The 136195-nt window shown below is 37.9% G+C and overlaps 1 protein-coding gene and 1 long non-coding RNA gene across 3 annotated transcripts; one reads left to right on the top strand and one right to left on the bottom strand.

Annotated features, from left to right (window-relative positions):
- Positions 1 to 3695: 3695 nt before the first annotated feature.
- On the bottom strand, positions 3696 to 39810 carry LOC309889588. 2 transcript variants are annotated; one of them, XR_014319260.1, is made up of 6 exons: positions 39747 to 39810; positions 24515 to 24621; positions 20626 to 20758; positions 8218 to 8268; positions 7369 to 7467; positions 3696 to 4012 (listed from the first exon to the last, which is right to left on the bottom strand). It is a non-coding gene; the product is annotated as an uncharacterized lncRNA (long non-coding RNA). The 2 variants fall into 2 exon arrangements; XR_014319261.1 differs by lacking the exons at positions 24515 to 24621; positions 39747 to 39810 and adding an exon at positions 22136 to 22242 and having other exon boundaries at positions 20626 to 20854.
- A 14365-nt stretch (positions 39811 to 54175) lies between these two features.
- TMC1 (transmembrane channel like 1) lies at positions 54176 to 119897 on the top strand (the record flags this gene model as incomplete). Its single annotated transcript, XM_082783908.1, has 20 exons — positions 54176 to 54194; positions 55391 to 55456; positions 55581 to 55953; positions 60762 to 60902; positions 72447 to 72537; positions 73861 to 73942; positions 79536 to 79642; positions 81997 to 82095; positions 87111 to 87253; positions 91828 to 91972; positions 93997 to 94191; positions 98951 to 99130; positions 99320 to 99472; positions 100913 to 101041; positions 112322 to 112389; positions 113871 to 114110; positions 114811 to 114936; positions 118384 to 118462; positions 118559 to 118694; positions 119632 to 119897. 20 exons carry the CDS (start codon positions 54176 to 54178, stop codon positions 119895 to 119897), a joined length of 2838 nt encoding a protein of 945 aa, XP_082640034.1.
- Positions 119898 to 136195: the final 16298 nt, after the last annotated feature.

Below are 136195 nucleotides of genomic sequence, written 5' to 3'. Positions count from 1 at the left end.
GGTGACCTGGCAGGAGCTGCTGCCTGTAGGAGAGCCAGGTTGGAGCAGTTTTCTCCTGAGGGATGGACCCCATGGTACGGACCCATATCTGGAGCAGTTCTGGAAGAGCTGCTGCCTGTGGGAAGCCCACGCCGGATCAGTTCATCAAGGACTGTATCCCGTGGGTGGGACCCCACAGCACAGGGGACGAGAGTGACTGAGAAGGAGTGGCAGAGAAGAAGCACTGTAGACTGACCATAACCCCCATTCCCCCGTTCCCCTGTGCCGCTTGGGGGGAGGAGGTGGAAGAGGGTGGATGGGGGGGGGAAGGTGCTTTTGGTTTCTTTCCTTTGTTTCTCACTTCTCTAGCTTGTTAGTAATAAGCAATAAATCTTACTATCTCCTTATGCGGAGTCTGTTTTGCCCGTTACAATAATTATTGCGTGATTTTCTCATCCTTATCTCAACCTTTGAGACTTTTTCACATGTTTTCTCCCTGTTCATCTTTGAGGAGGGGGAGTGAGAGAGCGGCTGTGGTGGAGCTTGGCTGCCCACTCGAGCGGAACCACGACAGCTGCTAAAGTCAAGTCAGTGGCAATATCTCTATTTAGGTGTTGTGCCTACCTTTACCACATCAGCTCTGTTTGTTGGACTGTCAGCACTCTATGGTTAGTGTCTGCAGCGCCACAACTTTCAGCTATACACCACTAACTTCCATGTGTTCTGGGTGCTTTCAGGAGGTCTCCCGTGTGCATGTTTCTGTTGCCAAAATTCATGGACCTCCATCTTCTGCACCCATGGATTGATGTGAGTCTGCAGTATCAACTGCTTCTCCCTGACAATGCCTCTTTATTACTACCATAACAACAGTGCACAAAATGAAGCTATTCTAAGTGTTGTCCATGCTTCTACTCTTCCTTGGCCTTATTCTTGCTCTCCTTCCTGGGCAGCTGCAGATGAGACAGAGGAACCTGTGACTATGGCCATTAACACTGTTGTCACAGTCGTTGACTAGCACAGTGCTTGGCCTGCAGCCAGCTTGCAGTGATCAGCACCATGTCAAATACACACACACTCTGTGTTGTGTGTCCTCCTGATAGACAGACTGAAGAACAAGCTGCCTCTAGTGGTTATGCCTATGGCTATTCACATTTGCTGGCTGTTCAAACGAGTCAGATTTTGGGACGGTAGGAGAGCTTCCAGGGATTCTTCATGTGTGATGCCCAGGTGGTACACAACAGTTCTTGATTGCTTCATGGCCCACATCCAAGCACGCTCTGCCAGAAGAATGTCACAATGAATAGAGGCTGGCAATGTTGTGAACAAGTCAAGCCATCAGAGGGAACCTTCCTTTCACAAAAGTGCTAACTCACTGAAAAATGAAAGCCAGTAGGACACAGACACTCAGTTCACCTGCTCAGATGGTGCACTTCAAATGAAGTACATCAACTTCACGCAACTTGAAGAAAGCGGGCAAGCTCTAAATCTTTTTGTGGGTTGATATCACTGAAATAAGTGGATTTGCACAGGTGAGCTATATTTGTCCACAGCAAGTGCTCTAGACTGCTTTTTTAGGCAGCTGTTGGCTTGATAGATATGATCCAAAAGCCAGAATAATGCTGTAATTGTACTAGAACTTAACTTCTTTTTAGCATTCAGTAGTTTGGAGTACTCTTGCCTTTTTGTACTGCTGCTCCAGCTATAAGCTCATAGTGACATCTAACAATGTCATTTCATTACCACAATATCAGGGGAAAACTACCTTGAATTATTAGGTACTGCTCATAAACTAATTGTTAAACAAAAGATACATTGTCTTCCAAGTTCTAGTCAAAGTTACAGCTTAACTACAGACAGGCAAGATTTGTGCGCTGCTACAGGCCAGAGTCACGAGGGTGTCAGGGCCTGGAGGACAAGTGGCAAGGCCTGCTGAGCACCATCACATCGCTCAGAGATGCTGCTGGTCTGGGGGACTGCCAATCCCCTAAACACTGATTCAAAAAGCCTGCCATCAAAATGACGGGGAGACACAGGACATTTATATCCCTGCTTCATTATTGCTGTACACATGTCAGAATTCTTTCCCACCAGCAACTTTCTGAGGAAAACAATAAGTGCATGAAAATGAAACCAGGCTGTCTCTCCAAACACTGGCAGAGCTAGCGCTGAGATGAGATCAAACTAGGAACAAACCCTGTTCCTTTGCTCACAGTTTTCCTGTCTACCTTGTATTGTCCAGCTGCCTTTTCAATGAAAAACAAAATTTAATGAAAAGAAGCCACGTAAACTTGTTAGACTATTGTGAGATAGAATTACTTTTTGTCTTACAGTTAGCTGCTCCTTACTCATTTGCTACGTATTACATTGGGCCACAATCACAAAAACCTTTCCTAGACTACAGGAAGGACTGTGTGTGTGTGTGCATGTCTGTTTGTGTGTGTGTTAAAATTGTCTTTTCTCTCTGTGTGGTAAGAGCTGAACACATTGTCATCATTATGGAAATGTAAATGAACAAAAATAATAAAACATTATGCAAGAAGTTACATGTGCACAGGGTGTGCATGAAGATCTTATTGGCAGAGGTTTGCAGGCCAATTGCTAAGCACTTTTAAAGCTCTAATAGCTTTATAGCTTTGTTCTGTGGTGTCTTGACACAAAGCTTTCTGTAAGCCATGTTGAATGCTGTTGTCTTGTTATTTAATTTTGCAAAACACAAAGACCCCATGTGTCTTTCTCATGTGGCTCACTAGGGAAGGTATAACAATCAAGAACATGCTTTAGATGGGGAGAGAAATACAACAACTAGAAACTTGACGTATCTGGTTAATATTCAATGCCAGCCCTAGTCCTGAAAATAGTTGTTCATTTATTTGACTTTGAATGCATTTGAAAAGGTCGAGTTTTACTGTCCTTCCTTGAACTGACAACATGAGAAAAACAAACAGAAAAACCCAACCAAACCAAACCAAATCAAAACTATTACTACTACTGCTACTACTACTAAATCCCCTAGATTTCTTCTTCAAGGCTGCTATAGCCTCCATTCACTCGTAAACATGCTTTGCTTGGACTCTTTAAAAGAATATTGTAAGTAGAAACAACTACAAGCTGGGGCCTCTCCTACCACATCAGTGCTGCTTTTGCTCTGTACTAATGCTGAGCCTTTCTTAGAGCTGACACTGCAGTTCTTTTGTGAACCCCAGTAGTTGTCACAGTCCCTTGGGAAACTATTTTTAATATGTCAGCTTTGTTAAATACTCAGAACCATGAAAAGTCTCTGTGGAACTACAAAATTAAAGGCAGTTTTGCACAAGTGTCTTTTAAATGACAGCAAAGCATCCCTCTTCCATTCAGAGTCAATTAGAACACCCCCTCCACCACTACCTCTTCCCAGCATTTTAACTGCAACATGGTGTGTTTTCCTCTCCTTTGAATAAAATTTATTTTAAAGAGGTGTACACAACAGGTTTATGTATGTGATGAATCTCCAAGGATGCATTTGGGAAATACATATACTTATTTAGAGCATGTTGGAATTCACTCAGAAGCATACACTGTGTATACATGGTATACTTTATTACACATGAAAGTAAAAAAAAAATATGAGTGTTTTGCCTTACTTTTAGGATGACATTTACTGTGGTCAAACAAAACGAAAAATATACGTGCAATATTACAGTTCTGATAAGCTTTCTGTTGGAAAAAGCAGTGAAAGTGTGTAAGTATCAAAATTCTGTAGAAATCAAGGTTATTTTTTGCTGGCTGGCACTTCTCTTAAAAAAAAAAAGGGAACAGAAAAATATTTGAACCAAATAAAGATTTCCCAATCACTATTTAGGCTGCAAATCTACAGTGTTTAAAAGATTCAAATGACTTTTCATTTTAATTATCAGGTATGTGTACAATATGTGTTATATATAGTCTAATATAACAGTTGAAAAAATTACATCAATAAAAGAAATAAAAGATGATTTTAAGATGTTTTCCGTGTTCCAAGATATCCCTTTTCAACCCAGGTCCTGGAATTTCCTTCCTGAAAATAAAATAAAATAAAATAAAATAAAATAAAATAAAATAACATAAAAATTGAGGGTTATTGATCTTACTAAGGCATAAAAAGTGAAAATCCTTCATAAAACCTAATTCCTGGCACTTCTCAGTATAAGTGATGACTGCTGTAATGACAGATTTGGTGCTGAAAATAGATTGAGTGTAACATTTCAAATAAAGTGGAGGAAACTTATTTCATAGAGTCACAATCAGGATGAACAAAGCCCTGGAAAATACATTTTAGGGAAAAAGCAAGCACAAGACTGTGTGAACTAAATTCGCCCTTCTTAGAAGCAAAACAAGGTGTATTACTCATGCTCAGACTCTTGCCTGGCATTAGTGGGTGGCTGTGATCCGACACTGTTAGAAGATGAGGAACTGCCATTCTGAGTCTTTCCTTGAGACCACCATGTAATTCATGAGCTAACTACTGGAGTAGTTACCATATTTTCTTTTTCTAGCTCTCCTGTGTGCCAGTTAGGATTTTATTTTATTTTATTTTATTTTATTTTATTTTATTTTATTTTATTTTATTTTATTTTATTTTATTTTATTTTATTTTATTTTATTTTATTTTATTTTATTTTATTATTTTATTTTATTTTATTTTATTTTATTTATTTTGTCAACAACAAGGATGAAGACATCTGAAGATATCAGTTAAATCAAATGCTGAATCACCTAATGGGAAATGATACAGTCAAAAAAGTAGTCGTAATTTCTATGGTACTGTCTTTGTAGTGGGAGAAAAGGAGAGGAAGTAGGAAGGAAGTGAATACAGGTACACAGTCTCTAGAGTCCAGACTTTTAACCCCAGATTTTTAATCCAGGCTCCTGGCATTCTAAGCAACTGATATGCACTAAAAATGGATGTTCATTGCAGGACTTGAAACTTCAGTCTGAAAAATAAGTAGAAATAATGATAGAATATGCTTCATACAGAAGGGCTACATTTGGAACCAGCTTGTGTCCTTTAAACAACAAATACCCAGCAATGAAGAATCCATTAGAATTGCCCAGTTAGACAAGCCATTCAATTTCCAACACAGGAAGTCTTAAAGAACAAGAGGAAACCTCATATTTTGGATTGCAGTATTTTCCTTATAGATTCTTGTTAACATTTCATGAACAGACTGCATGAGATGTATCAACATTCAGAAAGCCTGTTGTTCCTCATTAATGGTTTAGTCGTGCCTCCACTAGCAGAAGCCTGTCCCTATACTTGTGTGTAATTCTGCCTTTCCTTCTCATAGCTGTTCACAATCTACCCCAGCGGCCAAGCCATTCTGTTCAGATTGCTTTGAAAATTGTTGAGGATGCTAAAAAGAGCCAGCTTTGCAAATCTGCTTCTTTGCTGTGGCATTTGACAGGAATGATGTGGCGGGACTGAAATCAAGTGGAAAGAAACTTAAACATGCTGAGTAATTGCTGAGGGCATGCAGAGGAAGCAATGCCATGAAATTAGGCAAAAGTTATACACTAAGTAAAGTTTTCTAATTTGGGAATCATTAGGCATGTTGAATGCCAAAAAATGGTGGGTGTCTGTGTGAAACTTTTATAAAAGGACTAGAAAGCACTGCTGAATATATGGCAGAGAACAGGGTTGCTCTGGCAGGAGAAAAACAGATGAGCTAATAGATCTTTTCTATCTTTATTTTTTATGATTCATATTCCATCAGTCAGCACATGGTACAGGGAGAGGAAACTCAGTGCCAGCCAATTTGGTGCAGTTTTACAGATGGAATTGTTTTCAGCAGATAGTTTGTGTCTGCCAAGAACCACTTGCATAAAGTTCTTAACCCATCAAACACTGGCACGTTTCAGCATGCAGGGCCTAATTTATACCAGGGGAAAAAAACAATCCACCTTTTTAAGTTCTTGTTCTCCTTCCTGAAGGGCGGTGCTGCACTTGGTAAGCAAATGGTTGTCCCAGCCCTGCAGTGTTGACTCCCTTTCACTCAGAAAGACCAGGACCTCCAAACAATTGTGAAACTATAACATACTGTCTTCTTTAAATGTAAGATTTTTAAAGTTCATGGTATTTTTTTATTCTTCAACAACCTTAAGGTACATGTATTTTAGACATAACAAAGATCCTCAAACTAAATGCACACACATATTGAAAAGTAAGGTGTTATTCTGGGTGTACAACTTGGGTACCTGCATGCACAAAAATGTTACTTAGAGGGCAAACTAGCTGCTGTGGACTTTCACATGGTTTGGAAATTCAGAATAAGAACTATGGTTTTGAGCATGGACTGCTGGCTTCATTTCAGTCCACGTATTTTAACTTATACTGACGGGAAGAAACAGCGATCTTTTGGATCACTGAAGACAATCTGGAGGAAAAAAAAGGGTTGACATAGGATGGCATAAAAGTCAGTGTATGTGTGTGGGGGGGCAGAATTCACTGACGTTTATACACTTGGTACCTACACTTCAAAGAGGAGAAGCCACTGCCACCCAACATTAATCTGCAAGACACCTCATGGGTCTGCAAGTCTAACCACAGATCCCTAACAACTTGTTGGAAAATCCCCTAAGGGCCATCTGGGGATGTGGTCCCATTGCAATAGACACTGGGATTCATGGCTCGGGTCATGTCTACTTGGTTGGCTATGCTAAATCTTTGGCTTAGCATCAACACCTTGCTTCTTAGTCTATTAACACAAGATACCAGATAGACAGGTAGTGTTGCTTCTTTTGAGACAAAAGAAGACAAGGATATGTGCAGTATAATAATAATTTAATATCTCCTATGTGATGCCTCTCACTCATTTCCAGAAATTCTGGTCTGCTAATATTAAGAAAATGTGCATGCTTAAACAATGTTTACTTCCTTGGCTGGTCCAGGGTTTCTCTGCTGGTCATATAATCCTGCCATAAAAGGGTGTTTAAGTGGACAAACAGCAAGCAAGGAAGTAAATGAATCCATCTGGGTCACTAAGGTGGAGATGACTCCTGCCCTAACCTTCCATCAAGCCACCAGCTTTTCAGGCTGTGAAGGACATTTGTTTAACAAGTCCTCTGTAAACCCCAATGTCTATGGAGTACTTCTTTTAACTATCTCAGTACAGATATACATGTCAAAATTCACCAGTTTTCTGTACTTTCTGACTCCAGGTCTGAATGTTAGGTATTATCTTCCAAGCATTTAAAAATTATTGTCTCCATTAAATTCATCTGAAAAAACAGGATGATAAGAAATAATCATGTGAGGCAAGTTTACTATGCAGGAGGCAAAACATTTAGATAAATATTTAGATCAGATCTCTGTTAATAAACCCATGTTATTTTCTTTGTTTGCAAGGAAGTGTCACTTTTCCTTCCCCCTTATACCTTTTCTCTGTGGAAGACTGTCTATGTACATGCTGCTGACCAGGATATACTTTACTCCATAAGCCGAATGGAGGGCTACTTCTTTAAACCCAGCTCACCCTGTGGAACACAGAAAACATATTGGGGTTTATTACTGATTAATAATTTACATCTTCTTCCTGAATACCTGTTTTTAACACAAGCTCTGCAAAACTTTTTAGATCAACCCAGAAAATGTGTTGTAGTGTTGATGTTAATGAGATACGTTGCATGAATAAAGTAGGCTCATGATACTGTTGACAGACTGTTCAGTAGGGCACACCTTTTGTACATGTGCTGTCTTAAGCACTGCTTTGAACAGCATTTGGTTAGAATGAAGCAAAAGCCAATTTAATCCCAATAAAACTACAGTCATATCCTGACTGTAGTTTTGGAGAGATTTGACTGAGGTTTGGACAGATTTTTTATGTTTTTTTTTTTTTTTGTTTTTGTTTTTGTTTTTGTTTTTGTTTTTGTTTTAATTTTTACTGACTGGCCTTTAGCAGTCCCTGATACAACAGGGTGTGGAAAAGAGAAACATTAGGTGGACAGCCATTTTTGGCAGCATTTTGCCTTTATTGAAAAGCATTATAAAGTTTGTAAGAAAACATTGTCAATCATCTGTTTCCATTTTTAAGGTTGAAGCACTTCTTTTGGAATTCATCCACAATAAAAGACTGGGATTTCTGAGGTCATATTCAAACAGTGTAAGTAATCCTTAGGGTCCTAAATATTTTGAAAGTCTACTGAAATCCAAAGCTTTTTCTGCTGAATATAAAACCAATGTCATATCCCTTTAAAATGCTCTTCTGGGCCATCAACAGGGCTCACCTTCCAGTAGAAACAATTTTCCATCTTCAACTTGTTATAGTGGCAGTTTTCCTATTTAAAAAAGATTTGGTAAAAGTGATCATCTAAACAGCAGTATAAGCAAATAAGTCCTAATCCATGCCCAATGCATAAGAGAAATACCAGGTAAAGTAGGATTAAACAGAGAAATCAAAAGCAAGAAAATACTGAAATCTAATTTAAAAATGCCTTTATTATAAGGCTTCAATTAACCCTCATTTCTGTGGACAGACAGGAAAAGGAGAAGGAGATAAATTGTTTAAGTCTATAGCAGTTTGGAAAGTGCCTGAAAAGATGAGCTTTGTTAAAAAACAAAACAACAACAACAACAACAAAATCTCCAGAAATGGAAGCTCTGGGAATGGTGTCACTGGATAATGGCTCAAACTCCTGGTCTGCAGGTATAATTTTGAGACTTAAAATTTTAAGACCACTAATTCACCCATAGCTACGAGCATTTAAATGAATCTGTCTCCTTTTCACTCATATACAGTTGTCAGAAAGAAAAAAGCAGCAGAGTGATACCCACCCCTTCTCAGGATCATGCCCTTGATTTTGTGCAGAATTACTCTATACAAAAATGTTTCAGTTGTTTTGAAGCAATATTTCAGAAATATGGTTAGTTTCCCTGCCACAGAAAATAGAAAACATTCTACTAACCCACTGCAGTGGCATATACTGCTGGTGGAAGTGGAAACTGATTTTAAAATTGTTAGTGTAAAGATTGTATTCAGTTGTGGCTCAAGACTGATAATGGTGCTAGGCAAGAGGTTTAGTTCTGGCTTCCACCCTTCCAAATGCAGTATATGGCTAAGGAAGGGGGTTGCAAGTGCTTATGTTTAATGGCTAAGGAAGGGGGTTGCAAGTGCTTATGCACTTGCTCAGCAACTGAAGAAGAGAATGATACAACTACCCAAAGAGCAGGGGTGAGGGCAGCCACATGACATTGCTTGACCTTTGTGGGTTCTTTGTGGGAAAAACAACAGAAAATGCCAATGGAGGTACTGTTTTGGGCTGTCAGGGCCTTTTTCTTTCTTTTTTTCTTTTTTTTTTTTTTTTTTTTCCCAGTGAATTTCACACAAAAAGCAGTGGGGAGAAACTCAGGATTCCTGTGGTGTTAGATGCTGAGCTACTACTAACCACATTATGCATACAGTTTTCCAGCTCATGATCCAGTTTCTTCAGAAAGTGAAGTTACCATAACACAGGGGAACAGAAAATGATTGAAACAAACAAATAAACAAATAACAACAACAAAAAACACATCCCAAAACCCCCAAACCAGACTTCATTAACTGAGCTGCAATATTTGAGTCACCAGTTTCCTGTTCAACACTATTTTCCACTTAATGCATTAGGGTGTGCTGACTAAATCAATACATACACTTAACATCAAGTACTTTCAGACTGTCTGCAAGCAGAGATGAGTAATCAGTATTGCAGATATGACACATTCATAAAGGGTAATATCCCCATCTAACGCACACACACATTATGTCACGTTAACCTAGTTAATTGTTAGTCAAAACTTGTTTATGCCTTATCATATTCCTCCCAGAGCAGCCCATCGAATTAGCCTGCATTATGCAAATTAACCTGTTATTTTTCTAATACTGATATCATCCCTTGAAATAACAATAACAAGTTCCAGTCTTGTGATGAATATTAATTTATAATTGATATTGTTGAAGAACCAATTCACTGTCCAAAACAGTGTCTTTTTTCATAGTTGGTTTCATTGCATTTGCTGTGCTGAAACTTCTGTGAGTTGCTATTTGTATGAGATTTCAAAACAAAACAGTGGTTCAAACAGAAAAGTGTCATTTTGAGATTTCTTGTGGAAAAATCAGGCACTGATATTTCTATTGGGGAAAAAAATGCCATTTTAATTGAATTTACCTATTTTATCTAAGAAATTTTCAGCATGAAATTTGAATCAGATGTAGAAATAACAAATTTATGATTTTTCCTCTTTCCCTTTCCATAAAAAATAGTCACTGGGGAGCATTTATTTCCTTACATTGGTATAGATAAGAGTAAAGGGGGAAAAAAAAAGGATTATCAAAGCAGTAGGAGGGTTTGTTTGAAAAAGTGTTTTTGCATTGACCTTGTGCACTGAACACAAAAACTATTTTTATTCAGCTGACAATTAAAAACAGCCTTCATCCTCCTTCTCTTAAAATGATGTCTTTTGGGTCGTGACTTTTCCTTCATGAATAAACATGAATTCACTGTAACAGAGGAACCATGGGTACCTTGAGATGTTTTGTTTTTAAGAAATGTAGATCTGTCTTGTGTAGCTGGAACAAAATTCATTCAGCTTTTAACTTAAATTAGCTCCTTAGTTCAATTGTGAAGCAGGGCAGTAGATTGATTCTAGGTGACCTCTGCTGCAGCAGGAGAAGACAAGGTGGGCTTATAGCATTACAAGAGTTTTAAATAATTTGACTTATTCATTACGGTTCACCTTTAGTACTAATATGTGAGATGTTTATTAATGCTGTGAAATAATTCTCTGCCAGTGCCCACTTCCAGAGTTTGTCTCCTTACAATTCATAATGAAGACATGTTAAAAGAGAGCATCTGCAGAAAAATGAATCTCAGTGATGAGATGTTTGAATCCCCACCATCAAGAAGTCTACTGGCAAAAATACAGGTATAATAATTTTAAAACTCTTTAAAGCATTCCTCCTAATAAGTTTTAGAGTGAGATTTTTTACATGTACACACGGCTGCTTCATTAAGCACAGCACTAGTTTTTCTGCCATCTTTGCCCAAGTACTCATTTGCAGCAGTGAAGACAACAGTGATGAGGCAATAAAACAACATGGACAGAGAAGATAAATGAAGGTGGGAGGAGATTTACTAAGGAAGATCAGTACCCTTCCAGTTCCCCTTTCAAGCTGTTTCTTTCCCCTTCAGTGGCTGTAGATTTTCATCAACTAAGTAAATAAATAGGAAAACCCAGAACAGCCTCTCCCATCCACCTCTTCTTGTATTTTTCTGGGCCCTACCAAATGTGAGGTGCATAAACAAGACCCTAATCAGGAAATGCTGGACAGGGAGTGGGAGAGGGCTGGGAGCAATGCTCAGAGGATGATTGCCTCCAACCACCTACATGCTTCCAGGACTTTAAGAGATAGGTCACTTTGCTCAGCCATCCCTGTACCAGTCTCAGTGGAAAGCTTCAGGAGAGCAAATTGTTTGTTTTGATGGTGGTAGCTCAGGACTAACCTTTGTCACTTGCATCTACCTCCAGCTCCAAAACATTTGACCAGTAGAGACCTGTGCAGGATTCACAGGGTTCAAACAAACAGAGAAGTTTCAACTCACCCAGTACATATTAGTCAGCTGTCTTCAGGGAAGTTATTCACAGCTAGGTCTGCCTACCTCTTGCCCTCTCTAGATTTCTGTCCCCCTGCCCCTCAAATTCTTGATAGATTTCCAAATTGTGACTAATACATTTCTATAAATGTTTAATGCTTCACACCCATTTTTTTCGCTTTGATGATTTGTTTCATCATATTCTTGTTTATTAATGTTTCAGTCAACGAGTATTGTTTGTTGCCTGAGGGGAATGCAGGAGTAACAATGGTTTGAATTTTTCCTGCTCAAGTTCCAACTCCTACCTGATGGGAAAGATGAGGGATTTATTATTGTTAATTTAATCCTTGTGAGACATCAGATGCTTTGGTGATGGGCATCAAGATAAGAGCTCAGCTACATAAACAGTGAATGAGATTAAAGAGTGGTGGCGGTAAGGTATGAATGAAAGAACACGTTTCCGCCAGTGAATGCAAAAAGGCAGCCAGAACAGTCACAAACACTTTCCACTGTTTCATTTAGACTTGTCTAGGCCAGCATGTATCGAGGGATATATTGCTGTAGCAGCTTCACTATGGTGAGAGTCAAGCTTTATAGGGCTGGTGAATAATGTTATTTAATCAAATCTAGCCCTAGTTGAAATATCAATGAATCCTATTCAGTAAACTTGGAAGCAGAAAGCACAGGAAAGCTACCCTGAAAAGACACACCCAGGAAGCCATGAATGCTGGAAGATGGTCATCTGTTTGTATCCCATCTTCTCCCAGTAGAAAGGATAAGGTTATGGAGTGACAGGTGTAACAGCATCATCAAAACTGATGTTCAGGATCAGGGACTGAAAAGGTCACTGGGGTATTTCTTCTGCTCTTTTATATTGGCTCACATGAAATTCTTCAACATGTGCATCAGTATATCTATTCTTTCTGTGCCCTGCCACCCCAAAAGACTTTGAGACTTTGCCACACCTTTTATAGAGACATAGTTATTGGTGTGATTGCATGGTGGTCCACAATATCATGATCACAATATATTGTGCTGACAACATCATCAGGCCAGAAACCTGTGGAAAAATTGCAGTGAAATAGTGATGTGCCATTTAACTATCTGAAAGAGCAGGTGGGCACAGTCTACTACCTGGATTTTTGCCTTGCTTTTCCCTAATCTCACAGTGTATGGAGATGAAGTAATACATGGAGGTCTGACGAGTACAGAAGAGAAAATGGCTGAGTTGAGAGCCCCAGTGGGAAGGAAAGGATTACCTTTCCTATAGAGGCAAATAGAGGACTCATAGTTTTGAGACTCTCACAGTATGCAGGCTGATGACGATTATGTGGGAAGTAATCTAGGAAGGTCATAAGACTACAGAAATTTCAGGTACACAAATTCTTTTCAGAGTAGCTTTACAGTTTCATAATTTCTAAACTTTGTGAAGACTACAGTAATTTATGTAATTAATGAAAAACACCCTTTGTTCCTCCCAAGATCCAAAAAGATCAGAAAGCAACTACACCATTAGTATTTATCACTGCAGCAGTTATTCTATCAATTCTTTTTCCCAGATATAAGCAGGTTAATGGTCTTCCATTTCTTTACATTATATCTGCACTTATTTGCTAAACATTTTCATTTCAACATTTCATTGTTGCTTCGCAGTGCATCATAGAACTGATAAACAAAGTACACTGGTAACTGCAAGTGAAGATTCAGTTCCTTCCCCCCCAAAATATATTGAAAGCCAAATACTGTTCGCAAAAAAGGAACCACTAAAATGTATCTGCCACATTTAACCTAGCTTGTAGCTATGCCAGATTCTCTTAGCAGTCTTATATCACCTCTAAATAAATAAATAAATACATAAGTAAATAAAAATTAGCAAATCAAATACTTTACTTGGTACCAATTAGGTGACAATTTATATTTGAAAACTGACTCCCAGATATTTTCAAACCTGACTACTGCTTTTGATGCTCTTCTATTTGAGATTAATTTGGAGGTAGTGTTTTTCCTACCATTTCACTTGTTAGGGGAAAGAATTATGCTGCCAGTTTGTGTGTTTCAACTGGTGTTTAAAATCTCATCTGATTTTTTAAGACTTCCTACAGGAAACTTCAAAGTTTAACATCAAAGGAATTACATTTTCTGCCACATGGTGTGCTAAAATATAACTACTAAGTGCTGCTGAGAGCCTGGATAGTTCACAGATATGGAACAAATTGTTAAGAGAATTGCTGCCTTGTCTATTTTAAAGCACAAATAAATAAATAAATAAATAAATAAAAATAAAAAGGCTTATTTATTTATATATCATTTATATATATATACTTTTTTTAAAAGCTTAATTGGTTATGGTGACTTCTTGTATTTGTGACAAGGATAAGACCTACGCACATCAGATAAGTCTGCATCTTTTTCCAGCACATTCTTCTTTGAATTAGCACACAGTTACGCATGACAAGATAAAGTTTTCTCCCTGCACACAGTTCCAAAACAACAAAAAATATGATTATAGACAAAATATATAATGTGTGAGATGAACTAGTGGCACGTGGAAGGAGAATCATACTGGGGCTGGTGGCACACAGTGGAGCTACTGTAGACTCATAATTTCTGAATACTTACTTGGTTATTGGGGTGTTTGCTGTGTAACTGTATTAGGTTAATTCTACGGGGATGTTAGGAAAATGGGAAACAGTGCTTTGCAATGAGAAACCTCATAGTAACCACTTGACAATTATTACAAAGTAGTGGTTGAATTGTTTGGTGCCAGTACAGTTTGATCTCCTGCTGAACACGTGGATTTTTTATTCCAGTGGTCTGGAGAACTGGCATGAATGGCATCACTGGAACAGTGAAGTGGACTCTTTTTCTTGCTAAGAGCAGATTTTGTGGATGTTGCTCTGCTGCTGAGAAGGACTTGCTGGGTTTCTAAAGTAGCTTGAACTGGTTTTAAAGAGTGTCAATATGGTACGCTCTGGAGAGGGCACTAGGATTTGAACCAAAGGTTCAAACTACAGGCAAATTTCAGACAAACTACAGTCAAGCTACAGTCAAACTACATGTACAGGCACTGGGATTTGAACCAAAGGTCTCTCAAGCTACGATCCAGTCCAATGAACTCAACCTTTCCCCAGGTTCTACCTCATGCTCCTGCAAGGTTGCTGTCAGTATGTTTTTAGGTAAAAAAAAAAAAAAAAAAAAAAAAAAAATCCAGATTTTTTATTTGACTGTTCCTATTTTCAAAATATTTTGTCTCTCTTGGTTAAGCTACATAAGTTTTGACAAGCCTGAAGGGAATTCAAAACTGGTAGAAGGCCCCTTCTACCCCCGCACACCCCCCCCCAAAAAAAAGAAAAAAAAAAAAACAAATTACAGAACTATGTCAGCTACACAGACATGATAAATAGCCAAACAGCTAATTTCAAAGAGTGGGAAAGTCAGATACCTTCATGTACCTCAGTGGTCTGTCTTTGGACTGGTACTGTTTAATATCTTCATCAGTGACACAGACAGTGGGACCGAGTGCATCTTCAGCAAATTTGCAGATGACACAAACTGAGTGGTGCGGTTGATACAATAGAAGGAAGGGATGCCATCCAGAGAGATCTGGACAGGCTGGAGAAGAGGGCCCATGTGAACATAATGAGGTTCAACAAGTCCAAATGCAAGGTGCTGCACTTGGGCTGGGGCAGTCCTGGACAGAAGCACAGACTGGGATAAGAACTCACTGAGAGCAGCCCTGTAGAGGAGGACTTGGGGATTTTGGTGGACAAAAAGCATGAGCCAGCAATGCATGCTTGCAGCCCAGCAGGCCAACTGCACCCTGGGCTACATCAATAGAGGGGTGCACAGCAGGTGGAGGGAGGTGATTGTCCCCCTCTGCTCTGCCCTTGTGAGGCCCCACTTGGAGTGCTGTGTCCAGGTCTGGGGCCCTCAGCACAAAAAGGATGTGGGGCTGTTAGAGTGGGCCCAGACGAGGGCCAGGAAACTGATCAGAGGGCTGGAGCACCTCACCTGTGAAGATAGGCTGAGAGAGCTGGGGATGTTCAGCCTATAGAAGAGAAGTCTCCAGGGTGACCTCCTTGCAACTTTTCCAGTACTCGAAAGGTTATAAAGCTTATAAAAAAAGATGGAGGGCAGCTTTGATCAATCAGATATTGACAGGATGAGTAGCAATCATTTTCAACTAAAAGAGGGGAGACTTAGATTAGAATATAGGAGGAAATTCTTGACTCAGAGGGTGGTGAGGCACTGGCACAGTTTGCCCAGAGAGGTTGTGGATGTCCCATCCTTGGAGGTATTCAAGACCAGGTTGGATGAGGCCCTGGGCAACCTGATCTAGTGCGTGGCATCCCTGCCCATGGCAGGGGGATTGGAACTAGATAATCTTTGAGATCCCTTCCAACCTGGGCCATTCTATGTTTCTATGATTTGTGGTTTAGTTTTCAGAAGCTCACATGTGACAAGATTTACTCAGACACTCAATCACTTTTTTTTTTTTTTTTTGGATTTACTTGTTAACATTTGATTTGTCCTTTATGTGTGTTCCCTGAAATGTTTTAGAGGGTTGACTGGTAAGATTCAGGTGACCACACGGTTGTACAAATTTCAAGAAATAACATGATGTGATATTGCATGGGAAATGAATTAAGATTTTTTTTATTATTATTATTTTTCTTACTGCAGTGACAATGACATGTGCTAGGTATTTTCCAAAGACACCATAACAGTCTGTAGGACATAAGTTCATAATCTAAGCAGAAGACAAAGTGACAGAGAAGAGGTAAGTAGAACAGTAGAAACTAATTGCTATTGAAACAACCAAGATTTACCACAAGAAAGTAACAAACAAACTAAAACAAAGTACCCACTGTGTATTTTGGGGGTGTTGAAGGTAGAATTAAATAGATAAATGTTAATGACCTATGTAAGAATTCATGCATAGGCTGGCAAATTGAATTCCATCAATACTGATGGAGACTATGTGAAAAACTGAAAGTCAAGAAGTCACAGATGATTGCTTAGTGGAGTGGTGTCATATGAAAAGGACAATGAATGGAGACAGACACATTTACAAATCTTGAAAATAATAAAATTATCCTGTAATGTCACGAAGGAAACAGAAATCAGGCAAAGAAGGGAAGACACATTACAAAGACAGAAGTGCAAATAAAATCTAACATGCAGATCCTACACTTTTTTGCACACGCAGATCCTACACTTCCATTTTTTTCTGTAGTACTGTCCAGGTCTCCAGCAGTAGCAACAGTGAGAACACTAATACACATAAAACAACACCAAAATTGCCCCTGCTGCTCTACCTCTCACATGGGCCTGGATTACTAGTATTATTACAATGAATAAAGTACACATAAGACTGGGCCTGGGAGAAAATGGGAACACCATTGCGACCAAGTAAGGACCAACTAGTCAGACACGTGTGACTGAAGAAAGACTATTGAGAAGTATAGGAAGAAGATGAAAATGGATAATATTTTAAAAGGAAGAAGTGTTATTTTGAATGCAATTTCATGTATTTCTTGAACTGCATCCTTTTCCTTCCCTTGCAGAACAACTTCACTGCTCTAGGGACTGCCAGGTCAGGCAGGGGAGACACTGGTGTTGACTGAGGCAGCTCAGCTTGGTCTGTTCCCCAAATAATGACCAGTTTATCCAAAAAAGAGTGGCAGGTGATATTAGCAGGGGAGTCTCTTCTGTAGGGAATGGAGGTGCCCATTTCCTGACCTGGCTTACTGTAAAGAGAATGTGCTGATTGCTAGGGGTTTATATCAGGGATATTACCACCAGACTACTGAGATTTCTACAGTGCAGAGACTACTATCCACTGCTGTTATTTTATGTGGATACCAAAAACAATGTCAAGAGCAGTCAAAGCAGTCTGTGAAGGACTGTAGAACCCTTGGAGCAGCTGCAAGAGTCTGTAAAGCACAGGCCATCTTCTCTTCTGTCAAAGAAGAGAAATCCTTCTGGTCAAAGGAAAGTGATTTGAAAGGACCAGTTGAATAAAGCAGATCAATGTATGGTTATGGAACTGGTGCTATAGCCAGGGATTTGTCTTTTCTGGATCATGGGGCTGTCTTTGAGAAACTTATACTACTGGGGACTGAAGGGGTCCATCTGTCAGAAGAGGGGAAGAGCATTTTCAGCTGCAGGATTGCCAAGCTCATGAAAACAGTTTTAAGTTACAGCTGTGGGGGGACAGGAGCCTCAATCCACCTGACCCTTCTCAGTTCAATGCCAGTATCAGCAATATATGTCCAGAGCCAGAAAAGGGATCAGAGGCCAGTGAAAGAGTATCTGAAGTGTAGCACCAAGGAATTCAAGCCGCTTCATCCAATAAAATTGTGTCATTGGGTTCCCAACTTAAGAGTCTCTACATAAATGCACACAGCATGGGAAATAAGAGGAAATGGAAGATTTCTGAGGGCTTTGATATCATCAGCCTCAGTGAGACAGAGTGGGATGACTCACATGCCTGGAGTGCTGGGATAGATATTTACAGGCAGTTCAGGAGAGATATGCAGGGAAGTAAAGGGGTGGGTTAACCCTGTAAGTTAGGGAATGCGTTGACAGTATGGAGCTGGTGATGAAAGGGTTGAATATCTCTGGGTAGGAGTAAGGGGAAAGGCCAATAAGGCCAATATTATGGTGTGAGTTTGTTGTCGACCACCCAACCAGGATGAAGAGGTAGATGAAATATTCTATAAGCAATTAGGAGGAGTCATTAGCCCTTGTTTTCATAAGAGACTTCAACTTCCTAGGTGTCTGCAAGAAATACAATGCCCAGTATTTAAAAAATACTGCAGAAAAGGGTGCCTCAATTAACTGTTTGCATTCGTGATTCACCTTCTGATTTTACTCTTTTTTTTTTTTTTTTTTTTTTTCTTGAATCATAGATTCTGCTAGAGACATGAAGATATTCTCTCAAATATGTGCGAAGTGCAATAATTCTTTTGGGACAAATAATTGTGTAGCTGTTGGGAGGGAGAGAGAGGGAGAGAGAGAGAGAGGAAGTGAGAGAGGAAGAAAAAAAAAAACCACTACTGCTAACTGCTTTTATCCTAATAGAAGTCTTACACCTGAGTATTTGGTGGTATCCCATGATATCACTAAACTCTATAACCTAACAACCAACCGTATTTCTTTCTGAACAAGAAAGGATTGCTAAGGTAGCTGTTTATTGACTGTGGCTAGCAGATTATGCATTCTTTAAGTTGTGTAAAGAGCAGTAATGTTTTCAAGAATCAAGGTGACTTCAGTCTCCTCATGTCTGGAATTTTGTCGTTTATGCTATGCTTGCCTAAATAAGCTTTTGCAGAGGAGCATGTCAGTTTTGTGTCACTAAAATATTTATAAATTATAATTTCTTGGTAATTCATGAACCTTTTTTTCAAGGCTTGGCTATCAAATGACTGGATTACCTTACAAATATATCCTCCTCTGGGGACGGATTTGTTTTTTCAGGACTGCAACTCTTTTATCTCCCATATAACAATGAATAAGGAAGACAATAACTGCTAATCTTACCTCCTTATATTTTGACATTACTGCATTTTATAATAGTGTTCAATGTTCTAACCAGTTTACTTAATAGTGAGGGTTTCTCTGGAGGGGTCAGAGGGGTCAGGCTGGATTAGAGCGGTCAGGCTGTTTTGGGCTGTTTTTATTTTATTTTATTTTTTTTTTCGTCTGTGCTTTCTCATGACATTTGTAATCAGCTAGAGTATTTTGGCCAACAACTCACGGGGTTCATCATCCTGCAGAAGCTCTGAATAAAATAGTTCAGTTGGAAGACACCTACAAAGATCATGTAGTCCAACTGAAGACCATTTCAGGGCTAACCAGAAGTTAAAACATAATAATGAGAGCATTGTCCAAGTGCATCTTGAATACTGAGCTCTGCATCAACTAAAACGAACACTTATGTGTATTTGTCTGCCAGATGAGGAGATTGTCATTACCTGCTTTTTGCTATCATCTTCCTAGCAAAGGTTACCAAAACAGCTTGTTTTGCTAGAATGGATTGCATGAGCTATGAGTTATCCACATCAGGAAAAGTTAGACAGATCAACTCAAAATATCTGACTGGTTAAGCCAATTCTGAAATGGATGAGGGAGTGCTTGGATAATTGTTCTTCCAACACTGGTTAAGTCTGGCAGAGGATGGTAACAAGAAATCTTCAAACAGAACATGTTTGCTAGCTGAGAAATCTGTCAAACCCCAGAATATTTATATTATTTGTTTTTTTTCTCTTTCCCTGAATCTGTGAGTCAGGTAGCCAAACAAGTGACTTCCATACATGAGCCTAATGATGTGCATTTCCTACGGTCTTCATGACAGCTTAGTAATACTTATTTGCATTTGCCATAGTCAGCCAAGCTGTGAATGAAACTTGAGGTGAAACTCTCAAGTAGCTCATGACGGACTTCCTCGTTAACACAATGTGTGCACAAATTAAATGCAGGCTAATAATCTGTGCCTTTGAAATATTAGAATAACCAAAAAAAAAAAAAAAATAGCAAAAGAGCTTAAGTTCATGTGGAGACAAACAAATATTTTTACTGAGCAGCCACTTAGCAGAACACCATCAAACTATAGGGCTGAACCAAAGTCAAGCAGGTCAAGGCTGGGATTGCTGAGAGTCCAAATAAGGTAAAAAATAGCAGAAATGATAATTATCATATGCATACAAACCAGACATTCTGAGTTCTGCCTTGGGGCCCTTCCTATTAACATTGGTTCTCTTGTCAGTGTTAATAAGCAAATGCATTGCCCAACAGCCCTCATACACAGGCTATAATCAGAAGGAAGTGGTATCGAAAGTATGCATAAACACAAGGAGGATATGAATGATTCATCTAAAATAGGAAGGGTGATGTTGGTAACTGCCATCACTGCCCTAGCCTTTTGTTATCAATAGTATGTGTTTTGTTCTGCTTAGTTTATTATTATTATTATTATTATTATTACTTGCTGCACTTTTTTTGTTATTTGTCATTTAAAATACGTCTTGAAATGTTAAAAAATGAAAATCCCTGTAGTCATACCTGTTGCAATCCAGAGCCACGCAAAGACAGGAGTCAGCTTGCATTATTCCTTCATGGAGGAGGAGATGTTGTTACATTTCCTATGTTCCACAGCAAACTTCTCTCAGAAGTATGTCTCAGAAGATGATCAACACTGGGGAGATTTTTCAAGGAAGAACTTCATTCAGTGGTGTCTTGGGAAAAACAGATGTAAGGCACAATGGGATTCTAACTTCTGCAGATGATTTCACTGGATGCCAGACAATAGAAAAATCATTTATGTACATTGTTACATTTTCTGGGTCACTAGCTATAAGAAGTGCCCGCTTTCTCTGCAGTGTGGAGTTAGTTTCAGTTTCCAAATGGTAGCTGGACAGTAATTGAGGTCAAACCCTCAATTTGTAACAAGTTTGTGTGGCTTTTTTCCTCTCTAAGGTGATACCCATTGCTTTATTACTTTCCTACTGTGATCCTCACCATTTTTCTTTAACAGTTCTCTTTCCTGCAGAGTAAATAAATAACACACCATCTGGAGATTATGTTTTCCCTCACGGTCCTATGTGTATTATTTTGAAGTATCTTAAAGTGCCAATAACTTGACACATTTTTTTCTTTTTTTAATGCAAAGGCTTTTCAGACAATCTTTTCCCTGAAATTCTTGAGGATACCACTTGAAAAAAAAAAGGTACACATTTTCAGAAGACATGCTGATTGATTTGCAGGGTAAGATTTGCAGATCAAAACTGATTATTACTGCAGTTGTCCTGTTGTATGTAATCATATACAGTTCAAGTTTTGTACTGATTTTATACCACTTGTTATGAACCCCAGGTAAAAAATGGAAAAAAATAATGTAGTCCTTTAGCCAGTTGATTATGACTGTATTTGAATACCAAAATCTGTCATAAATAGTCATTAGGAGTGAAGGAGGAAGTATTATTTAATGAAGGGTATATTGGTAAGGAATTTTAAACTGCAACTCGATGAGCATTTCTTTTAGCAGCAGCATTGTTAGAGATTCCTACTCCTTGTATGTGTTCTTATCCTAATATAACTTTAACTCTACCCCTCACTGTCACACATGAAAGAGTTTCCAGCTCTAATGAGCCCTTATTTAGGGTTTAGTTCTATATAGTTAAATCCACTGGTCTAAAGACACAAACTGTTTGTGAGGCCATACAGTGATTTGGATTAGAGAGCCCTTCTGGGACACAGGAAAACTTGGAGAAAGACATAAAAAATACTTCACAGCCAGATCAGCTCCATGAGCTGTATTAACTCAAGAGATGGTACATGGATGCTTCAGAACATATGATTTTAAATTCATCAGGTTAAATTTCCCTGTGGATGAATTTTGCCTTAATATTTTAGCAAGGGGCTTTGTGTGGATTACCAACTCATTTCATACAATGATTGGGATAGTTTCTGTTTCTCTGATGAAGTATGGTAGAAAATAATCCAATGGATGTCAGACACTGGCTGGAGGTTCAACATACTACTGTAAATAGCAGTTGTCAATGTTTTGACATACATGGTCATGTAATATCCTTTCCTGCTTTTTTGCTTGTCTTCCTGGTTAAGGTAGTAGACAATACACACTCCACAAGATTGCAGCAGACATATTCCAGTGAGAGTAGGAGTGAACAGGACCTTCTCCAAACACTATCCCCATGTGTCTACTGCCTCTGTGTTGTCTTTGAAAGGGAGGTGTCCTTCACAGGAGCCTTAGCAGTTCTGGGTCTATGAGAGAAGAAAAACAGAGAAAGCAAAGAGACCTAGACTGTATGGGAATCCCACAGTGTTCCCACTCTCACAGGTTTACTTGTGATTTGTATTCTCCTGAAGGTGATTTAAGCCAAGAAAAATGGTATTACTCCCTACTACCACCATCATGGGCAAATAATGTGCCGGACTAGCATGATGCACTTCAATCATTGGAATTGTATATATATCAATATAATTAATTTACTATGCTTTGTGATCATTGGATGGAAGATCTTCAAGAAATACAGAGAAAATGTAGCTATTCATGAAGACTGTTAATACCAGGTAAACCTTAACACCCTGTAATGTGTCTCTGTTACTTTTCCCTTTTTCTGAGGAAAAACAAAGCCTAAAAAAAGATGCACCCACTGCAGCATAGTAAACTACAAAATGGGAACTGATCTGCCCCAAATAATTCATTTTACCTGCTCCTCTTTGCCATTTCATCATGTCACATAACATACTAAAAGAATGATTAACATAGCTGAGTAGTACTGTTATTGTCTCTGACTTTTTTTCGCCATTCCATGACTCAATGGTTTGTTCTAAGAACTTCTGAAGTAGCTTTGAAACCCTGCCAAGAATTTTTCTGTTTCACGAGTAATAAGTTAATTTATTTATTTTAACAGGCATATGATGTCATGCAGTGTTGCATTTAGACTGGATTTATTCAGATAAGATTATGAGATCATTGTACATCAAGCACAACCTACAACTCCTGGAGAAAAATTTTTGCTCACTTTGCTGTATGTGGAGAGAGAAATACAAATCTGTACCCAATTTTTGTAATAAATGATATTGCTAAGTAATTCCAACAATTGTAATCAGAAACTGTTCTGAGGAAGGACAGCAAAAGGAAGTTGCTTCAAACAGCCATCTGAGTGTTATACCATGTTGGTAGATGGTGACTTTTTTGCATGAATATTTTCACACTGGACACTCCCATGACCTCCGCCTGTAACCAGTCTAAAAACTGGCTTACTATTTCATGCCAGTTTCACCTGCATAACCTAGACTTGGCAAGAGCTAGAAATGATAGATAAAAAGTTGTTCTGTGATATGTGAGTCAGTCAGTGGAGCAGTTTTTATATAGGTAGAATATTTTATTTAAGAACATGACACAAAAATTTAAACGGTTTTGGACTAGTAGGAGGAATACTTTTCTCACAAAAATGATGTGAGTGAGTAAAAGGAAAGCAGTATCCTCTTTACTAGTGGAAACTCTTTATGAATTTGAACCTGTGAAGCAGTATGGTTTGATCATTTCCATATATTCTTGCATTTATTGAAAGGGAAGTTGGAAGACATTGTGAGGTAAGACTCTTAATGACGCTTTCTCCAGGCTCAGGAATGCCAGCCACTGCCATGTCAACTCTTTCCACACTGCTGATAAGGGACAACTGGAACTGTTTGAAGGACAAAGTAGATTCAGAGCTGTAGCATGCAATGGCACATATCTGTAAGTCCCTCACTCCTGTGCCTGAACACCATACACCAATTGATATATTTTTCAGTTACCTTTCCCATCAGGACAATATCTAAACAATGCAATACATGTCTCTTATTTGTTTGTTTGTTTATTAAATCTTGCATATATGTAGGGATTTCTTTGGTGTAAGAATACAATTCAAAATCTCAGCATTCAGTCTTCTGCCTAAGAATCTTCTTCCCAAAGAAGGACAGAACCAGGAGAGCTGGCCCAGCCTGGTCAAAGAGGTATCTTGTACCATACCACAGCATGTTCTAAGAATGTTACAAGAAGGCTCTCTTCAGGCACTTCGAGGTTTTGTTTCCTAACATTAGGCACATTACTTAAAGAAAGAGTAAAGCCTAAATTAGATAGCTGAATATCTACTGAAGAGAGCCAAAAGCATAAGGGTTCTTCAGACATTAAAAGAAAAAAAAAAAAAAAGGTTTTAAATAGCATCATTCCTCCAAATCAAAATTATTAATCTAAAAAGGCCCTACGAAATAGGGCACAAAACCCAAAACATATATCACATAAACACAGAGGTATCAGTCATATTCAGTATCAATGCTCAGAAAGGAGGGAACTGAAAATAGGCTTTACACAGTGCAGACTTGTCCAGCACTGTTGTACCATTCACACTGGTGAGTCCCAGTGACTGAGGAGAATCCTGCTCACCTGTATTGTCCTGTCCAGTCATACCAGGCTTAGTGGAATGGGTGACATTAAATGGGAATCTTCATATATGGCATCTGCATAATGGGTGACAAGGGCATCTTCAGCTCCTGGAATGGGAGACATTGAAGAGTACGCATGGCATCTTCAGCTTCTGCAAAATGACTTAGCTTTGCTGAATTCAGCCAGACTTGTTTTTCAGCTCATCTAAATAACCCCAAGCCATTTTTCAGCAGTGTTCAACAGAGCCTTCTTCATGTTCATGTAATAGTGTACCTACTTAGTCTTTAAAAAAGACCTTAAAAGTTCTTAACCTTTTCCTTTATTTCAGCTACTGATCAGTAACTATTTTGGAGGGAGATCTGCATTCATCACTCAACTTTGCTGCCTGATAAGGAGCAGGGGACCAGTTCATGGCCTGCTGTGTGTCTTTGCCTTGCCCTGTTAGTCAGTGCTGCCTTTTGTTAGTGTTTTCAACGTGTTTGCTGCCTGTGTGACATGGTGTGGAGAGGTAGGGAGGTCTGGTAGGATACGTGCTTCGAACACTGGTTGCCACATAATTCCTCAGGATAAACACTGAGCTCAGCTGTTGTAACAGCACACAAGAGTATGTGCTCTAGCAAAGATTTTTCTTGCTGAAACTAAGAATCGTGTTGTAGTCTTGACTAAAATCAGCAGAATGACAGAGATGTAAAAAAGGTTTAGTGAAAAGGAGAATCAGGCCTGCTCTTTAAAGTAATATATAGCTGCTCTAGAGGGGACTACTAGCATATTGCTTTTGTAGTCATTCATGAATAGGAGCTCTTCAGATTTGATGCTAAGGTAAAATGATTGAAAAGGCATGGCAGACTGGAAAGGAGACACTTTGAGTTCCAGAACAAGTCCCAACGCCCTGCCTTGCTTACTTAATGTGCAGGCTAATTAGGAGCATCATCTGATATCAGCTCCAAGGAGAAACATTTTCCTCCTTTGAAAATAGGTCAGGAGGAAACCTGAAATCTCCTTGTCTACCTGGCTGCTGTGTTCACCAGCCCAGGCAGCCTTACTCAGAATATCTTCTGGGAATGAGAACAAAATACTGGCAAAGGGAATGTCAGTGCTCTCTCTGCTAAAGTCATTTACGGGTTTTGGCTTTCTGCTCAGAACAAATGACTCTCAGGTTTGCAGACACAGTGTTGTAAGGGTCTGATTAATTTATTGAGTAAACCAGAGAAGTGACGGGAAGCAGCTGGTGGGAGAGGACTCCTTTGAGCTGGCTGGGGAGATGGTGCAAGGTGTGGCTGCCACGGCAGTGCTCAGGTGATTCAGCAGAAGCTCCTATTGTCACTGGATTTAACAAGTCATACAAAGGCAGCTTGTGTTTCTTTTTCTATTTTCAATCTTTTCTTCCAGCTGCACCAGTGAAAAAAACACTGTAATAACATGAATGAGTCATGCCTCAAACTGTTTTGAAGTCCTAAGGCAGATCTGAGCATTAGGCTACTCCTTCTTCCATGATGATTTGGTTGTAAAAACTAATGCAGAACTGCTGAACACTTGTTTTGAGAAGTTGCAGCAGGAAACAACCTTGATCAAACAGGAACATGCATCTGTGTATTTGAGAGCAGGGCTAGTCTCTGTCACGACTCAAAGACTATTTGTGTGCAGTGCCCTGTTCACTGCAGTGATGCTCAGGCCAGACTCTCAGAAGAAAGAGTTCTGAAGCCTTGATTCACACAGAGCTACACCCATGCACAAAAAAACAAGCAATAAACTTGTTTTTGTACACAAGCATGTACCTACTTAGGCAGTTGCAACAAGTGCTTTCTTAAAATAGGCATCAGCAAGTGCATTTGGAAGCATTGCAAAGTTTCAAATCCAAGTCCTCAGGGTGACCTACCTCCTTTCTACACAGCAGGGAAAGGAGTAGATTTCAATCTACGGTGCACAAAGGCTGTGGTAAAGATGGAGTTGTGCTCAGAAAGAGATGCTTTGAACATCTACAGAACAGGACAACCTTTTTCTCCTCGTCTCCTGAACTTTCTCTGTGCCTACTGCTCCATCTCAAATTACTTCCCTTCACTCTCCCCCCTGATTGTGCTACAAGCAGGTGACACTAGATAATGGATTTGAAAGTCACAGAAAGTCACAGCTGACTTGTTGAGTTCAGGACTCCCTTGCAGCTGTCTGGCATCTGCCACATGTTGTCTTGCATGGACCTGAGGAGGGGGCGGCAGGGCCAGCTGCCACCATCCTCCTTTCAATGCTCTGAAGCAAGTCCTGGCAGCCCCAGGGAAGTGGATTAGGGGAAAGACAGGTGTCTGTGACCATTAAGAACAACAAGGCTTTCTGTGTTGTTAAACTTGCTAGGTCTACTTTGTCCTGCTGGACTGTGGCAGCTCAGGACAGCTGGGTAATGCTTTGTTTTTTCCAAAAACTGTCCCTGTGAGTGATGGAGGCTCACACCCAAACACAAAATCTGCCCCATCTACAAAATGTGCTTGATCCCACAAGAAGAAAAAAAAAAAAGGAAAAGAAAAAACAAAAAAAGAAAAAAGAAAAAAGAAAAAGGAAAAAAGAAAAAAAAGCATTCAGTCATGTGGTTTTGACTGTATTCAGCTTACAGTGAACTGGTGCTTTCTAATTACCCCGATCAGTACCTGTAGCTTCCATTAGGAAGAGAAACCTCTCTGGTTTGTATGGTAGTGTTTGAGACCATTTTAACATGGTCTCTGCTGCTTCCAGCTTCATTTATCATGGTTGGGTGAATGTACTTGAAGGGTAGAGGGGCCCTATATAAAACCTCAGATTTCTGCATTTTGATTGCTAGATTGCATCTTGAAAGGTTTTATAGTCTGCAAACAGAAAGTGAGTACATGTCCTGGAATATGGCCTTAGACTGGAGAATTCATCTTTCCTTAGAGGCTTCCTACAGCAAATGATCACTGATGTTTCCTGAGTGCACAGAGTAACTCCAGTATCTCCTGTCTCTATCCTCACATATCTTAACATAAAACAGACAAACACACAACAACAACAACAACAAAAAAAAACACTGTCCAGGTGAGCACAACAAAATCTTGCTGAATTTGGATGTGTGCAGATTAGAGCCTCACTCCTTTGAGTAAGCAAGACTTCACAAGCTGCCCACCCAATCCAGAGCTGATGTGTGTGTCCTTTCAAGCCACAGCCTGAAGGACCACAGGGTGTGGGGAGAGGAGGCAGAAGCAAGAGCACCCTAGGAAGCAGGCAGTGTTTCCAACATGCTTGCTCTGGCTCAGGGCTTTGAAAAGGAGCTTTAAAAAGCCACACTGCCAGCACAGATGAATGTCACAGTGTGAAACAGATTGCTTTAGTCACCTTTTTGGCACGTAAACATCCAAACTCCCCCTCTCCCTTTATACAAAATAATATTGTTCATTAGGATCAGTAGATGATGTTTTTTCTTCCCTTTTTAGTAATCAGTAAAAGAAAAAATGCAATGTGAACGAATAAATAAATAAACAAATACTTAAATACAGCCTTCTAATTCCCAGTGTTGTGGCTTTTACACTATGAATCACTTTTACTTTTGCACAGAGATCTCAAGGGTCCAAGTCTCCCATGTTCCACGGGCATCTCTGATTTTAACTTGTGGTGTCTTCTGCTAGTGTGCCCCCACTAGATCTGTCTGTTACTGCCTCAGAAAAAGTTATCAGGAGCTTCTTTCTCCTCAAACCATGGCATTATGTCTGTGATATCTGGCTCATCAAAGGTCTGAATTCAAAATATTTATGCTACTGATAAAAAATCATTTTGTTGATTCACTGCCCAGCACATAAAATTAGTTGAAATTGAACTTTCTGAAAATAAAGCATTTGAATTTTTTTCACATCTATGCTGATGGCTATTATCTAGCTCTTACCAAATCTACACGCAAATTAAATGAATTGCTTAGAAAATAAAAGACTGTCAAAAAGCTGATCCTTGTGGAAAGGGTGGAAGAGCACTCTACAACATCTGTGTTGCCACTGAGCTCTACAGCAACTCCATGAAAACATTCTGTAGGCAGGTAAATATGTTCCTCACATGTTCCTGGCATTGTGTGATGTGTACACGGTGGCACTATGTAGAGGCAGGCCAAGCCTGAGAGCTTTGGCCAGTGTAGATGTCCTGGAGGATCTATAAAATTATGAATGTAATGAGCCAGGAAGGGTTCTTTGTCATTTCTTCCAATATGAGAGTTAGGGGGAGCCAAAATAGGGCTGGATTCAGCACAAAGGAGCCGAGCTCCATTAAGCAGGGAATGGTCATGGTGTGGAAGGGTACCAAGGTAATACATGGGCTGAAGGATTAATTCATGGAAATAATAAATTCATGGAAAACCCCAGAGGAACAGTTAGTACACAGAAACCATGACAGAATCAGGAGTTCTGGGAACAGAGGAGAGTTAGAAGCTTCAAGAAGGGTTCTAGAAGGAAGAGTCAAAGATGCTGGTCTTCCTCAGTTTATGCTGATGGCCCCACTACCAGGCAGGATATTAGGCTAGGTAGACCTCTGCTCTGGTCCAGAAATGCTCTTTTTATTTATACAGATGCAAAAGTACATAACCTATTTTGAAATAACAAGACATAGAATATTCCTTTGAAAAAATACCTTAGGAATATTTTTGAAGATGACAGAAGTGGCAGAGGATCTCAATTTTCCCACTTGCATATCTATTTATTACTTTTTTTATAGCTTTTTAATAAAATATTGCTCTTTCACTAACTTCTCACAAACTAGTAATGTGTTTAAATATCTGCAAAACAAAAGACCATCTCACCAGCTGTAGTGGTGTATCTGCAGTTCTAGGACGAGCATGGCCCTGCCCATTGTTGTGTAGCTTTAAACTGATTGTCTCTGAATTGTGACTCTTTGAGCAAATGGAGACTATCACAAAGGAAACAAATAACTGCAGAGGGAGAGTGGAGCAAACTTTCTAAAGTGTGTATATTTAGGCAATGAATAATGACATTGCTGGTGGGTCTATCATGAATTGGGACTGGCCTTTATCATGGGTGAGAAATTTTGTATAGGCCTTTAACATAAGTTGTAAGTAATCGGTAGTATATATACTTTTTTTAGGAATTGGATGGAGTAAGAAGGAAAATGCCATACAAAATGTAGGTAGAATGATTTCTAGAGGCAGTTTCTGCCTTTACAAGCTTTCCCACACACATTTTAGTACCTGTGACTCACCAGGTATGGAGGCTGATATTAATTGATAGTACCAATGCTTTCATGACTGCCCATTGAATTAGTGGCTCAGTGTTTGTGTGCTCAAAGGAAGATGTCATTGGTAACTGCTTCTAACTAAGTCCCACTAACTTTGGTGTGTGTAACTGCCCAATTACATAAGCAGCCTTTGTGATGGCTTATCTTTTGCTGGGCTCCCCAGCAAAAGAGGGACGTGGAGCTACTGGAGGGAGTTCACAGAAAGGCTACGAAGATAATGAGGAGACTGGAGCACCTGACATACTAGGACAGGCTGAGAGAGCTGGGCCTGTTTAGCCTGGAAAAGAGAAGACTGAGGGGAGACCTCATCAATGTGTATAAATATCTGAGGGGAGGGTGTAGAGAGAATGGAGCCAGTCTCTTTTCAGTTGCGCCCAGTGACAGGACGAGAGACAATGGGCACAAACTGAAGCATAGGATGTTCCAGCTGAATATGAGGGGGCATTTTACTGTGAGGGTGACAGAGTACTGGAACAGGTTGCCCACAGAGGTTGTGGAGCCTCCTTCTCTGGAGATATTCAAAACCCACCTGGCTGCCATCCTTTGCTCTAGGTGATCCTGCTTGGCAAGGAGGGTGGACTAGGTGATCTTCAGAAGCCCCTTCCAACCCTGTCCATTCTGCGATTTTATGGGAGAGCATTAGTAGTCCAGAGCAATGTTTTCTTATCTCATGAGGCAATGAGTAACCAAGGTAGACTTGGCATGGTCTTCAAGAGTAGAATAACTTTCATAAGACAGATCAACAAGGTTAAAACCAGGAAGGATGACTTCCATTCTTAAGTCATGGCCTGTTGTATAAACAGTAGCACACGTGAATTTTTACAACAAGCACTGATCAGTGCGGTTAATTACTGTAACTGGCATAATGTCACAAGTTTGTAATTAACCTGGAGCACATTTTGTTGTCAACACACTTTATGTTGGCTCACAATAAAACAGGATAAATAATGGGAGAGCCATGATGTGTGTGTATATATATATATATATAAAACATATATTATTATATTTTATTATATATTATTATTGTACATACATTATAATAAAATATAACTCACATGTTGAATTTGTTTGCTGTCTAAATCATAAGAAACTGAAGGCAGAACACAATGTCGAACTTTTTTTTTTTTTTTTTTTTTTTTTTTTTTGAGCATGATTTCTATAAAAGTAACTGAGAATTGTGATAAATGGTATGTTATCATAGAATAATAGCATGGTATGCTTGAAGGGACCTTAAATATGACCTGGTTTCAACCCCTCTGCCATGGACAGGAACATATTCTACTAGAACAGGTTGCCCAAAATCCCATCCAACCTGGCCTTAACACTTTCAGACAGGGAATCCACAGCTTTGCACAATGTTTTCCAGTGTCTCATCACTCTCATTGTAAAATATTTCTTTCTTTTATCAAACATAAATCTCTCCTGTTTCAGTTTATAACCATTACTAATTGTTCTGTAACTACAGGTCCTGGTAAAAAGCTTTTCTTCATCTTTGTAAAAGCCACCTTTTATAAAATAATGAAAAACTTCAGTAAGATTTCCCCAGAACCTTCTCTTCTCCAGACTAAACAGCCCAATCTCTCTCAGTCTGTCTTCAGAGGAGAGGTGCTCCAGCCCTCTGATCATTCTCATGACCCTCCTCTGGACCTGCTCTAACAGGTCCACATCCTGGGGGGCCAGACTCCAGGTGGGGCCTCATGAAAATGGAGTAGAGCAGGGGGAGAATCACCTCCCTTGATGCAGACCAGGATATAATTGGCTTTCTGGGCTGCAAACACATATTGCCAACTTATGTCCAATTTGTCATCCGTGAATATCCCCAAACCATGCTCTTCAATTCATCACCCAAACTGTACTGATATTAGGGATTGCTCTGACCCAGCTGCAGCACCTTGTTGGCCTTACTGAACTTCAAAAGGTTCACATGATTCCACCTCTTAAGGCCTTTCTTCCCTCTTAAGGCCCTCCCTTCCTTCTGTTGTAGCAACTGCATTACTCAGTTTGGTGCTGTCCACAAGCCTGCAAGGGAGCACTCAATCCCATTGTCTATTTCAGTAATAAAATATTAAACAGTACTGGTCCCAGTACAGACCCTGAAAGTCACCACTCATTATAGGTTTCCATTTGGACATTGAGCCATTGATTGAAATTCTTTGTATATATATATCTTTGGATATATCCAACCAATTATTTATTTATCCATTGAATAAGCCATCCATCAAATCTATATCTCTCCAATGTAGAGGAAAGAGCGTTGTGGGGAACCATAACAAAGGCGTAACAGAAGTCCACCACTGGCAATATTGCACTTTCTCTGTACCTTGCACTTGTTTGATTTACTTACTGATAGTAGTAATTTAATTACCCTGAGAGACACAGAATCCAGTTGCATAGCCTTGTAATTGATATGAGTACATGAATGAGTTACTTTTTAGTGGTTACTGTAAAACAAACTAATAGAAAACTAAGAAAAACATTCCCCAATTGTAATGGGAAATTTGACCAAGTCAGAGCATGCTGATTAAACTTCTACTTATGGGAAACCATCTCAGTTCTCTAACTCTGAAAGAAGCTAGGAAGATAACAGATCATGTTAGTTTATTAATGTAGGTAGTGAAAACTGGAGGAGAAATATACCTATGTCATATGAAGTTTCATCTACAAAAATTGGATTTTATATAATCTTTCTCTCTTCTGCATTACATATTTAATTTGAATTACAATTTAATTTTGAATTTACAGCTTACTTCCAATGAAAAAGCAGCATGTCAGTATAAAAGTAACTTTTCAGAGGAGTATTAATTTAGATCAGTTTAAAACCCTCGCTGTGAAAATCATCTGATATACTGGTACTCTTTTCTTGGTTAATTGTCTAAGTCCATTGTTCTGTCTGAGCAAATGTTCTAGGTTTTATAACTAAAACACAGAACTACAAATTTGGAAGATTCTCCTCTTGCGCTCTATGATTTAATAAGCTCTCCTGTGAAACTTCTCCAGGTCTTTCAGTAATGAAATCTATTCATATTTCATCTTATTAAAAAGTAATCTGACTTTTTCATTGAAAATATATAACTCATATATTTTAGAATTAGATTATCAGGGCAAGAAAAAGAAACAAGAACCAAAGTGGAAGAACAGAAAACACTCTCTTAGAAGAGAGTAAGCTGAAAAGAAGGTAAGAGATGTTTATAATAGGTTCATCATTAATTTTAATCAAGTAGAACATTAAGGAAAAGAAAATCCACAAAAGAGCTGAGAATTTCTCAATTCTGTAGTACATTACTTTTATAGACATGAAACTAGTTTTCAATGGAGGAACATGTCCAAAACCAGAATAATGAAATGGTGCCCTGCCATCTGTGGGAAGATTCCCTTAAACCTTTACTGTCTGATCTGTTGACTCTTTGGGGCATGTGGTCACTTGCCTTGACATGGTCTGTTCTTCACAAAGGGTTTGACACTGAACTTGCTGAAAATGAAACACCTCATGTTTATGGTATTTGGTGAGAAGGAACAAGATTAGTCAAACATCTAATGGTTAAGTGTTTTGATGGGTGAGACTGTTCATGTGTATAAGGGCAAGCATGCACTTTGATGTTCACCTGATCCAAAGTCTCCACTTGTCATTTGCACAGCCTCTACTGCAAATTTTTGCTGGCTGCAGTTTGCTGGCTGTTTTTGTTGGTGGCTCTTTGTAGGCCACAAGAGCCTACATCTTCTGAAGTTTTAATTTCACACTCACAAAATCTCAGAAAAAAATATTATCATACTGTATGCTTTGATGAATTCCTAAAAAACACTGTGAAATAGTAATAGAAGATGAAGATACAATACAGCTTGATGTAGTTTTTTTCCATTTATGGGTCTCAAGGTAGTAATATTCGCATATAGCAGATGAGGTAACAAGAGTACAGAGAGTTGAAGTGTTCTATCTAAATTCACCCAACATGTTAGACCCGAGTCTCCTAAGTAGTAGCAGTCCCTTCTCCATGCAGCAGGCCAGAGTACTCTCAAATACATTCAAGGGGGCTCTTTAGACAAATAACCTAGCAGGATTTCTCAAAGACTGAAACAGAGCTTACTTCCATTTTTCTATCTTTTCCTATGAATTGTTTTATCTCACTTTTCTGCATTTTTTTTTAATTCAGTTTGTCTTTGAACTTCTCTTTCTGACTGAAGGTGAAGAGCAGAGCCCAAATGTCTGCTGGAAATTTGCTTACAAATTACAAAAAAACTACATTTTTATCTCACTGTGCTAAGTATGGATATGAGAAAGAGTAAGAAGCAATGAATTGTATTAAGGGGAGGGAAAAATAGTAGAAGTGATAACTCAGAGACATCCAGAACTTTTGGGAACTCAGAATCTGAAGTACTCTAAATTAATACAGAAAAAAAAAAAAAAGTCATCATCATCTCATTAATGTGTATAAGAAGCAACCGTTCTGAAATCTTAAGTTGGAGTTCCAATATATAAAATGTTTACATACATATTTTATCACTTGAAGCTTCAAGAATATATTTGTCTGAGGTCTATCCTTTCAAAGCAGATGCTATATTTGCATGATAGATAATCAATGATTTTAAGAGCACTGAATAGTGTGAAACTTAAGTTGCTAATTTAGCAATATTATTGTTGACTACCAATAAAAAGTATGGATGGAGAAAGAAGAGGTTTTTTTTTGTTTGTTTTGTTTTAATTGTCTGTGTCAAAATTGAAACAAATGTATATATCTTCTGATTTCTAAAATATATCATGCTATTGAGTTTTATTTGCAGTCCTGTCCTGTCCTGATCAGGATGTTAATATAGTAGAAGTAGAACTACATTTTTTCTGGCCTAGCTCGAAGAACTGAAGACCTTATTAATTCATGTGCTTTTGTAACACTTAAGGTTTCTTTGCTGATTTGAGGAGTTTGTGTAGTTCAAAAAAAAAATGCATTATTTTGACTTATGTCCTGTAGTACTGCTGCTGAGTTTGAAGAGTGGTTGTAATGTCAGCGAGGTAATGTCAGCTTATGTCAGGGTGTAATGTCAGCTTCACTGTTATCTCCGCTTGGTCTCTGGTTCCATTCTACAAAAGGGGCAAATGAAACCTGTGTCTTTTGAAAAGTTCAGAAAAACTTTTAAAAAAATTGATCATGTTCTGTTAGAAGTACAGGTATGCTGAAATTCCTCAATGGAAAAATCATTTGTGACTTACTAGAATACTCTCACATAATAATCACTAAGTGAGTTTGAAGTGCCTAAAACTGACCATGGTTGTTGCTGACATAGCTAAGGAAAAGGTTGTTTGCCAAACTGACTTAAAACAGCTACATTTGATGGGTACTGGTATGTGTCAGTATTAAAAGATCTGTGAGAGTATCATCCATGTTACTTATGTTTTCATTTATAGTAATGAAATTGAAGACTGCTTAGCATATGAATGATACTACAGAAATCAAAATATGGCTCATAAATATATGTTCATATGCCCAAGGAAGACATAAATGAAAATTCTGAATCTGAACATCATACAAATGTTAGTTAGGCTCAGATGGGGTAATGAACTTCATGTCTTTCCTTTGTATGACAAAAGTCTGATCTCATTTGCACAGTTTTTGAGAGTATGTTCTTTAGGGTCTGTATGATTTGCAGTGGTGAAAATACAATTAAGTTTCCTAGATCTAATATCTTGCATCTCTGAAAGATTTAGAACGTGCTCCAAACAATGACTAATTTAAATTCTGTGCTACTCTGTGTTAGAAGAAAGGATGATTTAATCATGTTTTACTGTCAGAACCTTATCAGAAGGCTTCAGAAAAAAAAAACTTTTTCTCTACACCACTGCTCAGTTTCTCCAACTTAAATGCATGTATTGTGTTTACATGAAGACAATGGAATATGTTCTTCATAATTAGAACAAGATGAAAACTAAAAGGAAAATTAAATCTCCAACAAAACCTCACTGACAGGAAAAAAGAAGAAAGAAAAAAGAAAAAAGAAAAGGGAAAAAAGGAAAAAGAAAAAAGAAAAGGGAAAAAAGGAAAAAGAAAAAGGAAAAAAAGGAAAAAGAAAAAAGAAAAAAGAAAAAAGAAAAAAGAAAAAAGAAAAAGAAAAAAGAAAAAAGAAAAAAGAAAAGGGAAAAAAGGAAAAAGAAAAAAGAAAAGGGAAAAAAGGAAAAAGAAAAAGGAAAAAAGGAAAAAGAAAAAAGATAAAGGAAAAAAGAAAAAAGGAAAGCAACAAGCCAACAAACAGGCCAAGGTTTGAAATGTTTTTTAAAGTAGCCTATGGAAGAGACTTGGTGCTTGACAGAAAAAAGAGATCCCCCAATTTTTGGATTTAGCTACTACATGAAGTTCAAAACTTAGGAAATATTTGGATTTCATGAATATTTTAGTGTCAGTTTCTTCACTAAAGTTGACAGGACTCATCAGCAGGTTTCAGTGCAGTCTGGGATTGTTCCAGTGCTGCCTCCCCACCTTCCTGCATCACTGTTGGACATCGAACCATTTTGGTGTAGCTCAACCCAAGGGAAAAAAAATAATCAAACAAACACAAAAGCATGGTCAGATGTAGTTTTGAATGCATTGCTGTTGTTAGAACATTTTAATGAAGAAGTCTTAGAAAGCTGGAATTCTGTCAGAAGACAGGCAAGGGTCTGTGCATTCAAATGACAGTTATCCTCTTCTGGTTATTTTTCTAAAACATGTTCCTGTGTTAACACCTACATGACCTCTCTGATTTTCCTGTTGAATTTGACTAACTGACTTCTGCATCTTGCCCTGGGGATTCAGCATAGAGGCTGCAGATTCCCTCCAGTGCTTGCCAGTATATCCATGTCCCTCCTACACCAGGAGCCCAGAATTGGACACACCACTCCAGGTGTGGTCTTGTCACCGAGTAGAGGGGAAGGACAACATCCCTCCACCTGCTGTTAATACTTTGCCTAATACAGCCCAGGATACCATTACCTTTTTTAGGGACAGGGGCACATTGCTGTCTCATAGTTCAACTTGGTGTCCACCAGGACCCCCAGGTCCTTTTCTGCAAGCCTGATTTCTAGCTGGCTGACCCTCAGCATGTACTGGCGTCTGGGGTTTTTCATCCCAATGTGCAGGACTTTGCACTTTTCCTTGTAAAACTTCATGAGGTTCTTGTCAGACCATTTCTCCAACCTGCTGAGGTCCCTCTCAATGGCAGAATGACTCTCTGGTGAGTCAGCCACTCTATTTTTTTTGCTGTTTCTAAGGAAAATGTCTGTTGGTTGTCCCTCTGCTTTTGAAATTAATGAGACCGTGATACTTCGCAGATTTTGTTGTAAATGGAGATCTTGCATTAACATATGATTAAATCTTCGTATTGCCATCTGCTGATAGCAGCTAAAACTGCAGCTTCACAAGAAGTGTTTTCATTGCCTGGAGTTTCTAACAACAAATGATAATTCATATAGTTTAACAAAGGCTCCATCCTTGTGTAGAGTGAAAGACCTAGAAGCTAGTGATATGACAACATGCATCAGCACTGCTTATTTTTCTAACTTTGCGCATTTTTACAGATTGAGTGATATGCTAGATATATGAAGACACTTTTGTGACACTTTTCATTATTGGGATGGTCAAAATATAACATAAATAAAAAAATAATAGTCTTCCATAATTTTTCAGAAGTTAGAAGTATTAAGTCAATTTATGTACTTTGACAGATATGCATGGAGAGCTCAAATTTATATGTGAATTTTGCACCAAATAGAAAAATATGTATATGATAACAAAACTAATATTCTCTCCCTGAATTTGAATCAATGGTCTTGGTTAGGAATGTGTGACACAGTATATCAGGCACAGAAAGTGGACAGTGAAGCCTCCAAAGCCTTAGGAAGAATTAGGAAACATTAGAAGAAAAATAAATGAAACCCCTCTCCATGCCTTGTGTTCAATCGCCTTGCCTCATTTTGCAGATGGCTCTAAAGCAGACACAGGATTTAGAGTACCAGGACCACCACTGGTATTAAACCTTTGATTATGGCATCATATCATGGCAATGCTAGAGTCAGAAGTGTGAGTCTGTTTTTTTCCAAGGATCTTATCTCAATAAATGATGACAGAAAGCTGCTGTGTTTATGGACAAGGTTGAGGGTACTCTGAAAAAGCTCTTCCAAGATTGCCTTTGTTTTTCAGCAATGGTTTAAGCCTATGCAATGAAAAGCTCACTGACAAGTCATAGCTTTAGAGTTTTCTGTAATTTATTCAGTAGCTGATGATCTGCATTTTGTCCAGCTCATATTAATTTGGAGACAGGCTTTTTAAAATTTTATCTTAACTTGTTCTGTGTATTTGATACAAGTATATTTATTTCCCTTATCAAATGAATTTTTGGATATTCTGAAGAGACCAGGAATAATGTAGGAGACCCAACCTGCAGTTGACTTACAAAAAATTAACATATTGTATGAGTTTGTCCAGGGCTGCCAAATAATAAAAGTTATTTCTGTTAAGCAGCTGCTCAGGTGATGAGCAGAGAATGAACTAATAGTATCAAAGTTTTTGCCAATGAAGGGATATTCACATATCAAAGACTGATACTATCATTGACACTACTTGGCTTCCACCATTTTAGTTCAATAACCTAAGGCTGAAAGTATATGGAAGTTAAAGTAGGTTTTCTTTACTGTAGAGTTCTCATAACAAACCTCAGTCAAATGGGTCTTATGAGAAATCTGCCATATCAGTAGTTGAAAAGATTCTAAATAGTGAGTTTCTGCTTTTTTTTTTTCTTTTTTTTTCCTTCATGAAAACATTTTTCTTGATGCCCAAATTGCCTTTTTATGTAGTTATACATATATTTTTATAGTGTCTACTGCAAGAAAAAGATTTGTTCTAGTACTAAACTTTTCCCAATCATCAAGGCTAGAAAAGACCTCTAAGATCATATAATCCAACTATATCACCCACTAACCCATGTCCCTAAGTTCTAGGTCCCACATTTCCATAAACACCCCCAGGAACGGTGATGCCACCACCTCCCTGAGCAACCTGTTCCAATGCCTGACTACTCTTTCTGAGAAGAAATGTTTCCAAATTTCCAACTTAGATCTCCCCTGGTACAACTTGAGGCCATTCCGTTTAGTCCTATTACTAGTTACCTGTGAGAAGAGTCCAACCCTTAGCTCCCCACAGCTTCCTTTCAGGTAGTTGTAGAGAGCAATAAGGTCTCCCCTGAGCCGCTTCTTCCCCAGACTAAACAACCCCAGTTTCCTCATCTGCATCTCATAAGACTTGTGTTCCAGGCCCTTTGCCAGCTCCTTAGCCCTTCCCTTGACACACTCAGGGGTTTCAATGTCCTTCTTGTACCGAGGGGCCCAAAACTGCACACAGTACTCAAGGTGCAGCCTCAGCAGAGCAGAGGGATGACCACCTCCCTGGTCCTGCTGGCTACACTATTCCTGATACAAGCCAGGATGCCATTGGCATTCTTGGCCACCTGGGCACACTGCCAGCTCATGTTCAGGTGAGCATCAATCAGCATCCCCAGATCCTTTTCCTCTGCATAGCTTTCCAGCCAATACTTCAAAAAATTTGTTGGTATTCTTCAGTTGTTTAACCTTATCCTCTTGGGATTCTTTTAGCTCCTAGGAGCAGGCACTGATCAAGTACATGGGCAGTGTTATGAATAATCTTTAACTTAGCAGATGAGGAATTTGTCACTGAGTTGACTACTAGTAGCACTGTTCTAGATTACTGCCCTTTGTTTTTATTATATCCACTTGATTTTACAGGCACTGTGAAGCAGAGAGGTATTAATAGACCTATTCCTTTTGCTGAATGTAACATGCCCTCAGTCATTCCACAGAATTTGCTTTTGTACCTCAGGGTTTTAGTATTTTGCTGAAGCTTCATATTCAAGGTTTTAAATTCTATCTCCTGATCATGAAGAAATAAGTTTCTGGTAGCTTTCAGTCTATGCTTTTCCCTACAGAAAAAGATGGGTTATTGTTAGTTTTATAGTGCTTACCACTTACCAAGTCAGCGGAGGAACCAGACTGGAGTACAAATCTGAGTTGGGGAATATGGAGGGCTTGTTTTGCTCTGATCCTAATGCTCCGAGAATATGCAATGGTCAAAGTCCACAGAGGGGAATGACTGAAGGTGATTACAACCTTTCCTATTCTTCTGGCATGCACAATGGTGAGGAGAACTTTGAGCTCTGCCACCTGTGCCTGCTAAATCCTTTGCAAACAAGCAGCCTGAAAAATGTAATGAAACTTTGTGTGGAAAGCAGACAAAACTGAATGCTACTTTCTTTGATGGAGTGTTATATAGTGTAGGGTGTTTATTGCAGATTGAGTACATTAAAGTGGATATAGCATTTAGGAGGACTTGGTATGTGTTTTACATGGGACATTGAAGGCTGTGAAATTTTAAATTCTGAGGATTTTAGTGCTCACAAGTGCATTCTGTCTAAAACAGTGCAGGCTAAGACTTCTGGTCATGCCTTTTAATCTCTTCAGCTGCACTTACTATAGTAATAAGTACTTCAAGGCCTGCAACAATCATGTAAGAAACAATGTTTTTTTTTTTTTTTTTTTTTTTTTTTTTTTTTTTTAATTCTCATCTCAGACAAAACATGCAATAAGGTTTCACTGAGGTGTAAATCTGGAGTGAAGCCATAGCTAGGCAGCAAGTACAATTATCTGAGCACTGTGTCCATTCATCAGCATAGCAAGTGCTGTGAGCAGTCAGAATAGCAGACAGTGCATGATATCAGATGTTGCTATTAAAGAAAACAGCTGTATTCATGTAGCCAGCCATTCATTTTAGGTAGGATAATGCTGAGATTATGATTCCAAGTAGAAAAGAGCATTATAATTAAAATAAATATACATACACGCACTTTCATATAAACTTCCAAATGCCTGTGGCTTCAAATTTTCAGACCTAATCTAAAAACCAGAATATATGTGATGGAACATCACAGATTCAGTGATCGAGAACAGTTCAGATAAGTTCCTTTAAACCATATATGCTACCCAAATTCCTTGTGATGTACAATGACAGACATGAAAATCTTTAAACATGGATTCTTCATGAGACTTCTAATGCTTTTCCTCTGAACCAGATAATCATATTTACCAGTAGAGCATAAAGCAGATAAGTAGAAATAAAAATACACCTTGCATTACTTTTCACTTAAATTCCAGGTTTTAAGTGAATCTTAAAAGACATTATTTCAGAAATGCCAGAAAAGCCTCAGGTAGCACCAGAAACAATACTTGAAAAGCTCATTTGGAATTTCATGAAGGTTCTTGACTTAGCTGTTAGATTTGCCTTTTCATTTGCTGCCCATAGACTTCTACCCAGGCAAGAATTTTTTTTTTTTTTTTTTTTTTTTTTTGAACTATGCTTACCAGTGTGACATCAGCACAAGGTTATTTGCCTTTCTGTTACAAGGTAGTGTCTAATCACTGTTCAGGAGCTGATCATGTTACTTTGGAAGTCAATAAGCAAAAGTGATGCAAGTCAACTTTTATTTTTTTTACACAAAATTAATTTATGATATTTGTCACCTGAAGGTGGCTGCCCAGCCAGGGACTCCTTGATGTCTCTGTCACTGCCCTGATCTTGCCCTGATGAAGGTTCATGCCCCTTGGGGCAGTTTTGACCCTCCTGGGGCTGCCCTCATCCTGCCCTGATCCCTCCTGGTGCGACCTCCTGCTGCTCCCAGACATGATCAGCGTAACCATTCACTGAGCTGTGAAAGGATGTGAGATAATGAGGATGTTAGGTACAGACTTACTATTAATGCAGTTCAGGCTCATCTGACTCATTTGGATGCAGCAGGTTAGGGAAGGGCTGACATAAGTATTGCATTACATAGAAAAAGGCCTCTTCAGTAGCACAGCTACAGTTCCATGATTTCTGCTTGCTTTCACACCCTCATCCAGAACTACCTGATTTTACCATATGATTCAGTAGAGCAGGATATGAATTTTGTGTACCTGAAAGTAAAAAATCCATGCTGAAAAGAGTCACCTTGGCAAAAAAGCTCTGCTAAAAGATCATTTATTGCCTTAAGTTTTAGTGTATATTTGGAAACCAATGGAAAATGCACCTTGAACCATGGAAAATCAACAAATAGAGCATTTAATCTTGTTAGAATCTGAGTGCAGCTGATGTGCAGCATTGTCAGGAAAGAAACTACAGTGATTATTTGATCATTAATGGGTTGTGGCACTGTATCTTAAATGTTAATTGCAAGCAAAATTGAACCTTGCAAATTAACTGAGGCACTAATATTTGTACCAAACATAATGATATCACTGTTCTTTAATGTCATCTTTTTTTCTTTTGGATATATTGATAGATCTTTTTAGATAGATTGATGGGCAGACAGCTATCAAATGGTCTATCAACTTAGTGATATGAATATGTGGACCAATACTTTTCACTTACTTTGCTGCAGGTTGTTCCATCAGTTTCAGATGTGGTAAAGGGATAATTAGTTTGATCTTCAACCTTTGTGTACCATGCATGCTTCAACATTTTGAATCTGTAGTAAGTGTCCCTGACATGGAGATACAGATTGGAACTATATTAAAAAAAAAAAAAAAAGGCATATTTGTTAACAGAACAAATTTGTTATGCTGAACAAATTCATTTAGGAACAGGCTAAGTTCTCCGAACCTGTCTGTACCAGGTGTATTTTTGTCATCTATTACATATTAAAACCACTCAGTATTCAGATTGTATAGCTATTATATAAAGACAGACTATATTAAAAGCATTTTTTGCAATATTGGTGTGCTGTAAAACTGAACATGCTGTCTATGCAGTCATTTATTTGTGCTATGTGTTCAGTCATTCACTTATGCTATTCATTTATGTGCTAGAGTAGCAGCAGAATGGTACCAGATTAAATTGCTACAGTTTGTCCTCAATACCTGCTTAACACTTGGTCTCCGAGGGTAAGCAGAAACATAGGATGTAGCTGCATGCTATCTTATCTCCAGTGGCAAGGCTGCTTTCAAATGCTTGCATCCTATTTCTGCTGCTGACCTTTCCCACATCATGTCACAATTTGTTTCCTCATTCTGTGCTGTCACAATTGTTTGTGGAACTGTGATATATCTTATCTATAGATAAGAGCTCTGCACTAAGCTATCTTAATAAAACAGTGACTTAGTCACTAACACTAAATAATGGGCAGCCCCCATTTTAAAGGTACACCAGAGAGGGCAGGAAGCAGTGGAACCAGTTTGGAACCAGTCTCTTTTCAGTTGTGCCCAGAAAGAAGACGAGAGTCAATGGACACAAACGGACATGCAGGAAGTTCCACCTGAATATGAGAGGGTACTTCTTTACTGTGAGGGTAACAGAGCACTGGAACAGGTTGCCCACAGAGGTTGTGGAGTCTCTTTCTCTGAAGATATTCAAAACCCACCTGGATGTCATCCTGCGTGATGTGCTCTGGGTGACCCTGCTGGGCAGATGATCTCCAGAGGTCCCTTCCAACCTCAGCCACTCTGTGATTCTGTGATTCTGTGATTTTGTGAACTCTTGGAAACACAGACTCCTGCATTTACAAAAGTAAACCACAGATAGGACTGGATTTGGCTTGTCTACACTAAGAAGTTGCATTGTGGTATAATGTGGACCTTGAGAAAAAAAAAATAAGGTGTGTGCAATTCATCTATATCATACTGAATATAGATGTGGCCCAGAGACCACATTCAGGCTACATTTATATCTGCAATCCTTTTAGTTCTTTTTGAATACTACCATCACATTTTTTGGTATTAATATAACATTTTTTATTGGCAATGATTAATAAATTAACACTCAATATATGTCTTTCTTCATATATCAAGGATTTCCCAGTGTAGTTAATAAACTAAAGTGAGCTATTATTAACTTGAATTTCTGAAGAAGACAGGCAGCTTCATTAAGAAGCTCCCAATTTGACTACAACTGCCAAACATGTTAGAGTTCTTTCACTGCTTCTTTTTACAAGTCATTGCAGAATCATAAACTTGAATGTTATATTAATTATTCCTCCTGAGATGTTCTTTTTATTAAAGAAGTAGTGAAATGGATTTTTAGAATGTAATTATTCATTATGTGAGTTCTTAAAATCATAACTTATTGAGCATGGTCTAACTTTGTATTTACAGAGATGATATGAATTTTTCCCTGTATTTATTAATTTATTTTGAATTATAAGCCATTCCCAGGTATATAAAAGCATAGAAACTGGGTTTTTGTTTAATAAGTAATATGAGTTTTCAGTAAAGGAAGCACAAAATAGTTCATAAAACATGTTTTGTAGATAAAAGAGTATCTCCCAACTTGCATGAAAATAAATGCCTGTTGTATATGTGTATATAATCTTTTTGGGCATATTTGAAGCATAGAATGTCAATATTGTAACAGAAACAGGACTGGACACCTGGCTATATTTTTGTCTGTAAAGTGAATTTCAAGTCAGACCAAAAAACCACTCCCAAATATTTTCGAAATATCAAAATTCCCAATAAGAAAATTTGGAAATGAAAGTAAGGCACCCAGAATCACTGGATATACATAAAAAATAAACTTTCTTCAGGCATTTGAGTGACAGCTCCAAAGAAAAACAAAGAAAAATATAACAGTATGGATAAGAGGATCCAGAACACATTCCAGAGCATTTCAAGAAGTATATTGTTCAAATCCTTACCAATTTTTTTTTTTTTATTTTTTATTTTTTTTCAGGCTGGGTCACGCTGAGGGATTCTAGTAGTTAAATACACAGCAATAATTGCATTTTATATTAATTAATTTTTAACTTGAGCTTTTTCTTATAGCATGTTTTTTCTAATATTTTACTTCCAATCCTGACTTCTGTCTTAAAATGTATGCTCTGTCTTAAAATGTATGCTCTGTTTCACCGTTAACCTTGTCCAATGTTGTAAATGCAAAGTGAATTAGGGTAGAGCTGTTACTACAGACATAACACACAATATTTGCATAAATACAGAAGTAAGGAATTTTAAGGGAACTGCCACCTCCAGTGAAGCAAATATAAACCAGCAGATATATCATTGTCAGGCTTCTTTTGCTAAGGTATGTTAAATCAGTGTTACGGTGCTTTCGTTTGTTAAAGCTATTTAAATGCCATTTAAATGTAACTCTAAGATAATAGCTGTCTTTCATGAGAAAAAAATAAAAATCCTCTACATACAACACAGTAGAAATGTAGACCTGTATTCACCTAAGTGTCCTTGTGAGGACACCATGCAACATCCTTGTACAGTAGGGCACTTAAGCGTTTAAACATTAGTATTAGTCATAGATAAGTACATTGTGGGAAATTTTTATTTTTTTCGCTAACAATTGTAAAGAAGGTGAACAACTTCCATTCTTTTGACCCTAGCTTGCAAACCCTAAGTAGTAAACTAAACATTCATGAAAGATTAATTACTTAGGAAATTAGTATCTTCTTATATTTCAGTCGGTGAAACTTCACCAGTGCCATCCATTCAGTGACAGACAGGAGGACGATGTTGAATTTATCGTGAACCACTCAACCTTCAGACAATCTCCTATTTAGGTAGCAGCTGGAGCAGACCTGAGAAATAAGTCACAATGCCTAAACATGAAAACCCAACAAACATTGAAGGAAATGGTAATTACAACTATGATTATACATCTTAAACTTTTATTTTTCTGCATGTAGCTCAACAATGTGCAAATTTTGTCTTCTTGTCATTCCATTTGATATAAATTTTCCTTTATTTTAATATATCTTTTGTTCAGAAATGTATTTTAGTTGGTTGTTGAAAGCAACTTTGCTGTAAGTTTGCTAGCTATAGGATATCTGTGTGGTTCTCTACTAGTTCATAAATCAAAAGCATGCAACCACAGCCCTATTACCTGTTGTACTTTATGAGGATCCTGAGGAAAATTAAGATATTATGTGGCCTCTGTAAGGTGCAATACTTTTCCATTGCTTATTGCTTTCAGTATTTAGTAGTAAATTCTATCATATTCTTCATAGTAGCATAAATGCTTCATGAACCATTAACAATATTTCTGCACTGATACATCTCTGTTCTGGATGCTAGTAAATGATTTCTAGGATTATAAATAATGACATTTCTTGTTCTGGCAAAATGCAAAACAACAGTATTATATGAACTGTATGTATGATATGAACAATATTGCTATTACCAAAATATTGATATTTTTGATTTGTGACAAACATGAAATTAATAATCTTCATCACAGAAGGAAATTTTCGGGTATATTATTCTGAAATGGTTTCTGAATGTATTAATTCTTGTTAAGCCTCGCTAAGTACCAAGGCTGTTACTATGAAAAAGTGTTTCTGTGTTTTTTAATCCATATTTATAATGTAAAATAATAGTTAGAGTAATAGTAATCGCTTCTGTTGAAAATATCATAAGGGATTGCTTAACATTCTAGCAGAATATAATCCTTAGTGCATTTTAGTGTTGATAAAATTTTCTTTCCTCTTGTTTGAACATCTTCATCCCTCCCTACCTCCTTCCCTCTTCTTTTCCTACAAATATTGATACTGATAAATTTATTTTTTAATAAGTACATGCTATTGGATCTCATTTTAGCATGAGGGAAACACACAATTTAATGTAGCATATGTAGAATTTTATCTGAATAAGAAGAAAATGGGCATGATCATAGAACATACATGTTTTTATTAACATTTCTAATGAATGATTTCTTATGTTATCAAGGTCCTAAGTTTTCTGTAATCATCTGCCTTCTAGTCTCATATATTGGACTGAGTCTTCTGACTACAATTAGTCAGCACAGAGCTCAGACACTAAACTTTTTACAATTTTGGTACAGTATCTTTTGCTTCATCATTGCTGACAGTTTTGAGGAGTATTTTTTCAAAGATTGGACTGCAGAAGAGTTGCAGAAATACAGTTTAAGGCCACAGATCTTTTATTTTTATATATTCTGATCTAGTGAAGCCTTTCTTCTTGTTTCATTGCATGTTTTCTACAAAATCTGGAATGGTAGAAGTTGTATGGTCTATTTCACTAAGATCATGAACGTGAATTAACTCTCCTAGGCTTCCCATAAAGAAAATGACTTAGGGCGCAAATCTTCAGAGTGGTTGTTTAAAAGAGATCAAAAGAAAAGAGCCTATAACAACAATAAAATCGGGATAAAAATGTCAGTTGTAGATACTTAGACTATCTTAGGAGAGCTATTTCCCCACAAGATAGTAAAAAATGCAGCTGGGCTAAGATCAACCAAGAATGCTACATTTGTAGCTTGAACATAGGCTGTATCTTTTTTTTTATATTTATATATAAACTTTTGTTCCTCCCATGTTAACACCACTATGAGTGAATGAGAATAAGCTAAATAAATCACATTTCAAACCTGAAAAGGTCAGATTGGTATGATTTACTGTCATCTCAAGCTTTCTAGAATGCATTGGACATTTAATATTCTGATCCTAATTTTTGCAGTAAAAACTGCAATGAAAATGAAAAATTGCCCACCATCAAGCTAACTGTGTGTTGAAGAGAAAATGCAAATGCAGCTTCTCCCTGTTGCTTTATTACAGTTAGCAATGGGTTTGAAAGCTTGTCAGAGCTTGGGTAGGCCAAGCACTACATGTTTAGGTGTCTGTTTAGTAAACGGAGTGTGAATCCACAGAGACAGTGGAATAGGCAATGGCCTGTAAAATATTATCTATGCTTTCATGAAGGGGCTGAAATTCTGAGGAGTTCCTTGTGGAATTATCTTTCTCCTCTGCCTTTTGTGAGAAACAACACTCATACCTTGGGGTGTGTAAATACACCCTGGAAGGAAACTGGAAAAGGAGACTGTAATCAGATGGAATCCTCACTGTTATCCCCAGTGCCTGCTGGATCTGCCATGGCTTAGTCTGTTGTTTTAGCAGAATATTTAGCAGACGTGTCATTTTTTCTTACCAGTGGAAAACCAATGATCAATTTATGGATGTGAATTGAAATTAAATAATATTTCTCCTACATTTGTTCCATGTAGTAATTTTCAAATATTGACTAGGCTATGATTTTGGGCAAATTCTCTTTAGTAGCACAGAGGAAAAGCATATTGCCCCCTCTAGCAACGTCTTGAACCTCTTTTGCTGTAGCGGTCTGCAGGCTACAGCAGGCCACTAATTCTTAAGGGACATATTGGTGCCTTCATGACATCATAGTACAAATATTCTGGCTAGTTTAGTATTTACATCATTGCCAGTTTAGGTGCGGAAGAATAAGCACTTTATTTGCTTGTGTGAGTGTAACTGAATATGAATGATTTTACTTCATAAATTTATAGCTAATGCTTAACAGGTTATATAAATATATATTTAAGTTGCAACTATTATTTCTGTTCATAGGAACTAAAAAATGCAACACTAACTTGGAAAACCACAAAAAAGTATGGTCTCAAATATCAGTAGTTCTACTAATCCCAGAAATGAAATTCTTATTTATTATTTTTGTTTTTCAATTTATATTTCAATGATAATAATAATCTAGGACACATTCAAGGGCAGCTATGAAGGTGTTCTTTCCATTATTATGGCTATGAAATTATTTTTTCTTCTTTAATGAAATTACCAGAAAGCTGAGAGAGGAGATGAATTCTGAAACACTGAAGGCCAGGAAAGTTATTTTCAGTGATGGGTTTTAGCCTTTGCCCATGTAGGACACTTTGTATGAGCTGTGTATCTGACGTTTAGCTTATTCAAGGTGAAATTCTCTCTACTGCATTTCTGAAGTCATCCTGTAACCTTCAGTTTAAATTTTAGTATTTAGCTATATGCAGTGCATAGCTAGTATCTTTTTTTGCTTCCAAGAATTAAGAATATAAATAGAAGGCTTTGGGTTTTTACAGATCAGTTTGAATCTCTAAACAGCTCAATAAATAATCTCACATCTTCTAGAACCATCAAAGGTCACTTTGATGGTTCTGATATTTAATGAAAAATAATTTAATGAAAAAAACAACTGGAAACTGGCCAAACAAAACCTATGCAGTCCCACTCTGTTTCTATTTGTTTGCTTTTGGTACTTTGTTTACCTAATGATAATTTCTCAGAATAGTATTCTGAATCTAGATAACATAAAAATGTATCTCATTATGAAACATGGAAAATTTTTATTTAGGATAGGGACTGGGGAGAGGAGCAATCTTTAGCCTAGTTGTTAGAGTCAAGCAGAACATCATTAAAAAGGCATAAATTTAAGACATTTTGGAAAGATATAAATAATCTACTTGGCTTATATATATATATATATATATATCACATTTATTTTCACTAAAGCTGAGGAGAAAGCAATTTTGAGCCATCAGGTTTGTATGTAAAAGTTGTGCAAAGGAGGCCATAAATCTGGAAATAAAACTACAATGTTAATTCTGCATCATATTCATAGTGCAGGTCTGAAAACAAAAGTACAGGAAAAAATATATTTATTAGACAAGAAAGAAATAATCAGATTTTTGGATTTGGGACTTGGGACACCTACTCTGTTTTTTCATAGAAGATAAAATTTTATGCTTCTATATCTGGAACAGGGTCAATGATGGAAAGAAATTACATGCGTGAGGATTTGGAATACTCCTATGCTTTCTTTCCTTAGATCACTTTTAAACTTTTCTATTTCTCCCAAACTCTCCAGGTTACTCTGGAAATGTAATTACGTGTCAGCAGCCTTAAGTTCTTGGTATCAGAGTTGTCATATTTTTTTTAAATCTCAGCTTTCCCAATGCTCTTCTATTCCATCAGCTCTGGATCTTGTTTTTTGAGGAGATGTTGCAGTATAAGAAAAAAAAAATCAGATTTTTTTTTTTTTTTTTTTTAATAGCACAAGAGCACAAAGATGTTAGGAAAAAATTCTCCTTGTCAGTTCTGGAAAAGCAGAGGGACTTAGGCCAAAGTCTTTGCAGATAACTAGTTCTTCATTGTTGAACATCTGTATTTCCATTAATAACTTTTTCTTTTTTTTTTTACAAATCATGGTGGAGATCTGTTAACCTTCCTTTTCTCCTTCTGTCTGTGCAAGTTACATTTACCTGGTATTTCAAGTGTGGGACTGGGCTCTTATTCAAGCATAGATCTTGTTTGTATGTAAACCTTTTCCTGGGGACATATAAAAAGTTTGTGTGACCACATGAAAGATGGAATAATAGGGTGAAACATGTATTCAGTGTCAAGTTTTACCACATTTTTGTGTTCCAGAAGGGGAACTGGATTTGTGGCAAAAGTGTACTGTAGTAAGTCATAGGTGCCCTACATCTCAGTGGTGGGAAAGTCATTCATGGGGACAGCAAGTATGTCAGGCTTTATATTGCAGGCAACATCCACTCTGACCCCACTGCTCCAGTCCCCTCCTCCTATGCCCAGCACTGGGTAAGCTGTTTTCTCCACTGCTTAGAAATACACAAAGAGTATGAGCTTTCAATTGTTAAAGTCTCAAATCCTAGATAATTAACTCTGTACTATTTCACTCTTCTGCTGTAGACTTTTGTTGAATTCGTGGTATGTTATTTCTGGTGTGTTTGATAGTTATTTTTAGTGATATTTTTCCTCACAGAATGTTCTGAGACACAGTTGTATTTATGTGATTAGAAATAATATTACGAGAATACATGCAAATACCTAGAAATAGATAATATATATCTCTTGCTATTCTTTTTGACTGAGACTTCACGTGCATTTGTTATCTCATATGACCTTATATGGTTGTTTCTGTATTTTGGGCACCTGGTTTATTAGCTGTCTAGGCTAACACCTTTCTGGCACTGGAAAAAAATAAATCCATTCTTAATTCCTTGCAGATCACTGCATATGATCAAATATGATCAAATTCATTGTATTAATAATTAATTAATACAAATTAAATTTGTAACTTAGAATAGACAACCAGTCAATTTTGAATCATATTTGAACATTTTTGAATCATATACAAATCATTTTTTTAAATTATTATTATTATTTATTTTTTTCCAAGGCATGCGAACATAGAATTGCTCTTACTAGCAATTGGTTTTTAGTAGTAGCAGTGTGGGCAACGATATTACAAAGGGACATATTTTTTGGGTTAGTTCCAAGCATCATTATCACCCCCACACTGATAAAATAAGGTAACTTTATTGGCATAAAACAAAACAAAACAAATTAAATCCAACCCCTACTCTGCTACATGACCACTTCATAGCAAAGACTTCTATAGTTTTATAAATTTTGTTCTGTGCTCAATTTCCTCACCAGCCAACATGTCGATATTTTGAGCTCCTCCTGAGCTGTATGCTGACATTTGTCATTTTGTCTCTGGCTTGAGCCCAGTCTACCTTTCTTTAGCCTAGCCGGCATATACGTGTCTAAACATAAATAAGATTTTAAGTGAGATGACAGCTTATTCAAATTACACCTTTTACACCTTTGTTGCCTTTAGTCTAGAAAGGTAATAAAGTTTCCCTTAAACTACCAGGGAAAAATAAGTAAACAAAAAAAATAAAACAGGAAATAATTGGCTTTCCTAGAACATAAGGAGTTAGAGACTATAGTTTCAGATATACCTAATAATATCTGTATAATTAGGGCCAGATGCAGTATTCTGGAAGAAGTAACAGCTGATAAATAGTTTGTGCTGAGGTCACATAAATTCACATTATTTGACTCAAAGCCTCATTACCTGAAATGAGCCCTGTGAGTGCTAATAATGTGAAGAAATGAGGTCTCTTCTGGAACATTGTGTAATTCTAGAGAGCACTGTATTGAGACTTGCTTTCAACCAAGGTTTTCCTGAGTTTTTGATAAGTAGGATCACATGAAGATCTGGTTAAAAAAGAAGAAAAGTTATAGACCTAAAAGAATCCTACATAGTGATTATTTTTTGCCTACATCAAAGACTATACATTTCTACTTTAATAAGCAAGAGAATCAAAAATGCTCTTCAATTTTCATACAGAATGGCAATGCACTACCTTCAGAATGCCTCTCTACTGTTTCTCTGTGCTGTGTTTTGTGGAAGAACACTTAAATTTATTGCTAAACTGCATTTGGATTTAGTGTCACCATGAAATGTAATTTGTGTATAGTTGAAGTACTTCTCTGGTTATTCAGTAAGAAACAGTTTGCCACAAGCAACTAAAGTGCTGAGTTATGAGCTGCCTAGCCTCTTGCTTTCCTTTTTGAGAAACATTACACTCTTAATGATCTGACATAGCTTTCTAATAATAATACTGTTGAATAAATTTATAATTATTTATCTCTCATTACTCAAATATCTACCCAGTTAACAAGATTGTTCTTTGCATGATGTGAGAAAAATCCCCAAACATAAAAAGTTGATTATTGATACATGTTGTCTGAATTACAGGAATAGCTATAGTGTGGGTACGTAGCTGGGTATGAATGCACAAATGTATGAATGTACGAATGCACATATATGTGTTATTCAGGACAGACCTCAGATAATACAGATGTTAAAGGTCCTTCATACCCTTCCTCAGTGACTTTGCTTCTCCTAACACCAACAGCTATTACAGCTGCCACAATGATTTCTAGTTCTACCTTGAGCTTTAGAGTTTCTAGTAACATGGATCATGACAAAGAGTGCAGTGTATTCAATGAAATTAGAGGATCTGGTGTGTTGTGTGGCTTCTATCTTTTAAAAATAAACTATAGTGCAATGCTTTCTGCATCACATCCCAAGACCTGGGAGAGATCTCTGTCTGTGAATGCAGCAGAAAGACAAATCCCCAACATTCTTTATTGTGCAGGTCTGACTGAATTTTGATGGATGCAGTACAGGGAAGGCTGAGGTGTTTTTTGAATGAATGTCAGCAAAGTGCATGACAGTGAGCCTCTAGCAAACTCACAGTAATTGTCTACTTAAAAATAAAACGTAAAAGTAATAGAACAAAGTGGTGTTTTTTGGGTGGTGGTGGTGGTGAAGTTTTGATTTGTTTTATTTTATTTTAAAAGTGCAATATCAGAAACAAAATGGGCATGTTTTATATCTTTAGGTGAGCATGAGACTGCGGAGGCAGGAATGGTCTGAAGTTCACTTTGGAGTTATAATTTTAATTTTTTAAAGAAATCATTTTTTGAAGATGGACTTTGCATGACTCTTTGGCATGCATGTAGTACCCTTCTTCTAGCTGCATGATTCCATTCTATTCTTTTGTTGTTTGTTTGTTTGTTTTTTTCCTTAATTGCTTAAAAAAACTTGTTATCACTTGTGTGCCTGAACAATTCTGTGAAAAAAAAGAAAGAAACACACAGGAATCACTATTCACATACACTCTCCTCTAACAACATTCCTAGTACTTTCTTCAAGCAGCCTGAAATCTATTAGTTTAACATATCATTTTGCCTGAAATATTGGATTCAGACTAACACATTTGTTACCCTTATGCTATAAAAATTAACTAAACCCCAACAGCTACATTCTGCTTTCTTTAATCCTGTGTTTCATAGTCCATCGTTACTTTCACGACTATGTCAATATGATGTTAATTCCAGCATGATGCACTTTCACTGCTAATGCACGTTTTGGTATATGTGATAAACCTATAACTGTTTTCTTATTGTATATACTCATCAGAATTTCCAGTGAGGCCAATCTTGTATCATTAAGTACTTCCCTGGGATTTTCTGTTTGGCTAGAGGGAATCAGCAAAAGCATTAATTGCAAATAAAAGACCATGCCCTATTGTTACATGCAAAGTATCTCTTCAGAGTTGCCTGTCATCATCTTTGCAGTCTTTCAATAGCAACATAATGATCTTTGTCAAATGAAGATCTAGTTACTGTCAGCAACAGAAGGCATATGTCCAGAGAGAACAAAGGAGCACTTATTTTCACATTCCACTGATGATATTGTGATAACGTTTTTGTATAGTTAAAAAAAAAAAAAAAAAAAAAAAAAAAAAAAGTGTGCAGATGCTGGGGAATTGATAGAAATTGCAATTTCAATTAAATGTTTTGTAGAGGGAACATAAATCCCTACATATGTCCTATTTTTAAAATGTCTGTCAAATTTTGGATAAAAGTACTTTGTACATTATTGTATGCAGTGAAACAAGACACAAGATTCCTTCTTGTTTGCAGCCTTATGTATTTTACTGTTCTTTGGTACTGGGTAGGACTAAGTTGTGCCTGACAGCTACAATAGTCCCTTGATAAATCTGTGTGTATATAAATTTTCAGTGAATCTCTTGTGGGTTAATAAAATCCATGAAAGTAACAAGGGAATGAGTGGAATGAGTGGAAAGAAAAGCTCAGGAGAATTATGGATGAGTACAACAAAGATAATTGTAGTTTCCTCTTGACTGAAAAATACAGCATAAAGATTATGACATGTCACCTGTCTCGTCTGTACAAAGAGGAAGGTAGACAACATATGTCTGAAAATACATGCTATGTATGAGCCTAATGACAGCTGCCATTCAAGGTAATATTTCTTAGTCATTAATCCCTTACTACCATGTATCTTTCAATATTACATTGGCATGTCTCAAGTGATGTCCAACATCTACAAACTGCAACAAGGATACCTGAAAGAGAGCCTATTAGCTCTCAGGTATTAGTTAGACTGCTTCCGAAGAAACATTGCTGACAAACAATACTAACAGTTTCAGTGGTGACATGGTATGTAATATGTTCATATCAATATTTCCAGAGAATGCTTTATGTAAGTATTTCAGAAGAACATGTCATGAATATACAGTATGATGATGGATATAATGCACATGAAAGAAGGGATTGTTTTTCTTTTCCATATGTACATAATCCTCATCTCAGTGTGTACAAGGTAAATGAACTGGATTATTTCCTGGTTATTGATGGGAAGCAGAAGCAACACCTCTTATTGCACTTATGGAGAGCACACAAGGAAGAGATCCACTCCAAATTAAAAATATCTCTATGTAGAAATACTGGCTTCTCTGAACAGGATCTCCCTCTAGAATCTCCAAAGTTTTCATCAACTCTTGAGGGGCAAAGGAGTACTGTGGTAGAGCATAAAAGAGAGCTGTGGTGCTTTTGAGAACTTTTGTCAGATGCTTAGAGATTTGTTTACTAGAACTGAAGATCTGGGAGTAGGTTTCCTTTTCCTCTGGGATTGTGCTCTCTTCAGCGATGCTCTAACTATGAAGCTTCATGCCCTCCAGTCAGTCAAATCAGAAAATGACTCTTTTAATCTTCTTTATTCTCAGCCAGTGCTTACCTTTCACATCTTCAAGAAAATATGAGAATTGCCGGAGAATCATATTAATACTCCTCTTTTCTTCTTCCAATTTCAGGGTGCTGCTTGCTGTTTCTGTTTTAGGGTCCTGCTGTCCTATATATTTCCTCTGTGAGAGAAAGTTTTTTTATGTCATCACTTTCAGACTTACCTAATCTACTAGGTAAGTCTAATATCACTCTTCTAGGTGCTTCAGCACCTAGGAGTGCTGAAAGAAAGAATAACTGTTATTTTCTGTCTTTATCTTATTTCTTGAAAGCTATTCTCCACATTCCAAACAGCTGGGTTTGTCAAATGTTGTAAGGGTGCACAATGTGTCAAATGCTAACAATTGGCTAAAGCTCCTGAATTTCTAGTGACTAATCTACATTTTACATGCACTGGCCTTTGTTTCCATTCCACAGATGGCAGTGATGTTGACAATGAGGAAGGCAGTGTAGCTGAGAATGAAGAAAATGTCAAAGGAACAGGTTAGTGGGTGTGGATAACTTTGAGGCCACACTCAGGTATTTTTGATTATCTATATGAAACAAGCAAGACGGAACATCTCCCTCTAACATACTGCCTTCTCTCATGCTTTTGTTTCTGTCATAGTTAAAGAGGTGAAGAGAGCAACACCGAGAACCAGAAGGGGACATGCTAGAGGGAGAGCCAGATGTGGTGGTGAGGAGGATGGAGATGATGAAGATGAACCAAGGAGACCTGGGCATCGCAGGCACAGAAACCGGAGAGGACGGGGACGGGCAGGTGGAAATGAGGGCAGTGATTCTGATGGGGATCCTGCAAAAGTGAAGAAGAACAAAGCAAATCAGAAATCCAAGGAAGATGGTGAAGAAGAAGAAGATGGTAAAGGTGATAAAAGTGGGAAAGGCAAAAATGAGAAGAAACAGGACAAAAAGGCTGATAAGAAAGGAAAAAAAGAGAAGGCCAACAAGAAGAAAAAAGACAAAAAAAAATCAGGATCTGGGTAATTCAGTGAATTATTATTTTTTAATATAAATCAATTATCTTATGTAAATCCTGATTTCATTTATAGCCGTGAAATATCAAGTGTTAGTATGATTCCCTTATTCATTAGAACACAATCGGAACTGGAGACTCAAGTCCACTATAGTGGAACATGGTGAGGAGGCTGTCACAGGTACAGGGTGGAACATGGGGAAATGACCAACCAGACCCTTCTGGTAGCCTGAGGATTAGAGACAAATCTGTTTGGTCAGAACAGGAACTTGAGCAAGGGTCCCCTAACTGTTGTAAAATGTCCCAAGCTCTTGAGCTGTTCTCTGGAGTGACAGAGGAGGGGAATAAATGACAACGAGTTGAAAAGAAGCGAGATCTCTACTGCTTTTTCCTAAAACAAAAAAACAAGCAAAAGCTACAACAACAAAACAAAAGACAAAACATAAAGCTCCTAAACTCAAAGCTGATAACCCTTCCAAACTCCAGAGTCTAGCTTTATTTCTAGTGCAGAACTCCTGTCTTGACACTGTTCAGAAAATTAATTTCTTGTTTCTCAGCCATGTTCAAGTCAGCTTTTCTAGGAGACTGATGCCAAAACAAAGCTCAGAGCCAAGAACTGAGATGGGACTTTCTAAAGTTCCAAGTCTCATGGTTACATGGTTACTCCCATTGAAATATTATCAGTAACTTTTCCAAAGCATTTAATGCAACCTGGAGTCTTTGCACTGGCACAGAGAACTCCTGAAAATTCTTTCTATTTTATATCTGTCATCCTGGTGTTTTCTTGCATCCTGTGGTGTTTTTTTTTTTTTTTTTTTTTTTTTTTTTTTTTTTTTCTCCATATTATTGAGAGTAAATAGCCCCTGGGAATAGTGTACAATGAAGAAAATGGAGCTAGATATGCTTATCTCAGTGGAGAGGGACAGAAATTCCCCTTCTCTCATTCAATATTTCTTACACCGTGTTCCCAAATGAATCCCTGGAGAGCACAAGAGGAGTCAAAAGAAGAACAAAATACAGTAAGACATGCTGAGGTATTTAATTTCTTCATGATTCCATTTCAGTATACATCTACCTCATTTCCTTTCCCCGTGAGAATGACTAACATTTTCCTTAGTGATGACTATTCACTGTTAAGCCAATTATATTCCAGTGCGTTTTCCTCTACTCATATAAGCAACAGATCTGAATCTGCCAATCCACATTCCTTTGCTTATTGCCAATAATCTATTGTAAATATTTACTGAGCACTAATTTAAAGAGACCACTAAAAGTATGAAAAATTGAATGAGGGCATAATGCTTTTCATTGTCTTACAAAGTTCCAACTATTAAAATGCATAGGCTAAATATTTTGAAATCGCTACCCAGCTCAGGACATTGCTCTTGATGTAGAAATCACAACACTTGAGGAAAAACTGATGATGCTTTGGAAGATAATTTGAAAACATTATATTTTTAGACATTTAGGGGACTAGCTGACAAGGTTACATAGGAATAAATACCAGAACACTTAAAATAGTTTTCAAAAGATGAAAAGGAAAAAACAAATCGAAGGAAAATATGGTAGTGATCAGTTTAACTATGAGTCACATAAAGGATTTGCAAACCTTCAGAACAGAAAATAATGGCTTGAACACAGAAATTAAGCCTGTCTAGCAAGTCTTTTAGAGCCTACCATAGAAAAGACTATGTATTGTTTCAAAGTATATCTTATTAATGTACTTTGGTAATGGGGAAAAAAAAAAAAGTAAAAAAAAAAAATATAGATGATATATTAAATGTGATATTATTCCACGGGGGAATGAGGTTGATTTTGCTGATGTTATTATGAATTTTGTTGTCCACAAACATTGCATATTTACTTTTTGCCTAGGTAACACTGAAAGTCAGCAGATTCTACTGTTGCTACCTTCTTCTTACCTCCCGCTTTTCATCTAAACCAGGAAAACCTCTTTATAACTGATCATTCTGCATAAAGAATTTCTAGATAAATTATGTGTTCATACAGTTGTTGTTGTTGTTATTATTATTAACATCATCATCATCATCATTTAAACCTGCTTGGGATTTTGATCTCTGCTGTCTTCTGCTAGTGAGTTTCACAGGGTAATCCCATGCAAAAGAGCGGTATTTGGGTTACTTTAATACTTTCTGCTCTTAAATATGATTGATACTTGTAAAGTAGTGAAAAGAACCTCTCTTTACTGTTTATAATCATAACCTCCAAAACATTTATGATAAATTGCTCCATATAGTCTTACTGTGAATATCTGTGATATTCTTAGGTTCCTGCAGTATTCCTAGGTTCAATGGCTCTGTTCAGAAGCTATTTTGTTCTTTAATGGCTTAATTTTGGCTGATAAGTCAAAATTATATATTATATAGTAAAGTATAGTAACTGTACTTGATAGCAATCATCACTTGAGCTATAGCCTCTTATGTTCTGTCTCGTATATGCATTTCTCTTTTTAATGTTTGGCTCTGATGTAAGTAAATCAATTGATTTTAGAAGAATTATTAAAGGGTATAGAGCTTTTGCAAAAGTCTAGAGCTACGTGGAAGATAAAAGCAGTACATGCACCTTTTTGCTGGTAAGAAAAGAGCTGAAGAGCACTAAATGACAGGAGATGTTATGGAGATTATCAATGACCAATAGAATTTTCACACAAAAAGTACAGGAAAAATGTAGTCAAATTTATTCATTCACCTCTCTAGTGTCCTAAAGTCCTACTTGTCACAGCATCACAGAATGACTGAAGAGGTAAGGAACCTCCAGGTATCATCTGGCCCAAACCCCCACCAATTAGGATCACCCAGAGCACATTGGGCAGGATGGCATCCAGGCAGGTTTTGAATATCTCCAGAGAAGGAAACACCACAGCCTCTCTGAGCAGCCTGTTCTGGTGCTCTGTCACCCTCACAATAAAGAAGTTTTTCCTCAGATGGAACTTCCTGTGTTTATGTTTGTTGTTTTTTTTGTCTTATCACTGGACACCACTGATATTTTCAGTCTTTCCCCTGACAACATTCAAACTCCAAGAAAATATTTTCTTCTTAATTTTCACCTCTGTAAAATGACATTAAAAAAAACAACACACACACACACATACACAAACAAAAATATAATTAAATCAGTACAAAGTAGATAAAACTAAAACCAGAACACAAATAAATAGTATAAACAAGTTCATTACGTATGTGATTTAAGGAAGTGCCATTGATTTCAAGAGTTCTACTGACTTAAGAAAAGATGCATTTTGTGCATTGAATTGAAATCAAGGAACACAGTGCTTGCTGTGAAATTACTGAATGATGTTTTATGATCTGTGTTAGCGTGAAAGCCAGAAAGACAATTTCTGGTCTTCAAATTTGAGAATCACACTTTTCAAGAACGTCTAAGTTTTTTTTCTTGTAGAAGGCAAAATTCTGATATTCTGGCTTGACTCTCTGAGTGTTCAACTAGTTGAGCTAAAGGAAAAAGCTGCTGCAACAGCACAATGTTTGACTGTGTCATGTAAGTAGTTATGGAAAAAAAAATGAAACAAAACAATTTTATGTGTTAAAGATGTTTAGAAATTTGGAAATTTGGTTATTTTTTCTGGTGCCAAAGGAAAAAGAAAGATGAAACATAAATTGCACTTGCAAAGATAAATAAACTGTTAGTGGGCAATGGCACAAGAATCATTTTTATCCTTACTTTACCTTTTGTGTTCTGCACAGCTTCTTCTTCTCAGTAAGATTACTAAGAAACGACCTGCCACTCATTTCTTACCACTATCATTGCAGCCTTGTAAATATGCCTATTTCAATTGTGCACAGCACAATTATTTTTATTTATTTATTTATTTATTTATTTTTCTGTCAAAGGAAATCCCCACTATTGGGTATATTGCTGTCAGCTTTCTATAATGCAAAGCAGCTGAATGTAACAAATGAGGATTTGAAGCTCCCAATAAAACAGTTTTTTTAAAATCTTTTGGTTTTTCATCCGTTGACATGACTTATTATTTTCTTTATAATGCATCAGAATCATATGTACCAATCTTTTTATTGACTTTTCTCCATTTGACCTAATCCTTCAAATAGTTCTTCACCTGCCCTAACAATATCATAATAACAATAAATATGTTTGGCTCAAAAATATTTCAGGACCAATTTTGCTTTCTCTAGATTGATGCTTTATGTGGCACTGTTTTTTTTATCACACGAAGCCTGAAATTTTATGCCTAGTGAATTCAAGTTTTTAATTTTATAATATTCTCAGTATTTAAGTGTTTAATAGTGGGTCATCTGATTACTCTGAGAGTTTCTTTCCTATATTGTCTTACTCCTGTATGTTTGGAGATCTTAAACTGCTCCATTGTAGCTTTTGCTACAATGTTGTGTATTTCATAAAACCTAAAGGTGGATGAATAATAAGAAATTTTTATTTTGATATGTTGCCAAAAAAATTTGCTTTTATTGTATTTGTTTTAAAACTTCATAAATATATAAAAATATTCTATTAGGTATTGCAAGTTTGGGTTGGACTCTGAGGAGGCTTGTTACTCCTGCAGGACACTTACACCAAAGGAAAAGTCATTCTTCATCTGTAGTTTCATTGTTCTGGATGTAGTGCTGGTTCAGCTTTGGCTCTGCACTTCATGTGCAAGTTTTGCCTTTGATAAAGTGTAGGTAAAACCTTCACTGCAGCAGGGAAGGCATTTTCTAGGTGTCAGAGTTTACAAAAATTAACACCATGTATGCACTTCACTGAAAACTTTTTTCTCTCCTGAGTTTTGGTGATGGTTTTTATTCTCACTTTTATCTGAAGCTCTGATTCTGACTCTGAGGAGGAGCCAATTACAGAGGAAGAATTGGCCAAGCTGAAAGAAGAGGTAGAAGAAAAAAAGAAGCTAATTGCAACATTGCGAAACAAGCCATGGAAGATGAAAAAGAAGTTGGCAGTCCTGAAGTATGGTTTGACTTTCGTAATGAATATCTGCAACCCTGCTTTTTACTGTGCAATATTTTTTCTAAACTTTCACTTTGTTTCAACACCTACAGACAAATTTACCTCAAATTATCTCTGGTATCTCCTTTCCAGGCTGTGCTTTCAGATAAAGTAGAGGTTAATGGCATTGCAGACCAGTGCTTTCTTGTCTCTGTCAGATATGAAAAACTCAAGTCTTTTTTGTTTGCTTTTTTTTTTTTTTTTTAAGTTTCCATTACGACCTCCTGTAAAATCTTTTGTTTTCTACAGTTGTCAAATTTATGTTGGTAGCTTCTTCCACTGCTGTGTTTAATGTCTTATTAAGGAAAAATGATCCAATTTCATAAATACCCCAACATTACGTGAGCGAAGAGAGAGATTTTTTCTTTCTATCCTAACTTTCTTGGGAGAACAGATTTTTTTTTTTTTTTTAAACTTATCAAAAAGAAAACAAAGAAAACATGATTGGAATGTGAGCTTGAATTTCCATTAGTCAAGCTACATATAAATCTAGATTTTTTTCCTAGCAAATCTATCAATACATTTTCATTATGAAAAAAAATACATTTCAGTTAAATTATCAGTTAAATTTCCACCAATCACAAGAAATTGGGTTATTATTATTATTATTATTGCCAAAGCTGCTATGCTCCTGTGTTTTAAGTAGCTCATTCACTGTGGTACTAACCAAGCAACAGCAAAATATATGGTTAGGCACAAGTAACAGGAAAAAGATGAGTTCTCCTCCAGACAGTTTTTTGTTTGGCAAGGAGACATGGACATAATGGAAGGAGACAGCATATGAAATATGTCTGTGTGGAACATCTATGATTGCTTTTTTCTAGAAAGTAAGATGAGCTTGGGGAGGATACCATTGCAAAAGGAAAACTATGCACCAAGGTACTCCAAGGTACTCCAAATGAAAACAAACAAACAAAAAAACGTTTCCCTGTGAATGCTCAAAAACTTTTTACATTTTCATGACAAAATATGAAAAATACTTTTTTGCAGTATTTTGAAAAGCAAATATTAAGGTTGTATATGACTTTTTGTTCTTTACATTTTTTGAAAGAAAAACTAATTCGTTAGAACAACATTTTTTTGGGGAAAGATTTAATTTTCATCAATTTGCCTGCTTCTAAAAAGTGACAAAAATAAAATGTTTTTAAAACATTTCTAAAATTTTCTTTAGGAATTTTCAATGGATAATGTATTCTGTGGGTTGATTCAAATCCAGTTTCTTTTCCAAATGCAAACTAATTATAATATATGCATATTTTAAAGAAGTAAGCTTTGAAATTAGAATGTATAGGATGGGACACACATTTTCTACTTAGGTCTAGTGACAATTTTGTGAAAGATTAATCTTTTCCTTCATTTTTTTTGTTTTTTTTTTCTGAAAATCCATGGACGAGCAATTAATTTTAAAACTTAGTCACAGAACTGGTCACTTTGTAGAAAATGCCTTCTGTCAAAATGTGACTGAAACCCTGTCTGCTGAAATGGAATTCTTAATTGAGATGCACTACAAAATTAGACCAGCTCTAATTTCTAATTTGGATCCCCATGTCTAGAAAGATGCATTTTATTAGCCCCCCTGGTTATTTTCTGTAGAAGTGTGATGCAGAGTGTTCCTCTGCATTTTGGAGCTATACTATCACCTTCAGACTCTCATCTCAGCTTCAGACATGGTCAGGTCTCTATTGGTCTGAAGACATGAAAAGAGGTAGAAAGAAACCACTGAAAGGAATGAAAAGATGTTATGTGACAAACACCATTGCTTCTCTCCCCTAACAAGTGGACATGGCTGTGAACAGAGAGCATTGCAGTCCCTGCTGTTGAGAACCTGTGAATGGCTGGAGCCTAGACTTTTATCTCATTTCAGAGAAAAATATTTCAGAGAAAGCTCTTCAAAAGAGCTTTCTGGCATTTCTCATTTTCCTTTTGCTGATTTGAATTGTTTGTGAGCACCCTTATTTTGCCTTTTCTATAGGAGAAGATAATCATGCACTTTTCCCTTTGACACGTGCTACTTAGGACAGCATGAAATTAACTTAAGAGCCATCTGATAGTAATGACCATCAGTCATTATTTACAACACTGAAATTAAGAGAGAGAGGGTTAAAATATTGAAAAGATTTTTGAATTAGAAAAAGACACAAAAGAAAAATCTCATGGGATTGTTGCAAGTTGGATAAACTCTGAGGAAAGTTATCACAATTTACAGCTAAATGTTTGATTCGGGGGACTGCATCACTGTCTATGCATTCTTGATTGTTTTTTGAATAGATATGAAGCTAAAGGGAAGGTTCAAAAGCTGTGCTACTGTGTTTGGATCTGGAATACTAACCTAATTATTGGATAGATAAGGGTTTGTGCTCCATAATAGAAAGACTATTAATAGCTAGGTAGTTTACCTCTGCTAGAGAATTTTATTGAAGTTCATATAACCAGGCAATTGTACAAAGAATCCAGAAACATGCCAACTGTGGTCTCAGTTTAAGACTGTATCACAAGACAATTAACAAACTATCGAAACAAACAAGATGATGATAGGAAACAAAGCAAAACAACAACAAAACAGCAGACAATTCTCAGGTTTTGGCCTTTCAAAGGAATTCCAATTAAATACTGTAAAGACAACAATGAAAACTTACTAGTTTTTATAAATAATCCAAGGAGCACAGCAATCTCTTCATATACCAAGGACAAATCTTTCTTCTTCTCTTTCTTTTACATTTTTTTTTCTGTTTTCTCTCTTTCTTTCTTGCTCTTTTTTTTTTTTTTTTTTTTTTTTTTTTTTTTCCCCAGGATTTTATCAAAGAATCCAATGAGACAGATAAGTAGAAAGAAAACACATATATGTATATATACATATTAAAATATAACGTACATAAAATATGTATACAAAATCCAAAGGTATCCATATACATAAAGTGAATATGTAAGATGACGGAAATTTCTCATCTTTGGATGGGATGTCTAAACTCCAATGAATTTGTGTTTCAAGTTTGTTGACATGGGCATTTCAGGATTTTTACTAGCAGTCCTGGAGGCCAGCCTGGCTGTCCTGAAGGTTGGCTGGGTATTGAATAACACTGTAATTTGCCCATCATTATTGCTGAACTGCTCTCAAGTGAGCTATGCCTGGCAACAGCTGTTTTGCAGTCAGCTTTTAGCCAACATTTCTAAGATTTGGAAAAGTCCTGGGTGATCAATATTGATATGACATTTGTTTTTAATGAGTTTTTTGATCTTGGTCACTGAAACCTTCCTGAACTGTTACTGAAAAATGTGAGCAATCCACTTGAATCCTGTTCATTAACAGCAACCTCTGAGAGCTGTAATTCATCCTTTCTGTGCAACACTGAAGTGCCCAAAGTACTGTACACCTAGCACTTTGTGAGCTGTAACTCCACACCTAGTATTAATAATTAACTCAGGCTTCTCTGGGACAATAATGCTGGGCCCCATGCAACATTTACTAGTTCCTTTTGTCTGTAATTCAATTAATAAGGCTTCTCTGAAGCCTCTTTAAATTCACAGTTAGCTAACGGGGCACACTTTGGCCTGTCTTGTGATATAGATAATTTACCTATAACACATGATACCAGCGATTACAAAGCTCAGTTTTGTCACCCTGTGTTGCTTTTGACACGTCCTCATGTTGGTGAAGTTGCACTGCTTCCAAGTGGTTGTGTGCATATTTGCGTGTGGTTTTTGGTCATTGCTGAGGTTTCTAAAATAGTTGTACTGGTTTAAGATTAATTTATATTTCTTGACCATTCTACCTGTCTTCATATTTTATTTTTAGAACAAAAGAAATGGAGAAAAGGGCAAAATGTGGAAAAACTCTGTTGGGATGATATACAAAGAATATACAAATATTCTTTTTTTTTTTTTTTTTTTTTTCCTGAGGTGGACTGGACATCAGGGCAGAAAGCTGAATTAAATAAAATATTGAATTATATTTAACAGAGATGAGCACGTGTCACAGACACTGACTGGAAAGGACAGTCCCTGACTGAATGCTGAAGCTTTAAGTAGACACTGGGGTTTTTCTTAGCCTGCAAATCATAGAATTTAGGAGTAGCCCAGTGGGACCAACAGACTGCAGAGCTGTTGAGGGAAGAATTGATGAGGGAAGAAGGAAAACGTTTTTTGTTTGATATCTCCAGCAAAATAATATAGTTCTTTTTTTTTTTTTTTTTTTTTTTTTTTTTTTGTATTGTTTCCTTTTCCTTGTACATAACTGCATACACCTTCTCTGCCTCCTTCAGCTACAGGCCGTCTTTCAAGCTCTGCCTCTGCACTGAATTTGCTTTTTCAGATATTTCTTTAAAATTCTGATTGGAACTTTACATAGAATCATATTGTTATTGAGATTTGCTTTTAATTGCCAATTACATATGTTCTTTATATTAGTCATTCAGATATTCATGGATGCAGCTAACAGATAATTTGCTATGAGGCACATAACTCCTCTATATGTCTGCAAGTGATGACATTCCCTTATTAAGACCTAATCTCTCTAAATAAGCAGTACAAAAATGTTCCTTAAAATATTATTGGTAAAGAAAAATCTACCACGTACACAAAAAGGTAAGACATGTTTGAAGATAATCAAAGATAACTTGATTTCACTTATTTCAATTGCAAGAGGACTTTCATTTTCTCTTAAAAAAAAAAAAAAAAAAGAATTTCATTTATTCTAACTGCATAATAATGCAATATAGCATGTTCCACCTTATTTACATGTGCTACTCTATTAACTTTTGGCTATTTATTTATTTATTAACTATTTGGCTATTATTTCACATGAATAAGAATCACAGAATCACAGAATCACAGAATTTCTAGGTTGGAAGAGACCTCAAGATCATCGAGTCCAACCTCTGACCTAACGCTAACAGTCCCCACTAAACCATATCACTAAGCTCTACACCTAAACGTCTTTTGAAGACTTCCAGGGATGGTGACTCCATCACCTCCCTGGGCAGCCTGTTCCAATGCCTAACAACCCTTTCAGTAAAGAAGTTCTTCCTAACATCTAACCTAAAACTCCCCTGGCTCAACTTAAGCCCATTCCCCCTTGTCCTGTCACCAGGCACGTGGGAGAACAGACCAACCCCCACCTCGCTACAGCCTCCCTTGAGGTACCTATAGAGAGAGATAAGGTCGCCCCTGAGCCTCCTTTTCTCCAGGCTGAACAAGCCCAGCTCCCTCAGCCGCTCCTCGCAGGACTTGTTCTCCAGGCCCCTCATCAGCTTTGTTGCCCTTCTCTGCACCCGCTCAAGCAGCTCGATGTCCTTCTTGTTGCGAAGGGCCCAAAACTGAACACAGTACTCGAGGTGCGGCCTCACCAGAGCTGAGTACAGGGGGACGATCACCTCCCTAGCCCTGCTGGTCACACTGTTCCTGATACAAGCCAGGATGCCGTTGGCCTTCTTGGCCACCTGAGCACACTGCTGGCTCATATTCAGCTGACTATCCACCATCACTCCCAGGTTCTTCTCTGCCTGGCAGCTCTCTAACCATTCCTCTCCCAGCCTGTAGCTCTGCTTGGGGTTATTGCGCCCCAGGTGCAGGACCCGGCACTTGGCCTTGTTGAACTTCATGCAGTTGACCTCAGCCCATCAGTGCAGCCTATTCAGATCCTCCTGCAGAGCTTTCCTACCCTCAAGCAGATCAACACACGCACCTAACTTGGTGTCATCTGCGAACTTACTGAGGGTGCACTCGATGCCCTCGTCCAGATCATCGATGAAGATATTAAAGAGGACCGGCCCCAGCACCGAGCTCTGGGGGACGCCACTAGTGACTGGCCTCCAACTGGACTTGGTTCCATTCACCACGACTCTTTGGGCCCGGCTATCCAGCCAGTTTCTAACCCAATGAAGCGTGCGCCAGTCCAAGCCAAAAACAGCCAGTTTCTTGAGGAGAATGCTGTGGGAGACGGTGTCAAAAGCCTTGCTGAAGTCAAGGTAGACCACATCCACAGCCTTTCCCTCGTCCATCCAGTGCATCACTTTGTCATAGAAGGAGATCAGGTTCGTCAAGCAGGATCTGCCTTTCATAAACCCATGCTGACTGGGCCTGATCGCCTGCTTGCCCTGCAAGTGCTGCGTGATGACTCTCAGGAGGATCTGCTCCATGAGCTTCCCTGGCACTGAGGTCAAACTGACAGGCCTGTAGTTTCCCGGGTCTGCCCTCCGGCCCTTCTTGTAGATGGACGTCACATTTGCTAGCCGCCAGTCAACTGGGACCTCCCCCAATCGCCAGGACTGCTGATAAATGATGGACAGTGGCTTGGCCAGCTCCTCTGCCAGTTCTTTCAGTACCCTTGGGTGGATCCCATCCAGCCCCATCGACTTGTGCACATCCAAGTGCCGTAGCAGGTCACCAACCAGTTCTTCATGGATAGTGAGGGCCACATCCTGCTCCCCATCCCCTTCCACCAGCTCAGGGTACTGAGTATCCAGAGAACAACCGGTATTGCCGCTAAAGACTGAGGCAAAGAAGGCATTAAGCACCTCCGCCTTTTCCTCATCTCTTGTAACTAAGTTTCCCCCCGCATCCAGTAAAGGATGGAGATTCTCCTTAGTCCTCCTTTTTATGTTGATGTATTTATAGAAACGGTTTTTGTTATCTTTAGCAGCAGTAGCCAGATTGAGCTCCAGATGAGCTTTAGCCTTCCTAATTTTGTCCCTGCACAGCCTCGCTACATCCTTAAAGTCCTCCCTAGTGGCCTGCCCATTTTTCCAAAGCTTATAAACCCTCTTTTTTCTCCTAAGATCAAGCCACAATTCTCTGTTGAGCCAGGCCGGTCTTCTTCCCTGCCAGCTCATCTTTGGGCACGTGGGGACAGACCGTTCCTGCACCATTAAGATTTCCCTCTTGAAGAGCGCCCAGCCTTCCTGGACCCCTCTGCCCTTCAGAACCGCCTCCCAAGGGACTCCACCAACTAGTGTCCTGAGCAGCTCAAAGTCAGCCCTCCGAAAGTCCAATACAGTGGTTTTACTGGTCCCCTTCCTGGCCTCGCCAAGAATAGTGAACTCCACCATTGCGTGGTCACTCTGCCCAAGACAGCTCCCGACAATCACATCCTCCACCAGTCCTTCTCTGTTTGTGAAGAGAAGGTCTAGCGGGGCACCACCCCTGGTAGCTTCACTAACCAGCTGCGTCAGGAAGCTATCTTCCACGCTCTCCAGAAACCTCCTAGACTGCTTTCTCAGGGCTGTGTTGTGCTTCCAGGATATGTCAGGGAAGTTGAAGTCCCCCACGAGAACAAGTGCTGAAGATTTTGCAACTTCTGTCAGCTGCCTGTAGAATTCCTCATCCATCTTCTCATCCTGGTTCGGCGGTCTATAGCAGAACCCGACCAGGACACTAGCCTTGTTGTCCCTGCCAATCCTAACCCAAAGGGACTCGACCTTGTCATTCCCAGCCTCAAGTTCTACAAGCTCGAAAGACTCTCTAATATAGAGAGGCACCACCCCTTCTGTGCTGCCTGTCCCTTCTGAAGAGCGTATAGCCAGGCATTGCAGCACTCCAGTCATGAGACTGGTCCCACCATGTCTCCATGATGGCAACCAAGTTGTAGCCTGCCTGCTGCGCGATGGCTTCCAGCTCCTCCTGTTTGTTACCCATGCTGCGTGCATTGGTGTAGATGCACTTCAGCTGGGCCATTGCCTTATCCTCTTGCCTTGCCATTGTTCCCCCTGGCACAGCCCCAACAATCCTAGCTTCAGCCCCATCCCCCTTCCTACCTAGTTTAAAGCCCTCTCAATGAGCCCTGCCAGCTCCTGGCCCAGGATCCTTTTTCCCCTAAAAGATAGGGACCCGTCTGCAGCCATCAGGCCAGGTGCTGAGTAAAGTGCCCCATGATCGAAAAACCCAAGATTTCTGCGTTGGCACCAGTCCCAGAGCCACGTGTTTAACAGGTGGGCTTTCCGTGTCCTCTCTGTACCCCTCCCTGCCACCGTAGGGATGGACGAAAACACCACCTGCACTCCCGCTCCATCCAGTAACCGACCCAGCCTCCTAAAGTCTCGTCTGATAGCCTTCAGGCTTCTCTCTTCAATGTTGTCACTGCCCACCTGGACTATCAAAAAAGGATAATAGTCAGAGGGGTGCACCAGGTTGGGAAGCTAAGAAATATTAATATCCACATTTTTTATGCATGTTTGAAATATCTTCTTATTATAGTCATTGTGAAATATACACTAAGAGTTATACTAATACCAAAAGCCATGCTGTTTTGTAACTGGATTAGAAGGTAAATACAGTCAAAATGGAAAATTAAAATAATTTTATAAATCCACCATTTGGAGTTAATTGAATCTTTTGTGGTTTATACAATGCATTTTTAAGTACAGACCAAACAATATATAAAAGCATGAAAGGAGTTGCCTCACATTTCATTCATGAAATAAAAAGAAGCTTTGCAAACTTATTTCATGCATGGTTACAACCATTTTTGTGCTCCAGTCTTCTGTGTGTATGTCAGTTAACTGCATGTACAAAATACCCAGTGGGAATTTGAACTACTATCAGACAGTTGTCTGTTTTGGCTGTTTTGTAATGATGAATTTAGTCTTGTGAAGGACAATGAAGTGAAAATATGAGAAAAATGGATTATAAATCAGTCACATATAGAAGAGGCTTATAATAGTTCTGTAAACAGTGCACACTAGAACAGGGTAGCGTTGGAAGAGAGGGAGAGAAGAAACCACAGACACTGGTGGGGCAAAACCAAAGGAAGCATCCAGGAAAGTTATCAGCATTAACCATGGGAATCTGGATCACCACCTTCAAAAAGCAATATTTTGGTTTGTTGTAGAAAGCCAGAAAACTGAGTAAAAGCTTAAATACTACAAAAATCTAACTTTGAGTCAGAAAAGTAAAAGAAATACTGTTTTTTTTTTTTTGTTTGTTTGTTTTTATGTACAAAAACTTGTAAAAAGACATTTCAAACCAGCAAACACAAAGCTTAGATTGAGAATTTGGAATAAATTCTTTTATGACTTTCACTGTGGAAAATTCTTTTTAGTTCTGGCTTAGAATAATTTTACCATACAACAAGTTTGTGGAGAACTGTGTTCAGCCACAGAGGCAAACTGCGTTCATATCCACCATGGAGAATTTTAAGTGACTTAATGGTTGTTTTTATATTATCCCCTTAATTTTCAAATTTATTGCTTCGCTTGAAACAAAACAAACCAACCAAACAAAAACCCAACAACCCCAAAGCCTACATTTTGAAATCTTAATGTTCTGCAGCTTAACTATATATAGTTATTAACTATATATAGTTATTAACTATATATAGCTAGTTATTAACTATATATAGTTAGTGACTGAAAATATACATGTATGTTTTCTAAAGTTCTGCAGACTTTGATTTCAGTAACTTTTCATGAACTAGCTTGCATTACATGGTGATAGAAATGATGGTATAAAGCTTTTCTTTTAAGCAAAAATATGATGTGGTGCCTTAGCTAGCTACATGCCCAGTTTATTGATGCTGGTTGATGTTATGGTATGGCTCCAGCAGTGACTGTGGAGTTTATGAGGACGCTGCCACCTACTGTTAAGATTGCCTTATATGTCTCCAGACAGTGCAGTAAGATTTTAAATCATGACGTCATGGATTTAATTGCGACTCTTGGACACTTTTCTTAAAGATGGAAGAATCTATTTTCTTTCATTTATTTGAGATGGCTAGAATGTAAAAGTAGAATTATTTTGCAAGTCAAAGTGAGAGAATGAGATGTAAGCCAGAATATCTCTGAAAAACCTGAGTGACTTGGAAAATGCTAGGGTCTCAATCACTGTCAATGTTAGCTAAGTACTGAAAAATCAGAATCAGAGAACCAGAATATGAATGTGATCCAGAATCACAGAATAAGTATAATGTGATGCAGAAGCACAAAGTAAGAGATCTCAAGAGCCTTAAAAAGACTCTGACTATATTTCTGAGGAGCAATTGGAAGTGGTGAGGAGGAGATAGTACATATGAATATGCATGTCTGAAGGGGTAGCTGTGTGATTTTTTCATTTTTAAACTGAGTCTGTGCATGCCTTTTGTCACAGGAAAGAATATAAAAATAAAAATAATAAAAAAGGACTATCTTGGAACCCATGTCACAACTTTTTTTTTTTTTTTTTTTGTGTGTGTGTGTGTGTGTGTGTGTGTGTGTGTGTGTAGCCTGAATCCTTAAAGGAGAAAACTAGAAAATTGGTGAAAAAAATCATGCTGTAATCTTGTGGCTGTCAGGAGAACTGACACTTGTCCTTGTCCTGATGCCTCACCATTTAGATTTAGGTGTGAGTGGGAAGGTGAGAGTGCTCAGAGAGCTATCAAAGAGTGAAAGTTGAATTCAGTAATTCAATCTGAATCATCTGGAAAACAAATATTTATTGGGAGCCTTGGTACTGGGAGGTAAAGAGAGTAGTGTGATGGGTGTCTAGTTTTTACAGGTCTTCAAAAGAAAATAAAAAAATTACCCTAAGCATCTGTAGTTACTAAATCTACAGTATTATACAATAAAAAACATAGTATTTTATAAGATGCAGAAATTTTAGCCCTGAGTTGAGAGGAATTTTGATGTGGCTAATAGCATTCTTCACATATTACTTTAATTCTCTTTTATCACAGCAACACCACTGTACTGCAAAGCCAATGTCAGATTTTGCAGTTTGACACAATCTTTTTGCTTGCTCATATGCGTAAAATCTGTGAGCAGCAGATATAAACGTGATAATTATTTTCACTCAGTGTCTAAAGAAGCATCTCTAGAGGAATGTACATCCCAATTAACATTTTCCCAATATTTTTTCCCAAATGCTTAGTGTAGTATTTAGTATAATATAGAGTGCTCTGCAGTTGTCCAGTGTGATGATACAGTAGTTGTACAGCGAGAATACACTGACAGATAAGAATTCTTACTCCATTTGCCAGTGTTTTAGGGAAGGATAAGTGACTTTTAGGGCATATTTTGTCAATAGAGAGATACATGAAAGTCATGCTTATAAATGAAGATGAGATGAAATGGAGGAAATACTAGTACATTATTGGCCTTACATGTTTATTATTTTAATCCATGGACACCATACCTTTTAAAACAATTTTAAAAATCTTTCCAAATTTGTGTCATCAATTTGTGTTCTATATCTTTATAAGCAAAATTTCAGTTTTTGGGGACCTCTACAAAATTTTTCTTTATAGTCAAAGATGATATATGCAGAAATTCTGAACAGCTGAATTAAACATAGTCTTGGGAAAGACAGGCACAGGGGAACCAAAGCTCTAGCATATATATATCTCTGAACTAAAATAAGAAAATAATTTTTTTCTTAGGCAGATGGACAACAGAATCTCAGAGCTTTTCTTTCTAAGCTTTACTAAGGGAACAAGTTCACACAAAACTCTATGAAGACTAGAAAAACTACATTATTGTGGTAGAGACAATCTTAAGTTTACTGCAGCATCATTTATATCTCTCACTTGCACTTATTTTCCAGGGAAGCCCAGCTTTTTGTTGAAAAGTTTGAAGGTGCTCTTGGAAAAGGAAAAGGAAAAAAATTCTATGCATACAAAGTGATGATGACCAAGGTAAGTATGTACTAGCTTTCTGTAATGCAGAAGGGGAGACTTTTGAAGATTACTGCCACATGTACCCATCTTCTTTATTTGAAATTTAACACTTCTGTTTTCACTGTTCTTACATGTAATAATTTCAAATGCAAGCTCACAATTTGATTGAGACATATATCAAGACAAAAATGAACTGTCTTTCAAGACCTGCACTTATCTGGTCATGTATTTAGTAAAAGTTATTTTTTTCTTGGCACAAATTATGTTTGTCTGTTGACTGGATCCTAAGACCTGTCTTTCTCTTGATCTTGTGAAAGATCAGAAAGTGTTGTTTTTGTCCCACAGAAAAAATACTGGGGCATCTCCACTAAGCCAAGAGCTATATCCTAGATATATTACAGAAAGCAATACAGCTCTGTAGAATTGTGACTGAAAGGCTGAATGGTGGTTGCCGGTCCACATTATATGTGTTCTGGCAGGATTTACTTTGGCCTAAGTCGTACATGGTGCCATGGACTAAATATCCACTTCTAGACTACAGATAAGTTTTATGCTTAAAAAGCTTGATTTTATGCTCTGACACAGCTTTAAAGTGCAAAGATATGTGCTGTAAATTGGGATGATTTTGGAGATTCACTGGGGAAAAAAAACAAACAAACAAACAACAACAAACAACAATAAAGCAAAACAAACAAACAAAAAACACATTCCTGATCTAAACTAAAATGATGATGCAGAATAACGTTAATCACATTTGGCAAGACACATTTTAATCTGCCCAGCATCATCTTTAGGTAGACTGGCTTTTCTGCAGGCAGGTGTGTAGTCAAATCTTATTAGCATTAATATTCACACAAATAAATAATTAGGCTTTCAAACTCAGATGTGCACCAGAAGCTCAATTACAGAAGTTATAGTTATCCGTTAGATAAAATACTGAGTAGAGTAATTGCAATTAAATGACACAGTTTGAGCTCCAAATCTGAATTTTGAATATCAAAGGAAAGAACAAATTAAAACAGAAACAATAAAAAAAAAAAAAAAGGAAAATAGAAAAAAAAAAGACAAAAAAAATGGCATGAAAAGAATGGATTCTTTAATCATTTTTCTTGTGGAAGACATAGGGACTTCATGCAAAGCCAGTAGGAAACATACTCAGAGGAAATAAAAGAAGATACTTTTACCTAGTGTTCCTGTTGCAGTGGGCTCTGCCAAAGGATGCTCTGCATAAGGGTTTTCATTAGCTCAAGTGGAAAATGCACATCTGGGGTCACAGATTATATGTTTTTTTGTTGTTGTTGTTTTTTTTTTGGTATGTTTTTAATATGTAACCCTTTTCAGAAATGGATGAAATTCCAAAGAGATTTTGAGAATTTTAAGACAGCCTGCATACCCTGGGAAATGAAAATTAAGGAGATTGAGAGTAAGTACTTGTGAAAGGTAATAAAGAATAATATCTGTTATTGTATTTCTGATGTGTGTCAAAATTTTAAATTACTTTTCAGTGCTTTAGAAATATCTATAAATGTGTGGTATAAATGCAACGAGTATTTCTTCTTTCATTAATACTTATTAAGCTTTATATAATAGCTTGTTGAAAAGTTCCTTGAGAGAGTGTTAGCCAACTTAAGCAACTATGAACAGTGAACAATTGGGAACCAGTGTTAAATTTAATCCTGGAAAAGAGATATTAGGATTAGCTGTTGTCTACATTTACTTTGCTTGTATTTGTATTATAATAATTTCTGTGACTTTTGTTGTTGTTGGTGGTGTTTATTTATTTATTTTTTTCTTCATCATCTTGAGCCTAATGTTAGAGGTCTTACAAAGTTACTTCTCATTTTTAATCATATAATACAACATGGAGCAAAAATTAGTGGTCTTGGACATCACCACATATTAGACATAAATATAAGGAGAAGAATGTAGTTAGTCCAATGGATATGTTTCAGAGTAAGTTTTTGGCATAGGTTTTATTTGTCAGTTCCATGGATGAATTTAAACTGCATGTCTCTCTTTGAAGGAAATTTGGCTTCATAGGTACCTTACTGAGGTTCTGCCTCATGAATGCAGCTGAGAATGCAATAGTGCCTGACTTTAAAGAAGATGTCTTTTGGAGAAGCTGTGGGTTGCGTCAAAGTGCAATAGTCAGAAGAGAAGGAAAATGATGAATTGTGAATTCTGTGGAGTTTTGGACTACAAAATAACCCTTGAGGAGAACTTATATAATGTCCTTAAACATATGGTCTATGGATTGCTGAACAGATTATCTGTATACTTAGGGTGATGTTTAGGAGAAACTGCTGCTTGTGCATAGTTAAAGTCAAATTCAGCAGCAGGATGAACATGGTAGTTTATTGGTATGGGCACACAACAGACATCTTGAGGATGTGTGTGAATCATGTTTCTGCTAGTTTCCACAAAAAAAAAGTAGTCCTGGAACAAACCGTTCTTTTAGTAATGACTTTCAACAGACACTTTTATTTCTTTGTAAAATATGAATGCAAAAAGTGAAGTAGATGTTTATTCCAGTCTTGCTTTCACCTGGAAAAAAGCATAGCAGGATAATACCTTTTCATAATCTCAAGAGGTAGGATTGTGAAGTTTACTTTTTTTCTATTATATTTATTATTAGATTTGTTCATCTCATTGCTAATGCAAATTGTTTTTATTTGTAGAAACAATCTTCTATCTGAATACTAGTAAGTTAAGAAGTAGACTTAGATTACAGTTGAGTACAAAATTCTGTAGTCTAGAAAAAAGGCTTCAAGGAAAGCTCTGAAATACTGCATAAAAATACATTTTAAATCACAATTTATATGATTCTGGTTAACCCAAACAGTAGCTCTTAGCATGGACATCATATTAACAAATATACAGTACTGAGACCAAGGTAATCTTAATGATGACACTGATGAAATTGCCAACTCACAGATGAAAAGCATATTAAAAAGATATTAAAAAATAAGTGAGAGAAACTGAAATTGAAGAAAGCCAGTCAGTGTGTAAGGAAAGAGTATAAGGAAAGAGTGAATATTAAGATACATTGAGACATAGAAAACAGACTGAAAAAAGTCTGCTTCAAATTTGACCTGATTGTCACCTTAATGTATACATAGATAGGATATATATCAGTATTACAGTATTGGTAATACTCTAACAAGCTTAGTAAATGGATGTGTTCTTAATAATAGACCTGATTGACTTTTGACTCCTAGGTCACTGAGCCAATGGCTTTCTCTTTTAAGTTCAGTGCTTTGTAAAATGACAGTAATGGTACTGCCTTAAGCATGTAGTATCAGACAATGAACAGGATGTGTCTGATACTATTTATGAAGAATTCAACAATAATAGAACTTTGGTTGCTTAAAATTCCCTTGGGACCTGCAGAACATTGAACATCTGAGAGTATCTTGTTGGCACAGGTAACACCACACATGTAACCACTCAATCCTCCTGTACACCCGAAAGACTGAAGAGAGATTGAAGAAAGTGATTGAACATTGGGATTGGACACCAGGATCAATATTTAAAAAATAGATACTGCTATTAGACAGCATTATGTTTGTGAATTCTTGGTCACGTTAGTTCCCGTAGGTTGTACTCTCATGGTAAAGTACAGTTGCATGAAGGAAATTGAACACGGTCTACACAACAGTTCATTTCCAGAGGAGACAGTACAATGAAATAAACTGTAAATTATATCACAGTGTGTAAAGTAGACTGTTTAGACTAGTCTTGGAAATCTAGTGATACAAAACGCTCTGGCACATTTCACTGCTACAGAACTGGGTCTGTACAACTGCTTTCCATATTGCTACACAGTACAGCATGTGAAAAATATTTTGTGTGTGTGCATGTGATAATTTTTTACCACCAGGACACGGAAGGGTATCTGGCATATTTCTTCCTCATTGTCAAAAGCAGGCATGGTTGCAGAGAGGTAGCAAATGAAATGTAAATTAAGTATGTCCTACATGACGGTGAAAGGTCAGTTAGGCACTACTGGGTAAGATTGCTTTGACGTAGCAAGAAATAGTGTACCAGTAAAACAATGCTAAAAGAAAAAAAAATGCTTTCTTTCATGCAAATGTAAAAGCATAGGTAGCTATGCTGCCCTACCATCACCGAATGATGCTGTAAAGCTGGTGGAAAAACATTATAATAAAAACACTTCATGAGAGCAATAGAACTGTTAAAAATCACATGAAGTCAGTAGAAATAGTATAGCTTTATGTAAAAGAAGTCAAATGAAGAATGGGTTGTACTGGTGCAAGTGCTGCACCATGCCTGTGCCTAGGAGTACTACTGAACTGAAAAATTCTTTGGGACATTGCTTGTACACTAGAAAGACCTAAGAAGAAAATCATTCATGCTAAGCAAGCTCTGTTGTGCCTATGGACCTGAAGCAGTGGGATTGCTAATGTTTAGACACTAAAATTCTCGAGTTTTCCTTTCTGTAATAACTGTAATCTACAATATTATTTAATAATAGTAAATGAAATAAGTAAAAAGGATAAAGAAAAAAAAGGAATTACTAACTATTTTTAAGCCCTAGCAAGCAAACTTTTATCTTTAACCTTCCACTTAGTTTTGTAATATTGACCAGTATAATGAATAGGGACCTTGTTCTCTCAGCACTCTTCCATTGGGTCTGACTCTTTCAGGCTGCTATCTAGAAAGACTGAGTATCAGCTTGAAGTGTTGTGTTACCTCAGACAGGCTCTCTGCTTCAAGCTCAGAGTCCTTTCTAGCAAAGGGAGCCCAGGAGCCCAGCTTCAAAATAACATACATCAAGGTCTTTTTTTTTTTTTTTTTTTTTTTTTTATTTCCACAAGCAGGAGAGGTAGAAGTTGATAATTAAACATATGAAATGCTTATATTTGAAAAAGAGGCACTTTTATTACAATGACACTATTAATTAAATAATTAATATTTTCCTTACAGAAGAGACATTCAGTAGTATCTTTGCAACAAGACTCAATGGGAAACACATTGCTATATTGGGGCAGGGGAAGCTTCTCTGTTCCACAGCTGTAATTCACACGATTCATTCCAATGCATAGTATAAATAAAGTATTACACTTTCATACGTACCTGGAACTTGTTGTACCTCAGAATAAATTTAAAATGCTGGTGAAACTAGGACTGTTTTTGTTCATGGCTGATTCACACTATTTGTAGTTTTCCATGATCCTTGTTACTCTCTGTTTTGACCTGCCTACTTCAGAGATCTAGTTAGAGGCATCCATAGCAAAATTATCCTTACCCCCAGCTAACTTTTTCATTTGTTAGAGATTCCTTGTTTTACCAGAAAATCAATAAAGACCATAAGCAGTCTGTGCAGCGTGACTTGCAATACCTGTATGGAGGTGTGCAATTTCAATGCACTGCCTTAATACACATGTTCCAGTTGGATAACTGTGATTTCATCAAGATAAATGATGAAAAGCTGTAAATAGATTAATGAAAAGAAACCATTCCTAAAAGAAGAATAAGGATATTAATATTGACCAGGAAGAACACATCCAGCGTCATTAGATTATTTATTTTATTTATTTATTTATTTATTTATTTATTTATTAATTTATTATTTTTTAGTCCATAGCATCACCAAAAGCTGTAGGTGGGTTGTAACTGGATAAAAATGGCTCATGACAAACCAAGCTGACCAAAACATGTTTGCACACAGACCTTTCAGCAGGTAGAACACTGATAAGATTAGCTACTTTTTCTTGCAGAATTTCAAAATTGTAGTTTCATTCTGAACTGTGAAGTAGATTTTGAAATGCTGAAATCTTTAACAGAGTTTTTTGTCATCGTTGTTTTTTCTTCCCTTTTCATAGCCCAAATAAATATCTCTTATCAATAGATCTCTGTTTACTGTTTACACTCTGGGATTATGCCAGTTTAAGCATGTTAAATCTTTTACTTTTTTTTTTTTTTTTTTTTTTTTTTTTTAAATAATAGAACATGCATAGATTAGCTGCAAATAGTACCAACCATGTTAACCTAATTTAAAAAAATGGAAGAATTGTTGCCTGCTTTGCAAAACAGTCTGCGAATACCAATGTAAACTCCTTTGCACAGCTTATTGTTTGTTGTAACAGTGCATCAGGCTCCTTAGCTAGACTGTGTGTGAGAAAACCTGGGGAAAGGTCTGCTTTTACATATGAAATCTGGTATTTTCTAGCTCAGATGAGCAAGGTTGCCATCTGTTCTCTATCTAGCAGAGTGGTGCTGTAGCAGCTTGAGTTTTGTTTGACCTGTTATTTCTGATTGGCCTGATTTGCAGAGGTATTGGTAAAATCAGGCACTTAGTGCTCTCTGATTCTCCTGCTACTTCCTCTTCACGTACATTTGGGTCAGTGGTCTGGAGTGGGGAAGGTCCAAGGTCTGGTTTGATGGGTTAGCCTTTGCACATGGGTTTGAGGAAAATACATAGATAGCAAATTAAGAGAAAGAAAGAATAAAGCACTTGCAGATCTTTTTGTTCTTCCCTGGTGAACAACTCTATCTCCACTAGCTAGCTTAAAAGAGCACTTTCAAGTACTCTATGTCATTGGAAAAACTACTCCCACTGGCTAATTCTGTGGTACTTCCTATTAACACTGAGGTGGTACTGGCTTACATGTCAAAAATGCTCAAAATACACATGTATTTAAACAAAAAAAAAAAAAAAAAAAAAAAAAAAAGAGAGAGAGAGCAGAGAGAAAAAAGTGTGACTTACTTTGATTCCTGACATTAGAGGATTTCATACAATTAAATACCATAGTATTTACATGAACGCAAGTACTTCATCCAAGTAATATTTTTGCTTTTTCTTTTTGCTGTTTCTGTTTTCTCTACCAGGTCAATGAATACTAGTATGTAAATTGGAAAAAAAGTTATTAGAATTGTAGTAGTAAAAAAGACAAAAAACTCTGCCATATTTAGTTTATTTTAACTATGCTTTGAACAACTTAATTTTAAGGTAAAGTATCATATAAAGTTTTTCACATCTTATGTTTTCATAGGTCACTTTGGTTCATCAGTAGCCTCTTACTTCATATTCTTACGCTGGATGTATGGAATAAACATGATTCTCTTCGGACTGACCTTTGGACTTGTAATGGTCCCTGAGGTGGGAATTTTTTTAATTATCATTTTTTAAATTGTCATTGAGAATTTCTGCCTTTGCTGTGACATTTCATAGGATTGGACCTTCAGATAAATTTCTAATCTCTTTATGCTCCATGTTAATGTTAAAAAACATTAAGGTGTACTAAGGCCATGAAGGTGTACTTCAAGGAAAGTTGTCTTTAGAGAAGTGTCTTGGAGTAGACCTATGAGAAAAATGTATTGTCATGGTTCCGCTCGAGTCGGCAGCCGAGCTCCACCACAGCCGCTCTATCACTCCCCCTCCTCAAAGAGGAATGGGGAGAAAATACTATGAAAAGAGCTCAAAGGTTGAAATAAGGACAAGAAGATTACGCAGTAAGTATTGTAACAGGCAAAACAGACTCTGCATAGGGAGATAGTAAGATTTATTGCTTATTACTAACAAGCTAGAGAAGTGAGAAACAAAGGAAAGAAACCAAAAGCACCTTCCCCCATCATCCACGCTCTTCCACCTCCTCCCCCCCGAGCAGCATGGGGGAATGGGGGTTATGGTCAGTCTACAGCGCTTCTTCTCTGCCACTCCTTCTCAGTCACTCTCGTCCCCTGTGCTGTCCCACCCACGGGATACAGTCCTTGATGAACTGATCCGGCGTGGGCTTCCCTCAGGCAGCAGCTCTTCCAGAACTGCTCCAGATATGGGTCCGTACCACGGGGTCCATCCCTCAGGAGCAAACTGCTCCAACCTGGCTCTCCTACGGGCAGCAGCTCCTGCCAGGTCACCTGCTCCACCGTGGTGTCCTCCACGGGCTGCAGCGTGGAACCCTGCTCCACCGTGGTACTCCATGGGCTGCAGGGGGACATCCTGCTTCACCATGGTCCTCACCACAGGCCACAGGGGGCTTCTGCTCCGGTGTCTGGAGCACCTCTCCCCCTCCTTCTGCACTGATCTTAGCACCTGCAAGGTTGTGCCTCACTCCTCTCACTCTCCCAGCTGCTGTGTGGCGCAGTGTTTTTTTCCCTGTCTTAAATATGCTCTCACAGAGGCACAAAACAACATTGCTTATTGGCTCGGCTCTGGTCAGCAGTGGGGCCCTTACCAAACATGGGGCAGCTTCTAGATTCTTCTCACAGAAACCATCCCTATGGCCACCTGCTACCAAAACCTTGCCACGTAAACCTACTACATGTATGTGAGGATGTGTCCCAAAAGTGTTTTTTCAGAGACTGGGATGGTGTTAAACTACTTTTTATTTTTTATTTTTACATTATTTATTTTATTTTATTTTATTTTATTTTATTTTATTTTATTTTATTTTATTTTATTTTATTTTATTTTATTTTGTTTTGTTTTGTTTTGTTTTGTTTTGTTTATTTTATTTATTTTATTTTTTTAAATAGAGAAGTAAGTAGAGGAGCTCAGGCAAAGAAGCAGTCGAGTCGTGTATTAAAATGTGCATTGCAAAGACAAACATATATTCGAAGGTGCTGAGGCACCCTGGACCCTTTTCAGTAGCCTTTGTACTCACATGTTAAGAAGGCTGAACAGGCTGCAAAGTCACAAGAAAGGCACAAATTAAAAACTGTGCCCAGAATATGTACTTCAAGCAGAAACCACTTTTGTAAAATAAAATTTTATCTGTAAAATAAAAATAAAAATAAATAAAATATTTATCTAGCACCTTTAAGGCACTGTAGTACCTTCTTAAGAAGAAGGCTTATTTGGAATTAAAAGTGTTGTGCCATCCCCTGATTTCACTCTTTCACATTTCTCACACCTTCTAGTCAGCAGATGGGAAACCATAAGTTAGGAATTTCCAGCAGTTTCCTAGTACACCATTTCAGTAATGCGATTCATCTTCCACTGAGGCCAAAACAGAGAAAATGACAAACTAGTTACAGGGAGAGGCTTAGAAAGGGTGCTGAAAGGACATATACTGTGGCTGGGCAAGTATCTTGCCAGAGCAGTGGGACTCAAAATCCAAACTGAATCGTAGTATTTTCCCACACATTTCAGTTAACAAACCAATACAATTCATTATGCAAGAAAAATTAATCTTCTGGTCTTGTCTGTAAGACACAGACCACTCATCAATTTGAAATTCTTTGTTGCCTTTGAATGTAGGTGACACAACTTGATAGCACTTTGTTGCTAGTGAAATGTCACTTTAAATTTAGAAAAGACTGTTAGTGAATACTTTAGGCATAGTTTCAATCTTAAATGTCAGAAGCAATGAAAAGAAGTGGAGAAGTAGGTCACTCTCACTAGGGAACTAAGGAGCACAAAATAAGACTTCCTAAAAAGTGACAGATCACTATCCCTTCCTTTTGTTGGTATTTTGCTTTAAAATGTAAATTGCTCTTATTTCTTGGTTCCAGGCTTTGATGGGGAAGCCATATGGCTCTCTACCTAGAAAAACTGTCCCAAGAGCTGAAGAAGCCAGTGCTATGAACTTTGCTACCCTCTGGGATTTTAGTGTAAGTGCATAATTTTGCAATATTGCATATTCACATGACCTTTTCATCATTATGGACTTTGGCTTCATTATTTAATAATCAGAGATTTAATATGGAATATTTCTGGAGAAAATAGAAGTAGAATTAATTTGCTCTTCCCCCCCCCCCCAAAAAAAAAAAAAAAAAAAAAGTAATTTCTATGTGTAGATATTTATTTCAGGTAAAACGTACCAAACTCAGTGTCTACATGCACATCTCACTTATGGGAAAAAGTTTTAAAGTTGGATTCATAACCCTGGGTGCAGTCTGTACATTACTTAAGGATGAATTCAGTCCTCTGTATTTATGGTATTAGGATTCCACATTGGAGGATGCAGAATGGATAAAAAAAAAAAAACATAATCCAATAATGTGCTCTGTATTTTTTTTTCCTCTAAAATTGAATGTTGTTTTTAGTTTTTATAACTTATATAATATATAAATATTTTAGCTGGATTAATAAGGGTGTTTTAATTCTTTACAGTTGATGTAATGCCCAGCTGAACCTAAGGTTCTATACCTCCTATACTGACAGACTATTTCTAAATATGTCATACAGCTTTTTCTTCCTGAAAACAACTAACCTAATTTTGCATGCGGCATTTCTCTGCAGTTGATCTCATTATACATGTATATACGGATGATCCAACTTTGTATAAGGCTAGGTGATGATAAATTCAGTATTGCAATAAATTGTTTAGAAGGTTTTTATAATTCTCTACGGGTCATGGTCAACGTTATCAAAAGGTACTTTTCACCTGTGAAACAGTGCAACCATCTAATTAAGATTTTCCTTCAGATCAATGAAAGCAGCATCCACTGAGTTAAGAGTGATTTCTACCTCAATCTACTGCATTCTTTCTTTTCTATAAGGAACATCAAAACTTAGGGACTTATACATATAACTATATTCTAGCACTTAATTTATTTTAGCAGCAAGAAGCATGAATATACTTCATAGAACAGCTTGAGTTGGAGGGACCTTAAAGATCACCCAGTTCCAACCCTCTTGCCATGTGTAGGGATGCCACCCACTAGATCAGGTTGCCCATGGCCTCATCCAACCTGGTCTTGAACAGCTTGAGGGATGGTGCATCTGCAAACTCTCTGCACAACCTGTTCCAGTGCCTCACCACCCTCACAGTGAAGAATTTCCTCCTAACCTCTAACCTAAATCTCCATTCTTTTATTTTAGAACCAATCCCTCCCTTGTGCTGTTATTGTTTACCCACTGTAAAAAGTTGCTCTCCATCTTTTTCATAAACTCCCTTTAAGTATTGAACAGCTGCAATAAGGTCACCCTAGACCCTTCTCTTCTCTAGGCTGAACACCCACAGCTCTCTCAACATTTCTTCACAGGAGAGGTGCTCCAGCCCTTTAATCACTTTTGTGGCCTTCCTCTGGACCCATTCTAACAGACCCACATCCTTTGTGTGCTGAGGGCCCTAGACCTGGATGCAGCACTCCAAGTGGGGCCTCACAAGGGCAGAGCAGAGGGGCACAATCACCTCTCCACCTGCTGCCCAATCCTATTTTGATGCAGCCCAGGATATTGTTGGTCTTCCAGGCTGCAAATGCTCACTGCTGGCTCATGTTGAGCTTTTCATCCACCCCAACTCCTAAGTCCTTCTCTGCAGGGCTGCTGTCCATGAGTTCTTCTCCCAGTCTGTACTCATGCCCAGGATTGCCCCGACCCAGGTGCAGCACCTTGCACTTGGACTTGAACCTCATTAGTTTCACAAGAGCCCACTATTCAAGCTTGTCCAGGTCCCTTTGGATAGCAACCCTTTCTCCTGTTGCATCAAATGCACCACTCAGCTTGGTGTAATCTGGAAGCACTCAATCTCTCTGTTTTATGACATTGATAAAGATATTAAATAGTACCAGTCTCAGGACAGACCCCTGAGGGACACCACTTGTCACTGGCCTCCACTTGGACATAGAGCCGTTGTCCACCACTCTCTGTGTGTGCCATCCAGCCAATTCCTTATCCACTGACATCCTTCAAATACATATCTCTCCAGTCTGGAGATCAAGATGTCATATGGGACTGTGTCAATGGCCTTGCAGAAGTCCAGGTAGATGGCATTGGTCAGTCTTGCCTTGTATACTGACTGATGTAGTCACTCCATCATAGAAGGCAGATTGGTTTTTAAAAGAAATGGATTTGAGAAAAGATGAATGAAGACAGATGGTGAAAGGAGGGGAAAGTTTATAATAGCTGAGAGAAACAAGACCTGACATATCTGAAGAAGAAAGTCTAGTGAATTACAGCAGCAGTTAACACCGGGAGCAAATGCAATAGAAATAAACATGGAACACGACCATGGAAAAGATGGATCCCCTGAAATATTCAGGGCAAAAAAGAATTTTCTTGAAGTATGTCAAATCAAAAAATATTCCCTGAAGATTTTGACATGTTTAATTAAGCAGTGTAGGAAATAGTACCTTTCATCCAATACCAGTTCTTGTATGTCACAAAGTAAGTTATAAAGAAGTGAACCCATGTCAACAAACTTTACTTCATAACTCAAAAAAAAAAAAAATCAAAAAATCACCATTCATTGGTGAAGAAAAGATTAGTTAATTAAATATATATATATATAAAAAAATATTTAAATATATATATATATTATTCCCTTGACAAATAGAGACAGGTTTTTTTTTTTTTTTTAACTTGGCATTCAGTTTTAATACTGTATAATCTACAGTTCAGAAAATAATCCAGACCTAAAGGAATCAGACTCTCAAGCTTCATTATAATAACACATTGGACCAATATTCTTATCTTACCCTTCTTTTACATTTGGGTAAGGAAATTGCAAAAGATGTCTCTCATGAATGCCTACACAGCTAAAAATATTTCAAGTTTCATGGTGAAATGCTGTAGGCAAAGTCCAGAAAAAAAAAAAACAAAAACAAAAACAAAAAAAAAAAAAAAAACAAAAGCAAACAATCACAGAATCACAGAATCACAGAATTTCTAGGTTGGAAGAGACCTCAAGATCATCGAGTCCAACCTCTGACCTAACGCTAACAATCCCCACTAAACCATATCCCTAAGCTCTACATCTAAACGTCTTTTGAAGACTTCCAGGGATGGTGACTCCACCACCTCCCTGGGCAGCCTGTTCCAGTGTCTAACAACCCTTTCGGTACAGAAGTTCTTCCTAACATCTAACCTAAAACTCCCCTGGCTCAACTTAAGCCCATTCCCCCTTGTCCTGTCACCAGGCACGTGGGAGAACAGACCAACCCCCACCTCGCTACAGCCTCCCTTGAGGTACCTATAGAGAGAGATAAGGTCGCCCCTGAGCCTCCTTTTCTCCAGGCTGAACAAGCCCAGCTCCCTCAGCCGCTCCTCGTAGGACTTGTTCTCCAGGCCCCTCACCAGCTTCGTCGCCCTTCTCTGCACCCGAACAAACAAACAAACAAAAAACCTTACCAAATTACAAATTACACACAATGGAGGAATTATCACAGACTTTGCAGAACAATGACTTATGAGAGATTTTTATACTCTGAAGGATACAAAAGACTCTCTAGAACTGTGTCAGGCTGTAAAGAAAGCTGAAAGAAAGCTATGCTAACATGGAATTATACGATGCTGTAATGAGCATAAAGATGCAAAAGACCAACTATTGAATTTCAATATGGCCCAACAGTGTGAAAGTTTTACTAGTAACAATAACAATATTTACCTTATCAGAAAATAAAATATCATTACTCTTCTATATATATATAAAAAATATATATTTTATAATTATATATTTTATATATATATAATTATATTTTATATTTTTATAAAATATACATATATAAATATATATTTCTGAAAACCAGTCTGATATGATGTAAAAAGAGATACGATTCTTAAATCAAGACATTTTGAATAATATTTTTATGATATATTAATATTTCGTTTTCACATTAGAATTGCAAACAAAATTTTTCAATTAACTCTGTGACAGATGTAGCGAGAGCTCTAATAACCGTACATATTGCAAGATAATATATAAAGGAGAGATATTATTTATTTTAAGTCATATGAGCTCCTGAACAGAAGAATGGAAGTAAATAGCTTCTTTAACTCACAAAAATATCAGTTTACTGTATCAGTGTCAAAATAATGCATGATCCAATTACATTTTCACTGAACTGTATTTGCCTTGAATTCATGCAGTCAGCTGAAGGTGTGGCCATGGAGAGTTGTCATTTGAAAGTTTCTATGTACAGTCTTCTAGGAGGAGATTTCTTGCTCTAACTAGGATTATCAGGAAACTTCAGGTATTTAGATCATTTTAGATACCAGCATTTTTTATTTTTATTTTTTTACTTTTCTTTTTATTGTTAACCATTTATTATTAAATTACTTTGAAAAATCAGGAATATGACTTGTAGAAGAGAAAGGGATTCTCATTACAGCTTTTAGAAAAATAGATAAACTTTGAACTGCTGAAAAGAAGATACATTTACATTGTATTCCTTATAACCTTGGAGTCAAAGTGTTAACAAACCCTGAACACTGAATAATTATTCAATAAAATGCAGCTATGTATTGACTAACATATACTGAATGATCATCCAGTGAACTGCAAACAATGTTAGACAAAGAATGTGTATAAGAATTTTATATGAATAAGAATATATAAGAAAGAATATATAAGAAATGTGGAAACGAAGCAAAAAAAAATTGTATTTTTGCTGAAAGTAATTTGTAAAACTAAGTATGTGATTTTTTATTTTTATTTTTTTTTGCAATAGACCGTCCTTGTAAAGTTTTAAAGATAGAATATTTGCAAATTGACATGAAATATTCTGTCTTTCTAAAAATTACAAAAGGAGGGTTTGTCCATCCTGTGAGATTTACTATAGTAATGCTTATAACTGTTTTGAATGCATTAAAATTAATGTTTCGGTATGTTGCTGTTGATAGAATTCTAATTAAGTGCATAGCTACAAGACTTGTGATGTTACAATTGTTATTGAATTTTCAGGGCTTTGCACAGTATTCTGTTCTCTTTTATGGTTATTACAATAACCAGAGGACAATTGGATGGCTCAAGTTCAGGATGCCTCTTTCCTATTTCCTTGTTGGAGTTGGGACTATTGGCTACAGCTTTATGATTGTCATTCGAACGTAAGTTCTGTTTGGCTTTGGAGTGAAGTACATTTTGAAAGACAGGTAATATCAATGTTGATCACTAAGTCTACCTTTTTAAACAAAAACACACTTTGGAATACAATAATGGAGCTAAAATGCAAAGAAAGGCTGATTTCTGTCACAGAATCATAAAATGGCTTGGGTAGGAAGGGACCTTAAAGATCATTGAATTCCAAACCTCCTGCCATGGGCAGGGACACCTCCCAACAGACCAGGTTGCTCAGAGCCCCATCCAACCTGGCCTTCAATATTTCCAGGGATGTGGCATCCACAACTTCTCTGGGCAGATCTTCCCTTTGTGAAGTCATCTTGGCTGTTACCAATCACCTTCTTATTTTCCATGTCCCTTAGCATGGTTTCCAGCAGGATATGCTACATGATCTTGCCAGACACAGAGGTGAGACTGACTAGCTTGTAGTTCCACGGGTCATCCTTTATTTCCTTTTTTAAAAAGGGGGTTTTCCCTCTCCCAGTCATTGGGAACCTAACCAGACTGCCAAAACTTCTCAAATATGCTGGACAGTGACTTAGCAACTATATCCGCCAGTTACCTCCAGGACCAATGGATAAGATCCCATGGACTTGTGCACGTTCAGGTTCCTTATATAGATGGTCTCGAACCTGATCTTTTCCAACACTGGTGTGGTATTTTTACCAAGCTAGCCATCTGAACTCCACCACAACCACTCTCTCTCTCCCCCACTCATCAAAGGAAAGGGGGTGAAAATATGATGGAAAGGCCTCAAGGTTTGAGATAAGGACAGCAAGATCCTTGCCCATTTACCATCATGGGCAAAACAGACCCAGCACAGAGAGATTAGTAAAATATGTTACCTATTACCAACAAGCTAGAGCGGTGACTAACCAAAAACAAAATAAAAACCTCCACCCTCTTCTATGTCCTAATCCTGAGCAGTACTGGGGAACGGGGAATGGGGACTGTCGTCAGTCCCTGATGCTATGTCTCTGCCGCTCCTTAATGGTCCCTCTTTGCCCCTGCTCCATGTAGGATCCCTCCCACGGGATGCCATCCTTCCTGAACTTATCCTGAGGGGGCTGCCCACAGACAGCAGCTCTTCAGGAACTGAACAACAGTGTCCATCCATCCCCCAGGAGCAAACTGCTCCAGCATGGGTCCCCCACAGGTAGAAGCTCCCCCCAGACCCTCTACTTTTGCGTGGGCTCCTCTCCACAGGCTGCAGCTCTGGCCTGGAGCCTGCTCCTGTGAGGGTTGTCCATGTGCTGCAGCCTCCTCCAGGCCACAGCCACCTGCTCCACCGGGGCACTTCCACGGGTTGCAGCATGGAGATCTGCTCTGCCATGGGACTCATGGGATGCAGGGGGATAGACAGCCTGCTCCACCAGGGAACTCTCCACAGGCTGCAGGGGAACTTCTGCTCCATGCCTGGAGCACCTCCTGCCCTCTTGCTGCACTGACTGTGGGGTCTGAAGGGCTGTTCCTCACTCCTCTCTTCCAGCTGCTATTTTGCAGCACTGTTTTCCCTTTCTTCAATCTGCTCTCCCAGAGGCACAAACAACATTGCTTATTGGCTCAGCTGTGGCAACTGGTGAGCCCCTTTGGAGCTGGCTCTTTTGTAATATGGGGCAGCTTCTGGATTCTTCTCACAGCAGCTGCCCCTACAGCCCCCTGCTACCAAAACCATGCTGCACAATTCTAATACAACTGGGTGGTTCATCATTCTTCCAGTCCCTGCCTTTGCCTTCTGGGAACCAGGCCATATGACTGGAGCTCTTGTAAGTGAAGACTGGCAAAATAGTTATTTAGTACCTCAGCCTTCTCCATATCCTGGGTGACTGGATCTCCTGTTTCTTTCTGGAGAGGGCCCATAATTCATCTAGTCTTCCTTTTATCAGTGAGGTATCTATGGAACCCTTCCTTATTGCCCTTGATGCCTCTTTTGAATGTTAAAGTCATATAAGATTCCTTGTTGTCTGTTGTGGAAGTGGAAAAAATCCTTACTGAAATAACAGTTTTTCCCTCCTGCAACTTCAAAGTGTAAAATAAATGCATAAAGTAAGGAACAGAGCTGTCAGCCCTTCTTTTCATTATGCTCTGCATCTAGCATAATGTCAACTAACATTCAGGAAATTCAACTGTTCTTCCTTCAGTGATATGTTATGTGTGTTACTTTCTTTTAAGAAGGAAGAAGACAAGAAAGAAACATATGGCAAATAATTCTCTGTGTAATTCACAGCAGTAAATGACTCTCAGCAAGACTATGGTGGTTAGGTCACATTTGCACAGTGGTAAAGAATTAATACCACTGATCAAAGTAAAGGTTTAATGTCCTGTCGCACAAAAAATTATCTCCAGCAGTGTTTTCCCCAGGAAAACTATGCTTAATATAATGTTAAAAACATAACACTAAATCAGTAGGAAGCATATGGGTAAGTGAAATTGGGCCTATGCAGTACAATTAGTGAGACATTTTTGGCTTTCAAATATCAGACTTGAATTTTGTCCTAGGATCAGAATTAAAATGAATACTCATTTATTATTACTTTATAGCCAAACTATTAGAATAAACTGTGATAATTTTAATATTTTCAGAGGAGATTAGCTGCTAGTAGATACAATATTTAATACCCTTGATTCCAGCGAGACGATCACCTACTGCAATAAATGCAGTTAGCTTGTAATGCATCTTTAAAAGTTAGTAAGGGTGAAAAGTGGAGCTTTGCAGGTCAAGATTCAAGGACACTTTTGAAAGATCACAGTTAATTTGTTTTTAATGTTTCATGCTGAGGTAAGAATTTTTCACTTTCATGAGCACTAGATTAAATCATGATCTGTTCTTCTAATATTATATCATTTCCTGCACAGGGCAAAAGAATTTCATAATAATAATAAAAAAAAAAACTTCATCAATTACACTTTTTTTTTTTTTTTTTTTTTTTTGAGAGAATGCAAACTAATTCAATAAAGAAGTCATTGGTATAGCTGGAAACTGTCTTTTAAAATATTTATTTGATAATGTACCTATGAAAATTAGAAAAGTCTTAGTCTCAGAGAATATATCAGAGAATCCCTCAGAATAAAACAAAGGAAGACCAAAGAGGAAAACTACACCATATCTAGTACATGTGACCCATCTGGTCAAGTGACACTAATGCTGATCTATAACTAGTTGATCTTCAGGACAGTTTTTGCAGTCCTCTTTGCTGTTTCTCCAGAAAGCAATATAATGGGAAGTGCTACTGTTGTTATCCTGTTAACAGAGATCTGGGAAAGAGTGTGTATGTGTGAAAGAGGTAGTAAGTATTTAGGAGAAATATCTAGAATTATGGCTCCACTCTTCAGCTCTTCCACTAAACAGAAACATTTTTGGTCTCATGGAAATAATATCTCAACCACATTCACTGTTTTGTTAAGAATTCTTGAGAAGGAATTATCTTAGTCTAGAAGCCAGCAGCAGAGCAAATTCTCACCAAGAGAATTAAATAAATTACATTACATAATGAATTAAATTACATAAAGTCTGTCTCTTCTGTATATAATCTTTAAAAAACAAACCAAAAAAACAATGAACCAACCAAGCAAGAACAACTAAAAGAAACAATCAAAACTCAAACCAAACAACAACAAAAACTACCCCAACCAACCAACCAATCCCTCCTTCCCCCAATGGCTTTAGTTTATGCTGGCTCAGAACTATTTGCCGTTTTATTTACTTATGTTTCTCTTCCTGTATATAAGAGTATGCATTTCACTGGACCATTATAAATGTGATACATTGAATGTATGGATACTAATAACATAATACAATTGCATTAGTCAGCTTTAAGGGGTGCAATTTTTTGTCCAAGAAATTAATACTATATCCAAGGTCAAATGGCTTGTTCCCCACCAATATAATATAAATAATCCGTACTTGTGCTTAATGAGTTGAATTAAGAGATGAAGTAGGCAAAAGCAAGACCACTTTTATTACATGAATGACAATACTTTGAAAAAGAAGAGTTAGTAGTCAAGATGAAACCAAATCACTGAAGAAAGAATTTGATGTTTGTGGATACTGTTATAAATCTCATTTATAAGTGCATAGAAGATGAGAGGCAAGATAGAAAGATTTATTTATTTGGTAAAAACAGACTTTATTCTGGTTGATTATTTTAGAATTCTTTTTTTCCTCTTAATGAGGTCTATAATCAAATCTACTTCAGTTCAGTTTTTTCTGCAGCTTTCTATTTAAGTGATCTTCTTGTTATTGTGTTCACTATTGAGTTTCTTAACCAGTGGAAGTTCTCTGAGATGTTAATGAAATAAATTCTTTCTTTCTCATAAAAATGTGTTGCAAGCTAATAAATAGAAACAGCTAAGAACTTCAAATCTCTGTCCTTCTTCCTTGTTTCAAGCAGATTTTTCTATACTTGACTGATTGCAGCATGACTGATTGCGTTGATAATATGTATATATATTTTTCAGAATAATGTTAGAACTTTAGGAAGAATTAAAACAAACAAACAACATGCTCACATAGCAAAACTGCTTCTAATAGGACCTTTCTGTGTCTTTTTGACTTTTGCAGAATGGCAAGGAATGCAAATGAAGATGGTGGTGGAGATGACACTAGTTTTAATTTCAGCTGGAAAATGTTCACAAGCTGGGACTACCTGATTGGCAATCCTGAGACAGCAGATAATAAGTTTGCTTCGATCACTACAAGCTTTAAGGTAAAACAAAGCTCTCTAAAGACATGTAATTTGACTTGTCTTTCACACTGGTGCGAACCAGGTGGAATTAACACATTACTAAGCCATTAGGCTTAAACTTTAGTGGGCAGCTCTGTACCCTTCTGGTCTGGGTCTTTATGCCTTTCCATCCTATTTTTTTCCTTTTCATTGTGGAAGATAAAAATATAGCATCATTTATGTCTTCTGTGACTGCAGTACTAGTTTTAGCAAAATGATTCTACTGTAAAAATAATCTTTTCCTTTTTCCTTGTCTCTGATGTCTTCCAGTTTCTCTGATGCTTGTGTCTGAAAAACTTTTTTTAAAAGGTTGCTGACAGTTTGCCAACCTGACTTTTTCTTGTTCTCTTGCTACCATGAGAGGTACCATAAGATAACATCATCTAAAAAGAATTCTTCATCACATAAGAATTTGTGTCAGACTTCTGAGTGTCTACTTGTTTTTCAATAAGAAAAGATAAAAAAGACTGCTTTCTTTGCATAACAGAAAGTTTTTATTTTGAAATCAATTATGAAACATAGCCCAATTTGCAATGCAATACAATAGACCTCTGTAGGCTATGATTATTTCACCAGTCATTCTGTGAGAAATCTGGGGCAAGATGTGAGATGCACTTCTGCAAAAACAGTGGACAGGAGGTATTCTGTGTATTGAATGTTAAAGAAAGTGTTGCTATACATGGGCATGCCTGTGGAGTAGGTAAAAGAAAAAATATTTTTCAGCGTAATAATCTGGGGGGAATACACTGGCGAGGTGTTACCAGGAACAAGTTGCTATTCTTGCAGTCACTGATTTTATATGGCATGGGACCTGGAGGACCAACCATTAGCTACCCTATAAAATCACATACACCATTCCTTTCTGCAGTAGTGATATAACCAGCATATGACCACCTTACAACTACAAATATAAGAATAGTTGCACACAAGGTCAGTGGAAAGAAAAGGTCTTAAAAAAAAAAAAAAAAAAAGTAAAATACTAACTGGACGTACTCAAAGTCTGAGAGATTTCTCTGCCTACCTGCTAAGGTCAGTTGCTAAATGGTATCTAGACAAGAACATAAATCAGCTGGAGACATTTTTGAGAAATAAACTGCTGAACCTTTTCTGTGACCTTTGCAAATGAGCAAGGAGAGAAAGAATGAAGCCTTGGTTTGGGAGACATCATGGGAGTTTTGCTCAAGAGCTGCTGCAGTCTCCTTTCATTTTTGTAACAAACAAGTGGTAAGAAAAATAAAGCCATGATTTATTTTTAAAAATATTATTATAATTAATTACTACAATACAGGACTTCAGCTTCCCTTCTGTACAACTGATTTCCTTACTTAAGTAAAAAAACTGCAACCTAACTTCCTTTTCATGAACATAGTTCAGAGAGACAGCTCTTTCTGCTGGAAAAAGCAGGAGCTGAAGATTTTATTTGCACCAGAGTTCTAATATATGGCAACTCATGGCCAAGGATAAATGTGGGGCAAGCATTTTATTTTTTAGTTCAAAGCTGTGCACTGCTTATGATATTCATTTATTTATTTTTTGGGGGGGATGGGGGACAGACACTCTTATATGTAAACAATCTTTTAACTCTTACTTAATCAATGACTCAAAATAAATCTTTTTTGCAATTTTTTACAAATGTGCATTTTTTGATGGTGACAGTTCATTTGCTGGCAGTTAATCACATGTGTCTTGTTGGGTCACCCCCAGCGCCTCACACCACCTTTCAAGCTGACAGACTGTGCTGGTTTCTTCTTGACATATGAGTAGAGGTGTAATGAGTGATACACTCAATGGAAAAAAAAGTGAACTCTGGGGAGCCAAATCCCTGAAATTTTTCAAGGTCCGAAACAGATTTTATGAAACAATGTAATCTTATCTCAAAACATGATGTCCAGGTGTGCATTTGCATCATCACAACTGATTTAACTGAATTCTAACTACTGACTAAGCAATGTAGAGTCTTGACCATTAAAGTACTGATAATATTCTTTTGTTTCTAACAAGTGCAGGAAGCTATCGTGGAGGAGCAGGAGAGCCGAAAAGAGGAAAACATTCACTTGACTCGATTCCTGAGAGTTCTTGCTAACTTCTTAGCCCTATGCACACTTGCTGGGAGTGGCTACCTCATCTTTTTCGTTGTGAGAAGATCACAGAAATTTGCCCTGGAAGGTCTGGAGAACTACGGGTGGTGGGAAAGAAATGAAGTTCGTGCTAGCACATTTCTAAAATAGATGTGGTTTCAAACTTTGTCTCTCTACTCTGCATGTTGACTTTTTTTTTTTTCTTTTTACCCTGAGAATTTAAGCACTTTGAGTGTGGGTGGTAAATGTGCAGCAAAAGAACTCTTATTGTCTTTCTGCTTTGTGCTTCATTAAAAGGAATATATATATATATATATATATATATATATATATATATATATAAGTTGTCCTTTTATATTCAGTTTTCCTTTAAGACCTTCACCTTTTCTCTTTTGAGCCCCTAAAACTGTTTTTCCAGCCACTCTGTGGACTCACAAGATCTACTCAAGGTGCCTACTCTCTTGTTACTTTCCTGTAGAGAGTGGTCCAAGGAAAGTGACTAGTATGCAGCCATGTCCAAAGTTACTTGGGACCTCAGAGATACCACTCTGCAGTACAGCAACAGTATGAAGCTTAAGCCTTCCAGCTTCACCTGCCCAGTCCAAGAACACAATATCTTTTTTTTTTTTCCTTTTCTCTGTTTAATCTGTTTTCTTCTAGAGTAAATCCAGTCCTGACTTATAGAGGTATATAGTGAAAGTGATTGTGTTTGCTGTAACAGTATGTAGTAGGCACTTGAATTCAGCATTGCTGTATAAAAACCTGAACAGACTGTTTTTTATTTAACAGACACACTATTGTGCATATTGTAAAACTAGCTGTTCATTATATAAAGCTCATATTCACTCTCGCCTAGAGAGTGAAGCTGATATCTGAATTAAAGTAAGGCAAAAAGATGCCAGCCTCACAAAGCTAATGGCATGGATGATGATAAAATGAGGAAAGTCAGTCCTTAACTTTGAACACCAAAATCTGTCATGGAAAGTACCATACATAATCCAGCAATCCACCTTTGGAGTCCAGAGAAATAAGTCAGCTAGGATTGGATTAAATTATTTGATAAAAATTACTTCATTTTACTCTGGTTGGGAAAGAATTATTGTAACAACTACTTGGCTTAAAGCAACACAAGCTCTAAATGTGACAACAGACTAGCAGATGAAGGCTGTTCAGAAGGAATTCAGTTTTCTCAGTTGAAAGGTGTGGTAACAGATTTGTTCTAACATGGACAGTACTACTGAAAGCTGTTATATTAGCTTATGTTGCAATCTGGAAATTACTTAAGCATATGCATGTTTACATTTTATTTTTTGTTTACTGTACAAAAGAACACTGCTAAGGAGGCACTATATCAGAGAGACTTAGAGCAGGTGTTGCTAAATGAGAGTGGATAAGGCAGTGTTGCTGTTATTTAACTACATTTTTTTCCCTGTTGACAATCAATGAACATATTTGTGAGGTACAAAATATTGCCTTTGATTAGGTATTAGTATTTAATGAAATACGCATATTTGGCTTTTTCTGAACATTTAAACATTTTTCTTTTTTATTTTTTTTATTTTCTAGATTAAGCTCTTACATTTGTGTCATGAATAAATGAACTGAGATTTTGATCAGAATAAGATTATAAACACTTTGTGTACTATTTAAAGCAAGGAAAAGTGCAGCTTTTACATATAACTCAAGCAACATATAACTCAAGAACTTCATGAAAATATTCAGCTACTTTTGTAAGAATTTATTTTCACAATAGATGCATTAGGGGGTTAGAAAGTGTTTACACATATCCATGGTGTCCTTGGAGCAATCTGGGATAAATGTTTTTCATATATTCTGTTCCTGAAGCTCATGACCTAATAAAGTGCCACTGGTGACTTTGTGGACAAGGCCTATTTTTCTCTCTGATTGTTGTCCTCTGCCACAATATTGCAAATCAATTCAAAACTGGATTCTGTAAACCTGAACTTCATCTCAGCAGTATCTAGTCCTTCAGGGTCACAGTTCAGTTGAAACTATCTAGCCCATCACAAAGAGTAGGAAATTAGTGCAAAGAGGCAGACGAGGACTGTTAAGGTACCTCATCAGCCTTTGCATCTCTTCTCACATGTGGTTGTGGCCAGGTGGTTGGTCATGGATGAACAATGATTCTGTAACTATTTGATTCTTATAACAATTTCCCCATGACTGTGGATAAAATAAAGAATAATGCTACTGATTTCCTTGGTGCAGTACTCTGAAATAAGATGAAAAGTACTGAATAGGAATTGACTTTTCTCATTTGACAAAAGATAATTTGTAGAACTACATTATATGGTGAACATCTCTCCAGTACATTGGTACTCTGTTTTCTCAAATGTACTGTTTAAAGATAAAAATACTTAAAAGCAGAATGAATTTATGGGGAGTCAGACTGATTTCTCTGCGTCACAATTATTAACAACATTTGGGCAAAGAGGAGATATGGCTTAGGGCCTACACATTTTAATTTTTTTTTTTTTTTTTTTTTTTTTCCAAGATGAAACAACCCCTTAGACCTTTTGCCAAAAGCTTCCTGATATTTACTTTAAAGTTTCTAGTAGTAGCTATGGAGCAGACTTTCACTGTGGTAATTAAGCCATGTTTTCAATACTCTGTGTAAATTGGAGAAATCGTCAGGTGGATTTTATTATTATGAAATATAAAATTTACTTCTAATTGTCTTTTTAAAAATTAAACTCTATTAACTAGAAAAATAGTTGTTTATTACTGCTTTCTGCAGCAGATGCTAGAAAAATCTGTGACTACTGCAATTGTTGCTAGAAGATATGATTTATATTCACTAGACTACTTACCTTTAATGAACTTATCCTTTAACAAGCAAGCAGTCAGAATTCACTATTTAATGTCTGGCACACTTTCATACACAGAGGAAGCTGGTGTTTAGATGTAAATGAAGCTACAGAATTTCTTATCCAATTCATAGCAGCTTGAAAAGCTTGTGTAAGCAGTAATTTTCTAGCTTTCAGAGTGTCATACTCTTGGTGTCTAGAGTAGTTAATGTTCTAGAGAGATGACGAACTTTGTTTTGAACCAGGGTTTTCACTGATCAGTATATATATCTTCATTGCTATTCCTTTCTTACTCAGAAATGCTATTACGGTAGGTCAGGGAATGTTTTTTGAGATTCACTCAGCAGACACTGAAGATAAGACCATACCGATTATGAACTGTAACTGTATCATGCTTACGTGCATAATACATATATATATATATGTTTTTAATCCTGAACTGGAAATCTCTTTGAGATGGGAGCATAGTGAAGGCATGGCAAAATGCAGATAGAAAGCAAATGAGAAAGAATATTCTTACTTCAGATAAACGATGAAAAAGAACTTAAGAAAAATATAGAAAACATTTAATGATAAAGAAAAATAGTTACTTTTTTTCTGCTTTTCCCATAGTGAAGCAACAAAGACACATTTGATGTAGTTAGCAAGTACTATATTTTACCTGCCTAAAGGACATGCCCTTCCTTCTAAAGAGCCATGTCTTCCATTAAAAGAACTGGGTGAGAATTTTTAGAGTGGGAATGTACTTATTTAATAGAGAGTGATTTATTTATTTTTATTTTTTTTTTTTGGCATAGTGCTTTTCTGCTGTCATATTATTTCTGAGAACCAAGACCAATCTTCTATTCCTTGATAGCAGAAAGTTAGGAAAGTGTTAAAATTTGCAATAGTTCTAGCAAAATGGATTCCAGGATGACTGAGAATTGCTAAATTCAGAACAACTGAAAGACAATTATTATTATTATTATTGTTATTGTTATTATTATAGTTATTATTTTATAACTGAATCAATTCCTTTTTACTTCATTGTTTCAGTATGAGTCATCTTAAATAAGCATCTTTTTGTTTTGTGACTTAACTGGAGACAATGTTATCTGTTGCTTGGCTTTTAGTCCTTTAAAGATGAGATAATTGTAAGGAAATATTATTTGAAACTGAAATAAAAAATGCACTTTAAAACTTTTTCAATTACTTTCATTTTTGGCTGACACAGTTGATTAGATTTTGTACTATTTCACCAAAAGGTTTAAGCATACTTGCAACAAATTTTAGCAATCACTTATGCATGCTGAATTCTTAGAATGCCTCACTTAGAATAAAAATGTGTACTCAATTTATAGCAATATATAGCAATAATAACAAAAAGTAGCATATATTGCCTATATTGAATTTCAAACTGTTTATGAAAGCTTAATTTTGTCATTTTGCTGTCAGTGAACTTGTTCCTTTTCCATCCTTCTGTGATGTGAGTTAATATTGTTAGAGTCTTCAGAAAAACAGGCAGACAGCGTCAGGATTGATTTGAATTTGCTTTGCTTATGCATTAAGAATTAACTTTGGGTGAGATGTCAGATAATTTTAATTTAGCACAGAATTTTTAGAGAAATGCTTTATATAGAATATGTATGTGTCTATTGGGAAAACAAGGAAGAGATTTAGGATGAAACAGTATTGGAAATAGTTTCTTGCTAAATTCTATGACATTTTTTTCTAAAATGTAGGTTGTACTTAAAACAGCTAATACTTGACTTTTTTTCTGATGTTAAAGTGAATTGAAAAAATGAAAAGAAAAAAAAAATTCAAAGTATCTATTTACAGGAGAAGAAAAATAAGTTTTCACCTCATTGTTTCTTTGCATCTTTGCAAAAGCACCTTGTGACTCCCAGGGTGGATTTTGCTTTTCATTAAATCAATTAGCAAATAACAATTAGCAATAGAAATACACTTGTCATCAAAATCAATCTTGCCTCTAACATTTCACAGTAAACTTTTTTTTCTTTCTTTCCTTTTTTTTTCTTTTTTTTTTTTTTTTTTCTTTTTTTCTTTCCCCCTAGGTGAACATGGTCATGTCACTTTTAGGAATGTTCTGTCCAACTTTATTTGATGTAATAAGTTCTCTGGAAAACTACCACCCTCGAATAGCTCTAAGATGGCAGCTGGGACGCATCTTTGCTCTTTTTCTTGGCAATCTCTACACTTTCATCATTGCCCTAATGGATGAAATCAATCTCAAGGCAAGCTGTTTACCTCCTTTTATTAATTTTAATATGTATCAGGGTAAGGATGTATATTTCCAACCATGTCATAGACATGTCAGGGAAAGATGGAAAAGTCTTGGAGTGGAAAAGAAAAGGTTGAATATTGGTAATTTAAGTTCATGCTACTTTATTTATTTATATATTTTTAATCCTCTATTTATTTAGTTGGAAGAAGAGAAGATTGTCAAGTATAACATGACAATATGGGAGGCCAGTCTATACAATGGTACTATTCCAGAAAATTCAACTGCTCCTCCAATACAGGTAGACCCTGCAGATGTCCCCAGAGGCCCATGTTGGGAAACAATGGTAGGCCAGGTAATGTAACTTATTTGAGTTCATATTTGAAAATAGATCATAGTGTGTTACAAGATATCATACTAAACCCCTCTTAATTTCTGCTGACTAGAGACAATAAGGTGTTAGAGCATGAGAAAATGCAGATGTTGGACAAGATAATGAAGGATTATTTATTTATTTGTTTATTTATTTATTTCCCCCCCAAGCTACAAAGCTTAGAAACAGCTATTGTAATTTATTTGAATCCTATTTAGTAGGGAGGTCCCCCTTCTGGTACCTGACAGAATTCAAAGCATTCATTTTTATTTTTTTTTCTTTTTTCCTCACTATTCTCCTGATTCATTTTCCTCACCTCATCTGTCTTGCAAAGCCTGTTTAACAATTATGAAAAGTTGGATTGGTTACAAAAATTAATAAAAGTAATAATTCTGAATAAATTTTTAATCAAGCAAAGATCAGTTTTTCACAATTACCAGTATATTGAAAAGATAAGTAGCTAAACAACAACAACAAAAAATGTATATGATCAACTCATGCTAGCAGTGTGCATCTCAGAAACCATTTTTATCCTTAACCAAGTAACATCATGCAAAAGAACATCAGTAGTTTAACAGTAAATCTGATCAGTCATTTTATTTGATTCAATTGAATATTCATAGCTATTGACGTTCATATAATAAGACACTTCCAAAGAATTTCCCAACATCTCTTTTTTCTCTGATCATACCTTATTGTTTTGTCCACAATATTAAAACCTCCATTGAATCACAACTTTTGGTATTGTTCCATCATTTTGACAGTCTCAGTACCTGATTGTCTCCACTCCTGACTGGATACTGTGACCTGTCCTGGTCACTTATCCAGGTGATGGACAGGAAAAAACAGACCCTGTTTTGTTTTTTATTTTTTCCCCACTGTGCTGATTTTCTCCATAATTTGAAATCAGAGAGAATAATAAGTCTTTTGGGCAAATGGGGTAAGGCCTGGTACAGCAGGGTTTAGTGGGATTGATGGGACTTACTGAAACAAATGTAGAGGAACAAGGATTTTTGGATATTTGGATTATTATTTTTTTCTTTTTCCATATTCAGTGGGAACTGGTGCTCATTTAGGAAGAAAGCCAAAAGAGGGGTTGAGATATCAATGTGGAGTTCTGCTATAGTGGCAGTCTTAGCTGGAAACCTTTCCCTGACTAATCATACCCTGAAAGTCTCATCTGCTATGAACATAAATAAAAGCAGCAGGTATCTCTAACAAATGAGGGGCAATTTTCCTCCTGGCATTTCTCAGAATCAGTGAATCAGGAGGAGCTGAGAGTTTTTACCAAGTTGTAGCACTGTAAGAACATCCTAATATAGTACTTCATCACTATTGTAACTATAAATTGCTTAAATATATTCTTTCTCTCTCAAAAAAAAAAAAAATATATATATATATATATATATATTGCTTTAACAGGAATTTGTGCGGCTGACAGTCTCTGACACAATGACAACTTATATCACAATTCTAATCGGCGATTTTTTGAGAGCTGTCTTTGTTAGGTTTTTCAATTACTGCTGGTGCTGGGACTTGGAGTATGGATTTGTAAGTATACTATTTGCTATTTTAAATGTTTTTGTCAGATCATCACTTCATGTTTTTATAGTAAATTGCATTTTTCTTTTAATCATACAGAGTTTACAGTTGCCTAGGCATATCACCTTCAAAATTCCTAAACAACATTTTGCTTTGTCTCAGAATTTGCTTTTGTCTTAATATTTATCTTATTCTTCAGGCTTCAATAACCTTTGAAAACATTTTTTTATTAATTTGATTGTGTAAACAAGCTAGCTACACATTTTTCACACATTTCAATTTTAAAGACACTCCCAGGTCTGCAGATTTCTCTCACTGATTTCTATGAACTTTCCCATAGGGTCTTCTAACTTAGTGAAATAGACAGTGTTTGTGAAGAAAAATACAAAAGACTTTTTTTTTTCTTTTTTTCCCCAGAAACCTTATAAGATATATTAATGCTACATTACAAATCAAGTACATTCATTTAATTCATTTTCATTTTTCTTCCTAGTCTTGTAAAGTGTTTGGTAAGTCTTTATAGTACCACATATGTGGACACAGTGCTTATGGAAATGGCTTAGTGGACTTGCTAGTGTTTTGTTGATGGTGGACTTAATGATCTTCAGGGTCTTTTCAAACCTTAATGATTTTACAATAGTGTGAAATAAAATATATGAGTTCCATTAACATAAGCACAAGTAGGTATGCCAGCTCTGCACTTGGGATTTGAGACATTCATTCTTTTATATGGATCTGTGCTAGATTAAATTAGCCAGCTAAGATACCTGCAGTGTAAGGACTGATGTAGTTTTCATCTCTTAAGTTGTAGTCAGGATGCAGGGAAAGGTTAACTTTCTTCTGTAGCTTCTTGTGTACTTACTGAACAGTACAGAGAGAGCTAAATCATTTAAAGTTATCTAGGGTACATCTGCTTGAACAGCCACTATACCTTTTCCTTCTTTCGTCAAAATATTAGCTTAATGTATGCACATTTTTGTTGTTGTTGTTTGTTTACCATGAGCCACCTTTCAACAAATTATAATTTTCCAGAGACAGAAAGTACGGTGTTATATATATACACACATATATATGTATGTATGTATGTATATATTTGTTGTAGCAATGTCATTTATGTTGGCTGGCTCCTATGAAACTTCAGCCTGTATAGCAAGGTTCAATTTCTCCCTGTTAATTCTCCTGTGTATATCTAAAAGGACTGGGGTAGGACTGGATAAAGAGATTATGAGCCAGCCAGTTTGTGAAGAACCAAGATATAACCCTTGCAATAACAATATCAAATGCAAGGATTTGAATACAGTATGCACAGAGAACCAGCACAGCTTGTGGAACAGTGTATTTTCATATGCTTAAATGGCATCTGGAACTTCCTCACATTTTCATACTTGTCACAGCTATTTTAATAACTGAGAATGAATATGGGGAACACATGAAATGCTGTGTCCAGTACTGTATCTTACAGGAAATAGCTCAGACTTCATGTTTTCCAAAGATATTAAAGTGGATATCCTTTAAAAGATATCCTTTTTAAAGATATCCTGGAACTTTTCCCTATTAGGATTTTCAGGATGAAAGAGTATGAGTGAATGCAAGTCTGAAAGCTAATCTGAGGACTACAGGATGGATTTATTACCTAGGATGATCACAACCTGTCACTACTAGGGTTTTCCATGGCTCCATTTTAGGACCAGTCTTCTTCAGTGTTTTCGTAAACGATTTGGTTGTTGGACTTGCAGGTTTTTTCAGTGAATTTGTGGATGATACCAAACTGGGTGGAGCTGCTGACTCTGTCAAGGGTGGTGAGGCCTCGGAGAGAGATCTGGACAAATTAGAGAGCTTAGCAATCACCAACAATATGAAGTTTAACAAGAACAAGTTCTGGATTCTGCACCTGGGAAGGGGTAACCCTTCTATAAATACAGACTGGGGGATGCGAGGCTGGAAATTAGCCCTGTAGAAAGGGAACTGGGGGTTTCGTTTGGCAGCAAGTTGAACATGAGCCAGCAGTGTGCCTTGGCATCTTGGCAGCCATATCCTGGGGTGCATCAAGCACAGCATTGCTAGTCGGTCGAGGTAAGTGATTGTTCTGCTCTGCTCTGCACTGGTGCAGCCTCACCTCAAGTAGTTGTCAAGTGCAGTTCTGGGCACCACAGTACAGGAGATATCAAGCTGTTAGAGAGTGTCCAAAGGAAGGCAACAAAGATAGTGAAGCGTCTGGAGGGCAAGACGTATGAGGAGTAGCTGAAGTCACTTGGTTTATTCATCCTGGAGAAGTCTGAGGGGAGGCCTCATCACAGTCTACAGCTTCATCATGAGGGGAGTATCTCTTCTCTCAGGTGATCAGCGATACAACACGAGGAAATGTCTTGAAGCTGCTACAGCTGTTCAGGCTGGATATCAGGAAAAAGTTTTTCACTGAGAGGAAAAAGTTTTTCACAGACAGGGTGGCCAGGTACTGGAACAGGCTCCCCAGGGCAGTGGTCACAGCACCAAACCTGCCAGAGTTCAAGAAACATTTGGAAAATGCTGTCAGACACATGGTCTGATTTTCTGGGTTGTCCTTTGGGAACCCAGTTGGACTCAATAATCCCTGTGGGTCCCTTCCAACTTGTGGCATAATGACCACACGGACACCAGGGTTCTTTTAGGATCAGTAACTGGTACTACTTTATTGATGACATCTCTTACACTGAGGGCCTAACTTCATCTCTCATATTGGGGGCATAAATTCATTATCCTTGTTGCATCCCCATATTGAAGCTTGCTTCTTATGCCATTTGCCCCACAACAGTCCTCTTCCACTAACTGTTCATTGGTCAACAACTTTGCCTGGCAACCGCAAACACCCAGCAACTTCCATGTATTAAATGCTGGAGAACAAGCAACCTAAGATGGCAAGGCATCTCCTGAATCACCCTTCTTTGTTCCCTCTGAAATCTTTACATTCCTGATGGCCTCATCGTTAAGAGCCTGATGTTATCACCAACCACGGGGCTTGTCCACCCCCATGGCCACACTCCCACACCAACCATCCAAGAAACAAAATGAGGTTTAATAAGAGCAAGTGTAGAGTCCTGCACCTGGGAAGGAACAACCACATGTATCATTACAGGCTGGGGGATGACCTGCTGGAGAGGAGCTCTGAGGAGAAGGATCTGGGGGTCCTGGTGGATGACAGGTTGACCATGTCCACCAGCAGTGTGCCTTCATGGCCAAGAGGGCCAATGGGATCCTCATGTGCATTAAAAGGAGTGTGGCCAGCAGGTCAAGGTGATCCTCCCCCTCTACTCTGTCCTGGTCAGGCCTCAACTGGAGTACCAGTTCTGGGCTCCCTGGTACAAAAAAGACAGGGATCTCCTGGAAAGAGTCCAGCAGAGAGCCACAAAGATGATAGATGCCTAGAGCATCTTCCTTATGAGGAAAGGCTGAGAGACCTGGGTCTGTTCAGCCTGGAGAATAGAAGACTGAGAGGGGATCTCTTCAATGTGTGTAAATACCTGAGGTGTGGGAGACAGAGGGATTTGGCCAACCTCTTTTCAGTGGTTTGCAGGGATAGGACAAGGAGTAATGGCCACAAGATGGAGCACAGGAAGTTTCACACCAACATGCGAAAGAACTTCTTCATGGTGAGGTTGATGGAGCACTGGAACAGGCTGCCCAGGGAGGTTGTTGAGTCTCCTTCTCTGGAGATATTTAAGGCCTGTCTGGACACCTACCTGGGCATCCTGCTCTAGGGAACCTGCTTTGGCAGGGGGGTTGGACCCGATGATATTTTGAGGTCCCTTCCAACCCCTTCAATTCTGTGATTCTGTGATTCAAGAAGGATATTCTATGATTTTAGGATTCTATGATCTGGCTTCTATTTGGTCTTCCTGAAGACTTTTCTGTCATTTACTGTGAATCATCTGCTCTTTATGCAGGGACTTGTCACAAGAGCTGCCCTAGTGCTGTTTGATGTGACCTTGGGTGGTGCTACTGGATTTAAGATGGTTTGTTAAATTCCTGCAGTCTTCCACTGCTGGAAGCCATGTTGCACATTGTAGGACAGCTTGACATGAATAGAGAGTGCCAGTTGCCAACTGGAAACACATAGAATCATAGAATGGCGTGGGTTGGAAGGGACCTTAAAGATCATCTAGTTCCAACTCCCCCTGTCATTGGCAGAGATGCCACCCACTAGATAAGGTTGACCATGGCCTCATCTAACCTGGTCTTGAACACTGCCAGGGATGGGGCATCCACAGTCTCTCTGGGCAACCTGTTCCTGTGCCTCACCACCCTCTGAGTGGAAATCTTCCTCCTAATATCTAACCTAAATCTCCTGGTTTAAAATCATTCCCCCTTGTCCTATCACTACCAACATATGTAAACAAGTGTTCCCCCTCCTGTTTATATGCTACCTTCAAGTATTGGAAGACTGCATTGAGGTCTTCCTGGAGCCTTCTCTTCTCCAAGCTAAACAATCCCAGTTCCCTCAACATTTCAGCATAGGAGAGATGCTCCAGACCTCTGATCATCTTAGTGACCCTCCTCTGGAGACATTCCCAGAACTTCACATCCTTCTTGTGCTGGGTGCCCCAGGCCTGCATGCAGTATTCCGGGTGGGGCCTCACAAGGGCAGAGTAGAGGGGGACAATCACCTTCCTCTCCCTGCTGGCCACCCCTTATTTGATGCAGCCCAGGACACAGTTGGTCTTCCAGGCTGCAAGCACACATTGGTGGCTCATGTCCAGCGTTTCTTCCATCAGTACCCCCAAGTCCTTCTTTGCAGGGCTGCTCTCAAGTTCTTATTCTCCCAGTCTAAATAAATACCTGGGATTGCCTGGGATTACCTTGCACTTGGACTTCTTGAACCTCATTTGGTTCTCATGGGCCCACTTTTCCAGCCTGTCCTGGTCCCTTTGGTTGGCATCCCTTCCCTCTATTGTATCAACTGCTCATCTTGGTGTCATCTGCAAACTTGCTGAGGGTGCACTCGATTCCATCATGTATGTCATTGATAAAGATGTTGAAGAGCATTGGTCCCAAGACCGAACAAACCTTCTTCTACCACTCTGTACTCCTGTCCAGGATTGCCCAGACCAGGTGCAGCACCTTGCGCTTGAACTTGTTGAACGTCATTAGGTTCACATGGGATTGCAACCTTATACTCTTTCAGGCCATGTGTCCCTGCTTCCAATAACTGCATATTTCCCTCTTGCATTTCAGTTTGACCAGCAGGTCTTTGGTCTGCTATCTCAGTTGTCTGCCCTCCCTGCCTGCTTTTTTTTACACAGGGGATAGAGAGCTCTTGCTCTCTAAGGAAAACATCCTTAAAGAGTTGTCAGCTCTGTTCAGCTCCTTTGTCCATACGGACAGTGTTCCAGGGGATCTCATATTGTAGGTCTTTAGTTAGTTTGAATTTCACTCCTTGGAAGTTCAGCATCCTGACTTTGCTCTTTGCCATGCCCGTATTCCTCAAGACCACAAACTCAACCAGTGTGTGGCCACTGCAGCCCAGATTGCCTGCAATCTTGACCTCTTTAATGAACTCTTTGGTGTTGGTGAGCACCAGGTCAGGTAACACTTCTCCTCTGGTTTGTCTAATACCTGGACAAGTAAGTTATCCTCAACCTACTCTAGGAATCTCCTGGATTGTTTACAGCCTGCTGTGTAGTTTTCCCAGCAGACTTCCAGGTGGAAGAAGTCCTAACATCATTAGGATTGGAAAAGACCTCCAAGGTCATCTGGTCCAACCATCACCCTACCACCAATGGCCCCCTCTAAAACATGTCCCTAAGCACCAAGTCCAACCTTTCCTTAAGCACCCCCAGGGATGGTGACTCCACGACTTCCCTGGGCAACCTGTTCCAATGCCTGACTACTCTTTTTGAGAAGAAATATCTCCTAATTTCCAACCTTAACCTCTCCTGGAGCAAATTGAGGCCATTCACTCTAGTCCCACCACTAGTTTTCTGTGAGAAGAGGCTGATCCCCAGCTCCTCACACCTTTCTTTCAGGTAGTTCTAGAGAGCAATATGGTCTCCCTTATGCCTCCTCTTCTCCAGACTAAACAACCCCAGTTCCCTCAGCTGCTCCTCACAGGACTTGTGTTCCAGACCTTAACCAGCTCCTTAGCCCTTCCCTGGACACATTCCAGGGCCTCAATGTCTGTCCTGTACTGAGGAGCCCAAACCTGAATGCAATACTTGAGGAGCAGCCTCACCAGAGCAGAGTACAGGGGGATGATCACCTCCCTCATCCTGCAAGCTACACTATTCCTGATACAAGGCAGGATGCCATTAGCTTTCTTGGCCACCTGGGTACACTGCCAGCTCATGTTCAGGTGAGCATCAATCAGCACCCTCAGATCTTTTTCCTCTGCACAGCTTTCCAGCCACTGTCCCCCAGACCTGTAGTGCTGCATAGGTTGTTGTGGCCAAAGTGCAGGACCCAGTGCTTAGCCTTGTTGAACCTCATCCCACTGGCCTCTTCCCGTTCACCCAACCTGTCCAGATCCATCTGCAGGGTCTTCCTACCTTTCAGCAGATTGACACTTCATCCCAACTTGGTGTCTGCAAACTTACTGAGGTTGTACTCAGTTCCCTCCTCCAAATAATCAATAAGGATATTAAAGAGAATGGGCCTCAACACTGAACCCTGGGGAACACTACTGGTCCCGTCAGGATGAGAGTGTACAAATGCAATGCTTCTTGTAGTTGAAGCAAGAATGCCTCATCCACAGGCTCCCCTTGATTAGGTGGCCTGTAGTAGACCCAACCACAAGCTGTCCTTTATTGGTGTTGTCCTTAACTCTCATCCACAAGCTTTCAGCCTGTCCTTGGCTGTTTCCCAGAGGCATCTCTTCACAAACAATCCCTTCCCTAATGTAAAGGGCAACACCCACTCCCTTCCTTCCCTGTCTATCTCTCCTGAAGAGTTTGTAACCCTCTATTCCAATGTTCCAGTTATGTTATCCTTTCCATCATGTTTCTGTGCTAGCAATCATCTCATATTTGTCAAATTGCACCATGGTTTCCAACTCTTTGTATTTGTTTCCCATGCTGCTTTCATACGTGTCAAGGCACTTCAGCTGGGCTATTGGTCATATCATATTTTTAGAACCCTTCCCAATTGCACTGGGAGAGTTCATGAGTATTTCTCTGTTGTTACTTAGAGTGATAGTGTTCTCAGGTATTCTTTTTTTACTCAGAGCTGCATCTCCTTCCCTCACTACATCTAGTTTAATGGGCCTCCTGAGAAGCCCAGCCAGCTTACTGCCCAGAACACTCTTGGCCCACCCGATAAACTCTCCCCTGTTCAGTATCAGCATTCCTGGTCTCTCAAAATTGTGTTCAAGGTTGTAGAACCCAAAACCTTGGGCATGGCACCAGCCTCACAGCCAATCATTCAGACAGTCCGTTCATCTCCTTCTTCCTGGGTTCCAGTTGTCAACTGGGAGGACAGAGAACACTACTTGTGTGTCCAATCTCTTCAACATCTTTCCAAGGGACACCTTTCCAAGGTCCTGGCAGCTCTTTTGAGCAATCTCAACGCAGAAACCCCCCTGCATGCTGTGATCCCCCACTTCACAGCAAATGTGTCTGTCCCGGAGCTGATCTCCTTGGTGAGGCAATCATTCTGCCATTAACACTTCAGACTTTTTTTTTTTTTTCTCTCTTTCTTTTCTTTTGTAATTGTTAGGGAAGTTAAGGGAGTATAATACAGTTATTTAATCAATAGAACAAAGCCAATACAAGAAAGCCTTAATTAAGTGATTGGACTGAAGAGCTGTGCAGATACCATCCTTCTTTCTAGCCACCCATCCATACATTTTGACTGGGGGGAGCCAGCCCCAGAAAAGGGGCCCTCAGCCCCCCTAACCCTCCTTCGTCTTCCACATGAGGTCATCTTCCAGGCCACTCCCAACACAGCTACCTTTGGGCACACATATATAACTTATCACAGAGGCTTGCTGAGCTCACAGCAGCCACCACTGCCCCGCCTTTGCTCCAGGCCCTATAAAACAGGACCCCTGCAGGTGGCCCACCATTCGCAGAATTTCTAGACCCTCTGACAGCCAGTTTATGTGGCAGCAAGAAAAACAGAAGCAGGAAGGCATTCAGCAGCCCTCCTCAGTGTAATAGGATAGTGATGCAATCCAAAGAAGCACCGAGAAGGAAGGCACCTAACAAGAAGGAGAAGTGTCATGGGCAGAGGGGTAACATCTGTGGCACAACAGACACCAGTGCTCAGGAAACCTCTGGCGCCTGGCCCACAGACACAGGCGGTACCACTGGCACTGCAACAATGCGGGAAGTAAGCCATCCCCTCAGCCATACAGCAACAGGGGGCCTGGGCCTTCCCATTGGTGCAGTGGTGGCATGGGGAGAAGGCAGAAGGATTAGGCAGACAGCTGTGTGGGGCAGAGGCATGCCCATAATCTGGAACACAGTGTGGGACCCAGCCATGGCCCTAAAACAGACAGCAGCATTGAATCCATGGATGGAAATCAACCAGACAGAGGCATGGGATCCAGGGTTGGAACTGGACAACCCCCTGGTTTGGCACCCTGGCCTCAAAACATTCTGGATGAAAGGCATCCCATTTGGCCAGTTCTGGGCAAGGAGTGGCTTATCATTCTGCCTAACACCATGGAGCCCACGGAACTGGATCCACCAGATGTGGAGGGACTGATGGAAGTGGATCCACCCCCACCAGATCAGACCTGTGACTCCTGTGGCATGTCTTTGCTCTGTGCCATCAGAGCACACCAACAGCGTCACAGGAGTGCCTGGTAAGCTCCCTACTTGTCTCTCAGGCTCCATCCCAAGCACTAGCTTGGAGCTGCCAAACACCATGAACATCCTGCAGGCTTATCTACAAGGTGTCCCAGCAATGAAGAACTCTGTTGCTGATTCTCAGGGATTGCGTGAATGCTTCTTTTCCATCCCCCAGCCCTTGTGTGAGAGGTGGTATCCCTTCTGCACAGAACCTTGAGGAAGAGCACAAGAGAGGACCCACCTTCCTTTGGGCTGCTGTACTGGGGTGACAGGAAGAGGCCACCATGCACCTTCAACATTTTTGAAAATAGACTGAGGGGTGAAAATAGGAGTGTGTAAGCGATTGTAGGTGGCTAATTTCTTATATCAGGAATGAGTAATTTTTTGAGTAATTAGTAGCGACAGACATGGAGAAGGCTGAGGTACTCAATAAATTCTATGCCTCTGTCTGCACTGGTAGATGGGATTCCCAAGTTCTTAATTTCTCTGAACCTATAGATGGAGGCTGGGGGATCAAAGTCCCACTCACTGTAAGTGAAGAGCAGGTTCGACACCACCTGGCGAATCTAAACAGATACAAGTCTATGGGACCTCATGACATGAATCCCAGGGTCCTGAGGGAACTGGCTGATGTAGTTGCCAAGCCTCTCTCCATCAGACTTGAAAAGTCCTGGCATTCAAGTGATGTCCCTGGTGAGTGGAAAAATGGAAACGTCATGTCCCTACTTTCAACAATTAAAACAAATAATTAAACAAAGAGCACTACTCTACTCAACAATTAAAATAATTAGGAGATATTTCTTCTCAGAAAGAGTGGTCAGGCATTGGAACAGGTTGCCCAGGGAAGTGGTCGTCACCATCCCTGGGGGTGTTCAGGGAAAGGTTGTACCTGGTGCTTAGAGACATAATTTAGTGAGTGACAGTAGTAGTAGGGTGTTGGTTGGACCAGATGATCTTGGAGGTCTTTTCCAATCTTAATTTTTGTATGATTCTATGATTCTACACAAAGTAAAGAATGTACAAAGAAGTGTTAAGTAGTGAGTTTGAAGCTTACAGCCCGTACACAAGGGTTTAACCACTGTTAAACCTTACAGCCTGCACACAAGGGTTTAACCACAGTTAAGAGAAGCCATGGAATGATTGGTCAGCAGTGAGGGAACACCTTATTTTATATTACTGTTAATACAGTACTTATTCCTTATAATACAGTTATATTACCATTCTCAAAGTGCCAATGACACATTTGCTGGTAGTGTATGGTGGACATATTGTCATTGTACAGAAAAAGGGCTACTAGAAGCTCAAAGAAAGGGTGTGAAGATATATAAGGAATCATAGTCCGTGCTACAGCCTAGAAGCTTTGTGCTGATTTCCATGCAAAACAAAAATAAATAAAAGAAATGAAGTTGATCTTACAGAACTACTTGTACCAATTTCCAAACTCTTTACACCATTAGAGCTTATAATGAACAAGGAATCTTTCAATGAGCCATACCCCAAATTTCCATATTATTGATAGTCTTTAATTTGAAAGATTACCTTGAGCTTTCCTTCATTTTCTTCAAAGACAGCTTATCTGATAGATACCATTGCTGCTGCACTTAACTGTTAATAAAACAGTGAAACTTTTATTTGGCATTATGTAAGAATGGTTCTAAAGAGCTCCCCTTATTCAACTGTTTTTCAGGTTGAATACTATTTAATCTTACTTTATTAATAATTAGTAATTAATACTTAGTTGAAGGTCTATTTAATTTTTCCTGTATAGAAGACAATTCATAAGTACACACAACACAAATATAGCAATTTTTTGTAGACATACATGCATATATCTGTATATACATGTATGTATATACATAAAACTAGGCAGAAATAGTGTAGAAGCTCCAAATATCCCAACATATTATAATTTGAAATTGTGACTTTAATTTGTCAATTTTAACAGAACATCTTTGTTTTGATTCAGACTCAAGGAAATAGTTGTTTTTGTATCTGAAGCCCATTATTCCCCATGTCAGTTGTCCCTGTAATTAATACTTGGATCATCATTCGTGATCTTTTTGACCATCCACTATGGTGAATCATGCAGGTCACCAGCTATGTTGTAGTATAACTTTCTTCCAAGACAGTTTATTAAGCAAAACATTGTGACAATGTAAAACACAATGGATAATATGTTTGAATCATAAATTTTTAATGTAAACCAAAATTTTGGAGCCAGTTTCTTACCAGAAATTTTTATTCTGGTGCATATACACACAAACATGCCTACAAAATAACATGTGCATTTCAGTCATTGCTCAAATTCAGTGTTCTCAGTGAAATTCTGCAACCAGTATTAAAGTCTATCTGTTTGCCTTGAGTCTTATTTGTTTATTTCATGATTCACTGATAATATGTAACAAGAGCCTTTACAGTACAATACCATTATTCTGCTGCTGTTGGAAGTGACAATTTTAATGTAGCATAAGTCATCTTAAAACCTTTGGTGCAAGTCTAATGAAAGAATTTATGTTATTTCTTTCAGCCATCATATTCAGAGTTTGATATAAGTGGGAATGTACTGGGGCTGATCTTTAACCAGGGCATGATCTGGTAGGTGTGGCAAAGTGTGTCTCTTGTGTTCCCTTGTGTGTCAGCATTCTCCCCAGGTCTGCAGGATTTATCAGCATCTGTGAAATGAGGATCCTGTCTCATTGTTTTAGTCTGATGACAGTGTGAAGCAATATATATCACATTCTGGTAAAGTGGAATCAATGGGGCAATTTCTAAACTAGTTCTGAGCTAAGATTACGGGATCAGAAACATCAGATTTCGCAGATCTGAAACAGAATGAAAAGAGTTTTAGTTGCAGCTGGTGAGTTGGCACTGCCACAGAACTAGAAAGAATGAGAGGTATGTATGTGTGCATTTGTTTTGTGAGATGAGAGAGAGAGTAGAGTTAGAAAAGCTCTTTCTTTATTTGTTCTCACAAAGTGATTGAAATGCAATTCATTTGCAAGTCTCCATATTGATAAGCTATTGGCAAGAATTTGTCTACCATGTTTTTTAAGTTATATGTACAAATTTTGGCAATATCCATAAACTACCTAGAGTTTGAACTTGTTTAACTTGAATTTTACAACTGATTTCCATGTGGTTAAGAAATGTGGCCATTAGGTGCTCTCTGCCTTCATAGACCACCAATCCTTTTCCATCTCTTTTAATTGAAGATACGTGGAAAGAGGAAGAAAAGATATTAATATAATATACTCTGACGTGACATCTCTATACTTACAGGGATGTTTCCAACCACATAGATTTATTTTTTTTCCTATTTCATAAAGAGAAAAACAGAGTCACCCAAAAGCAAGGTGACTCAGCCATGATCAGTTGAACAACGATAAAGGAAAAAGTAGATTCCTACTATCTGTACCATTTGGCCAGGCAGTTAAAAATAACTACTCTTCAGTCAGCATGGCACAGGAAACATGGTCAGATACAAATAAAATGGTCCCAACTGCATCTGTGTCATAACCACATAACTGTAGAAAATAAGGAAAAAATGACATTTAGCAGAATCAGTAAGTTCATTGGAATAAGGCAGTAAATAACCATAGTAACAGAAGTAAAATAAATGTCAATTTAGCAAGAATATTCTTCCTAAAATGGTAATAACATACTTAGAAAAATAATAAAGAATAATCTAGATTATTTCTATAACACCTAGATTTTGGGTTACTTTTTTTTTTTTTTTTTTTTTTTTTTTTTTTTAACGAAACACATGACAGATACTGCATGAACTAATGATACAAAGTAAGAGGGAGTAATGTTTTGTTAAGTTATTATCTCATTCACAGAGAAAGAGAATTTTGGAGCTTTGAAACAAAAAGTACATATGGAGAATTCTTTCTATATGCCTCCAGTTCTTCTAAAAGCAAGAGGCAACAATAGTAAAAAAATAAAAAAAAAAATAAGAGAAACAGTGCATACAGTGATGTTGCAAAGCACATTAGAATGGGAAATAGGGGAAATAGGTATTGTATCTAGGCAGAAGTCCTACTCCAAAGTGTTTATTTGTTTATTTGTTTTTCTAGGATGGGGTCTTTTTACGCTCCATGTCTTCCAGCAATTAATGTGTTCCGCCTCCACACTTCAATGTACCTGCAGTGCTGGGCAGTGATGTGTTGCAATGTCCCCCAGGAGAGGGTCTTCAAAGCTTCCAGATCAAACAACTTCTACATGGCCATGTTGCTTTTCATTCTCTTTCTCTCCACGCTGCCTGCTGTGTACACCATAGTCTCCATCCCACCATCTTTTGACTGTGGTCCTTTCAGGTATTTTACATTTCACATCCACCATACATGTTAATATTATATCAAATCTAGTGTATAATCTAGTAATGAAAAGGATCTTCCTTTATAAGTATTATATTTATAAGATATGCTGACTGTTTAATTATACGACATTTCTCATTATGGGTAATCATTACAGTTGGAATACTATAAAACTGGTTAATTATTTTAAAAAGTTTCCAGGATTTTTTTTTTTTTAATTTTTATTTTTTAATTTTCTGAATTGTAGAACAGAACACCTTTTCTTTTGATTAGCTGTGATGTAAACGTTTGTTACTAATTCTCTAAATTAGAAATTCTTAAGGAGTATATCAGTGCTTTATTATGCCTCTGCAGCCTGCTGAGATTAAAATGTTGGTGTCTATTTTTCTACTTAAAATACATAAATCCTGTTTTAACTAAAGCTAGTTTCAGAGTTTTATGTTTTAAATAATGAATATTAACATTTATTTTATTTTATTTTATTTTATTTTATTTTATTTTATTTTATTTTATTTTATTTTATTTTATTTTATTTTATTTTATTTTATTTTATTTTATTTTATTTTATTTTATTTTATTATTTTATTTTTTTACTTTTCCCTGGTTTGGTGTGATGTTATTAACTTATATATTCATAGTACTGAATTGACATTGCTAAAATATTTGTATATTATATATTGTCACATTTTCTGTTCAACAGTGGGAAAACTAGAATGTTTGAAGTCATATCAGAAACTCTGGAGCATGACTTCCCTTCTTGGTTTGGGAAGGTATTTGGCTATGCCTCTAACCCTGGACTTATCCTACCTTTTATATTACTGATGGTGTACGTATAGAATACTAACTGAAATGTTAATCCTTACTGAAACGTCTGATAAGTTTCTTTCCCTCTGAATCTTTATTGCCTGAATATCTAATTGTATTGATTCCCCCATGATGAGGGACTTTAAGAATTTAGGTCTTTTAGTTGAACATAATTAATGTGTCTCTGCACAAAAGGTGATCTCTCTTTTGTTCAACTGTTTTCAGCTTTTTTTTTTTTTCCTTTTTTTTTTTTTTACAATTTTTTGTTCTTGCTACCATAATGACGAAACTATTAAAATTGAAAAGTCTATGGGATCTGATGTTGTTGTGACCTTGATCAGCTTGTTCAGTAGACAGAACAGCATAAATCCTTAGCAGGTTCAATAGGAAACTAGAACAGTGACTGCCATGAAGCAGAGCTATTTTAACTATATTTTACATAAAACATATTTTTTTACATAAAACATATTTTTTACATAAAACATATTTTAGCTATATTAACTAAAGTTAATGAGAGTCTGATCTTGAGTACCTGTGCCTTTCCTTGATGTACCTTATGTTGTCGGGACTAGAGGGAGAAAGGGTGCTAGAAATGTACCATGGAGATGTTCCAGTCTCAACTGCCTTAAATCATCTCGAGTCTTGTTCCTTCTTATAGAACAGGGCTAGTACGGATTTTTCATAAGTCAGTTAAAGAATAATGACCCCTGAATAGTCTTTCTCAAAAACTATATTGAGTCCTTCTTCATAAAGACATTTTAAACTACTGTTCAAATATATCACAATTTTTGCATAATGCTGAACTAAAAGCAAATTCTATATACAGATGAGCTGGGATTTAACCCTGCATTGTAGAATTTCCAAAAAATATAGAGAAGATTACAGAATATAATGGAAATTGCAAAGTACTTTATGTGAGCAAAATGAAATTCTGAGATTAAGTTTTACCAAGATTCACTTAACAATTTGTTCCATTTAACTGTTGGCTAGAAAAACAAAAAGACTAGAATGTCCTCTGAAATATGTGGTTACCTTCTACTTATTTTTTTTTCTGAGCAGGATTCCTATTCTGCAAGGATCCAAGACAAAGACACCAAAATATAAATGAGAAAGAAAAAAAAAAAAAAAGGAAAATGCAAGGCAAAATCTGGCAAAGCAGAGTGAACAGCAAATGAAGATTAATTACTTACTGATTACTTTAATAAAGGGTTTCATATGAGCATTTCTCTAATTAAATCATGAGAGTAAAAAATACTAGTTTCATAGAGTTATCACAAAAATAATGCAATATATTGAAAAGTGTAACCAAATTTAGAACAAAAAATAAAACTTATCGTTTTGGCTATTTTCCTACAAGTATTTGGCTTTACCTATTCATAGAATCATAGAATCATAGAATATCCTGAGTTGGAAGGAACCCATAAGGATCATCAAGTCCAACTCCTGGCACCACACAGGTGTACCCTAAAGTTTAGACCATGTGACTAAGTGCACAGTCCAATCAGTTCTTAAATTCAGACAGGCTTGGTGCAGTGACTACTTCCCTGGGGAGCCTGTTCCAGTGTGTGACCACCCTCTCGGTGAAGAACCTCTTCCTGATATCTAGCCTAAACCACCCCTGCCTCAGCTTGACACCATTCCCGTGGATCCTATCACTGGTGATTAAAGAGAATAGGTTGGCGCCTGCCCCTCCACTCCCCGTCATGAGGAAGACTGCGATAAGGTCTCCCCTCAGCCTCCTCTTTTCCAGGCTGAACAGGCCCAGTGACCTCAGCCACTCCTTATACGTCTTCCCCTTTAGGCCCATCACCATCTTCATTGCTCTCCTCCGGACACTCTCCAACAGTTTAATGTCCTTTTTGTACTGTGGTGCCCAGAACTGCACACAGTACTTGAGGTGAGGCCGCACCGGTGCAGAGTAGAGCGGGACAATCACTTCCCTCAACCGACTAGTGATACGGTTGGCCCTCCTGGCTGTCAGGGCACACTGCTGGCTCACATTCAACTTGCTGTCAACCACAACCACCAGATCCCTCTCTGCAGGGCTGCTCAGCCCTGCAGAGAGCATTGCCCAGTCTGTATGTACAGCCAGGTTGCCCTGTCCCAGGTGCAGGATCCAGTACTTGCTTTTATTAAAATTTATGCCATTGGTGATTGCCCAGCTCGCCAGTCTGTCTAGATCTCTCTGCAAGACCTTTCCACCCTCAACAGAGTCCACAACTCCTCCAAGCTTGGTGTCGTCAGCAAATTTGCTCAAAACACATTCTAGTCCTACATTCAAATCATTTATGAAAACATTGAAGAGGACTGGCCCTAAAATGGAGCTTTTGGGGACCCCACTAGTGACCATCTGCCAGCCTGGTATGGCCCCATTTACGAAAACCCTTTGAGCCCTTTCCATCAGCCAATTGGCCACTCATTGGATGATGTTTTTGTCTAGATGTATGCTGGACATTTTGTCCAGTAGGATCCTATGGGAAACTGTGTCAAAACTTTGCTGATGTCCAAAAAGATCCTATCAGCTGGTTTCTGTTTCCCTTGATCAACTAGATGGGTGATTTTATCATAAAAGGAAATGCAGGACCTACCCCTCATTAACCCATATTGGCTGGGAACAACAATTGCATTGTCCCGCAGGTGAACTTCGATAACTTCAAGGATTATTTTCTCCGTAATTTTACCAGGCACTGACATGAGACTGATAACCCTGTAACTGCTGGGGTCTTCTTTCCTTCCCTTCTTGAAAATTGGTACAACATTTGCCAGCTTCCAGTCTACTGGGACCTCTCTAGATTCCAAGACTGTTGAAAAATAATTGAGAGAGGTCCCGTGAAGACATCAGCCAGCTCTTTAAGTACCCTGGGATGAATCCCATCCGGACCCATGGACTTGTATGGATCCTGGTGGAGCAGCAAATCCCATACACATTCAGGGTTGGTTGGGAGTTTATCATTCCCACCATCATGGTCTCCAGCTTAGGGCACCCTGGGTCCCAAAGCCCATCATCAGTGCTGAAGCTGGAGAAAAAGAAAGCATTCAACATCTCTGTTTTGACCTATGTCTCTGTCTGTGAATTTTGTATTACTTCAAAAGATTTTATAAATATAGTTTACTAATTTTTAAAGTGTGTCATACAACTTAATTAACATTTAGAAACTATTAAATGAAACACCCGTCATAGCAATGCACACATACCTTAATTGAGCATCTTCCTTAACTACCATAAGAGTGAATGTAGAGTATAAAAGACAGAATAATTTATTTCTGTTCCTCCCCACACACACCTTGAAATGAGTACCTTCTTCATACTCTGAGGAAACAGTCTACTCACTGTCAAAATACTACTAGTGCTTAAGCATGTTGAACAAGGAAAAATACAGATTTGATATTAGCACAGTTGTAGTTATTGCTATAGGAAGAGTCTTTAAATCATTATCTAACAAGATGCATTCTTTTTCTTGAAATTTAGCCTGAGTATTTATTATCTCAATGCTACATCCAAATCCTACAAGGAAGCTAACTTGGAACTTAAAAAGAAGCTACAAAGTGTAAGGAATAAAGAATTGTTGATTTTTGGCTTTACTAATTATTAGCTACGACATTCAGGTTACTGAAAGATGCCTTCTCTATTTCACCATTGTTAGCAAGCAGAAGAAAATAAAAGAAGAAATAAGCAAAAGGCACAAAAATCAAATGAACAAGAGGAAAATCCATTTGAGACAGAACCACCACAGACAAAGCAAAAAGGAAGCAAGCAAGATGAATCTACTCCAAGTCAAGGTAAGGACAGTTTTGAATTTCTCAATATGAGAAATATTTGTATTCCATACCACAGTGTTGTTCACTGCCTTATCTGCTTCCTTTGCCGTAATTTCTTGAAAGGTGTTCACAATACTGAATGACAAGTATTAGCCTAATATCCAGTCCATTTGTCTTCCTTTGTCTAATTTCAGAAATGCTGTAGCATCACTCCACAATAGGCAACACCTTTTACCGAAGTAATAAAACTAGTAAAACATGTGGCACAACCTTCTCTGAATGTCAGAGATCCAACTTATCCAATAAATCATTAAAAATAATAATAATAATAATAAAAAAATCCTGCTGATATTTCTTTCATCTTGATATTTCTTTCATCCTGGACAGCTGAGAACAGCATATGCCTTCTGTGCCAAGGTTCAATGGCAGAAGGTGTAGTGAAAAGACAGTATGGTAATGACCCTCATCAGAACACCTAACTTGGTCAGGCAGGTTTCAGTTGGTTACAGACTGTTTCCTCCCCTCTGAATATTGCTAGTCTTTCCCCATCACGCATGCCATGCAATCAATATAGACTAAGCCTAGCAGAGAAATGCAGATTAGGGATGACAACCTGCAGAAGAACCACATGGAAGGCATGTCTACAGCCTCAAAACATGCCTGCTTTTGAACTGCTGACCTTCATCACCGTTTATAGATGATATATTCTTGCCAGTGAATTTAACTGCTTGGGAAATACTTCTGCTTCCCTTTGTTGTGGCCTTTCAGAAAGAACTGGGGAGAAAATATGGTGCAAAGATCATGAAGTCACATTGTCCCTTATTTCAGACTGTTTGTGTGGTAGCTCCCAGACCTTCCATCTTATGCTGGAGTGGACAAGGTGCTTTAGCCTTTCCCTCATAGAGAATTTCTGTTCTGCATTTTCATTCTGTAACTCTGTTCTCCTAACACATTTCAGATAACAGTCAAGGACAGAGTGGCAATGAAGGAAAGAAAATGGGTCAGCCACAGGAAGCAAGTTCCTCTCAGACACTCCAGAATCCAGGCTCTGCCCCAAATGGCCACCATCCCATGCAGAACAGAGGAGGAAACCTTCCCCCACCCATTGCTGTGACACGGCCACCAGGACCTCGGGGGGTTCCAACACCAGGCTATCCACTTGGACACCCACACTTTCCAGGGGTCCAGCCAGGAATGCCCAGGGGTCCGCCCCACTTCAGATAAGGAGGCTGTCCATAATTCTTCTTTGTGTTTTGTGATATGGTAAAGGACGCTGAGGAAGGCAAGAGTGGTGTTTCCCCAAACAAACTCCTTAAAGTGCAGAACTCCATTATGTTAATTATAAATCTTCATATGCATAAAAGCTTCCATGAGAAAACACTACATCTTTCTGCTTGTGTTTGAATACATTGCAAAAATGTGTTATCTGTATTGCTAGGTTACTATTCTTAAGGATATTTACTGGGAGATATTTGTTAGAAGAATGAAACTTATTTTGTATTTAGTTGCTTATTTTCTTAAAAGCTTGAAAGTGTGTGCCTAACAGATTTTCATTTTCCTCAGAAGAGTTCACTGAAAACATAAATTCTTACAGTATATTGGAGTCAGTTGTATTTAAAAACTGTATAGCTTGTCTTCTGAAGGTGTGATAAGCTTTCCCAAAGAGTTCAGGTTGTGCATGGAAAAACTGGGATTTCTTCAAAACATGGATGATTACTTCTAAAGTCCTTGGGAAAGTATTTTAAAGGTAAAAGAAAAGCAGTACTTTGCTTGTTACTATGAAGAAAATTTAACTGCTATTATAGTACTGCTTTTAGTCAATACAACAATAATGAATTTTCCTATATTCAGAAGGACTACAAATAAATAAATAAAAATAATAATCAAAGTGGTGAAGATATTTTTATGCAAAAAATGAATTTGAGGAATAGAGGTAATAATGTTTTGCAATATTTTTCCCTAAACACTCACCAGGATTTGCTATTAAACACAGTTACCTATTACTGCAGAAGAACACGTGCTATATGATCTGTTCTGTGGTTTTATTGGTGTCATTTTGTATTGACCTCTATAGAGTTCAGAATGGAACAGATCCTTCGTACAATAGGTCTAGTGGAAACACAGAATAAATACAAGTCCATGTGCTGTTATTACTAATTCCAATGAGACATCTTTATTTTTATGTTCATTGTCCAGAAATTGTGACTTGATATTTATTTTAAGACTCACAAGACGAATAACAACGAAGCAGCCAACAGACTGTCTTATAAAAAAGAAATGTAATTCCATTGGTAGCCTTCTATATAATACGTGTCCGTTTTGAACAGCAGAAAAAAAATAATCTTACCTCAGTATACAGCAAGTCTGTGATGTCACAAAAATTAAAAAAAGTCCAAGTAATCGGATTATGGGACCTATTGAGAAAGGTTTATTTTAAATCAGTATAAACTGTGTATCCCTATAAAACACAGTCATCCAGATGTAATTTCCAGCTTAAGCAGTCTTTAAATCAATTGCCAAATACTAGGAGGATATACCAAGGGAAAGTTAACTTTATACTTGACTGGACTCTTGTACTGCTTCCAAAAGCATCTGCTAACAGCTGTAGATAAGATAATAGATCAGCCAGACCTTTAGCCAGTACCAGAACTACTACTCTGCATATCAATACAAAGTACTGCTAGCCAAATCAAGAGATAAGTGCATTGCAACTACAAGAGAAGGTCTTTCTTAGTAAACAGACCAGAAGTACATTGCTACTAAATGAATGGACAAATGGGTTAAAACTGGATCCTAAGTTGTCTGCATCTGTGGTTCGGTGAGTATTGTAATGTAAATTAGACAAAGTGCAGCTAAGAGCAGTGCAAATCGTTTCATCTTTTGAAGATGAGGTTTGATAAGATAGGTTGAAAAGGTACAGTAATTCAAGCAGTTTTAAAGTGGAATATTAAAATATTTTTTTCCGATATGTCTAACATTTAAACAGTGTATTTTTAGCCTAGAAACATATAAGATTGTGAGTAGTTTCATCAAAGTAAAACTACACCCCAGTGCTCTAGGACTCTGCTTCATCCATGGGTTTAAGACACATTATTTCCCTACAGACTGGGAAATGTCTGTAATGAGACACTGATTAGCTTAGACAGTCTTTATTAACAGCAACATACATTTCATAAGAAAATACTGGATATTGCTTAGAAAAAAGGAGATGCTGGCTTAAATCAAGACCATGGATTGCATCCCGCTTTGTAGAATGTGTGAAGAAACTAATTTTAAAGACACTTTGTGGCCTGGTGATCCATCAAGAGGAGAAAAGATAGAACTAAGTTTTTCAAAGTTGTTGGAATAAATTACAGCAGCAAACTGGTTATGATGAAGTCTGGTTCCATGAAACATAAGGAGAGGTTTATTCCACATACACTGGCCTTAATAAGGATTCCTAGTTCTTTTAGGAGTTAAAATTTTCTGTGGGCATTAAAGGCTTCATCAGTATTATTTGGCTTGGTATTTTATTCTGCAGAATTGTTTTGTATCATGAATGGGAAAGAAACACAGACAAGAATCTAACAGTTGAAATTTTCTGGAGAACTTTCTGTTAGACCTGTATGCTGTACTGATTTTCAACAATAAATGTATTCTTGGAATGCACCCGTGTAAGCAGCAATTAGCATGTGATAGCTCTAACATGTATAACAATAACACGGATAGATGTTGCTCATGTCTGGTAATCAGCATCAAATGTTGTTATAAATGAAGTCTTAACTCAATCCGAATTTAGTAATATTTATAAAAGACAAGTAAACAGCGCTGGGTGCATGGGGAATCTATGCTCTACCTACATGCACACATGAACATCAACTTTCTAAATATACAGAACATTGCTTTTACATACTAAATCCAAGTACACCTATACATACGTACAATCAGAAAAGGTAACAAACAATACTTTAAGTTTATTACTATCAATGTCTTCCATGAAAGTGCTTTTACATACTAAACCCGAGTATGCCTATACACATGTACAATCAGAACAAACAATCCTTTAAGTAAGTCTACTACCATTAATGTCCATGACTGGGGGAGCATAGTTGGCCTGGTTGAAGTGCTCCAATATCTTCCATGACTTGTAACAGTCTCCATTTTCCATTCCTTTTCTTGATTACAAACACCAGAGAATTCCAGGGCTAGTCGTGGGAACAATATGTCTCGCTTTAAGTTGTCAAGCAACTTGGCCTTTGGGCCTTATGTATCTTACTCTTCCTGGATCGAAGAAAAACATATCCGTCCCCTTTTCAAGGCCAGTAAGACCTAGGTCAAAAGGCACGTCCAGGTCACCAGGGGGCGTAACAGCAAAGGCCTGAGACGGCAGTAGCGGTGGCGTAGCAGAAGGATTTGTAAACGAGCCCGCAGTTCCCTCACTACACATTTCTGACTGTGGTCCCACATGGCTCTTTAAGGCCTCAGAGACTGCTCGCCAGGTGCCAAGCAATCCCACTGCAACCTTGTCGTTTTTAGTTGCAGAGTCCCACACCTTGACATCAATTTGGTTCCGTGTTTCAGGATCATAAACTGTCTGATTGTTAATAAGGAGAATAAGCTGTAAGGTTACCAGTACAGTCTTTGTTCCTAAGGACGTATGATTCCCCATAATGCCCAACTGCTTACCAGCGAGGGGAGCTGTGTGCACGGGTCCGCTTTTCTCAGCTTGAGCTTCTTCCCAGCTCTGGTGCACCTATTTCCAGCGACTTTCTGTACGAGCTTCTCTGAGCGGTTTGCTGAGTCTGGCCGAGCCCATCTTCATGAGGTGATCAATGTGCCTGTTCCCGTCCTGGTCTACGTTCTGCTAGCCTGTTCCTTTTCATTCCTTCTTTCTGCTTCCTTGTTGATGACATAACTTCATTGTGTTGCCTTTGTTCATCTTGAGGGCAGGCTCCCCTCTTATACCCTTTTCCCCACAGCAGTTCTTTTCAAAACAACTTTTAATTGATCAAACAACTTTCCATATAACAGCAACAGCAAACACCCAGAAACTTCCATGCCTTAAGGGCTGGAGAACAAGAAACCTGAGACTGCATGGCGCCTCCTGAATCACCCTTCTTTGTTCCCTCTAAACTCTTTTACATTCCTGATGGCCTCATCGTTAAGATTCTGGTGTTACCATCAACCATGGGGCTTTCTGACCCCTATGGCCACACTCCCACATCTCCCCCTTCTTTACTAATATCAACCTTTTTCTGGACATGGATTACCACTCCATATATAACACAACCATTTCAGTAAATAAACTTATCCTAATATCTAACCTAAACCTCACCTGGCACATGAGTCCAGGGTTCTTAGGAGAAGAACCCAACCCCCACCTTGCTACAATCTCCTTCAAGGTAAAGTATAGTAAGGTCCCTCTGAGCCTTCTTTCCTCCAATCAATACAACTGCATCTCCTTCATAAGACTTGTTCTAAAGACACTCACCAACTTCATTGCCCTTCTTTGGACACATTCCAGCACCTCAATGAACTTGTGGTGAGGTGCCAAAAACTAAACAAAGTATTCAAGGTGCATCCCTTCTATATATTGTCTTTCAATTCAACTACATTATTTTCATATTATTATTATTATTTTATTTTTATTTTTATTATTATTTTTATTTTAAAAACACCTTATGCAACATCCATCCTCTTACATTTCTAGTCCTCTGAGTCTTGTACTGTGCTGAACAGGTAACAAATACTCTTAACAACATGAATAACACTATGATTCAAATACTGTGATTTAAAGATCAAATCCGAATTTCCTTAAGTGGTATATTCTTTATTGCAGCGCTGGATGCACGGGGGATCCTTCCGCCTATCGTGCATGTTTGAAGTGACAAACTATCTCGTATTTATACAGCGAAACAATGAATATTCAATCAGCACCTATACATATTCATTACCTAACCCCGCCTACCCTCGCTTCGTATGCTAATCAGCTTATCAGTCCTTGCGCTTGCGCAAAGCCTTCCAAGAATTGTGGGCCAGGGTCTCCAGGATGTGGGCAGTGGTCTTTGGGAGGAAGGCCATAGGTCTTCCTCGTAATGCACTTTCTTAATCAGTTGTTTTCCAGGCTGTAAAAATGCTGAGTTGTCTTTCAGTTTAACTGGGGGGTCGGCGGATAACAGGATGTCTCAGTTAACAAGACATAACAGACAGTTGACTCAAGTTATCTCAAGTCTTAGCCTGACTGAGTGTTAACGGATAATGGGGTGTTTTCAAATAACAAAATGCTTAAACGTAACAGAAGGTCTACAGATAACAAGATGTTGTTTACTTTGTCCTTGCTAACTTTTAATCACAAGTTCTATTCTATCCTAAAGTAAGTTTTTATACAATATCAAACCACAAGCTTTATTCTATCCTAAAGTGAGTTTATACTATATCATTCCCCCCTTTTCTGGAAAATCTAGTAAATTCTTTTACTTAATACGAAAATTTTCTTCCCAGTCTTTATGATATGTACCCCTCAATACCTTACCATGCACATTTGTCAGGGAGGTTAACATGGACATTTGTCGTAACAATTTCCAATTCCAAACAAGTAACACAAAAGACAATATTAAACTTATACCAACTAATATCAATAAAACAATAATTGGGTGACTCAATGTGTTCAAAATTCCAGTTACAGTTGGCGACCATCCAAAAAGTGTATCCCACCAGTTGTGACTTGTGTCCCGTTTTACCCTTTGCAAAACTCTGCTTATTTCCTTTGTATCATGATGGACAGTAATTAGAGTCTTCTCTCCACTTTCCTGAATACCTTTTAAAATTCTAATCAGGTCTTGGTGTCTAACTAGTTGCTTCACTAGTGTGAGGTTCATCCCAATAGGTGTAGGTAGTAACTTATGATACATTGTGTTGTTAGACTTGATCAGCTGGTGGGATACCACTGGTGCCAAATATAGAAAATCACACCCGACGATTCTAACAAAGTTACAAATACAAAAATTAGAATGATTTCTGTTATGGAGAGTTATATTCTCCTTGTCTATTTCTACAAAATCACAAGCAGTTCTTAAACACACGCACCCTTGACCAACATATACAAGCACAGTCTTTAGACTAGTATTTGGATGAATTTCAAAGTGGCAGATACCTTGCTCCGTGTCAAAACATACATCCTGAGCATCAATTGTATTACTTTCACAAATAAATCCTTGTTGTTCCCGTGTAACACATGATTCTAGATTTACAGACTGCCATTTCCCATTCTCCATCCGTGCCCATGTTCTATGCTCCGAAGGATAAAGCACTGTCTTCTCATGGTTTAATCCTAGTGCAAGGATTGGGTGAATAACATGAACTGTAGCATTACGTATAGTAAGCACGAAGGCAGTAGCCATGTTAACAACGGGATCATAAGTAAAATTCACCAGGGTCCACCAAGACTGGAACTTCTTCTCAAAATCATTGGCATTGTCCCAAACTGCTTTTCGGATTTCAGCTGGAAAAATGCCTTCACTTCCTTCCCTAATAATCAAGGCAGCCGTTGCCTGCAACCATAACTGTGCTTGCATACAACTAAGAGCTAAGGATACATTATCTTGAATCACACTAAGTGCATCTATTATTAGTTTGTGATCTTGGTCTTCTGCATTTTCCCATTTCGGTAACACCTTTGAAACTTGCCATTGGCTAGTTCCCAATGCCAATAAGGATGATTGTAAGGGTTGTTTTAATTTTGTCAAATCACTTGTTGCTGTGGCTAGCTTATTCATTAATATTTCTGAATCAATGCCATTTAAAATTCCTAACCCTGTTCCTAGCATTCCAGTTAAGTCTCTCCGTGTCCTGCCCCTGAAATGTACTTGCTTCTGTGACCATATTGTCCAGTCTTCAAATGATGTCCTTAAGAAAGGAGAACAGGCTGGTTGAACTGCTGAGATGTTGATTTGTATTAGCAATTCAACACGCTTGAGTGACCATTCTGGATTAAATAACAATTGCTGTTGGCCCGTGTTCCTTACTACATACGGGCCTGTTTCATAAATTTTGGGTTCCAGTTTGATTAGAGGTGGGGCATGGGTTGTAGAGGGTCTCACTGTTGTAGGAAGTGTCGCATATATTATAAAATTTAACATGAGGCCCTCATCATTATTGACTTTGGACTGTCGGCCATTATTATTATTCCAAAAACAGCTAATTTCTACATCCTCTGTTAATATAAAATTATACCAGCAATCCAATTTACCTGGGCGAATACAACCCTCCTGTTGTTCATTTTTGGAAATTGGTTTAACTAAAATCCCCGTTGCTTTCTCGTCAGTCGTTCCATTAAACATTTGACACCCTATTTTAATTTCATCCCCTATGGTTCTTTGGTGTGTCCACCCTTCCCCTAATTTTCGCCATTCTGATGGTTTATATAAATAGTTACCATTTGTTCGCCAGACGACCATGACTGATAACTTTCCATTAAGATTCTTATCCTCTGTTGTTACGGCTTCAGTCCAAGGCCACCCACCATTCTCTATTATCACAGAGGCATCTTCTTGAATCACAATTACAATTATAAGCCATAAAAACAAAACAATTCTATGAACAAATCTTCTGCCAACCATATTACCAAATACTCCCAACCTTAATGTCCTCATTTTGTTCGAGTAAGCTTTAGTTTCAGTTCGTCGTCACCTGGTGTTACTTTCCAAGGAGCTCCTGGAGCCTTCTTCACTCGGGAATAGTGGATCCAAGCAGCTTGTTCTCTAATCTTGATAGCAGTGTGAGTTGTCAGCAACACTTGATACGGTCCATTCCATTTTTCCTCTAGGGGTTGTCCTGAAAAAGTCTTTATATATATATAGTCCCCAGGCTTAAAGGGGTGGATTGGTTGATCCAACCCTCTAGCCCTGGTCCCTAAAACAAATTTATGTACTTTATTTAATTGTTTTTGAAGTGCAGTTATATAAGTATATAAACTGCACAATGATCTTGCTCATAGAGACAGAATATATTTTGTTTTCAGTTGGAACACATAACATTTTCTTTCTTTTATGTTGTCAGACTAGCAAATTGTGCTAACAACCAGCAAATTGTGCTAATGATACCTCAGAGCTCTATTATCAAATTACTTTCAGTGAAGTCAGGGCTCGGTGCATATTCCCACACCCCATGTCTTCCTCTGCACAATTTACATGCTGTTTTCACAGCACTTTGGCTGAGCATTTCATATAATTTTCTGTATAATAAATTTTTCCTACTGTATTACAGAGCAGCTTTCAAAATATCTTGAAGTCCCTGCCAAAGATGTAATTTCTCACTGACTGCAAATTATAATTACTGTAAAATATAATTATTAACTATATAATTATTGACTATATCTCCCTTCTATTTGTCTTTTTTTTTTCTTTTTTTTTTTTTCCTTTTTTTTTTTTTTTTTTTCTGTTGAATGAATTCAGACAATTCACAGAAAGTGGGAGATAGCACTTTTCATAACATATCCTTTTCATCACGAGATTAGTGATAGTCAGAACCTGGAAGTAGCATATGTAATGCATACAGTAATAAAAGCAATGGAGATTTGTGGAAATTTAGAACAGATATAAAGTTAAAAGAGTTTTAAATACAAGGAATCATTTTGTTACCCTACCTTGATAAAAATAGTCACAAAATGCTCACTGGAAAATTGGGTGGAGTTTTTATCTATGCATAATCCTTTTCTTGTTTTTCTAGCCTTCTGTAAACAAGCTGTGTGTTAAACACAGTGTGACTAAAGGGTAATTCAAAAGCAGGTAACATCTGTTTTGTGTTTGTCTCTTAGTGAAAAAGTTAGGTCTTATGAATTCACTATAAACTTTGTGCTGTACATGCCACGTAACTTGTCATCTGTCAGCATTAGCATAGCATAGCGTAGCATAGCACAGCATAGCATAGCACAGCATAGTGTAGCATAGCAGAATAGAATAGAATAGAACAGAACAGAACAGAACAGAACAGAACAGAATAGAATAGAATAGAAAACAGTGTTTGACCACAATCACAATAAAGAAATTTTTACTAATAAACTAGTCTGAAACTCCCTGGGTGTAGGTTTATGTCTTTCCTGTGTATAATGTCATCAGCTACCAAGGAGAAGAGACCAGCACCTCAATCTCTACTTCTCCTCCTCAGGAAATTGCAGGGAGTAATGAGGTCGCCTCTCAGCCTTCTCTTCTCCAAACTGGAAAACACAAGTACTCTTAGCCTCTCCTCATAGGACATGCTTTCCAGATTTTTTGCCCTCCCCTGGGTGCTTTCAAGTATCTTAACACCTTTTTTTATTTTGTGGAGACCAGAACTGCACACAATATTCAAAGTGAGGCCACACCAAACCTAAACAGAAGGATCATGTCTCCCTGGCAGTCTTGCTGTGGCTCAGCCCATTGGCTTAAGAGAGTGCAGGAGTGATTTCAGCAGCAGGCTTCTTCCACAGGGGCCTCATATTCATCCTTCCAGAAAGCAAGAAGCTTTCTCCCCATGGTCACACTCCATCACATGCAGATGCCAAATACAGTTTCCGTACATGTATTGTACACGACAAGTAACCATTTCCCTAAATAACAATGTTATGCTGGAAATTCACATATCTGTATTAACAAAAGACAGAAAACCAAAATATTTTTATGACAGTGTTTGTCTTATTTCCTAAGCATAGTGGGAAGGATGTGTCATAGATTACAGACCCTGTTGGCAGCTTGCAAATAAAAATTTTGCTAAGGTTAAGAGCTCAGAAGTATTATATTTGGGTATAAACATTCTCAATATTTATATATTTGCTAATATTTGCTTCTACTTACATTGTTAGAAGATCTCAGCTCTTATATAAGGAGCTGGACATCTGAACATCTGACCTGTGCTCCATTCTCTGATTCATTTGTCCTGCTTTGTATGAAGATCTGAAAAAGGAGCTCGCCACATTGGATTTTTTTCTTTCCTTTGAGGCACAACATCTCATCTGCAGTGCGTTGTCACAGAATGCTGTGAATCATGTCTTGCAGAAGTGTTGACAAAATAATAAAAAAGAGCATTGCACACTTTGTCTAAGGCTTTTTTTTTTTTTTTTTTTTTTTTCCCTTCCCAGTTGGAAGAAGTTGGAAGATATTTTATGTCTTTGTACATACTACACTGTGTGCTTGTCACAGTTATTTACATTTCAAAAATATTGTCTATTTAATTTGGAATGTCCTCAAGACAGAAAAATTTCAAAACACTGTGGTTGATTTTTTTTTTTTTTTTAACCTTAAGGCCTTTCTTATCATATGTGCCTTTCTATTATACAATAGCTAATGAGATTTACAATAGATTAGGTTTATCAATTACCTTTTGACTTTTTGTCTGTGTTCTTGCCAGATCTCTGAGGCTGAAGGAAGAACTTTCTCTCTTAAATTATTCTCTCTTTCTTGGAATTAGATCAGAAAAAAATAATCCATTATGTAGTCTGTAGTCAATAGTGATAATGAACAATTATCACAAAACACTGGAGCAGGAAACAAAATATTTATATTGGACAAAATTAAATTGCAGATTTCTTAGACCACACAATTTAGAGTCAATATAAATTCCCTTTACTATGGCTGTTAATATAATATTTTGATTTTTCTCACTACAAAACTGTACGTACTTGTGCTGATCAGAAGTGATGGACTCCACAATCTCAAAGCCGTTTTCATGCAACGATTTAATCAAAAGAGAGTCAGACGTGTAACTGAACATTAAAATCATTACTTTGCACCTCTGATAAGGAGTGAGTTTCTGTTTTTCCACTAGATAAAACATTTACAAGACTTGGAAAATGAATGTGAAAAAAAAATAAAAAATAAAGTATTAATTTTAAGGAAACAACTTCTAAAAATCCTTCCTGGGGTTCTCAAAGCACAAAAGCTAAATCTTCAGCTTCAGCTTCACCAAAACCCCCCAGTCAGGATGCTCTCAAGCTAATGTCTGTTTTATAAAAAATAGTATTTCAGTCTCTACACTGTGAGAATACGAAGCACAGTTTTGTATAATTAACGTGAGATTCTTTTCAGATGAAGATAAATCACAGAATCACAACATTTCTAGGTTGGAAGAGATTTCAAGATCATTGAGTCCAAGCTCTGACCTAACACTAACAGTCCCCACTAAACCATATCCCTAAGCTCTACATCTAAACGTCTTTTAAAGACCTCCAGGGATGGTGACTCCACCACTTCCCTGGGCAGCCCGTTCCAATGCCTAACAACCCTCTCAGTAAAGAAGTTCTTCCTAACATCCAACCTAAAACTCCCCTGGTGCAACTTTAGCCCATTCCCCCTCATCCTGTCACCAGGCACATGGGAGAACAGACCAACCCCCACCTTGCTACAACCTCCTTTAAGGATAAGGTCGATAAGGTCGCCCCTGAGCCTCCTCTTCTCCAGGCTGAACAAGCCCAGCTCCCTCAGCCGCTCCTTATAAGTCTTGTTCTTCAGACCTCTCACCAGTTTGGTCACCCTTCTCTGGACTCGATTGAGCACCTCGATGTCCTTGTAGCAAGGGGCCCAAAACTGAACACAGTACTCCAGGTGCGGCCTCACCAGAGCTGAATACAGGGGGACAGTCACTTCCCTAGTCCTGCTGGCCACACTGCTTCTTATACAAGCCAGGATGCTGTTGGCCTTCTTGGCCACCTGAGCACACTGCTGGCTCATATTCAGCCAACTATCAACCAATACTCCCAGGTCCTTCTCCGCCACGCAGCTCTCCAACCATTCCTCTCCCAGCCTGTAGCGCTGCTTGGGGTTATTGTGCCCCAGGTGCAGGACCTGTCACTTGGCCTTGTTCAACTTCATACAGTTGACCTCAGCCCATCGGTCCAGCCTAACCAGATCCTCCTGCAGAACCTTCCTACCCTCGAGCAGATCAACACACGCACCTAACTTGGTGTCATCTGCAAACTTACTGAGGGTGCACTCTATCCCCTCATCCAGATCATTGATAAAGATATTAAAGACTGGCCCTAGTACTGAGCCCTGGGGGATGCCACTAGTGACCTGCCTCCAACTGAATTTGACTCCATTCACCACGACTCTTTGGGCTGGCTATCTAGCCACTTTCTAACCCAACGAGACGTTGGGTTAGAAGCATTTGAAATGTTATATTTCAAAACATTTTCCTTTCCTTCTCTCTTCCTTTGCTCTAGAGGGATGAAGCAAATGTTTTCTCAGTGTTGTGCTACTTTTTGTGAAAAACATTTCTTTCTGATTTCTTTAAGATAAATAAATAAATGCATAAAATTGCTCAAAAAAATGCTCCATAGACAAAGGAACAGCTTCAGATACATTCCATAAATAACATTTTTAGAAAGTCTGTGTGCTACATTCATTTATTTATAGACATAATATTTAAAACTTTCAGGATAATTTTCAAAATACCTTGTAAGTTTTGCTTTTGCTTGTAAACAACTAATACAGAAAGCCTCTACAATTTCTTATTCTACACTAAAGACATATCCTTGTCACCAGTTTATAACAACAGCACACATGCACATTATTTCTGATGAACACAGATATTAAAGTTGTTGATAGACCTTAAATAGGCTTACACTCCTGCTATAACCAAATTAGAGCGGAAGACATATAAGGAGTGGCTGAGGTCACTGGGCCTGTTCAGCCTGGAAAAGAGGAGGCTGAGGGGAGACCTCATCACAGTGTACAGCTTCCTCGCGAGGGGGAGTGGAGGGGCAGGCGCCAACCTATTCTCTTTAATCACCAGTGATAGGATCCACGGGAATGGTGTCAAGCTGAGGCAGGGGTGGTTTAGGCTAGATATCAGGAAGAGGTTCTTCACCGAGAGGGTGGTCACACACTGGAACAGGCTCCCCAGGGAAGTAGTCACTGCACCAGGCCTGTCTGAATTTAAGAACTGATTGGACTGTGCACTTAGTCACATGGTCTAAACTTTAGGGTACACCTGTGTGGTGCCAGGAGTTGGACTTGATGATCCTTATGGGTTCCTTCCAACTCAGGATATTCTATGATTCTATGGTTCTATAAAATTATGAAAGTGTTATCAACAGGTAACACTGAGGATAAATCAGTCTATCCATAAACAGTCTAGAGGGTTCCCTGACGACTTAGAGAATGAGACATCAACTATAACAAAGAACAGAAAGACCATTAAATGCTAATACCTGATTTCCTTTCCTGACCCTGGATTTTCTCCTGGGGGTTTTCTGAATAAGCTGTGTTTAAGGTAGATTGATAATACTTAATAATAATTAATAATTTAAAGTAGAATTACAGAGTCCCTCTATCCCAGTCATCTCCCCATCAGTCAATGGCAGTGGCACTGACAATCCCATCTTTGCCTTCTAAATATTGCTTTAAATTAGATAAAAAGTCATGAATCAGAGGCCTCATCAAATTAATCATCAAGACAGGAAGTTTGTCTCCTCATTTCTGTGCAATAATCTGTAGAAGAAGGATGACAAATTATAAAATACAAGGATCTTACCTTTTGATGGGTTTTGATGGGCCATCTCCTGACAGTTCAATTCAGTGGAAATACAAGTGCATCACTGTCAGTGTGCCTTTAACCTTTTATGTCCAGTTTGGTTTTGCTTTAGACCAGGCTTTTAATGATAACTTTGTGGAAGGTTTCTTTCCACAGCAGGCATGAGGAAGATCAGACAAACATTAATAAGAAAGGAGAAGTAATTTGCTTTCCTTCACTGTGCAACATTGTGATGGTGCTGTTATAAACCTGCAGCTTGAGAGACAGCTCTAGCTGTTATCCCATTACCCTGGTCCAGCCATACACCCCTGGTCCAGCCCCAGCAGAGGCAGGGTGCCTGGCTTCCCTCCCCTTTTCCAGTCCTGCAGCTACAGCTCCCTTATGCCACAATTCAGCCCTGTGCTTGGGACAGGGAAGGCATCTTTATGTTTCCTCTTCATTCTTCCTGCATTGTCCCATATGTTTTCTCTGAAACATGAGCCTTGCAATATCTGTGTATAATCTTATACATATTACATCAGTGGAACTATGCTGGGATGTTACCACTGCTGAAGTAGGAATGCAAGTGCCCTGAGATTAACCAACATTGTGAAAGAAGAGTGCTACTAGGCAGTCTGGGTCTCATGTGAGATCTCCTCCACTTTCACACAGGAGGATCAGATATGAGGGATTACTGTCTTGTTTATATAATTTCTTTTATAGCTTTTATATTTCTGTTATTTCTTTTTTCCCCTTCCTTTCAATGCAATGTGTATGATTTTAACAAATGAAGTTCTTAGGACTGTTTTTTGACCAAGAAACTCTGACTTTATATAATAATAATAACAACAAAAACAACAACAATAATAATAACAATAATATTATAAATATAATAACATAAAGATTATTATATAATCATTATATTTATTATTATTATTATTATTATCCCCACATCCAGATAGTGTTTTCTTTCCCTGCACTTGTACCCAGCTCATCCTCAGGAGGAAGAATCCAGTTGTTTTAATGAACAATTGAAATAAGCTATGGTAGTCTTGTTTTTGCTCCTTGTCTGCTGTTTTGTATTACAGTTCACAGCAGAAGTGAATTGAGTCAGAGACTAGAATTATATTTCCTTGCTTAAGGTGTAAGTTTACCTCACTGTCTTACAGTTCACATATTAAGAAATTCAAAATAATAATAATTATAAAAGTAAACCACAGGTTTAGAGTAGATTTAATTAAGCAGTAAGGACCAACTTCTTCTTTTACTCAAACAAGCCCAGGTTGGGTAGATTTACCTTTATAGACTATATGCTGTGTTCTGCATGACTCTAATGCTTACTGAACAGCATTCATTAATGCTTTGATTACCTTTTTTTTTTTTTTTTTTTTTTTTAAAAAAAAAAAACTAGAAGGTACGTCTGAGCCTAATTGAATTAGGTTTATCAGCTTTAACTCAAGAAAGATAAATATATAATGTTTTTCATGCCAGTATCTGAGTTTATTGAATTTGTGTCCTTGAATTCTTACATGTCTTTCTTTCAGCCTTCAGTCCTACCCTGAGATCTTGCTCTTTCCTTTTCCTTCTTACTAACAGTGGACTTTGCTCATAGTTTGACTTCTGCCCTGTTTGCTTTATCAGTATGCACTATAGCTACATATATTAAATTAGCATTTAAGCATGAATATATAAAACAGATTCAGTGACTACAGAATCATGGCTTAACATTGTGTACTCACTTTAATAATCGCATAACTGAAATTAATGTTAACCTATGGGAAAATAAACAAACAAACAAACAAATAAATAAATATGCAATTTTGTTACTACTGGCTTCATCTGCCTATCTACTTCCTTTTCTTCTATTTTTCCTGGTCAGACTTACTGATTGCACCATCTAGGCTATTTGTAAACTCTTTGGAGTAGTATAACGTTTTCATGTGCTTGCTTGATTCCCACTGCAGAGCTACTGCAAATCCGACTAGGATATCTGAATCTTAGTAAAGTGAATGTCTAGGTGTGTGAATACTTAACCATTAGTTTCACATTCATATGTGTCATCAGATATTAATTAATTTAGTATTCAAATGCATAAGAAGAAATGCTAATAAAAATGTTGTAAGTTTCTTTTACTTTCTCACTGCCTAATAAATAAATAATAATACAAAATGCATGTACCTTGATCTATTCTCCAGCAGAGGTCACCATAACATAACATACTGTCTTGTATCTGTGAACAGCTGCTTTAGAAAAAGATAAATCACTACCATTTGATCCTCTAAAAGTTAATGAAAGAGGTAGAGGTTCAGATCAACTGGGAATTGACGGGAATGCCAGAAATTTATTGAAGGCAGAATTGACGGGAATGCCAGAAATTTATTGAATTTTGGATTAGTGCCAGTAGTACAAGTTTTGTTGTGCTGGGGTTATTTAAAAGGAAACAAATAATTTAATAGGTTGTCTGAAACAGATCATGGGAAAATTCTGTAGAAAAAAAAATATATCTTTCCAATATTTGTGTATATTTCAGATATAATAACTGCTAGTGTAACCACGCAAGAATAAGTTTATTTGTTTCTGTTTTCATAAATGGCATTGCTGAAGGAAAGATCATGAGCATACTCTGATGTATATGTATATTGCAAGCCAAAATATTCTATCTGTTTCCTCATTTCAAACATGACAATATGTAACGTTCATTCAAGAAAACAGCTGTAAACATTATTTATGAGTACATAAAGAAGCCAATCTGCAAACTCTTTAGTTTTCGTGTCAAAAGATGGATTATTAACATGTTATATGTAAAGTAACTGAACAATGATTTTACATTTCGCTGGTAGAATGCATAGATATATGGTAATATTCAAATAGAGAAAATTCTTATCCAGAATAATTTGGAAAAAGTTTTTGTTAAGCAAAGATATTCGGTCAAACTGCAAACTGTTAGCTCCTTAGGGAAGATAGCAATTACAAGGAATTCAACAGCATTCCATCTCATGAACTATCTGTAATAGTCCAAATACCACTATAAAGACAGTTCACACTCAGAGAAACTAATG

Source organism: Aythya marila, assembly GCF_965140915.1.
Source record: "Aythya marila genome assembly, chromosome: Z".
Taxonomy (NCBI): domain Eukaryota; kingdom Metazoa; phylum Chordata; class Aves; order Anseriformes; family Anatidae; genus Aythya; species Aythya marila.
This window is presented reverse-complemented; position numbering and strand designations above follow the sequence as displayed.